The sequence below is a fragment of the Suricata suricatta genome, chromosome 11 (assembly GCF_006229205.1).
Source record: "Suricata suricatta isolate VVHF042 chromosome 11, meerkat_22Aug2017_6uvM2_HiC, whole genome shotgun sequence".
In the NCBI taxonomy this organism is placed as follows: Eukaryota; Metazoa; Chordata; class Mammalia; order Carnivora; family Herpestidae; genus Suricata; species Suricata suricatta.
Window position 1 is genome coordinate 39136748 of NC_043710.1, and position 144179 is coordinate 39280926.

Consider the following 144179-nt stretch of genomic DNA (forward strand, 5'->3'; position numbering starts at 1 on the left):
TTTGAGATGTCAGAGTCATCTAGAGCTTCAGTTAAAAATTCGAGGGAAGTGAATAGACTGGCAACTCACTTCACAAGTAGCTTTATGAATGGACTATTCTGAAAAAAGAGCTTGGGAGTCTCAGGGTGGGAGAGAAACTTGGAGATTCTCTCATCCAGCAGTTCCCAAACTTCCAGCATGGACCCCTGCTTTGGGCCCCTAAACCAGTGCCAGGTCACCTATGTCAGGAATCCAGAAGAATCTTCTAGAGGTTCTTGGGTTGCTATCCTCAGAGATGAGTCTGCAGTAGGGCCCTGGAATTGTTTTTTGGTTTTGTTTTGTTTTAAGTTTCTGGTTAATTCAAATTTGTTGGTAGGTTTGATAATAATGATCTGGAAGATTCTCCATCTGGTATTTAAACTGTCGTTACAGAACTTCTGGTACTAGTCAAGACAGAGTAAGTCCATTACAACTTATCTCTCCCAATGATTATAAATAAAACCTCTGAGGGCACCTGGGTGGCTCAGTTGGTTAAGCATCTGCCTTAAGCTCAGGTCATGATCTCGCAGTTCGAGCCCTGCATCCGGCTCTGTGCTGTCAGCTCAGAGCCTTGAGCTGCTTCAGATTCTGTGTCTCCCTCTCTGTCTGCCCCTCCCCATTCACTCTGTATCTCTCTCTCTCAAAAATAAATAAACATTAAAAAAATTAAAAAATAAATAAGTAAAACCTCTGGCCAGAATACAAATGCAATTAGCTGAGGACTCTGAAAAGTAAACTGTAGTAAATAGATTGAGAAAGGTCAAAACTTGAACAACTGGTATGGCAGTGAACTTACTTGGTTTTTCTTTCCTTTATTTCTTGGCATTAGCCAGAGGGTGGACCGACACTTGAAACTATGCCACAGTATGACAGCACACCAACTTAAGGAACCCCCTTTTCTAGCCAGAGGATCAGGAAAAGGGGCCCCTGAGCCTGAAGATGAGGAGAATCCCTTTATTTTTCTGTTTTTATTCTTTTTTTCTCCCAGTCCTCAATGCCACTCCTAGGCCTACGGTGGCACTGCCATCGTGGTGGCAGCACTGGCATGAGCACCGAAAACCCTAACGCAACCACCTCTCAGTGCACAGGTATTGGGAAAAGGGGTCTCACATCCAAAAAATTAAAGATTCCTATCACTTGCTTCTCTCTCTTTTTTCTCTTCAGGTTGCCCTGAGGCACCCCGGGTGCTCAGAAATGTGTCCCAGTGCACGAGCGAAAATTCTCAGCGAGACACTGGCTTTCCCAGCCAGAGAGCTCGGGGAGTGTCAGGGAAATTCCAAGGATGAGAAAGTTTGGGAAGGAAACCCCTTAATTTTGTATATGAACTCCCACCAGCTTCAGATTCACCCCTGCATCATGCATGCACAAAACAGACCCCAACAAGGACAGGAATGGCTTTGAGGACTAAACAGTGACAGAAACCACCGCCCCTGTAACAGACTGACACCTCAGTGGTGCATATGCTGGGCAGGCACGCACAGCACAGCAAAGGCTTTGAAAACTGAACTGACGCCGGACCACTCTCAGAAGGCTGAGCTGAACCAGGCACGCTGCCTGCTAAAAGAAACAATTAATGTAAAAATTAATATTCTCCAGAGGGTGTTAAGAGGGCCCAGAGTCTCAGGACGTAATAGTCAAAAATTCCAGAATACAACTCAAAATTACTTGACTTACAGAGAAAAAACAAAGAAAAGAGAAAATTCACTCAATTTTCAAAAGAAAAGCCAATCAACAGAGGCCAAACCCAAGATGACCCAGGTGTTGGAATTACAAAGATTTTATTTTTAAATTTTTATTTATTTATTTATTTATTTATTTATTTACTTTGAGAAAGAGAGAGAGAGTGTGTGGGGAAGGGACAGGGAGGGAGGGAGAGAGAGAATCCCAAGCAGGCTCTGCACTGTCAGCACAGAGCCCGACACAGGGCTCAATATCACGAACCATGAGATCATGACCTCATGGGTTGGGCATGAGGGTTGGACCCTTAGCCAACCCAGGCACCCCATAATTACAAAGATTTTTAAATGACTATTACAACCATGCTTTGTGAAGTAAAGGTGGACACTCTTGAAATGAATGGAAATACAGATGTTTTCCCCAGAAAAATAGAAACTATAAAAATTGATACTTTAGATCCTAAAAATACAGTTTTTGAAATAAAAAGAAATTCATTGGATGAGCTCAATACCACAAATAAAAATTAACATTCTCCAGAGACTGTAGTAAGACCCTGAGTCAATAGAGAGTCCAGAAATAGATTCATGAAAATATGGTCAATTGACTTTTTTTTGAAAAATGCAAAGGGACTTCAATGAAAAAAGAACAGTCATTTTAGCAAATAGTGCTAACACAGACATCCATACCCATAAAAAAAATGAACCTCATCACACCTCACACCTTATACAAAAATAAACTCAACAAGGTTAGTATGCATGAATACAAATTGCAAACCTATCAAATATTTACAAGAAAATATAGGAGAAAATCTTGTTACTTTGAGTTAAGCATTTTTGTTCTTGGACACAACCCCAAAAGCATGAAAGACAAACTTATTAAGTAAGACTCCATTAAGATGAAAAATGTATATTCATTTAAAAAAAGGCTCTACAAATACTTTTAAGTGAAAAGGTCAGTCAGGCTGGGCAAAAATATTACAAGTTAAAGATCTGACAAAGTACTTGTATGTTTAATACATAAAGAATTCTCAAAACTGAACAATAAAAAACAATCCAGTTCTGTTTAATTTTTTTATTATTTAATTTTTATTTATTTTATTAAAAAATTTTTAAGGTTTTATTTATTTTTGAGACAGAGAGAGACATAGCATGAGCGGGGAGGGCCAGAGAGAGAGGGAGATACAGAATCGGAAGCAGGCTCCAGGCTCTGAGCTGTCAGCACAGAGCCCGACACAGGGCTCGAATCCACAAACATGAGATCATGACCTGAGCCGAAGTCAGAGGCTTAACCCACTGAGCCACCCAGGCACCCCAATTTTTATTAATTTTTTAAAATAATCTCTACACCCAGTGTGGGCTTGAACTCATGACCCTACAATCAAGAGTCGCATGCTATACCAACTGAGCCAGCCAGGCACCCCAGAACAGTCTGATTGTTTTAAGTGGGCAAAAGATTTGAAGTCAGTTTACTATAGAAGATAATTCATGGCACACAAAAAAGATTCTCAATACCACTGCTAACTGAAGAAGTGCAAATGTAAACCATCCTCAAATACCACTATTATGGAAAAGAAAACCAAAGCTGAAGGCATCACCATTCTGGACTTCAATCTATGTTACAAAGCTGTCATCATCAAGGCAGCATGGTACTGACACAAAAACAGACACATAGAACAATGGAACAGAATAGAGAACCCAGAAATGAGACCACAGATGTATGGCCAACTAATCCTTGACAAAGCAGAAAAGAATATCCAATGGGAAAAAAAGACAATCTTTTCAGCAAATAGTGTTGGGAAAGCTAGACAGCATCATGCAGACGAATGAAACTGAACCACTTTCTTACACCATAAACAAAAATAAATTCAAAATGGATGAAATACCTAAATGTAAGACAGGAAACCATCCAAATCCTAGAGAAAACAGGCAGCAACCTCTTTGACCTGAGCTGCAGCGGCTTCTGACTTGACATGTCTCCAGAGGCAAGGGAAACAAAAGCAAAAATGAACTACTGAGACCTCATTAAGATAAAAGTCTTCTACACAGTGAAGGAAACAGAACTAAAAGGCAAATAGACGGAATGGGAGAAGATATTTGCAAACGACATGTTAGTAAAGGATTAGTATACAAAATCCGTAAAGAACTTACCAAAGTTAACACTCAAAAAAACAAATAATCCAGTCAAGAAATGGGCAGAAGACATGAATAGACACTTTTACAAAGAAGACATCCAGATGGCCAACAGACCCATGAAATGATGCTCATCATTCATCATCAGGGAAATACAATTCAAAACCACAATGAGATACCACCTTATACTTGTCAGAATGGCTAAAATTAACAACTCAGGCAGCAACAGAGATACTGGCGAGGATGTGGAGAAAGGAGAACACTTTTGTACTGTTGGTGGAAATGCAAACTGGTGCAGCTACTCTGGAACACAGTATGGAGGTTCCTCAAAAAGTTAAAAATAGGGGTGCCTGTGTGGCTTAATCTGTTAAGTGTCCGGCTTCAGCTCAGGTCATGATCTTATGGTTCCTAGGTTCGAACCCCGCATCGAGCTCTGTGCTGACAACTCAGAGCCTGGAGCCTGCTTCAGACTCTGTGTCTCCCTCTCTCTCTCTGACCCTCCCTTGCTTGCACTGTCTCTCTCTGTCTCTCAAAAATAAATAAAAAAACATTTTTAAAAAATTTTAAAAAGTTAAAAATAGAACTACCCCATGATCCAGCAATTGCACTACTAGGTATTTATCCAAAAAGTAGAAAAATGCTGTATTGAAGGGGCACATGCACCCCAGTGTTATAGCAACTCTATCAATAGCCAAATTATGGAAAGAGACCAAATGTCCATTGACTGATGGATAAAGAAGATGTGATACACACACACACACACACACACACAGAGGAATATTACTCGGTGCTCGAAAAGAATGAAACGTGTGTGGATGGAACTAGAGTATACTATGCTAAGTGAAAAAAACTTCCCAGGTTTGGAAATTTCTCTTGACATATCCTTATGCTCACTGATTCTTTCCCCAGTTGTGCCCAGTCTACTAATAAACCCACCAAAGGCATTCTTCATTTCTATTATAGTATAGATCTATACAATGGAATGTTATTCAGCAACAAAAGAGAAACCATGAATGAGTCAACAACATAGATGAATCTAAAATACACTCTGCAAAGTGAAGGAAACGGTTTAAAAAGCTGGATATTTTCTAGAAAAAAAAGCTGCATACTGTAATTCCATTTATACGATATACTCAAATAGGCAAAATCATAGAAAAAGAGAACAGATGAGTGATTGCCAGTGGTTAGGGATGGAGGTGGGCTGAACTACAAAGGGAAAGTACAAAAGAATTGGGGCGGGGAATGGTGGAATTTTCTGTGTCTTCATTGTGGTTATGTGAGTATATGCATTTATCAGAATTCATAAAACTGTACAGTGAAAAGTTTATAGATTTTAAATATTTTTTTCCAATTTGCCATTATAACACCCCTTCTGAGTTATTTCCAAACTCTACCTGAAGATTTCCAGTGGTGAGGAATTTACCCTTTTCAGGGACCACTAATGCTTTATGACAGAGCCTTCTATCCACTGTGCTGTGAATGGGCTACCAATTTGAAGAGATTCAATATCTCACCTTCAGGCATCAGTAGCCCATAGTGGGCTGTGAAGTTCTTTCATTTTTCATTATTGCCATAAAGTGAAAAAGGATGCACTATGTTATTAGATAATTGAAAGATTTTCTAATACATTGAAACAATATCAGCCTATCTGCAATGTCTACATTTATTGGTCCTAGTTTTTCCCTTTCTCAGGACACATTTATTCCTTCTTTATATATATGACCATGAGTCAGATATCTGAAGAGTTGCTATCCAATTTCATAGTTCCGCCATCACCAATTCTTCCCTGAAGGTTCCTTGAACTGTTCCTCACATGGCATGTTTTTAAGATTCTTTATTGTCCCCTGAAACATGATCTTTATGTTCAATATTTTGTCCCAATCTCCAGAATAGAACATGATATGTCATTTTCAGCTAGCACAGGATCTACAAAGAAAACATTTTTATTGAAATTGGTCCCATGATTTCTGCCTTCACATATCCAACAGAGAACACATAATTCAATCTTTCTTTGAAGACTGAAAATATTATGGGTCTCACGCTCATCAAGTTCTGTGGTCTAACTCAACTGCCTCTATACCCTCTGAGAGTTCTTGGAGCACTTTCAAATTCTAGTGCTTGGGGACAACCCACTAGAAGGAATTCATAGACTTAAAATATCACCAAACAAGTCAACAATAACTACAACACAGCCATCAACACCATATCTCAGCATCTATAAAAGGATCCACATCTATAAAAAGATCCACAGTTGTCACACCATATACTGGGCCCCTTTCAGCACTATGTCATCCTGTGACTAACGATCCTTATTGCCCTGACCACATTCTTTCAAATACTCATGAGGCCAAGTCCTCCCATCTTCCAGGAAATAGGAGGCCTTTGTGAGATTCCAACAAATCTTCTCAGGAAATTGTTCCTCACTTTCAAAGCATCTCACCGTCTACTTCTAGGGGACAGACATTGCTATAACATTCATGTATAGTCAGTAAAAAAAAAATTTTTTTTATCTCCTGTGGCTTTATGGAATATTAGTTGAAATCTTTTGGTCTATGACCTTAGATGTGGCAAAAACTGGGTTAAGAAATCGGGTTGAAGTCTGCCAACCCCAAGACATCCCCTCAATGGATATTTGAAACACATGCTGCAAGTTATAACTCAGATTTGACCACAGATGATTTTTCTGACTTATACTTGTATTAATTCTTATGTTAAGGAAATACAAGTCAAACAAAGCCTATTTCTATAGACTAGAAAGAAATTTCTGGTTAAGTAGTATTTCTGCTAAACCAACTTAAAAGTAGAATTTTGTTTGAGTGTGTCTATTAAAAATGGGAATTAAAAATTCTCACTGATGAGAGAATGAGAAGATGAACCACAGACTGGGAGATAATATTTGCACAAGGCATCTGATAAAGGACTGTTTTCCAAAATATATGAAGAACTCATAAAATAATAAGACAAGAAGAATTCACTTAATAGCGTTAGATGCCAAAAAGATCTGAGCTATCAAGCTATGAAATGAAATGGAGGAAATTTAACTACTTCTTACTAAGCGAAAGAAGCTAATCATGAAAGGCCACATACTGTATGATTCTAACTATATGACATTCTAGAAAAGGCAAAACTATAAGGACAATTAAAAAAAATCTGTGGTTTCCAGAAGTTAAGGGACAAGGGGGGATGAATAGACAGAGCACAGAGAGTTTTAGGGCACTGAACCTATTCTGTATGATACTTTAATAGTGAATACCAGTCATTATACATTTTGTCAAAACTCAGAGGATGTAAAACACCAACAGTGAACCCTAATGTAAACTATGGAATTTGGTTGATAATGATGTATCAGTTTAGGGTCATTGATTGTAACAAACGCACCCCTCTGGTGCTAGATACTGATCTTGGGGAGGCTATGCATGTGTGGGAGCAGAGGGCATATGGGAACTCTCTGTACCTTCTGCTCAATTTGCTGACCCTAAAATTGATTTTTTAAAAATAAAGCCAATTTAAAAAAATGGGCAGAACAGCATTTCAGAATATTGGGGGCCTTTTAGGTTGCTTGTTGTACAAAAGGAAACTGTCACAGCATCTGGCAGGAGCCAGTGACACAGATGTGCTCACCGTCTTGAGGACTTCCAATTCTCTTTGTAACTGTGATATATTATAGACTGCCTTCCCTAAAGACCTGAGTTTAAAATTCAACCTCCAAGTACCTTCTCCTTCCTCTGCAAACCATTTTCATGTATGATTTGACCATTTTATGTCCTCCATCTTTATAAACCCAAGATGAGATCAACTCATCTTTCTGAGGTCTTTTTATTAGACTGATGTGCAGTATTTCAACTTTAAAGGCATAGAATCCTGATGTTTTGGCAGTCAGGAGGGTTTTTTCGTTAGTTGTTTTTGCTTTCTTTTGTTGTTCTTCCTGTGTCAGGGAATCTCACTTCATAAAATATTTTGAATTATTTCTAATTTTTTTTTGTTTTATTTATTTTTGATACTGAGAGAGACAGAGCATGAGAGGGGGAGGGGCAGAGAGAGAAGGAGACACAGAACTGGAAGCAGGCTCCAAGCTAGCTGTCAGCACAGAGCCTGACACGGGGCTCGAACCCACGAACGTGAGATCTGACCTGAGCCGAAGCCGGAGGCTTAACCGACTGAGCCACCCAGGCGCCCCTTGAATTATTTCTAATATCCAAATTTTATGTAACGAGGCCACGTTAGAACAAAGGTGTTTTTGTGACAATATAAAATGTCTCCTCTCATTACTAAGGAATCACCACACTCCAAGGGAAATAAAAACTTGGTTTTCCTAGATAGAAAATAAGAATCACCAAAGTTTAGAATTAGATGATACCTTGAAAGTCATTTTTGTTCCGCATGACCATTTTATAAAGAAATCAGAAAGGGGAACTGACTTGTCAAAGGACACATAGCAGTTAGTAGCAGAGAGGAGACTGGAAAGAAACCTGTATCTGTCCCTTCCAACCCGTTGCTATTTCCATTTTGGGCACAGAGTGAACACTTTGGATAAGTTGATTAAGAAAAAAGTTTCCAACTATTCTAAAAATGCCTCCAAGTCTTATTTTTAAATTTTAGATGGAGTGGCTATTGCTTAAATAAGTAATTTCTTCTTGCTGAATTTGTGCCTTCTCTTTCGCTGCTTGTTCCAGATGATAAAAATTTAGCATTTGTGAGACCTCTCAAAACCACTCAGTTATATGAATAAATTCAACCCAAAATTTTCAAATGCTTCCTAGGTGCCAACAGCAAGGACAAAAACTGAATAAGATGTTCTCTGCTCCCCTAAGGAGTCCACCACCTAATGAGTCAAAATGACACATGAACAGCCAGCCAAGTGTCCTTGTAATGAAAAGTGTGAGGGGGCTGGGGGGTCCAGCACAGAGAGTGGCACATCCCACCAAGAAAAGGGTGGGCGTGGAGGCCAGCACTGAAGAGACAGCATTTGACCTGCTTATGGAAGGATGAGGAAGATCCCACCAGTTGGGGGAGGGGGCGGCGTGCAGGCTAAGGAGGTGGAGTACATTCCAGGCAGAGGACAGAATATGAGCAAAGCAGAGAGGCATGAAAGTGCAGGCTATTTTTGGAGAACAGTGATTAGACTGGAGAGGCTGGAAGATAGGATAAAGGAAAATGGGGGTGGTGGGAGAAAAAAGTGGAAAGTCAATTTGGGGCAAGATGAAGAAACTTGAATGCCATGTCAGAATTGTTTAACATGATCTTATAGTGATGGGACATGAATGGCGGTCCTCTGACTGAAAGGAGCCATCATCAGATACGGTAGCAGTGTGAGAGAGGGAAAAGAGGTGGGGAAATCTGCATGGTTGGGAGGCTTCTGGAAAAAGTCTAGGCAGGACATCTGGAACCCGGGCAATAAGTGAAGTAGGGATAAAAAGAAGGGCTGGATTCAAAAGCATTGTTTAAATATCTGTTACTGATGCAAGTAAACAGTCATAGGCTCTCCTCAACCCATGAAAATACCTCCTAAGCAGACAATCCTATTGATTCACTTCTGAATCTCTGTGTTGATTCACATTTGTCAGTTTGCTAGCCCTGTGGTTACCACTTCAGGGGCTTGTACTGCTTCGAGCTTTGTACTTCCTGAATAACAAATGTAGGAACAGCATCTACTGAACCCAAGGGACCGTTGATATGAAGCCCTGCTAATCTCTCAGTGCAGGGTGAAGCTGAGCTACGACTTGGGCTATGGAGGTGCCCAGACCTGCGGTGATTCTCAGACCCTACAGTGTCCTGTCTTCTAACTACATGAAGCCAACCAGATTAGTTAAAATTCCCCTCAGAGCATTGGCTCTAGAGTGGAGAACCGGGTTCCGATCTTGATTTTGCCATATACTATCTGTAGGACCTAACCCCTCAAGCCAGGTTCCTCATCTGGAAAGGGAGATAATAATACCTATATACTTCCACTGTTTGAGAGAGAGAGACAGAAACAGAGAGAAAGGGACTGGGAGAGGAGAGAGAGTCACATTGGAAAGAATTAAACACATCGTGCTGAAAAGTATGAGTTGTGCTAGTGCTTTTAAGCTGAAAAGCATTATGTAGCAAACACTGTTACTACTATAATCAGCAAGTGATGAATGGCCATAAAAATGAGAAGACCAATAAAAAAATCTGGATGATCTAAGTTAACCATATATTTGTTTCACCAAATACACTTCACTTCAGTGAAGATGATAATATTTGTTTTTTCCTCCCCTGAGAAAAAAAGAACCATCTTGATGCATTCAAGTGTTGCTTTGCCCATTTCTTTCTTTGCCTTTCATGGATGGGACATATGGCCAGGACCAACCTTTGAATGGTAGTTTAAAATTAATTCTCTCTTTGAAATAAGAGCCAATGACAAATGTCAGACCACTGGTGCATAGAAATAGTGAAAAGCCCTAGTTACTCCAAGAATGTGGCTGACATTGAATACATTATGGCCCAATTATGTTTCTTTTCAAAGTAGTCTGGATGAGCAGATGAAAGCTGAGACTCCCAGGCCTGTAATTTCTTCTACAGCATATTTTCTTTTTGTGTAGCATGGTTTAGAACGGTGGTTCCTGAAATGGAAGGCGGGCCAGGGAACATGTGAAATAATACTGGAACATGAGAAAAAGAATCAGAACTTTTATTACACTATGTTTTTTAGTGTGTAGTTTTGAATATGTTTCACAAGTTCATATTATGTAAGTACATATTACAAATATATACATATACACCCATATACACATTTACTTTTAAGTGTATATGTGTACATGTGTGCGTGTATTGCTCAAACATATTTACGGAGGGACCATGATCAGACAAATTTGGGAACCACTTTTAGAGAAGGGATTTGGAGTTAGATCTGAGTTTAAATTTCCCTGTCACCTTAGTGATCTCTATTTCCTGGTGAGTTACGAGCTTTTAGTTATGCTAGAGGAAAGAAGAACAGGATACACTAGATTCTAGTCCTGACAGGGGCATTGACTCACAATTGACTCAACTGTGTGGCCTTGGAAGAATTAGCTTTCATGAGCTGCATTTACTTCATTCCTTATTCAGACAACGGGTATAATAATACCTTCTTTACAAAGTTATTGAGAGGATTAAAGAGGATACGGATGATTCTGACTTGGGGTATAAAGGTGGTGTTTTAAAGCATGTATTTAAGATTGTGCCCACTGTTCCACCTCTCTTGCCTGGTCTTTTTCATGTCCTATGTGTCACAATGGCTTACTCATTTATAGTTAGTCTGGGGGGACAATGGGGCAGCAACAGTGGACCCTGGTCCTAATATTACCATTCATTTACTGCTGAGTTAACATTCAGGTAGAATTGACTGAACACCCTGCTATGTGTCCAACACATGCTTAATAGTACCTATTCTTCATAGAATCCAAAAGAAATGTACTTCATCTTTGAGATGAAGAAGGTCTAGAGCACTGTTATCCAATAGAACTTACGCATTGATGGAAACATGCTATATCTATGCTCTCAATGTGCAGACACCGGCCACATATGGGTATTGAGCACTTGGAATTTAGATACTGTGACTGAGGAACTCAACTTTTAATTTTAGTTAATTTTAAATAATTTCAATTTAATCAGCCACAATTTAATCAGTGACAATTAGCTATTATATTTTTCAGTACAATTCGAGAGATTGCTGAACTAGCATTCAAGTGTAAGGCAAACTTAAGACTGTTATGGGATAAATTTTGGCTCCTCCAAACTCATACACTGAAGTCCCAACCTCCAGTACCTCAGAATGTGACTGTATTTGAAGGTAGAGTCTGTAAAAGTAAAATGAGATTATGTGAATGGGTACGAATCGAATATGACTGGGTCCTTATAAGAAGGAGAGATTAACACAGACACACATGGGGGAAGACCATGTGAACGTGTGGAGAAGATGACCATCTACACTCCAAAGAGAGAGACCTCTGAAGAAGGCAACCCTGCTGACTCGATCTTGGACTTCAAGCCTCCAGAACTATGAAAAAATAAATTTCTGTTGTGTAAGCCCTCCAGTGTAGGGTATTTGTTACAGCAGTTCTAGTAATCTAATAGAAGAGCTTTCCAATTATGTGAAAATTTACTTCATTTACAACAGATTTCCCCTAATGAATTCATCAAGGATGCATTCTATCACACACATACTCACTCACAGAATTAAAAAAGAGAAACTACAAAAAGTAGGCAAGAAACAGCAGTTGAATGAAGAAAACAGTAATATTTATAATTAAGTTTAAATAACTACGGATGCATAATGAACAAAACTAATTACAACCCGTAAGTAAAATCCCAAATGATTTACACGTGGGATGTGGTGGGCAAGTGTGTGAGTACAAGGCCAGTGTGAAGGAAGTGGGCTAGGTGGTGACAGTGGAAGTGTGCTGAGGTTCTTAGAAGTTCCTCACCTCTGGGAAAAAATGGACTAGAGCTACTGATTAGGTTATTGTGGTATTAGTTTTTTAAATTAGAGGGAAATGTCATTTCTAAATCATAAGAGAAAAGCATGGCACAGAGGAAACTATTAAATTCAATAAAAATGCCTGAAAATAAACCACAAACATAAAAACCTAAAATAAGATAAGAGGAAGAAATCCATATATATCCAAAATCACACAACAAATGTGAATGGGCTAGAATCTCCTTTTAAAAGATGACTCAGATTGGGTCAGACTCAAAATACTGTCAGTTATTAACTCTGGGGAAAAAAATAGGGTTGTGGGAGGGCACTTTTACATTTTACCCTAAGTACATCATTCTTGTTTAGTCTTTCACAATAAAAATGCATTCCTGTGTTATTTGTGCAATCAAAAAATACTTCATTTAAGGGTCAGAAACATTAGACTCAACCCCAGATTTTCTGGCTCGGGAAATAATTCGACTATATACATTGCATTTCCCCTTGAGCAAGTCAGATGCCTTCTTTGGACCTTAATTTCTGTATCTAAAGATATGAATATGGTGGGCCACACTTTTGACTTGTACATTTTGTCCCTAAGAGTTATTTTAGAAGCCACCTTTGGAAATTCAGGGAAAGACTATGTGAGCGAGACTCTAAGTCCACCTACTTATTTCAAGCTGTGAAGTTCTTCTTTTATCTGCTTTGTATACTAATGTTCCATTTAAGATTATCTATAGAAAAAAGTATTTTTTAAAGTTTATTTATTTATTTTGAGAGAGACAGAGACAATGCAATCAGGGAAGGGGCTGGGAGGGGGGTGGGGGGAGAGAGAGAATCCCAAGCGGCTTCCACACTGTCAGCACAGAGCTGGACGCAGGGCTCCAACTCGCAGAACTGTGACATCATGACCTGAACGGAAACTGAGAATCCAACACTAAACTGACTGAGCCACCCAGGTGCCCTGAAAAGTATAATTATTCTAAAAATTAAAAATAAAAAAACACACACCTCACAAATGTTTGCAAGCTGCTATCTTAGGAGACTTCTGAAGTCCCTTCTAACTTTAACGCTCTCACTACTCGCCCCTGCCCCATTTATAAGATGAGTACTTTTGTATGGAAATGTAGACTGAGGACATCTTACATGAGGTTGTGCTGTGTCCATATTTATGAAGTTACCTCAATCTTTACCATGAAATAGTCAATCACTCAAACAATTCCTTTGTGGGCTGGTAACCAAAGGGCTAAAAGGGCTGATTTGAAAGGCTGGATTTCATAGGCCTCCTATTTGGGCACTGACTACACCTAACCTCAACACCCAGGTCAACACTAGGGGAAAGGGCCTTTGCCTGAGAAACAGAGGACCTGGATTTCAATCCGGAAGCTGCCAACCTGCCTGGAACCTAGCCTGAGCAAGTGAGGTACCTCAGTTTCCTCGGCGACAACATGAAGACTTGGTCTATTAAATCTCTGAACTTCTTGACACCTATCAAATTCTGTAATTCATATGTGTCCTTGATGCTTGATCAAAGCCAGAAACATGTACATCTTAGGCAAAGAGAAACTAGGCCTCCAAAGAAAAAGTGGCTTCCTAGAGGCTTATCAACATTTGTCGTAAACACGACATGCTGCCATGTTAAATTCTTAAGTAGAAAAAGATAATGAACGTAGTAATTAAAAACTTTTGAGAGGGGCACCTGGGTGGCTCAGTCGGTTAAGCATCCGACCTCAGCTCAGGTCACAATCTCACAGTTTGTGGGTTCAAGCCCCAAGACAACTCAGAGCCTGGGGCTTGTCTTCAGATTCTGTGTCTCCCTCTCTCTCTGACTCTCCCCTGCTCATGCTGTCTCTCTCAAAAATAAAATAAAAAGATTAAAAAATTAAAAAAAAACCTTTTGAGAGAAAAGTTTTCTTCATAGGATGGCAGGCCATGGAGCGCCAAGACCCTAAGGAGTAGCTGACCTTTCCCCCGGCAAGCTTCTTTGCAGAGATCATCTAAGTGTCATTTCATACACCCATCCTCTTATTTTTAGCTGTGAGTTCTCTTCACGAGTGTTGTGACCTGTGTCTCAGAGCTCCAGAGGGCTCCCAGCTATGGCTCATGATTCATTTGCAGGTAGCTTGCGTTGATTTCCAGGAAGGACAGGGGAACAGGAGCCTGGAAAAAATGATTTTGGATCTGAAATCCTTCTTTGTTGTCCAGCCACTCGATCAGAAATTTACTCTCCACAGATTGATCCCTTAGCGTCACAGGCAATTGGCATTGAAAACAGAACCCGTGCAGTATTGTTCTCTAAGGGCCTCACAGCTGGCGTGGGGGGGACAAAACTCGGGGCTGTGGTCACAGGCTATTTTCGGCCTCTGATAGCAGTTGTGTTACTCATGTCTCATTCACCCTCTCCCCTCGGCCCCCCTCCCTTCCCTCTGCAGGCCAATGCTAGGGCCGGCCTCCATGTATTTAAAGAGGACGAGAGTCCCCCTGACTCAGTTGAGCCGACAGAGACCACAGAGGCAGGTACGTGGAGCAGAGCAGACATTTGGGCTGGGGGCGGGCTGGCTTGCTGGCTGGTTGGGACTATGAAGGGTCCCCTAGAGGAAGGACTGTGTTTCTCATCCCAGTCACCAGATCCATTCTGCTTCCATGTGAGGAGTGAGTGTGGACCTAGCAGTTGTTTAAAAAAAAATTCCTAAACATGGGACTAGTATTCGGGGGTTCAAGGGAACCTCACGGAGAAATGAGTAACGGATTGTATTTGGTCTGAAACTGTTTCCGCGGTGGACTGTAAAGTAGAAGAGTAGTAGAGTAGTAGAGATACAATACAGCAGAAGCCAGTTTTCCAACGCTCAGAATACAAGGAATTGTGCTATTCAGAAGGTGTGGGCAAAGGACTGAGATCTCAATAGTTCGCCATACCCTGGCCCATGCGTGGGAAATTCTCAGGGACGTTTGCTGGTTTAAAATAGATGTTATGTCCCAAGGAGGTTCGGCAACAGGCTTGCTTCTAAAAATTTAAAATTAATCAAAACAGGACCCAAAAAAGACACTGCTACACTGAAAATCCCATCCAAACCTCTGTTTAATAGGAGGATGTTCCCCGCAGAGGGTGAGGGGTGATTCCGTGTTTCCTCCTGGTTTCAGTTAAGAATTTGAATGACAGGCATGAATGTGACAGAATGGGAGGTGGTTTTAAGCAACGGTCTGAGTGGAGATGCCATCCAAGGATCAGAGCTGCCACCTCTAATTTCTGTTCCCATCCCTGAGCTGGGGCAGTGACATCTCCAAGAAGGAGATGGGTGACAGGTCTGGGGAACGTGGTCTTTCTGCGCGTACGATTCAAAGCAATTGAATGAGCTTGTATTGACCTTCTTGTGTGTGGAGGCTGGGGCTCGGGGAAGAGGCAGCACTAATGCAGGGAAGGATGGGGAAAGAGGGAGAGCCTGTGTCCTCAGTTTACTTTTGGGACCGAAATCTCAATGCTGGGTACATCCAACTCATCACAAAGTGTGTAGGATGGCTTTATGACCCGGAAAATGTAAGGGAGTCTTCTGACTTGGCTTTGGTTCCATTCTGAACAAGTCAGTCATTAAAATGAGCTTGACTGTTGGCAGAGAGTGCAGTGTAGCCCCAGGGTTTGGTGCTCTCTCTGGCCAGGCAGACCGGTGCTCCACAGCTCAGGCACACCAACCATCCATTAGAGGTACGGGAGGGAGGCCAGGGGGCAGGGGAAAGAGACAGACAGAGAAACAGAGACAGACACAGAGGAAGAGTGAGCAGGGACACTCAGCAGGCAAAGAGCCACCCTCCTCTTGAAAGAGAGAGACAGAATCTTGGGAGAACACAAACTCAGAAATCCTGGGCATCTCAGTAAAGCAAACAGAAGAAAACGGCATCTGTCACTGAGAACATTCAAAAGCCAGCTCTGGACATCACTTAACGTCTCTGAGTTTCCATTTTCTGTGCAATAAAATTAAGCTAAGGCCACCTATTATCCCAAAGGGATTTGTTAGAATCAAATGAGATAAAGCATAGGAAGTACTTTGTAAAGCTGAATGAAACTGTACAAATATGCGGGCCTTTGAGGAAAGGCCCAGGGCCAAACCTGGTGGGCTGCAGGGGAGTTTCCTGCTAAGTACAGGTGTGATGACAAAAGTCCAGAGGTCAGAGTGGATAACAAGGGGCCCAGGAGTTAGAAGATGATTAATTTGCTTTACAAGAGGAAGGACACAGACAGGAATCTAATACACAGGAAACACAACGCCCGAGGAAGGCAGGCTTCCAAATAGAAGTGTGCAGCTCAGATGTCTGGGAATGCCGTGCCAGGGCTGGGCTTCACGGCCAAAGAGAAATGTGATGGCCACAAGTGTGAAAAGCTGCAGTTACTCGTCACAGTGAAGAAAAGCCGGGAGGGGACACAATGATGGATGTGAGGGCTGCAGGGTATGGAGACCTTTCCTGAGCCTCGGTTACGGACCTCACCGTGGGAGAGGATCAAGCATGAGTGTGTTGGTTGCTTCCTGCCCGGTGCAGGCATGGAACAATATTCGCTTATTTGACTGTCACAAAAAGTCCTGTGAGAAGTCATTTCTTCAGAGGAAGAAATGAAGGAAAGTTCAAAGAAGCAAAATCATGTGACTCAGCGTCATGTGGCTAGAAAGTGGCCCGAATACAAACCAGGATGCAATGTGGTCTTTACAAACAAACATGCTATAAAGGCCAAAAGGAGCAGAGTCAGTTTCTGAAAGTAAAATTCGACCACATTTCAGAGAGAATTTTAGAAAAGGTATAACGTAACCCCTGAGTTACAGCCGCAGTTCAACGGGCAGGTATGTCTACCCTAAGTTTTAAAGGGATGAGAGTCAACCCTCGGAGCTATTTCTGTGCTGGGAATAGGCAACCGGGGCTTCCCAGACATTGCAAATGGGCCTTTGGCTAGGGGACTTCATTCCTCTGTTCGAGAAGCTTAGGAGGAAGCCACTGACCTTGAGTATCCTGCACGGGAGAGCTGAAGGGCACGGTCTCCCTGGGCCCCAGGGACTCCGCTTGGGCTTGCTGCTTCCCTTCCATGTCCACATGGCCAGTGAGGTCAGCTGGTGTTAAGCACCAGGGCTGCCAAAGTGGGGAAGCAGCTGTCCTGGGGCACAGGCTTTGGACTTTGCCTGACACGCCATCTCTGGCACCAGGCACCCTGATCCCCCCAAGGGAGTGCTCTCCCTGGCCTGGCTGCATCTCTGGGGAGCAGCGCAGTCCGAAGGTGGAGAAATAGAGTTGGTTCACAGTCTGAGCCAAAGGGGCCACGGAGAAGAAGCAAGGAAAGATTTGCTTGTTTTAAGAAAACGGATTTAAAAGCTGACGATAAAATAATAACAAGAGTAATAAGGAAAGCAACTAAAACTATTACACACCTGCCATGTATTACGCATTTGTATATATAGTACCTTCGCTATTATGAGGATCTTATCCTGGAAACAACCTTTGGAGACAAACCTCATCTGTCTTAACATGCACGAGGACATGGGGCTCGAGATTTTGAGCATTTTGCCCAAGGTACAACAGAGAGCTTTTTTTGAACCGTGGTTGGTTCTTTCCAAAGCCTGTGCAGGTCCACCATGCTACATCACCTCTTTTCCCTGGACTAGAAGAATAGAGATGAGGCCGTGCTTGGGAGCAGATGCCACTGGGCAACATTTCTACAAGACGAGGCCCCCGTCACTCTTCAGATCCCTGTATCTGACCCAGGGCTCGAAGGATCTTCAAAGGGGCTTCACAACATCGCAGTCAGGTGCATAAGCCTCCCCAGCTGGGCTGAAGTCAATAGTGAGAGGGAACTCTCTAGCCCCAATGGCGCTCCTTCTGTGTCTGACTGGCAATGACTCTTAGAGAGGTTTTTATTTTACTGGATTAAATTCAGACTCCCTGCTATTTCCACCCATGAGTATTCTCTGTCCCATCGGGAGACAATGGGGCCAATCAGATCCCAGTTCCCAGCAACTGGGAAGTCTGGTTAATGGAGACACTGACCCTTGTCCCCTCTCCAGCATGTTGGAAGCAGAGACATGGGATATGGAACCAACTTCACCCGGTTTTGAATCGCGGCTTTGCCACTCACTAGCTGTGTGATCCCAGACAAGTCACTCGCATTCTCTGAGCCTCAGTTTCCTCATCTGCTAAATAGAGATAGACACATTTGCTCTTCGGGGCGGCTGTTTTCAAGATAGTACATGTAAAGCAACAGAAACAGAGTAAGCAATAAAGAGTAGCTAATGTTACTATAAGAACACAGCTTCGGAGTCAGAACCCTAAATTCCAATATAGCCATGTGACCTTAGGCAATGTAATTTCCCTAAGACTCCATCTCCCCCAAAATTACGAAAGGTAGCTTTTGTAATAGTACCTACCTTGAAAGGTGGCTATGGGCATCGAATGATACACACCACAGAGCCTGGCCAAAGGGATTCCACACACTTTAGCTTCAATAATAACGTTATTATGTTGGTAATATCATCCCTTACATTCCAGACATATGCTCCTATGAAACAAAATCTTGACCTTCGCCAGTGTAAACATTTAACTCACCACGGAGAATCAGGCATATAATAGGATGACCACAGGAACCAACACTGAGCTGAAAATGGCATCATAACTAACAGTCTCTGCTTAAAGTCATGGCCTAAGATTCCCTCCCACAGTCTCTAGTGGACCCTTCAAAGAAGAAACTGAGTCGCTAAGTGTGCATTTTATCAAGCCCACCCATTTTTGCCTCAAGGTGTCACCTTTCAGCTCCATAGTGGATAAGCTTGATAAACACCAAACAGTGAGTGCTGGAGTAGGAAGGAGGGGCCCCAATACACAACCTCGCTATTCTTCTGAAGGGTCAGATTGATATGTGACAATTGAGTTATTGCAGATATAACCAGCGCACACAGTTTATAAAACCCTACGGTTGACAAAGTGGTTTCATGTACCTGAACTACCACAATCCCCCAGTGGTAGTAGAACATATGGGACATTATGCCCATCTCAGAGAGAGGACACTGAAGTTCAGAGAGCGTCACCAGTTTTCCCGGATCACACAGCTCTGAAGAGGCAAGACGGAACTAGAACTCTGGCTTCTTGCATCTGATCCAACGCCTTGCCCAGTACCCAGTATTGCACATCCTCGGTATAATTGTTTCCACAACATTGTTCCTGAAGAAATCAACACAGGTAGTCTCTCACTGGAATCTGGGTTTCCAGAAGTCTGGGGCTCCCCCTCCCTAACTGATGTAGCAAAGCCTTGCATTCCATCTCATCTTCAGAAACCCCAGACTGTCCCCCATTTCAATCCTGACCCTCAACTACATCAGTGACGGCACAGCCATCTCCACAACGGGCCCGGGGAGTAATGCCAGGTGATGTGGAGACTGTGACCAGGTGGCAAATGGGGCTGAGTGACGGGCGAGCCTATATTTGGCATCCTACCTTCAATGACCCTTGCCTGTGCCAGGCAACGCTGATAAACAAATGGCCCATCCCTTGGTATCTTGCCAGCATAAACTCACATTCTGGGCCTGGCTAGAGTGTTGAGACACAGGAATTCCAAAGCAATGTGGGAGGCTGAAAAGGTTATGTACGTGAGCCAGGACTTAGATGTGCTTTCAAATCAGTGACTTAATTAGCAGATAGGTGCTACTTGAGTAACCTGAAATAAACGGAGTAAGAGTGACTTGCCTTGGAATCGCTCCTCAATACTGCTTTCCATTCCATCATATTTCACCCAAGTTCAAGGTTACAAGGTCAAGATTAGAACCTGTGTCTTCCAATTCAGGATGCTTCACAACATGCTCTGCCTTTTGGCTGGAGCCCTGGAAGAAGAAATCCGAGACGTCTTGTGTGTTTAGCCTTCGTTACTACATTTTCAACTTTAAAAATGGAACTCAGCACCTGTTTAATCAAATGCTTATGGATTTCTATTCTGGGATTCAAGTCCAAATAGATGTGTGTCAGATATTTACGATCACTTAAGAAATGACCTGTGCTAGGATCCATTACCTTGTGGAGAAGGTATTATCTGTAATCTTATCCTCACTTTGAAAAGTGAGGCCGTTGCTGAGTGCAGAGGTGCTCATCCTCTCAGGGGGCATCTCTGTCTGCCATTAACTTGCAAGACATGCCCATGAGATCTCCGCCAAAGATCTGAAATAAGAAATGTGACCTAGAGTTGTTTTCATTGAAAATTTCCATCTCATTCATTTCACAAGTGTCACGGTCTGGTTCCTGCTTATGTATTACACTTCCTTTCTATTTTATATTATGTTACAGCCCAGGATCAGAATTATGTGATTCTACTCTTTTCCAGAGAATGTATCATCTTTAATCAGAGAAGGATGAATCTTAGAAAAAGAAAATGGCTAAGAAAATACTCCCAAATGTTTTACTTCTTTTGTTTTACTTTGTTTGTAAATGAGGTTGGTCAATCTTAAAAATCTATTCCAACTCTAGAAACCTAAAATTTAAAAAAGTCAAAAATAAACAATTTTGGTCTTGTTAATGGGATATTAAGATATGCCTTTCTCTGTGTTCTTTTCTCTGCCTGAAATGTCCTTCTCCCTTTTCTCTCTCTGGTGAACTCTTATTCACCCTGCAAAACCCCATTTGGATTGACATCTTCTGTGATCCTCCGGCAACTCACTGACTTCATCCCTAGTCTAAATGTGGGTAGCCATTCTCTCCTTTGAGTTTGCATGGTACTTTCATAAGACTTTTCTCTGATACAGAGTTTCTGGTTCCTGCCTCTCTTCCTCACTAGAACGTGGACTTCTCATAGGCAACACAAATTACTTATCTTTATAAGTTTTCCTCCCCTTGATTCCTTGCCAAGTACCTAATACAGTGCTTGACACATGATGGGTAGGTAGTAAATGCATGGTGAGTGAATGAATGAGAGAATGCATACAGACTTGATTCCAAGCCTTTCATTTCAAAATCCATTATTCTTGCATCTGTACTGAACAACCTGAAATATGAAAACAGAAGCACTAAATGTTTCCTTAAATTTTTTTTTTATATTTGGAGATCACAAAAACCAGGGAGAGGGAAAAGCAGACTCCATGCTCAGCGTTGAGCTCGATGCAGGGTTCAATCCCATGCCCCTGGGATCATGATCTGAGCCAAAATCAAGAGTCAGACCCTCTCACGACTGAGCCTTCTATGTGCCCCCATGGTTCCTTTAAAAAAAATGTTTTAAGTGCATTTTCTAAATTTGCTGAATAATAAGAACAGCCTGCTTCTCTGAGAGGGAGGATAGTGTGTTTCTGGCTAACCTCATGCTATTTTTTAAGTGGGAAATCTCTTTACAGGGACCATTAGGTAGAGATGTTCCTTTTAGTTCTGGTATCAGGTTCAGTGGTCTGTTTGCTATTTATCTTCTGTTTCTTAGCAAGACCTGTCTTTGTCATGAGGCTGAGAGGCACAGTCCAGACCAGTTGACCTAGGAGAGCTTACTGTTAATCGCCAACCATCGTAAGAAGGTGACTGGCTTCCCAGAAGGGAAGAGAAGGTCAGAAGCAGCCACTCGGGATGGCCTGATAGTGCTTGGTGTTAATGACAAGATGACACCAGTCTTCTTAGAAACCAAAGGATCTCAGAGAAAATTCGGCCCCCTGGAGCTGGCAGGATCTCTGAAATTTCACTGTTGATGGCTGACTTGAGGTCTACTCTGGAGAAACTGAAAACTGGATTCATACTAATGCACAGACACAGAAAGAAAAGGGACGTTGTTTTTTGATGCCCCTACTTGTCCAGCATCTCTTACACAAATGCCATAGGGAGGAGGCAGTGATGGCCTGGGGCTGAGACTATCAGCTACTCTTCGCAGCAGAACATTCCAGAAGGGTGTGGGAGGACTCGCAGCATCACTGCCTGGCTCTTGTGATCACACCTGGCACTGTGAGCTCTGCCAACTACCTTCCCGCACATCGTGTTATTTGGGTCTCCAAACAACACTGTGAGGCGGCAAGGGAAGGAGTGACTGTCTCCGAGTCCAGGTGGGAAGACAAGTCTAAGAGAAACCATGCAGTTCACGTCACTGCACGTGGCAAAGTGTGGTAGTCCTGAAATCAGAGGGCAGGTTTCAGATCACTGAGCTAGTGTAGTGCCACTGTAGCTTATTGCTTGGGTCTAAGGGATAGGAGGAATAAATCTGAATGGGAGATTTCATATATCATAGATTGTTATCGGCAAGATTAGCTATGGCTTGGGGCACCTGGGTGGCTCAGCCGGTTAAGTGTCCAACTTTGGCTCAGGTCATGATTCACAGTTCATGGGTTCAAGCCCCATGTTGGGTTCTGTGCTGACAACTCGGAGCCTGGAGCCTGCTTCAGATGCTGTGTCTCCCTCTCTCTCTGCCCCTCCCTTGCTCATGCAATCTCCCTCTTTCTCCTCTCTCTCTCTCTCTCTCTCTCTCTCTTTCAAAAATAAACAAACATTAAAAAAATTTTTTAACTTAAAAAAAAAAACATTAGCTAAGACTTTTGCTACCTAAGGCATGGTCCCTACTAGTAGCATCGGCACTGCCTGGAGACTGTTAGAAATACAGAATTTCTTGCTTCTCCCACATCTACCAAACCAGCATCTGCATCATAGCAAGATCTGACGTGATTTGAGAAGCACTGAGCTAGATCAGAAGATAACACCATTTTCATAGATTATTCCCACTATTGATGGAATAATGTTTAAACCCTTAGATTAAAAAATTATACTTAATATTTGCATATAAATTTATACACACAAAATTAACTCATCTATCCCTTCCAAGAACCCTAAGGGCAGGTGCTACTAAAATTTAACAAAATAGGAAACTGAGTCCTAAAGCAGTAAAGTGACTTACTCAGGGCCATCTGAGTGTCTGAGCTTATTCAGTGATGTGCACACAAGTAACTATTTGCTGAATGAATGTGTGGATGGATGGATGAATGAATGAACGAACGAATGAACGAATGAACGAAGATACTATGAAACACACTGGGGCTGGGTCCTGGTCTCAAGAACACAGTACTACTAAGGCGTTGGTTCACTCCTGACTGTGCCTACATTTAGCGTGTTTGCTTTATAACCTGTTAGATTTGATCTCAGTCAGAAAGTCTTCAAGATGCCAAACTGGGGCGGAGGAGCGAAATGTGGCGCCTGCGAAAAGACAGTGTACCACGCAGAAGAAATCCAGTGCAATGGAAGGAGTTTCCACAAGACCTGCTTCCACTGCAGTGAGTTGGGTGGACACCATGGGGGCCCTCGGCATCTGGAGGGCATTTCAAAGTTCACATTTAGCCACAGATACTGTATATAGATGGTCCTCAGGGTCTGGTCCTGGGACTGGCAGCAACAGCATCATCTGGGGGACTTATCAGAAATATCACCTTGGGGCCACACCTAAAGGGATGTTGTTCTCCTGAGCACCCGCTCCCCAACAACTTGCCCAGTTCTCACCAAAGTCAGAACAAGCTACCCTAGTGCAGCCATCGTGGTGAAAAACTTGACCCAGTGGCAACATTTACAAAGTTGGCAAAGAAAGGAAGCCATTGCTTCTCTAAAGCCAGCATGGGTTTGGCTCTGTGTTGCTCCCACTGGCCAGTGTTACTGAAGCCAGCTGCGATTGGTCTTTCCCAAGAAAGAACCGATGTCAGGCATGGGGCGACACCTGTCTATTCTGTAATAGTCCACACAGGAAGAGTTTGGGGGCTGGACACCAGTGGCGTGACAAAGGGAACATCTACCATCACCTGCTGCATCTGACACAGATGCACAGTGCCACAGCTGGGGGGAATACAAACCCTGGGGTCCACCCGGGAGTCTGGCTTTGCCTGACCTGTGACTTTAGACAGATCATTTCTCCTCTCTAAGCCTGGGTCACAAGAACCTGCCGCAGAACCGGGAGTAGAACTTACACCTTGAGAGCCCCAGGCCAGCCCCTTCAACACGACTTCATTCTAGAGTTTCCAAAAGCTAGTCCAGTTCTAGGAGGACAGACTTCTTTGGCCACTTTCCTTCCTTGCCTCCCTCCAGTAGGTCTGGCTTAAGGGCTAGTTTTGCTAGACGTTTGGCAGACTCCCTCCCCGCATGTTCCCTCACACCACGATTTAGCCCAGTGGCCACAAGGTGTCACACTGCCTCAGACTGTTTCAAATGGAACTCAAGATTTGGGCTCCATCTTTTAAAGTGTGGAGGTACTTCATCCGTAAGCTGCCACAAAATAGTCATGTTTTATCTGCTGCCAGAGTTTCTATTATCTCTTACTTTCCATGGCAAACAGAATTGTCATTGAAGAGTAGGGGGAAGCATGGCTCTGAGTGACTGGGTTGGTGGATTTATTAATAAGCTTTGGGCTCTAGTGATGGGTAATTATTTTTAAGTCATCATACATCCCTCAGATTCATCATCATTATTACAATCATCTAGAAGTCGTTGCTCAAGAGTTCCTTCCATAACCTTCTGTCTTTTGCTCAAAAACAGCTAGTTCTTTTAACAAGAGCAAGCGTTGGGAATAATGGAAAGCCACTAGCGTTGGACTAAAAATGACTAGGGTTTCAGTCTGGGCTCTGCTGTGGACTAACTGCGTGACCTTGGCCAAGTGATTTCACCTTTATGAGCGTGAATTCCCCCATCCATAAAATGGAGATGATAGTACCCACCATAACAGGTTGTCACAAGCTGGAAATTGGGGTTCTTGATCCGGTGTCTCTTCTCCTCTGACCAACTTCAGTATCTGAGTGAGAATCGGACATGGTAGGAAAGCTTCCCATGGTCAGGGGCACCTTGTCCTCAGGTAGCAGGCAGATGCCCCATTCAATGGAGCCACAGTAGAGCATTTGCTGGTATGGCCCTTTTAACCCTTTGATATTTTCCTTAGAACTCATGGGTGGGCTGAGGATCTGAGCAATCATGTTTCTGTCGGCGTGGACAAAAGGGTCCTGCAGAGGAGCACGCTTTTCTAGATTACCATCTCAGGACTTAACCATCTACAGGCCCACCTGTGGTTGTCATAAACAGGCTTCAGAAAGGCAGAGTCTGCCTTACCTTGTCCCCTGGCCAGTGTTCTCAGACTCCCAGACAGATCTTAATCCTCCTTACCAGGCCTGTTCAAAAGAAATACAATACAAGTCACACATATAAATTTAACTTTTCTAGTAGGCATACTTTTAGAAAGGTATGAAGTAGTGACATTAGTTTTAAAACATTGCATATGCCTAAACATCATATTTCTACATGTAATCAATATACAAATTATTAATAGGCTATTTTATATTCTTTTTTGTTTGTACTAAGTGTTTGAAATCGGTGTGCATTTTGCACCCAGAACACATCACATACACGGTGGTGAGTGGCTGCATCAATGGCCACCACAGCTCCACTCTGCCTGTGTGTGAAAGCTGGTCAGGAGCCAGGGGGTGGCTATAGAGAAGGCCCAGGTATGACAGGGTGTACCCAATCCTGGAGTGATAGGGATAAGAACTGGGGCAGGGGACAGAGGACCCGAGGCCATCTGCAACTTATACTGCTGTTTAATTGTGGACAAGTCACTGACCATCATTCGCTCGTGCACACAGGCCTTTATTCACTTACTCACCCATTCGCTCATTCATCCAATGTTTACAGATGACTAACTCCAGGCTAGACCTCGTACTATGTTCTGAGGATAGTAAAATAAAAGGGTTGCCCTCAAGGAAGTCACAGTCTAGAACATCAGTGAATATTTGAGATGTTTGTCTGGAGACTGGAAGCTGATAGCAACAAGATTGGACAAGGTATAATGTTATATGCCCAAATAGAAGGCATTTTTCTCCAAAACTTATTCTGCATAAAAAGGGTTTGCCTTGTGTTCAAAGCCTTATAAAGTATCTTATCCCATAGGACAGTCTCTCAAGTTGTTTTTTTTTTACAGAGAATTTTTAAAACACACAATGTTGATTTAATCGTTTAATGTATTTCCATATGCTTGTTTTCCGTCCACACAACCACCAACTACATCTACATCTACCAGCTACCATCTACATATAGCCCTTGTCTTCTCCCACTCCCATATGCAATTATATAATGGTTTTAAATAAAATACTATTTGAGGAAAGCATATTACCCTGAAACAACCTCATTCAACAGTCAAGAGCTTATAAAGGTCACTTGGAAAAAACCAAAAAAAAAGGAGGCAAATAAATTGAATGCACAGGTCTTATCGCTCTTGGGGCGACAACCTCACTATTACAATCAGTGAATCAATACCACCATAAACAACCTTTAAGGATCAACCTTCACAGAGCAATACAGCGAGTTATTTAGTGGTAGAAATCCTACATATTTCTTTAAGGCTGCCCAATTGTTATGCTAACAGAACTTCCGGTTGAGATACAAACTCCAGGTGACAGTCTCCTACTCGGGTACAACCTGGGCTGCCTCGCAAAGACACTGGTGATAGGGAGATGCTGGTGGTGACGATGTAGAAGAAGAATCTGGATACAATTTTTTCCTGAATTTGTGTGAGATTAGAAGAAGGTAACCTCTCCAAATCCATATATTATTGATCTCTATTGTTAAATTAAATATTATCAGTCTGTAGTTAACACTTTCATTTACATCCTTAAAAGTTTATTTTTTTCAAGTTGGCCCCCCAAGACCCCCACTTTTTTATTGTATCTTCTTTTTGGAAAAATGAGGGCTTGCCTTATATACTTCCTATTTTGGGGGATACTTTATATTAGGTAATATACAGTGACTGGGAACTTCACCCAGTATAAGCCTCAGAGTCTATGAGACAGGTCTACCTCTTCACAACCCCTGCCCCATTTCCCGCTTCTGGACCTGGATCAGAAGTAACCTCAGTGGTAACTGTCTCCTTGAATATCACTGTGCTCCTCAAAGGCCACGATAAGTACAAAAACTGCTCATTCCTGATTCTGATATTATTAAGAAAAAAATAAGTGCATCCCCTGTCTCAGTGCCTTATCCCCTACTCACCTGCACACACACACACACACACACACACACACACACACACACACACACACACTTCCCTGATGTCACGTGAGGTTAGACCCTTAGGAATTCAGGTTGTTTGGATTCAGGGACAATATTGGTAACTAGCCCAAGACCACACACCTTGTTCTGATCCTGGCGTCCTCTTCCTTCTAGCTGGGTTCCACTGAACACATTATGTCCCTTCTCTGTTCCCCAGTTTCCTCATCTGTGAAATCATTCTGCTTTGGAATCCATGGCTCAAGGTGCTCTGGTCAGGAACCAAAGTTGAGCTCTTAGCCAGAGGGCCCCTCTTGCTGGGTCTCTTGTCCCTGAGCATAGCATCAGGGGTTCAGGGAAAGGGGGAGGAGCCTCGGCCCCAGCCCCCTGACTGTTCCTTCCTTGGCAGTGGCCTGCAGGAAGGCGCTCGACAGCACCACAGTCGCAGCTCATGAGTCGGAGATCTACTGTAAGACCTGCTACGGGCGCAGGTATGGCCCCAAGGGAATCGGGTACGGACAAGGCGCCGGCTGCCTCAGCACGGACACGGGCGAACACCTGGGCCTCCAGTTCCAACAGTGAGTTACTAGGGCTTCTCCAGCCCAGCAGAGCCCCAGCTCTCAGGACAGGTCCTTTTGTTCCCATAGCAACGTTTTCTCCAAGTGGGAAAATGGACTCTATTGTTGACTGACTAACAATAAGAATGCTCAGTCTGACCAAGTTTTAACAATGTGTCATCTCTCCAAAGACTCTCTTTAAATTATCTGCCTTTCTAAAGAGCAATTACTTTTACACCATGGCTCTTGGTTTGCATGTTAAGAGAAAATCCAGAAAGTACAGATGTTCCATTGTTTGACCTTTGCTAAACTGCATGGAGTCTCTTTTCTTCCCCTTTGAGCGTTTCTGTGTAAATTACATAAATATGGCAGGGAAGCAATGGCCATTCTCTGCGTGCTTGTCACTAAAAGATTTCTTCCCTTAGGGTTGTAAGATGACTAATATCCACATCACAGGGAGGGTGGGTCTGCAGGGAGGGCGGTGCGCCTCAGGAGTAAACAATCAATTATGACTGTTCCGTGGGTCTCCCCTAGTTGCTGGTTGACAAAACAGCGCTGAGCACCCCTCCCCCCAGTATTATCAAAGGAAGCTGGGATATCCCACTGTCCGACCTCCATCTACCAGGCTGTTCTACCGTCTCAACAATCATGCTGAGTTCCAGCCTGGAACCGAGTACAAACTGATAGCCACTCGCAAGCAGCTGCTGTCTGGCCAGCTGGTATCTGGACTCAGCTCTGCAGTGGGACTAGACAGAGAGGCCTAGCCCCACTGAGGCAATGGCCCATGGAGCGCCTCCCCCAGAGAGCAGCAGTTAGACCATCGGAAGAGTCATCTGGCCCCTTCTATAGCCCATGGCAGAGCCTGGGAAAAGGCAGACACGTAGGAGTCATTGTTTACATTTTTCTCATTACTTAATCCCAACTGGACACCGTTTAATGAAGAAAGATGACACCAAACGCATTCTCTGCCACACATTATCCGAAGCTCACCCTTCTCCGCTAGGGCTTTTTTGTAATACTGCACAAAGAGAAATAAGAGTCTGGGTTTCATCCCAGCTCCGATTATGAGTTGCCTAACCTTAGGTAGTTACCCCTCATGCCCTCACTCTCTTCCAACTAGGCCTGCCTACCCTAGAGGGTATAGTGAGACGCAAGTGATAAACGCACAGGGAATGCTGAAAGATACGGAAGCAAGGGGTGGCTTACTGTGCTTCCATCCTGGACGTGGCTCACCTGGGGACAGGTGACCTTTGGATGCAGGATGGCAACCTGAACTGTCACAGGGAGTCATCAGTTTATTGAACCATGGTTTGTTTGCTATCAACTATCAGGAGCCCATTGCTCTATAATGTTTCCACAACTCATTCCATAAAGCAGACCAGTGGCCTTCAAGATGGTACAGAAAAATGTAAACGCTAGCAGCAATAATAACACAACAAGAGAAGCAAGCACACATGAAACACTAGCTAAGTGTTTTGTAACAGAAAGGAACGATTTAAGCCAATTAGATAGAGCTAGGTTTGTTAGTCCTTGCTAAATGCCAAGAGACACCCAGGTTTCTAAGTGCTTTACTCAGGTCCCCTCATTAAACCCTCTCGGCAACACCATGATTAGCCCCATTTTCCAGATGCGGAGCAGTCTGAGGCACAGACAAGTCAAGTAACTCGCTTAAGGTCACACAGCTAAGTATTCTTTTCCAACAAGGTCTACAGGTTTCATTCATTTTGTCTATCTCGACCAGGTCCCCAAAGCCAGCACGCTCAGCCACCACCAGCAACCCTTCCAAGTTCACCGCGAAGTTCGGAGAGTCCGAGAAGTGCCCTCGATGTGGGAAGTCAGTCTATGCTGCGGAGAAGGTGATGGGAGGTGGCAAGGTAAGGACGGCCATGTGAACCGATTGGGGCTTGCTCATCTACAGCAAATTAGTCAGGGAAAGTGGGAACTGTGAGCGGGTGGTAGCCAGACCCTTCCTTCTCCTTCGCTCTGAGGAGCCGGGTTAGGAGCCTTCTATCCTCACCCACTTTCCTGGGCTCTGAGTGTCACTCTGCAGAGCCCTTGAAAACTAGAACCGGCCAATTCAATGCAACAAGCCTAAGCCCACTAGGTGGGAGGCACCCAGCTAGAAGCTCTGGAGATAGAAATCTGCACAAGCCCCTTGCCCTTCTGTGTCCACAATCCTTCCAGGGCTGTGAGCCCTGCGAGCCCATCACCACTGCGTAACTCGGTCTGCCTCTGGCATCAATCCTGATGGATAGAACAGAAACCTCACAGGCGTCTTGGCAATCAGAGGAGTCAGCCAGTGTTCGAGACAGTTATGCACACTCCCTCTGCAAGCTCTGATTTTGAGGTATTCACCAAACGGTTTGGGCCCGACGGAAAGGGAAAAAAGCTGTTTATACTAAAGCGGAGCAGGGTAGATGGGAAGAAGGGCCGTGGAGAGGGTCTGACTTCAAATACGAGGGCAGTCTCCACCCCAAGACCGGCCACGTGAAGATGGAGAACGCCAAGGCCATGCCTGGTGGACATGAAGGGGTGCAGACGGCCGTCTTCCAACGATCCAAGCCTCACAACTCCCAGTGGAAATACACAGAGCTCAAGCAAAGTTGAATTACCTGGCTATCACCTTATTTCTTCACTTATTTTCTTCCTTAACTTTATATTCAATGTAAATGTTACCCACTGCCCCCACTTTAGTCCTTGATCTTCTAGAATGGGGAAGCCCTTTTCTATTTAGTCCGTCCTGAAGGAATACATATGGTAATCATTTTGATAAATATATTTTTAGGGGCTCTGAGAATTGCTGGCTGATTCCATAGCATCTCATTTTCTCCAAATCCCCAGGAAAATTGTTCTGGGGCCTATTACACACACGAATGATTTGGACAGTGGCACTCCTCTATATGCTACTGGCCAAGGGATTTCACACGGACACAGAATAGGCTGCCCCGCCCCCCCCAATGTAACTCTCCTGCTCTCCTGCACCCCTCAGCCTTGGCATAAGACCTGTTTCCGCTGCGCCATCTGTGGGAAGAGCCTAGAGTCCACGAACGTCACTGACAAAGATGGGGAACTTTACTGCAAAGGTGAGCGGTTCCAGGGACTCTCTGGAGATGTTTTTCCCAGGAGGGTCCCTGGAGGGTAAGCTGCGTGCAGCCAGCAGGCTTGGGTCTGCCGAGAGACATGGCTTCTCAGCCCGAGCAGAGTCTGGGCTCTCAGGATGGGGAGCAAAACCACCTAAGGGGAAGCTGTCTCCCCCCTGACTCAGCTCTGGTCTTCTCCGGTGGAGCACGTTGGGGGACCGGATCCTGGCAAACGCTCAGTGGTTTGGGGCAGCTGGGTACCCGGGGCGGCAGAGAGGACGAGGAGGAAACAGTGTCCAGGTCCTAGAAGAGGCCACAGGCCTGGATAAACAGTCTCCCATTCCCTTCTGAAAATCCAAACACCCTCTGTCTACCTGAGTGGTGGTTAGGGGTGATTGGGGAAGGATGAACTTCCTTTAGTTTATTAGATTAAATAATAGTTTATTAGTTTAGAGACTTTGACCTCTCCTTAGTTTATGGAGACATATCTACTTCCTTACTTCCCTTCTTTCCTGCCTCTTTCCTCTCTGCTTTCCCTCCTTCCTCCTCACTCCCCGCCCCTCTCTCTCCCTCCTTCCTTCCTGACATTTGTTTCTAGTGTTGCATTATCACCTAGTGACTGCAGGGACAGAACTGACAATGGATTTTCCTTCTGGTCCTCACAGCTCTGCCCCCAGATGCCTCCACGATCCCTTTGTCTTGTGGAGAGGTCGTAGGGGTTAGCTCTTCTCTGATGCTATGAAAAGGAAGGGATGCCTCAGGGTCAAGGCAACTCGTCCTCCACCTCAGGGCCTCTCCTAGGTCTATTGTTTCTCAGTAGGGTCTTCCCACCCTGTCACTAAATGACGGTGTCTCAAGGTCTCCAAGCGTGTGTGTGGGAATGGAGGGGAGCAATGGGAGAGGAGAAGAGGGAGACATTACTAATCAAGATTGCAGGCTGCCCAGACTTTGCTCCTTTGGTGAGACACAATGCGAATGAATGCCCTAACCAACAGGGAATGCCTCCTCCCACCAGTGGAGGACACAGAGGGTCCTCCGCATTCACAGGCCAAAAACACTAAAATGTTGCTGCAGCCAGCAGAAAGATGTGCACATAGACAAATAATTGCATTGCCAAGTGAAAAAAAAGCTCTAGTAGTAACACACAAAGAGGCAAGTGCCCTGTTTGGGGTGTTAGGGAAGGCTTCTCAGAAGGCGAGCCCCCTGTGGGTCTTGAAGGGTGGATGTGGGTTTTGGTAGGGGCGTTCCAGGGATCGCAGGTGGTTCCGTGTGCCTGCGGTGTTGGGAGGGAGGCAGAGGCAGGAGGGGACGAGCCCGGGCAGGCAATCCTGGCCGCGACTGTGTTGACTCAAATGGGAAAATGTCTGTGAACACTTCCTGCTACGTGCCCAGAAGTGTGAACAATTTTGATTGGCGGGTCTAAAATAAATGCAGTTTAATATACTTAAAAGTTAACTTACAAATACACTTATCACAAGGATGTCTCTCATGGGTGAAAGAACTGCGTCCAGGTACAGGGAAGTGCGAACATGGCCTAACCAAGCCATCCTCTCTCCCCTTTCCTCCCTCTCGTTCAGTTTGCTATGCCAAAAACTTTGGCCCTACGGGTATTGGGTTTGGAGGTCTAACACAACAGGTGGAGAAGAAAGAGTGAAGAGTGTGACATACTTTCATGGGCCTCAGCATTTGCCACGCAACCCTGCCAGGCGGAGAATCTCCCCCGAACACCCTTTCGTTGAGGGTCGGGCAGTATTTCTCTTCAGACGCGATCGTAGTCTTTACCCAGAGTTAGAAGACACCTTCGGGAGAAAAGCATTAAAAGTTTAACCTGTAACAAGCGCGTTGTTATTTCTGGTATCCGGGGTGGGAGAGGCAATAAATAAATGTTTTAGCGGCACCTTGTGTGTTTCTGGATCTTTTCTTTCGAATAGAGGGAGATTTTCAGAAAATAGAGAGGTGTTTCTAAAAACTCACTGCAAACGATGTAATGAATCTTGATGTCAACTGGGGAAGGCGTGAGGAGGAGGAACACGAGGCAAAGGAAAGCGGGCTTCCAGAATCTGTCCGCTGAGCTTCTTGCTCGTTACTAACAGAGAAGGAAATGGGGCTCCAGAGGAAGCAGACGACATGAGAGCAAATTCTGGAAGGAAAATCAAAACTAATGAAACTGCTGAAGAGTCAGTCCGTTTGTCCTGCCATGGGCTTTGCAATCTTACACGTTTCGTGAAAACCCAGAAACAGCAACCAAACGTGGCGTGTGCTTCTGTGTTATAAACAACGGGAGGATGATTTTCTTTGATTCTGGGACAATTCCCTAGGGTTTGGCAATTTTCTTCAAACCTCTCCCACGTCAAATCGCCAGTCTCACCAATGAAACGCAGCCAATTAAAAATATCTCTGTGCCTCCTCAGCAAGTTTTCAGCCGCCCGAGTGTGTGTATTTTCTTGGGCCTCTGCTATTAACAACCGCCACGTTTCTCCCATCACCGTGCAATTCTGAATTATTTGGAGGAAATGAAAGCAAAAGAGAAGCTAGACTAAACCATGGGGTTTTTCCTATGCTCCAAGTCCCAAGAAGGCTTCCTTCAAAAGGACCACTAATTCAGGGTTGTTCGTGCACCATCGCACGCAAAGCCCCGCACTGATTTATTATTTATTTACTAGTTTTTTGATGCTTGAGATGCAATTACATCGTATCATGTTCTCTATTTGATTGGCATTAATAGAATGGCTCAGAGGAAAAAAGTGGGGGGGCTGGCAGAGGCTGTGCCCCATTCCACTTTCATGTTTTACTTGTCCAGAGACTCTTGCAGGGGTCATTCAGCCGTTGAACTCCAACAAAATGACCCGAACATGGAAATAGTGTACATTTTACATTCTTGGGGGAAGGTAGCACACAGCAATTATTTTTCATTTGTAAGCTTCTGGCCATAGATGTATGAGATCCCATCGGCGTCACTCAAACAGTAACACTGAATTAACTAAATCAAGTCCTCTTTAACCTGCACAGATTTTGAAAGCAATAAAGGGCCCCTGGGTGGCTCAGTCGGTTGAGCGTCCAGCAATGGGTCAGATCATGATCTCGCAGTTCGTGGGTTCGAGCCCTGCATCAGGCTCTGTGCTGACAGCTAGCTCAGAGCCTAGAGCCTATCTTCAGATTCTGTGTCTCCCTCTCTCTCTGACCCTCCCCTGTTCATGCTGTCTTTCTCTCTCTCAAAAATAAAATAAAACATTAAAAAATAAATAAAAGCAATATTGTACCTTGGCCTTGGGCTAGGAAGTCCCTTACACTAGAGACCTCCAGGGTTGCAGAGGGGTAAGGCACACACATGAAATGAGCACCGGACAGGGCAACCTGCTCCTCTACCACATCTCCTGGTTACTAGCACCACCACCCAGCCACCCTGGAGACGGAGCTAAACTCTCCAGTCTTTCTTAGCTTAGCTCTCTCCCTCACCCTCCCTTGCCTCACTCCCTAAGCCTCTGTGATTCTGACTCCTCTATGTCTCTAGAATACACCCTCTCCATCCCTACCCTTTGGTACGTGTATTAGTCAGGTAGGGCTTCCGTAACAAAGCACCAGGGACTGGTGGCTCAAACAATGGAAATTACATTTTCACACTTCCAGCGGCTAGAAGTCTGAGATCCAGGAGTCAGCAGGGTTCACATCTGAGGCCTCTCTCCTTGGCTTGTAGATGGCCACCTTCTCCCTGACATCACGTGGCCGTCTCTCTGTGCATGTCTCTGTCCTAATTTCCTCTTCTTATAAGGACACCAGTCATGTTGGATTAGGAACTCTGAAAGGCCTCATTTAACTTAATTACCTTTGTTAAGACCCCATCTCCAAATACAATACCATTCTGAGGTTCTAAGGGTTAGGACTTCAACATAGAAATGTGGGGGCAAGGGGGAGGAACACGGTTCAGCCCATAACAGTACGTCATATACAGAATACAGACTTTCACAAGTTGGCCTCAGACTTACCCTTCAACTTAGCTTTAGACCGTCTCTTCCAGACAAGCTCCAGCCACACTCAAAGACTTGAAGCTTTCCAAATATGCCAAGTACCCTACCCCATCATGCTTTTGCTATTGCTGTTCGTTTTGCCCAGAACATCTAGAAGATGGGAGCCCCTCGATCTAACCCAACCTCTTAGCCTGGGTCAAATGCCAGCTTCTCTGCAGAATCTTTCCCAAACTTCCTGAGCAGAATTAATCCACCTCTGTGTTCCCATAGCCAGTACATAATTGGCAGAGCACTGCTCTCATTACGTTGAAATTCAGAATTCCCATCTGCATCCTTGTTAGAACGTGATGTGCCTGTACTCACAGTGCTCGACAAACACAGGCACACACTAAACATTTGTTGAGTGAGTGAAGTGGGAAAGAGTGCAGGCTGGACTCAATGCAAATTCTGCTGGAATAAAAAAGGAGAGATTATTATATGTGGAGTGAAGGAGTTCAGAAATGAAAAAACAAAGCAAAACCAAGAAAGGGCCTTATTGTGGTTTAGCAGCCTTTTTGTTTCCCTTCTGCTTCCTGCGCACTGTTCTGTGCTCCAGCATCCAGGCTCACCGACCATTGACTGGGACCCGGGACTGGGTTTGGCCAAGGGAGGCCTGGCCCCCAAGACATCCAGGAGAGTCTCCATTCTCTTTCCACACCTGTGGATGCAGAAGGGCCAGGGGACACGGAAGCCCTAGGAAACGGTGGAACCACAGGCTGGGATGGAGCTCAGGTCCCTGCATGGAAGGGTATCTACAAACAGCTACACGGACTGTAACAAGAGGGGGAAATAAACCTTATGTTGTGTTAAGCCAGTGAGACTGGGGCGGGGGGTTATAATCTCCCGTGGCTATTATTAACTCCTGTAACTCCAATACTCTCAGCTGTAATACTGGCTGTGCTGTAGCCAAGATATTCCACTTCCCACTGTTCAGGGTCCAGCCAGTCTGTTAAGTCACCGGGAGCATCATCAGGATTTTGCCTACTGGTTGTGAAATGATTCAAATGCATTGTCTCCGATGTGACTATACAGATATTTGGGAAGAGGAATGAATTTAGAGCATCACAGCATAATCGCCCTGATCCCGTGGCCTTGACAAACTAGCCCAAACCTGCCTTCTCCCCAGTCTTTCAAAGCCAAACTGTAAGACTCCTTGCTGCCTGAGCATCTGGCCCCCAGGTGCCCTGCCTGCTGCCCACCCCCCTCCTGGTTGCCACCACTCCACTGAGCCCACCAATACCCTCCAGACCACAAGCCCCATCTTTCCTGTTGTTCGACTCAACCTCTCCTCAGCTCCTGACAAGTGACTCCTCCCTCTTTGAAATGAATTCTTCTTGAATTCTATGCCACTGTACTCTCGTTGATTATCCTCCTACCCAACCTCTTCCCAGGGCCCTCCTCCTCTTCTCCAGCTCCCCAAACCCATGTTCCGGAAGGCTGTGTTCCTGTCCTCAGCACAGAGGTGGTAAATGCAGGAAGCAGCCACGAGTGGGCTGGGGAAAACAAAGAGATGGGCACCCTAATTTAGATGCCGCGAGGACAGGTTTCTCCCCTCCCCCCGCCCCCACCCTCTCTCACACACATTGTTTGTTCGCACTGGTTGTCATCTCTGGTCTCTTTCTAGAATTAATCTTCCCATTTCAGGAGGGCAACTCCCCTTGCCATTTTCAACTCAATTTTCTCCCTCTCTCCTGTTTCAACCATCCATGCTCATGACCCCCATTCATGCGCTGGTCTCTTTAGAGCTACCTTCTAGAATTTTCCATTTCATAGCCTGCAATACCTCAAACTCAGTAGGCCCCAACCACCGAACTCATCACCTAGTCTCCCCACAGTTTTCCGTACTTCTCAGAAGACACTGCCACCCTCTCATTCCCTGGGTTCAAAGTCATCTTTGACTCTCCCTTTTCTTCCCCCCACATTCAATCAGTCATCTGAGCCTTCATTACACCTTGCCTTGACCATTATCCAAAGCTTATCTCTAACATTCTGTATCTGTCAGAGTCCAGTCAGAAAACAGAAAAACAGTTTTTGTTTTGTTTTGTTTAACAGAGAGAAAATAATAGAGGGAATTGATTAAGCAGGTGCTAATCTTTTTCAGAAAGGAAAGAGGAGCACCCTGACTTAGCACGGAGGTGGTAACTGCAGGAAGCAGCCACGAAGTGCAGGGCTGGGGAAGACAAAGAGAAGAGATGGGGGCGCCCAAGTGCAGGTGCCCGAAGGCCGGCTTCCCAGGGCCAGGAGTCAGACCTCTGAGCAGCGAGCCCTGTCTGGTGGCTGCTGGGGCCTCTAAGAGAAAACATGAAGGTGGCTGGGGAACAGCGAGAGAAAAGCTAGACACAGATTCCAACTGTCATCATCAGGCCATGATAGGGACAACACTGAGGAAGAACTGGCAGGAAAAGTGGAGTTAAGTCTCTTCTCCCTTCCTCCTTCTCTATCTGCAGAACTTAATGGAGAATCAGCTGACCAGGAAACTAGTTTTTTGAATGCTAGTCCAAGAACATATAACAAACATAGAGTATGGAAAGGTGAATTGGGCACATTTCCTTATGTGTAGTCAATTTTCTAAAGATTTCTAAATTAATAGCATTTATTGGGCATTTATTACGTGCCAAGTAGAATTCTAAGCCCTTTATATGTTATTAACACATTTAATCCTCATAACAACATTTGGGGTATATACTATTATTATCCACATGATACAAATGAGGAAACAGAAGTATTATATAGGGAAGTCATTTGTCCAGAGGTAAAAGTCACTTATAATTGGCATATCCAGGATTCAAAGCCAGGGTGCCTGGCTATAAAACACTGACTCTCAAACTTTGGATTTTTTTAAACTTTCACACCAACATGTAGCTGAGGAAAGAGTCATAATCAGAAGGTAAGGGTAAGAGTCCTTAAGTACATGATTCTCAGAATGTAGCATGTGCATGTAATAACTGTTTGGGGAACCTGATACAAATTCAGATTCTAAGACTCACTCTTCAGAGAATGATCTGGAAGATCCAAGAAGAGGAATTTGAATTTTAAACAAGTGATCCCTGGACACCACCCCAGACCCGTTATTCTGATGCAAATAGTCTACGGACCACAATTTGAGAATACTTACTTGGTAGGGGTTGGTGAGAATAGACAGGAAAATAGAACTTAAAAAAAATCCTCTGTCCCCCATTTAAGAATCAGTCCTCAAACACAACTCTGATCACATCAGATCCTGCTTAAAATCCCTTCAATTTGTTCAATAAGCTCATGTAACAGATTCATTCAAATATTATTGAACGCATACTATGTGCTAGGCAATATTCTAGATACCTGGGAATCATCAGTGAGCAAAACAAAAATCCCTCAGGGACCTGCTATCCTAATGGGTTGGGGAAGGAGGCGGTAATGCAGCATATTAAATTACATAGTATGTTAAAAGGCAGTAAGTGCTAGGGGGAAAATGCAGAGTAGGGTAAAGAGGAGGAATAGTTCAAGGAAAGGATGTTCCAACTTTCCAGACATTGGTGAGGATAGGCCTCATTGAGAAGTTGGCATTTGGAGAAAAGCTCAGAAGAAAGGCCTTTCACCCCATGGATATCTGGGAAAAGAGCACGCCAGGCAGGGAACAGCAGGGAAAGGCTTGAGGCGGAAGCATGCCTAGCAGGCGTATATGCGTCAGCCAGAGGGAAAGCAGAGGTGGTCAGACCACTGTCAGGGCTTTGGCTCTTCCTCAGGTAAACTCAAGAGCTGCTAGAGGGTTCTAAGCACAGGAGCAATAGGATTCCATTTGTCTTTGATAAGGATCACTCTGGCTGCTTGTAGCAGGGTAAGGGTGGAAACAGGGAGACCAAATAAGTAGGCTGTACTAATCCAGGCAAGAGGCGATGGTAACTCGGAACTACAGCAGCAATGGTGGCCAGAAGCATTGAATTCTGGATGCGTTTTCAAGATGGAGTCCCCAGGATTTCTCAAAGAAATCTCAGTCTGGTGTATTATGAGAGAAAGAGAATCATCAAGCAAAGATTCTCAAGTTTTGACATTGAGTAATTGAAAGGATAGAGTTCCCAATCAACTGATATGGAGAAGACTGAGGGTAGGGAATAGGGTTGTTTACTTTTTACTTATCTTCAAAAAAATTTTTTTAATGTTTATTTCTGAGAGAGAGACAGACAGAGAGCAAGCAAGCAGGAGTAGAGGGGCACAAAAAGAGAGGGAGACACAGAATCTGAAGCAGGCTCCAGGTTCTGAGCTGTCAGCACAGAGCCCTATGTGGGACTTGAACCCGTGAACTGTGAGATCACGACCTGAGCCAAAGTCAGATGCCCAACTGACTGAGCCATCCAAGTGCCCCTATTTTATCTTTAAATTTACTGTTTTATTTCTTTATTTTTTTATTTGTGAGGGTGAGGATAGGGTAGAAATTAGAAGTTGAGTTTCAATTTTGGACATGTTAAGATGTCTATTTGACATTTATTTAAGTGGATGGAGTTGGAGAAGTCTAAACTAGAGTTAAAAATCTGGGGTGTTTTGGCACACAGATCCTACACACAATCACACAACTGGATGAGATTATCAAGGAAGAAGAAGTAAGTTTAGATAAAGAACAAGAAGTTCAAGAACTGGCCACTGAGACCTTTCAACATTAAATGGTAGGGCATGGAAAAAGCAAAGGGGACCTGGGGATCTCAAGAGCAACCAGTGGGATTAAAAGAAAACTCAGGGGTGCTGTCTCGTGGAGGCCACGTGAAGGGTGTATTTGGGAAGGAAGAGTGGCCACTGTGAGAAGTTTCCATGGAAGGCAGTGGTGAAAGCCTAACTGCCTCAGTGGGTTTAAGAAGAGGATGGGGGGGGCGCCTGGGTGGCTCAGTCAGTTAAGCGTCCGGCTTCGGCTCAGGTCATGATCTCACAGTTCGTGTGTTTGAGCCCCGTGTCAGGCTCTGTGCTGACAGTTCAGAGCCTGGAGCTGCTTCAGATTCTGTGTCTCCCTCTCTCTCTGACCCTCCTTGCTCACGCTGTCTCTCTCTGTCTCTCAAAAATAAATAAAAATCATTTAAAAAATTTAAAAAAAAACCAAGAGGATGGGGAGACAGGAATTGGAGATGCTGGCTATCCACAACCTTCTCAAGGACTTTTTTTTTCCTTCAAGGACTTTTTACTGACAAGTGAGTAAAGAAATAGCCCCTCTTGCTCACTTAAGCCTTACAGCTCCTTAGCTTAAACTTCAAGGCCCAATCAGCCATTCCACTTTACTATCCACGCTCCCCATTTCAAACACTCTATAGACCCAGCTCTCATGGTTCTAACTACACACAGACTCTCCCATTGTCTGCACTTGGAGGGGTCTCTACCTGAGGTGCCTTTCACTCCCAACTCTGTATTTCCAAACTAAGTATCATTGAAAGGCCCTTTCCAATGCCGTACTGTCCATCACCACTTCCCTTATCACACCTACTGAGGCTCTCTCCAACCTCTAAACTCTTTCTTATGGCTTTTAACATTTTCCATGTTATACTATAGTTTCATTCATCTTAGCTTTCCCTCTAGATTGCAAGCTCTGTGATTAGTATGCCCAATTAAATGCTTTATGGCCTGAAAGACCTATCGTGGTGCTCAATAAATATCTGTGGAATAATTTAAAAATTAATGAAACGTGCTTTCCTTGTCATGTATCACTTAGAAACACTGGCATATAATGGTTTGGAAGGTGTGAGGCGAGGAATTTGAATTTTAAACAAGTGAGCCCCTGCTCCATCCCTATAATTCTGATTAAATGGTGTATGGACCATAATTTGAGAATATATACTTGGTAAGGTTTGAAGAGAAAAAGGCTGTATATAGTTTGAGAAAGTCCTTCTGTCCCCCAACTGAGGATGAGCTTTCAAACAATTATGATCACATCACACCCTGCTTGAAAACCCTTCATTCAACAAACTGAAACATTTATTGAACACACACAACGTATCTGACAATATTCAAGGTGACTAGCACTCTAGAACAGCTACCCCACTTAGCAGCTAAGTGACCCTAGAGAAGATGCAAACTCCTCTAGGCTTTAGTTTCCTGATCTGCTAAGGCTCTGTGCTCTGCAGAAAAAAGGAGAAAGGAACCTTGAAAAACTGAAAAGTCCATGTGGCTAGAGTACAAAGTGTGGTCCAGAGGGAGACTGGGAAACAAAATAAGGTTATATTATTCAAGGCCTTGTAGGTCATGATGAGAAATTTAGCCTTTACCCCAAGAGCCAGAGGAGCCTTAAGGAATGGCTTTCAGTAGGAAGGAGCCATGCCCAGGGGCAGTGGAATTCGTTTTCCCTCCAGAATGAGGGAAATTAGCGATTACAATCACATCAGTCCAATATTTTGAGGGTACTAAGTAAAAACAGTAATTAATCTTGAAGACTTCCTCTTTTCAATGTTCTAAGTAAGATGGAAAATTAAATCTTGCTTACTGGTGTTAACAATGAGCTCAACTCATTCCTGGAATTGTGAATCCGTTTCTTTTTTTTTATTTTAAAGGTTTATTTTTATTTTTGAGAGACTGAGAGAGACAGAGCATGAGTAGGGGGGGAGCAGAGAGAGAGGGAGACACGGAATCCGAACAGGCTCCAGGATCTGAGCTGTCAGCACAGAGCCCAATATGGGGCTCAAACTCACAAGCTGTGAGATCATGACCTGAGCCAAAGTCAGACGCTTCCCCAACTGAGCCACCAGGTGCCCCGTGAATCAGTCTCTTTATGCCCTACAGACACCTTTTCCCAATTTAAGATCCTGAGAGAGTTAAATGTCAGAAATAAAATCTCAACTACAAAAAAAATTTTGTTTATTAAGTGTGAAAGTAAAACAGGTACTTCTATTTAAATATTTTTACATATTTATAGATAAAACAAATAATTTATCAAAAATTACAAGTTTAAAGAATAGTATTATTTTGAAACAACCAATAATGTATGCAAAATACTACATTTTATCCATAATTAGTGAACATTATCTTAAAAAAAAAAGTAACTTGCATTTTCTTGTGAAAAATATAAATTTTTAGATGTCTGCCAAGATTGCTCAGGAACAGTCCATCTTGCTAAATCTAAAAGTGTAGTGCCTTTCTGGAGAACTTCTGTTTTTACCAAATAGCTTCAACAAATCACCTGCATTTTTCTGGGGGCTCCGGTGAACTCTGAATCTTCCCTTCACTTGGAGACCGCAGGGCCTCAACACAAACACAAACAGATCGGAGTGGGAGTCTGGGGTGGCTTTTCTTCACACTGAGCGAAGGACCTTCTCCTTGGCCGGGTGGAAGACCATGGTGTATTGGGACGTCCAATCCACCGCGCAGGGCTTCACCAAGCCGAAGCAGCCACACTGAAAGAAATCTGCGAGGTTCTGTGTGAACCCCAGGCTGCCAAAGGAAGAGAACACATGTTACTACGTTTCCTGTTTACCCTTTGACAAACATTCATCCAAACCATAAATATTCACTGAGACTTTACAATATACAACGTTGTTTGAAGATCCTGCAGGAATCCAGAGGTGAATCAGACCGTTCCCTGGCTTACAGGCCATTAACACTGACGCCCAGTTCCGTTTCTGGGCCTGGGACCCTACTGTGAGATTCTCTGACTCCTGCCCAGCAACTGAATTTCCTTCTGCGTCCCCCACTCCCTGGAATGATGGCTGCCATCAAGAAGTTTCCTTCTTTCCATTCCCACAGCCCAGATTCAGATTCTGATGATTTCAAAGGCCAGGCAGGCCAGAAAGAGTATATAATCAACAAGACGTTTTTTCTTAAACATTCTGTTAGATATGGCCCTGTCTCAATCCCTTCCAATTAATCCTTTTTTTTTTCTTTTTCTTTTTTTAATAGTCTCCAGAGGTCTTTTATCCTTTTTTATACCTATCATGCCATGAGCTCTGAGGGGACAGGTCCCAGCAGCTCAGGCTCCTTTCCCCTGGTTCTCACGGCGTGTGCTTCTCTGGGTGGAGCAGCCGGCACCTCCACTGAACCCAAGCACCTTTCTCCTCGTCTTCTTTTTCTGATCGGTTTCCGTCACACGCTTCAGGAAGCTGTCTCAGCTCTTAGAGTGCCGGATGTGCTCAATGCGCACATTAGTTCCCTTGGCAAGAATCCTGCCTCCACTTCGGGGTTTACGACGATGCCAACAGCAAGCGGGGTGACACCGCAGACCCCTGCGGTTGGGCCGTGGTAACGTCTGCGGCCCATTCCCCTGATGTCTACATCAGCCTTCGCACAGAGTCACACGTACGTGGCCAGAACAACAACTCCACGTTGTCTAAATGACCTAGAGGACATGCGGTGGGTGCCTCTCCTCCTTCCCTGGTCATTTTGGCGAATTACTGGAAGATGGCAGTTCCAGCCAAAGGGAGGGGCTTCTTCCAATTAATCGTACCTATTGGACATGGTCTAGTCTTCCAAAAAGTTTACCAAAACCCAAGCCCTATACACTAAAACACCTCTGGGGCTAAGGATGGCTTAGTGACAGTGGCCAGGCCGGGACCATCTCCACTGCTAGGAAGACCAGCTCCAGGGCTAGTTAGCGAGGGACAGTGACTCCGGGTGAGACAGGCAAGACAAACCTTCCATCTGGGCAGGTTTTTGGAAGCTAGATTCACAGAGGCTCTAAGGCTTTGCCATTAGGGTCTCCAGTCCCCGTTGCCATTCCTCAGCGATTCCCAAATGCACCCCAGCTCTCTTCTCTCAGGCCCTTCATCCAGACTCCTCTGGGGCTTGAGATGCCCTTCTGTCCTTCTCCATCATGCCCCACCATGATTCTCGGCAGAAAACTCCACCTCTGTCACAAAGGCTTCCACGCTTCAGGGGAGTAAGTGTCTATTTCTCTGGGCAAGCTCCTGAGAAAGGACTTCACGGTCGCTGCCAGTCTGAGACATCGCCACAAGCCTCACGCCACTGTGCACCTTCCACCACCGTGGCCGTCTCTTCCCAGTTTAGGCAGCCGCCCTCCTCTCTAAACACAGATCATAGTCATATCCCGGGCTCTGACTTCCTTGTCCAACGACCTAACAGTTTCCTCTTGTACCACGAGTGTGCTTTAAAATAGACTGCTCATGAGATATGCAGTGAGAGTGAGATCCCCAGAGGGCTCAGGGTCACCTCTGCAGCACTCCCGGCTTCCAAGACCCCGATACATATGACAGGAAGATAAGCTTCAAAGTCTGCTTGCTCATTTGGTAAGATGACAGGCTTCCTACAAACACACTCATCTTCCACTGAGCACAGGCTTTATACAACCACTGCCTGGGAAAGCATACCCCAAACCGGAAACACTGGTTTCTCCCTGACGTGGATGGGCGCATTAAACACAGGGCTGAAAGAATTACTGGTGCTAGAAGGGCAGGTTGAAAATCTTGGCAAAGTTCACAGTTTAATGCTTTCTACAGACAGCCTTGTCGCTGGAATCCTCAGCCACGTGCTCCGTTATCTCCCACTGACTTCATGCCAGCAGCATGCAATCCTGTGACCATGTGGCTTGACTAAAGAGATTCCCCACCCTGGCAAAACTTCAAAGTCACTTAACTATTTGTGCTGGGTCCAGTAGACTAAGTCCCAAATTCTTACCACCTTGGGGCTCATGACCTCACCACTCACCTCCAAGTGCTTCCAAGAACTAAGAGGTTCAAGTTAGAGAGAGGCCTGGCCTGGGTGCTGGCAGCAGGCTGGGAAACCAATGGTGAGGCGAGCTTCCTCCCCAGGACTCAGTGGCCAAAATAGATGGGACTTACTTATATGGGGTCCTCCTGAGGGACAACGCCTGTTTCATATGCCTGCTCTGCTTCAGCAGGCTGGTTTTCTCGTGTGAGGTCAGGCCCAGGAAAGCAATCTGCAAAAGAAGGTTGGAAGGTACGTGAAAATGCCACCACGTCAAGGTTCCGGCTCTCTCAGTGCATCACAGGACAGAAGTAAGCATTCAGACTCCCCCAGATATGGTGTCACCTAGCCCTCTGAGCAAGAGCACGCTGAGGATAACAACTCAGCAGCTCTGAATGAGACTCCCCTACGTAAATCTAGTAGCTGAGCATTTTTTTTGTTTATTTATTTTTAAGTAATCTCTACACCCAATGTGGGGCTCAAACTCATGACTCCTAAATTATGAGTCACACCCTCTTCTGACTGAGCCAGCCAGGTGCCCCTGAGCATTTACCTTTTTTGGCTAACATTTATTAACCTTCAAAAAAGCACAGTCGTGAAATAATTGCTTTAGTGACACAAGCCATGGCTTACCACCTTGTTTCGGCATGCAACTTTTAGATGAATAAAACAATATAAGATCAGCATTACTGCGATAATCTCACCTTGTGTATGCTTCTTAGTAGTTCTTTAGAAAGGGCCAAATGAAAAATAAAAAGGTAAAGAACAGTTAAATGTTCTGAAGTGAAGAACATTTAAATCCATAATTTGGGGAAGGGTAAGAATTAAGATAACTTGAAAACTCCCAAATATGGAGCACCTGGGTGGCTCAGTCGGTTAAGTGTCCAATTCCTGATCAGCTCAGGTCATAATCTCACGGTTTAGTGAATTTGAGCCCCGCATGGGCTCTGCGCTGACAGCATGGAGTCTGCTTGACATTCTCCCTCTCCCTCTCTTCTGCCCCTACTCTACTCGCAGTCTCTCTCTCTCAAAATAAATAAATAAACTTAAAAAAAAAAAACCCTCCCAAATCACCAGGATGCCTGGGTGGCTCAGTTGGGTAAGTGGCCAACACTTGATTTCAGCTCAGGTCATGATCTCATGGTTCGTGGGATCGAGCCCTGCATCGGGCTCTGCGTGGGAGCAGATTCTATGCCTCCCCCACTCACACACTCTCTCTAAAAATAAACATTAAAAAAAAAGACGCTCCCAAATCATTAAAACCACTATTATTCACTGAGTTATCCCCTTTAATTCTCAAAACCACTCAAACATCAAGTTCTTTATCAGTAAAACAGAGATTATCACACCATCCTCCCACATCAGATTGCTTAAGGACTTGACATCATATATTTAAAATACCCAGTGCATATAGAGAACAAACAGGATCGCTGGAGGGTCTGTGGGAGGGGGGATGGGCTAAATGGGTAAGGGGCATTAAGGAATCTACTACTGAAACCATCACTATACCATGTGCTAACTTGGATATAAATTATAAAAAATAAATTATAAAAAAAGCAAAATACCCAGTGCAGGGGTTTCTGGAGGTAAAGTAACTGGTCCGAGGTCACACAGCTTAGAAAGTGGCAGAACTGAGACAGACACTTCAGTCAGTGTGAGAATAAAGCTCATGGTCCTTACCACAGACTACATGCTCAGTTTGACCTGCTATAGCCGAACCCATGACTCCCAGAGCAGTCATCAAATGAAAGGCTTCCAACAACTAAATTGTTTTGTTTATTAAGAAAACAACATTACTAGGGTAGCCTGAATTGCTCAGTCAGTTAAGTGTCCACTGAAGGTCAGGTCACAACCTCACAGTTCGTGGGTTTGAGCCCCACGTCAGGCTCTGTGCTAACAGCTAGCTCAGAGCCTGGAGCTGCTTCAGATTCTGTGTCTCCCTCTCTCTCCATCCCTCCCCTGCTCACACTGTCTCTCTCTCCTTCAAAAATAAATAAACATTGAAAAAAACTTTTTAAAGAAAACAGCATTACTCTGAATTCCTATATTTGAAAATTATCCAAAACTCTGAGTCCATTTTCCTGTCTTACAAAGTATTATTTTAAAAAATTAAGGTTTCTTTAAAAAATTGATATACATATACTGTACTTGTCCTAAGACTCCAGAAAAGAAGAAAGAGGATTAGAATCAATGTCTCAAATCTTAGGTTCTGTATCTACTTCCATCTCTCACTGCCCTTATGGACAAAGAGCCAGGCACTCAACATCTCATAGTCTTAGTTTTCTCCTCTGTAGAATGGAGACACTGATTGGGTACAATCTACACCTCAAATGTTTGTCAGGGAACGGGTACGAAAGTGCTCTGGAATACGTAAATCACATATAAATATGAGGTATCATATGAGATAGTAGTTAGTATTAAAATCACTGACGCTACTGCTCATTCTTACTGCCTGAGTCTATCGATGCCAGAGGGGCAGGGGATTGAGATGATCATTCAGGAGCCTCAGTTTAGTCAGTGTCACCAGCTTAATTCCTTTCCTTAGCATCTGTTCCCTCTGTCTTAATCACTTTGTTATTATTACTGTAGGACCAGTTACTTCCCTGTAAAAGTGGAATGCATTCTGCTTTTGAGGAGTAATGCTCTAATCATGAAAGGGCTCATGGAAACTGACTCAGGCTCATCATGGCTGCCCGGGCCACAGCTACAATGAACATTAGGTTATGCTCATAGGGCAAGGAAGGCAGCAGGGAAGGGACAGTAGCTTCCTCGGAAGCTGAATGTGGCTACTGCCCTGGACTGTGAACTTTGTAATGGCCATGACCTTCCCTAGAAGTATAATGACCATAGGCCCTGGTTAGTGAGGGATCTTGCATTTCCTCCCCACTTTACCCATTTAAGCACTAAGTAATAATCAGGATAATAAACAGGGTTGGAAAAAGTGAGAGAAGATAACCATCTCACATCTGCACAATGCTTTATATTTTATATCATGGTTTCACATACTATATGATTTAACTGTGTGATGAAAAAAATCTTTGAACAGGACTGTCAGGGGACCTAAGTTTCCAATTCCGATTTTGCCACTCACTGGGTGACCTTGAGCAAGACACCTCTCTGTAACTCTGTTCGTAAAATAAAAAGGTCCGATTAGATCATTCCTAGGGACTAGCTAACAACTTACTATTCTAACCTTTAAACGATCCTGTGAGAGTAGCATTATCAACCCATTTTACAGACAAGGAACTGGAAATCCAAGAGTCAAATGAAATGCCTAGACCCAGAGAGTAAGTGACAGAGGTGGAACTAAGACCCAAAAGCCTTCTGATTAAAAATTCAAGTCTACCTTATTACTGTGTATTGTAAATTTTACCCAAAGGCTTTACAGAAGAGAAATAAATACCTGAAAGAGCTGATTTAATAATAAAAATGTTGACCATGAGAAATGGAAAGCTGCTAGCATGAAGATATATAAAACCCAAGGGGAACAGGCCACAATCTGATTGAGGTAGGTCCACAGTCCATCTTCTCTGAATGTCGTGGCACAATGACTGGACCAATCTGCGGATTCACAAAAAAGAAATTCATTATTTAAAAAGGCAACAAGCTAGTGATTATTGTAGAAGAACATAAAATCACTGCACTTCTTTTCAGGGAGAGGAGAAAGTAAGACATGGTAGCACTGATTAGAACTGAATTTTAAGAATATATCTTCCAGGGGCACCTGGATGGCTCAGTCGGTTAAGGATCCAACTCTTGATTCTGGCTCAGGCCATACTCTTATTTGCTCACGGGTTCGAGCCCTGCATCGAGCTCCACGCTGACAGCGGAGGGCCAACTTGGGGTCCTCTCTCCCCCTCTTCTGCCCCACCCTTGCTCATGCTCTCTCTCTCAAAATAAATAAACTTTAAAAAGTAATTTAAAAAAATCTAAAACATGGTGGAAAAAAAGAATTTTTCTCGCAGGGGGCAGCTTAACTAGCCAACATGAAAACCTAGTACCTCATTACTCATTAAGGCTATATGATAACATTGCATTGACAGCCGGCAGTACAGGAATAAAAGCAAAAAAGGTCTACAAGACCACCACTAAAACCACCACATTCAGCACAAAATGAACTGGCCCAATATTAATTGTCCAAGGACGTGATAACAGAGAATGACTGTATTCATAGATATCTTAGAAAATTATTTTGTCCAGGACACATGACAGGATAGGAGTCTATTATAGCACCGAATAAACTCTTATTAAGGGTTCAGATCAGCGGGCCTTTGCTGCAGGCACAAGAAATCCTGTGAGCGCCCAGACACCATGGGCACACTACCTAAGAGCATGCAGTTACGGGGTGTGCTTCTGCATCGGCACCCTGATTTACCCTGTAGAGAGGGAGAAAGTCCAGGTAAGGGAATTCATGAGACAGACACGCCTAAGAAAAGAGTAAAAGGAAAGATTTATATAGGCACAACTCAAATTCTCTCCAGGAGTCCGTATTTATACGGCAATTAGAAGAGAGGACTTCGCCATGGCCTTCGGGGTCTCCCTAAGCCATGCAGCCAAGAGCAGCAGTAAGGAGAACGAAGGTAGGAAGCAGCAGAAACAAGCAAACAAATCTTCACGGTCTTGTGACGCCACTGGCTTCTCTAGGCACCATGATAGTTTATAAAGGGCAAATTATTTTTGAAATAAGAATTCTGTAAATTTGCACCTTGAGGTTTCATAAATGCCTCTGACAATGTGGTAAGTAGTTTCAGACATTCTCCCAAAGCAGCACTTAATTGCTTCTGGGACAGAAAAAAAATGAGTCCTTCACTTTACTATCCCCTGTCTGTCCATTTTAGTCTTTTTAAAAAAAAGTCTTTTTTTCCCCATTTTGAGCCTTCTTTGGTTCCCCACCATCTTTCATGACTATACGTCAGAAGCACTCTAAGAGTAATCATCACAGCGTAACAATCAAGGCAGCAAGTTACGGCAAATTACTCTCGAGAGCTCCGCATTAGGACAGCCTCCCGTGCACCTGACAGACAAAAAAGACTCTAATTCCCAACTGCAAGTACAGGACACAGCTGCTGAGTGGAAACGAATATCTACTTCCTTCCAGCTTACAGATTTCTACCACTGTCTTCTGGGAACTTTTCTGATAACACAGCATGACCTCAAACTGGAATTTTCATAGGACTGATCGCAGATTTAATGTCAAAGATATGGCTACAAATGGCCACATACGTAATCTTCTGTGATACACAACTTTAATATGTGCCAATAATGCATTCTTATCAGGTGGTCACTCGCTAATGACAGGGGACTCACACTGTACCGAGTTGCTCATCTTCATCTTCAGCTAAGCTCTGCCCGCTACAGTGTTCTTTCTAAGGATGATCTAAAATCTTTCTCCCTGTAACCTGTAGTTTGAATGTCCGTCCTGAAAACAAACCCCACAAAAGACGGAACGGATGGAGGCCACGCAGAGCCAGAAGTAGGTGTAACTGGCTCATGCGAGGCTCGTACATGTCCGGGCTCTTGCATCAGGAGCGTTAATGGTAGACAAAGAAGGGGGGATGACAGGGAGGCCTCGTTAGAAAAATGAGGCACAGGTTCATTTCTTCGTCTGTGAAGTAATGATAAATGACACGACGTCCTCATTTGGTGCAAAGAAATGTTGCCAGAATATAAATGGGATAAAAGTAACAAAATATGGTCACTAGCCTACACGGTCGCAGGCGAATATAAAGTGGGACCGTTCGTAAGACACAAAATATCATATAAAAATTGGTTCAGAGCCAGAGAATAAAGACAAAGAAGAGGGAAAGGCCAATGCACAGAACACGAAAGCAAAGTGGAAAGAGGGAAAGTGATGGAAAATTACTTCTGTCCTTATCAATACAGTCTTATGCAGGACACAGACACCAAAGGCAAAGATGACTATTTTTAGTGAAGAGAGAAGTGAGTGGTGTAAAACCTGGCTTCTCTCCCAACAGGATCAAGTCCAAGGGACAAGTTGGTCCACGGGCCAGCTTCAAAAGGTTTTCCAGGAATGTGCTTTATTGTTAGGCTTTAAAAGGGTAGTTCTTTCAGTAGAAGGATGCACGGTCAAGAAATCTTTTATTCCTTATACCACAGGACATAATCTAAGGGGTTTTTAAAATTCCATTGCTCAGGATTACTTATGGCCTTTGACAAGAAATGAGATCAGGGATCACAACCTTCTGACTATTAGATCCGTCTGAGGTGGGGGCAGTTACCCCAAACTACAGACCAAGGTGCCTGTCCCTAGTGGTCACAGACACCCAAGGTGTTGGGCGAGAAAGGGGCTGACAAGGTGACCGAAGCCCTCTCCACGCCTAAGGCAGGAAGAAAAAAAAGAAACATTTCACATAGATATTAATTAATAATCTCTAGAAATGAAACACCAATCAACCCAAAACTTGATATTTCTGGGGAGGGTAACTGGGAGGCTAGGGGACAGAGTAAGAGAAAATAAGTTTCAAAAGCAAAACAAATTTTGGGGCATCTGGGTGGCTCAGTCAGTTAAGTGGCCGACATCAGCTCAGGTCATGATCTTGCTTTTCATGAGTTCGAGCTCCGCTTTGGGCTCTGTGCTAACAGCTTAGAGGCTGGAGCCCACTTCGGATTCTGTTTCTCCCTCTCTCTCTCTCTGCCCCTCCCCTGCTTGCGCTCTCTCTCATTCTCAAAAATAAATAATAAAACATTAAAAAAAAAAAAAAACCTAAACAAAATTTAAACTAAAAAAAGCTAGAGCAGGGGCAGGGGGAAGGTAGGGAGAGGTGGTGCCTAGGATGCCAAGGGAAAAAGAAAATAAAATAGAAAAAAGTGTTCCTAGAATCTAAGACTTGAGCATGAACATAACAGGAAGTGGGGAGGAAACAGATTTATAGTAAGGCCAAATTCTCCCAAAGTGAAACAGATAAAGCCAAAATAAATAAACTACAAGCACTATATGTTTTCCCAGTTAGGTAACCCACCCTAAGGTTTGAGAAGCACAGCTGTGCACCTGTTAAGAGCTAACCCAAATCCTCCTTCCTTCAATGCAAAGCCGGGTCTTCTTAGTCAATCACCTTGGAACAGCTGGATGTCACTCCCTACACACGCCCCCGACATGCCTGTTCACACAGCTACTGAGCTGTTTTCCTTTCTCAGGGATGCAGAATAAGGGGCCTAATGTTTTCTTCCAAATCATCAACCCCAAACTTTCAATGACTAGTAGTTCTCCCATTAGCTCTAAGCTGTGACTCGACATTTATGCAGAGTTGTGTCCCTTCACTACGGTGACCACTTCCACCTTCCATCAACCTCTCCAGTACCAACCTTTTCTTTTTCCTATTTTATTTACTTTTCATTTCCCTAGCTTAGTGCCTGAGCTGCTGATTTTTCCTCACTTCACTGGGTAATAAATCTGCACCTGCCTTAAAAGAATTTGTATTCTGAACACTTCTCAAATTTATCAAGGTCATTTTAGAATACAATCTCTTCCCAGGTGCTGACAACTAACGTCTTCAAGTCTTCCTTGCAGCTTTCCCAATGCTGAGAGTCTTAGAGGCAGCTGTTTCATTTTTAGTAGGGATGTGGTTCATAGTCACCCAGCCAGAATGTGCCATTCAAGAATGTACCAAGACAAGTATGTGTGGGGATGGGTACATGAGCTTGCTGTAAGAAAATTGTATACTTACAGATGAAAGATTCATATATAATCCAATCACAAACAATGGAAAGGAAAAATAAGAAGAATATGTAATAGTGATGGTTGCCGAAACCTACAGCAAAAAGAAAAAAACACAGTTAATACTTTTGCTTACAATGATTTTCCAGATCAAGATCTTACCAACCACTTCCCTGTCAAAAGCTTCCACCAAAGTAAAAAAGTAATTAGCAAAGCTAATACTTTGCTTTTAAATACCACTAAACCAAAGCCAAACAGCTCTGATAGGTCACGGTCAACTGCCCATGTCAACTGAACTAATATTTATTTGTTGCTTACCTAAAAGAAGACACCGTTTTTGAAGGGAACAAGATTTTTGAAGCATATACAGCTCTAGGCTGGCCTGTATTCACTGTGCTGGAGGAAGGGGAGTGAGCAGGACTTTGGACAAATTGTACCCTCTACTTTTTCCACGTAACAAGTTTAAGTACAACTTGTGAACTTCAAGGATTCACCTGATCAGGTGAACAGAGAAAAAATTTGAAGAGCAGCACTAAATGGCTCTGCTGCAAGGGCCTAGACACAGAAAATGGGGGCGACCTGCAGCCACTCTAGCACATGCTGCTTGTATCTGCCGCTCTCTGAACACCGGAGTTGGGAGCACCTTGATACTAAGTACCACCACATGCCCACTTTCTCCTAAGGCAGCAAAGCCCAGCAGCAGGAGCAACGCCCAACGCAATGAGGAGGTGTAGGTCCCCGGGTGACTAGGTGTGTGACTAGAGGAAAGTCATTTAACCTCTCTGGTCCGGTGTTCTTGCTTTTAATATGGTGATAGTATCTCTTCTGTCTGCCCCAGAGGCCTGGCAGCCCAACAAGATGATCCACTATGTTAAATGCAGCTGCATAAAAATATATGGGCTCATTACTGTTGCTTTTCCTCTTCCATTCAAAGCTGGCTGCTTTAATGTGAATCACCATCTTTACTGTGGGATGGGGTCCATGAAGCTTGGGACCCTAGGAATTATCTCTTCACTCTTCTCTAGGAACAGCAGAGAACATTAACACGTACCAGAGAAACCTGACTCACTGAGGCAGGCTTTTGTTTGAGATTATAAAACCATAATCCTCTCCTGGAGACAAATGACCATAGTTCCTCTCAGGTTCCTCATAATAAACCCCTGGCTTCTACAGTGACCACTCAGAGGAAACTCAGGGCTACAGACCAGGCCAAGGAATACTCCACACCATCTCCGGTGCAAGCTCCTCCCTGAGCTTTGAAGGAGGCAGTAGAGAAGTACATGAGAGAGACAAGCCACAAAACGTGGTAAGAACCTGGCAATTTGGTATAGAAGACTGATACTACCAAAGTGACCTCAGGGGCGCCTGGGTGGCTCAGTTGGTTAAGCGTTCAACTTTGGCTCAGGTCATGATCTCATGGTTTGTGGGTTCGAGCCCCGCGTTGGGCTCTGTGGGGACAGCTCAGAGCCTGGAGCCTGTCTTCAGATTCTGTGTCTCCCTCTCTCTCTGCCCCTCCCCTGATCATGCTCTGTCTTTCTCTGTCTCAAAAATAAATACCCTTAAAAAAATAAATAAAGTGACCTCAGGCAAATCATTTGCCTTTTATATTTTTTCACCTCTCAAGGGGAGACAGTAATACCAACTTCATAGGTGTGCCCTGGTGATCAAATAGGATACATTCAAAACTGCTTTATAAACTCTAAAATACTATACAAATGACATTAACTACTATCAACATCGACAGTTTTCCGAACGTGTTAACACCACAGAGGACTCTCTGACAAACAAGAGCTACAAAATGGACCCCTGAGATGCCCTTCTGTTTTTTCTATTAATCACACACGCAGCTAAATGTACACTTAACGTCACAGTGTTAACTAAGAAATTCAGTCTCTCACCTATGCACCGTCCAGTCCACAGACAATGCTGATCGTATCGAGCGACACAGGAGTTACACACGTGGCAATGAAGTGACCTCAGTGGCTTCCTTATCTAAGTAGGCAATTAAGACAGGTCTAAGCAAAAATCAGTGTCTTAAAGTGGTGACAAACCACAAGCAAACTCTAACTCCTAAATCATAAAGACACGGGTACAAATAATCCTAAATAGATCATCAGTTCACAGACAGGCTCTGGAGTGCTTTTTACTTCCATATATCTATTTTGAGTAGGCCAACACCAAAAGGGTTTTGAAGTCCAGACCCTATTCACACTGGCAAAGGGGAAATAAGGCAGTATCATTAAGAAAAAGGGAAAAGGAAACCCGAGTTACATTTCTGGCTCTGCCAATAATTTACTTTGTTAAAGGGAAGTCACTTCTTCCCTCTAGACCCTTGATTCCTCAACTACAAAATGAGAGGTTTCCCTAAGCGGTTTCTGGGTCATCGTGAGCCTCTGACTTGAAGTTACTTCTAATATAGGCTTCATGGCAGGAAAAAGCAATCAAAACACACCACGGATCATTCACATAGAGATCTAACCGCAGACAACTTTGAGAAACTGCAAACATCGTTCCTTCATATGCTCAAGGCAGAAAATTATTGACTATAATTCAAAATTAGACACTGGTAGAAACAAATGTGTACAAATATATCATGGAGATTTAAGAAATGCTTACGTGAGAAACGTTACTAAGAATTTATTTGGGATAAAATTATTTAAAACTAAAAAAAAAAAGACTCACAAGACATGAAGTACAAAATGTTCTGAAGTCCAGACAGCCAGTCTCTGCAAGGGTGATGATATTCTGAAAGACACAAATTTGACCTCATGATGACGTTTTATTGGGGAATGCTTATTCACCATTGTCACGGCTCTCTCTCCAAACAGGTGGCCAGAAGAGGAATCTGGAATACCAGCCACCAAATCATTCTGTGCCTGAAAACAGTGTGACTTTTCAAGGCTGCATTTTCAACCACAGCCAATAAATTAGAAGGCACACAAATTACGCCTCCCCTTCTCTCCATGAATGGCAATCATCTCCCAGTTATAATCTGCTAGAGAAAACTACACATACACGGATACACTCACAAAAAGCAAACAGAACCCATCCATGTACATTGGAACTCATGGTGATAAGCACCACAGGCTCAGTGTTCCGGGAACTCCCCATAGGTAACGCCGACAACGACCCTTAACATTCACAAAGGAAGACACGCATGTCCTCTGACACCTTCCCATCTCTCTCCTGTTAATAAGGAGGGCTCCCCCTGGCCCCTGCCTGGTCAGTCTCCATGTATCAAGTGGGCTAAATGATCATTATCTAAGTGTTCCTATAAAGAAATCCAGATCGTGTTCACTGACAGAAATTACAATGGAAAAAGTCTTGGGTCTGACTTTAAGAGGAAACAAAAATACTTTTTAAAACTTTTCCATAAATAAATGAGAAAGCAGGACAGTGGAGAAATCTCAGCTTTGCTGATGTATGCTGCGTCTATCATGTGCCAGGCACTGGAGAATGCCCGTGACAAACACGAACATGGCTATGACCCTCCTATTTAAAAAAAAAGTAACCTGACAAAGCTCACCGTTTTCCTTTCTTCTTCAGACGCTTTAGTGAAGCCTGGATCAGTTGCCCAAGTCTTGTAGAAAAAGTAGAGGAAGCCTACTATGCTGAGAATGAAAGCGAAATAGAAAGGGGTGCCCGCCAGATGTGAAAACCACGTTAAGGAATGTGTCAACTTCCTCTAAGAACAGCGTAATTAGAACATAAGCAAGTTTCATTATCGGTGCCTAAGAATCTCTCTATATTCCACCCTCACTTTCTGTTATGTGTACATACACATCCCTGACCCCATCCTATGTCCTAATCCTACAAGAATTTGCTCATGATTGCTTAATAATTAGCCCCTTCTGATTAGTTGAAACTCATACAAAAAAAAAATTGATAGGAATGGTTGCAATATATGAGGAACATCCTGAGAACTGAAAAATATTCAAGATCCAAATAGATTAATCTCTAATGGTGTTACCATGGTTCTCCTGTAAGCATCGAAAAGAATAATTATCGGTCATTTTAACAAAATCATTCAAAGAAACAAACCATTTGATTCAGAGATTCCAACTAAAAATATTTCCTTTTACATTAGATAAATGCTTGCAAAAGTTGCCTAGTAGAAAGTTTAATAACTAATGCTTGTCACTATATTAGGCTGTATTAACTTAGAAATGAAAAAAACTGCTCTCTTTGCAAATTAATTACAAATCAAATACTATTTTGGAAAAGGAAGACCCTGTAGAGACATTAAGATAAAAAGTATTTCAAGGATAAGTATTACCCACTTAGAAATGTTTTTGAAGTGGTACAAATTCTACGTATAGCAAGTAAAATTTTGCTCCAGGGAAAGACAAATGAAGGTGAAGTAGTAAGCCAATATACCAGCACTAAGTCAATTCTCCTTGCCTAACTTAAATCATTATCAACACAGTAACCACATCTGCCTTCCAAGGTATTATCAAGCTGTCTTGTGCCAAACTTTGGAGTGGAAAAGGCAGCCATGAAATAAACTCTAAACCCTTGCTATTCAAAGTGTGGTCCATGGACTCACTGCATTGGCTTTACCTGGGAGTCTGTGAGAAAGGCGTAACTTCAGACGTTACCCCAGATCTGCAGAACCAGACTCGGGATCTTAACAAGTTCCTCAGGGGACCCACATGCACATTAGAATTTAAGAAGCCCTGCTCTGACCCACAAAAACTAGCACAACCACATCTGGTTCGGGTAGGCAGGAACAAATGTTGGTTTCTTAGTTTATCAGTTTGGGGGCACCTGGGTGGCTCAGTGGGTTGAGTGTCCAATTCTTGATTTTGGCTCAGGTCATGACCTCACAGTTCATAAGTTTGAGCCCCGCATCAGGCTTGGCACTCATAGCACGGAGCCTACTTGGAATTCTCTCTCCTCTCTCTCTGCCCCTCCTCTGCCTGTTCTTTGTCTCCCAAAATAAATAGATAAACATTTAAAAAATATTTTTATCAGTTTGTTTGCAGAAGGGCCTAGCTTTAAGAAAGGAATCTAGAAGAGCTGTGTGAAACAAAATTCTAACAATGAAGCTTACTTAGAACGGATTAAGAACACTGTGAAAGAGCACATTAAGTCAAGACCTTTAGTCAAAGAATCACATCCTGTTTTCTTCCCACAGAATCTTGACTAACACACAACACATTCTCAAAACTACATTGAGTTGAATCACATGATGATTCTGCATATTGAGCTGACTGAACTTTGGCCTCCCGTTCTGAAGAAAACAAATCCCAGGAGCATCACTGGATCCTCTCTAAGTAAAAAGCATGCATTCTATCCCCTCATAAAAGCCAAACGTTTCTTGCTTCCGCACCCTTGTTTTGTGTGGTTGGTTCATTAACCTCAAATGCTCCCCACTGCCCCCAGCTACCTCCAGAAGCACACTTTTAGGATGCCCAAGTCTAACTTTATTCTCCCTTCCCTTGCAGGTCTTTCATGATTCCCTACAGAGAAAGGATTCTTTCCCTTCCCTGATCTCAGAATGCCTGTTGTGGCACTTAGACCTTAGATTATACTTACTTATAGACCCCTCAGCCTCTCCAGTTTCCTGGTGACTATTTGCAGTTAAAGTCTCTCAATATGGAGCTGAAATTTGCCTTTCTGGAACTTGGACTAACTGGTTTTCATTCTTTAGATCCTTTGGCTCTACACTAAAGATCTACACTATGGCTGTCCTTAGATCTACCCTACAGAACCTTATTCCTCATTTGTTCAATATATTTTTACTGAATGTCCATCCCATACAATGTGTTGGCTTCCAAATGATAGGCTTCCAAACTCTTGACATTGGGAGGCAGTGCGCACAGCTCCAGGGATAAGCAGCGACCCTGTTCCCTGTACAGCACAGGTTCCTGGTCATGCTCTTCCACTTGTGCTCATATATGTCAATGTTTCTCTTAAAACAACAGAATTAAAACAGAGCAAACACACCTCGGGGTTGTACTGACCAGTGCCGGGGACACTGTGACGGCTGTTGTCCTTTGTGTGGACACTCAATTCCTTGTACTACTACTGGGGAATACAGTGGCTTCCTTGACACCTGAGTCACTCCCCATGTCATGCTTTTAGTCAAAGCTCTTGCTCTTTCCCCCCTGATCTGAAACTGTGTCATTCCCACCACATGCCAGACACACAGACGTAATGTTCTGTGCCTCACCATTTCTTTCCTGAGTCTTCACCTCACCTCCAAACCTATCAGTAAGGTCCTATCTCTTCCACCTGATCCTGCCTCATAAAAGCCAAATATATTATTTGCTGAGCATATAAAAAAAGCACCAAAAGGTTCATCTGAGGAACCAGCCCAGAGTGTCCCTTAAAATTAATTTCAACATGCAGCCATCTACACAGATTTAATTCAGAAGAGTGACTAATAGAATAGGTATTATTTATAAAATGGCCACTATGCAATGAGGACCATGGTCAGCATTTCACAGACATCAGAGCATAGTACTCCTTGCAGCCATCCCACAGATTTGGTGCTGTTATCCCTCAGGATTCTTTTAACAGAAAGCTGAGACTCGGTGAAATTCAACAATGTACCCAGTGGTACATAAGAAAGAGAGCCAAACTCAAACTCATTCTGTCCGATGACAAAGATGGTACTCTTTCCACAGTGCCCGAGACACTCTGCCCAAAAAGGACAGGGAGAGGGGAAGCCCCCACACAACCCGGATTTGGCAAAACCCGGGACAAGATTAAGTCTACTCAGAACTGGGGTGGGGGGTGGGGGGGCAGCACCGCAGGTCACACCCAGGGCAGTTCAAACGGCATTTGCCATTCAGCTTGAAAGACACTGATCCGACGGCAAAGTGTGCCACCTACTGACTGACATGTGCTCCCCCGCAGCAGGCGCAAACGGCTGCCGAGGTCCAAGGGCTTTCGGCTGTGCGGGCAAGCAGAGGTCCGGTCTCGTCAGCTCTGACATAGGAGTAAGAGTCTGTCTAGCTTTGGAAATCAGTTCTTCTGATGTAATGGCGTCTTCGCAAATGGTTAAGCCACTTGGGATGAATACTAAGTTCTGTGATCGAAACTTTCAAAACCACAGGGGAGTTACTTTTTTGTTGATACTGATTCTGCAAAAACACTCATCAGAAAACACAAATCTAAAACTGTGTTTACTCCACTGCCACATGAGTTGGTAAACAAAAATATCAGCCCTCCCTCTCAGAATCATGTCACTTATCCTAGAATTTATCTGGCTTGAGATTTCTGCAAGTAATTTGGGAGGTATACTGTCCTGTTGTTTTACACACTTGTGGTTACTTATGAACTATTTTTATAACACATAATATCATGCAAGCCTTCATTAAGTAGTGGTAGTAAGACTAGTGCTTAAAAAGCTGCCCCCAAATCAGTCTTCATGAAACAAAGGCTTTATGTAATAACATCTTTTGATAAAAGCCAAATGAACTCCATGGTATGCTACCCCATTCATTTACATTAAAGGAATCTGAAAAAAATTAGAGAAAATGCTCAGAAACAAAAATATCATTAAAGTATAAACATGCTGCGATGGAAGAAGACACACGCACTCTGAGAACTCACAGGCTTCCTCACTTTACACTGACTCCTATGGAAAGAACATTCCTGAGTTGATTGTATGCATTTCTCCCACAAACACCATTTTTCTTTTTAAAAACGCCATTGCCAGAAGGACACATAACATAGAAGTTAAAGGAATATGCTTACAGGTACATTTCTACCACCACATTCTTTCTTCTCCTATTGTGTAACGAAAACAAGGTTATAATGGCTTCCTAGAGTCTCTGGAAGGGGAAAAGGGAACCTGGAAAGAGGTGGAAAGATAAAAAACTAGAGAAGATGCCTCCCTCCTAATGGCAGCTATAAAGAGCTATTAAACCAAGAAATCTCCCCGAAGAGCACAATTCACCCCTAAGCTGCCAGTGGCCGGGGCCCAGCTCTTCAAGGGATAAACCTAGTTCTTAGACGAGTTTTTTTAAATTTGAAATCATGGGCTGCCATCCATTAGCAGTTCATGAAAGAATTAAGTAAGCTGTGACCAGCATTTTTAAAAAAGGAAGTAGGGCAGGATAAAATCACAGAATTTCACAGTAGAGCACACATCAGCAGTATCATTTTCTGTTTCACATTCATTCCGGGAGGCAATGTAAATGTACGTTTGCTGTGGACAGTAACACTGCACCGGCCACTGCTGGCGAGGACACATTCCCGAACATCCCTCCCCTACAGGACATCCTGGCATCCAGGGGATTTATTAATCAACCGTAAATGCCGACCAAGTTAAAAGAACCTGCTGACCTTGAAGAGAGCATCTTAAGGCAATACGACAAATTTTCCTGGGTCCAAGTTAAACAATAATTCACTCTATTGCTTCTTTCCTCTGAGTAATAAATACTAGATGCTGCTGCTTCCATAGTGTGTTCTGAGATTATTTCCAGAAATGAGATTTTTGACATTAAACATCTTCAACCAAAATAATTACAATGCATACAAACATGAGTTGCATTCCCTGGATCCCTTCTAATATCTACATTCCTAACAATGGCGTTACTATTGTTTAAAGGCAAAATGAGATATGCATTTAAATTTCAGCTGGAAGGATATGAGGAAAGAACAAGATGAACCAAGTCACAAATATCCAAAAAATGGAACTTAGCAGGAAGGCTGTTGGTAAGTAGATAAGACTCTTATATCCGACCAAGAATCTAAAAGAAAAAAGGATAAACATATAGTATTAGTAAAAATAGGTATGGTCCATATTAATTTTAGTTCTAAATCCCCTTAAATAATAACAGTAATAGTAACAATTCCCTTAAGTAACAACAACAATAACAGCTTTCAGTACTGAGTGCTTCCTATGTGCCACTTTCCACATGGAAATTAAGAGTTTGTGGGTATCTGGATGGCTCAGCTGGTTAAGCATCCGACTCCTGATTTCAGCTCAGGCCATGATCTCAAGGTTTATGAGATCAAGCCCCACATTGGGCTCCGCGCTGGCAGCATGAAGCCTGCTTGGGATTCTTTCTGTCTCCGGCCCTCCCCCACTAAAGCTGTTTCTCTCTCTCTCAAAATAAATAAACACTTAAAAATACTTTAAAAAATAAGTTTGCCACCATCTCAACCCCATTTTACACAAGAGAAAAGTAAAGCACTCAAGAAATCCATGTTCCAGTTCTTATAGCTAACTTCTACGTTATTTCATTCCCAATAACTCTCTATTTGCAATGAATCTTTATTTCTATTGAAAAATATCACATTTGTAGTTCTCTCTTTGGCATATCATATTTTCAAATATTCCAAAATGCAAAAATGTTAAATACTTGGGAGATTCACCTTCACACTGAACAAGCTTTCTTCTGGAGGCTAGCAGTGGAGTTTTCAACCATAACAGATGCACACGACCTTAAGCACCTTTATCCCACAACCAGCTTGAGAAGCAGACACTCAACATAAAAAGAAGAAATAAAGGCTGAAAGTGGCCACAGTCATCAAACGCGAACCCTCGTGCTTGGGTAACAAGCAACATGGACGTCCACAAAGAACTTACTCAAGTGTTATAATTTCAAAAGAAAAAAAATCTTCCATGTAAAATACTCGATACAGAAAATCCATGCATGAATATGGTTTACTTGGATCTATTTTTAAATTTATACCAGGAAAAAATAATGGTTGATGATGGGTAAGGAAAGGATTTTTTTAAAAAGCTATCAAGGTCAGAAGTATAATTATGATAAAATATTTGAGAAAAACTAAAGGTTCAGACCTGAGGCACAGGATATGCGACCAGAACAGGCTAAAGAGAACCCATGTAATGACCTGCCTGAAGTGTGGCAGCACAGACGTGTTTGACTGAATTAGGAGTGCAGTCAACTGCCTAATTTGTAAGCGTCTGCCACCACGAAATGCGTACTGTGAACAGGCATCACGTAGGAGCCTGGGTCAATACGCGACCGCCCCTAAAGCCTGAAGAACAGGACAAGTGTGCAGCCGCCTAGCTCCACGGGACCGGGTCCCTACACAAGGGTGTGAGAGAAATAAAAGCAGTACGGATAACGCTGCCATATGCATTTGTCTCCCATTTGATTCGTGTCCATATGCCACGTCTAGCGTATAAAGTCCTCGCCTCAATGTCAGCAAAAATAAAAGTTTCCTATAAACTTCTGTGTGATGTTGGTTTCTACTAAAACAAACAAAACCTCAAGTGCTCCTATCCTAGGTGAGTAGATACTGTCAGCTCTTGCTTTCTCTCTGCAAGAGAAAAAGCAAAAACCCCAAAGTAATCAGTGCGATTTCTAGTGATTTGGCTTAAAATTTCTTTGGCGACCAAGTCACAATCTACTTAGTGGAAAATGTTTGCTATACAGTTACAAGTTTTCTGTATAGCAAACAATTTTAGGCATTTTGTTATTTTTCAGAAATGTAAGTTTCTACTTTAAATTTATAATCTAATTCATTTCCAACCACTCTCCTGCGCTTGAGTGACCAAGAGGTAAGAGTCCTCTAATATTTTTTTTCCCTTATTACTCAAGCAGCTCATGCTAATTCCGGAAAATGCTGGCAAGCAAAAAAAGGCACAGGAATATTCAACATCACACCTTCAATAGAGGTTCTTTTAGATCCTTTTCTACAGATCATCATCATACATTACATTTTTCTTTCATTCAGTAAATGAAAATATTCAAAAGAGAAATGTTTCCTGCTTGCATGGGCCTTAACACTCCAGGAAACGGTAAGTGCTAGGAAGAAAATCAAACAGGGTGGTGCAGAGAGTTATTCAGGGATGGCCTAAGGAGGGGACACAGGACCTGAGGCCTGAATAGCTGTGTCCCCAGCTCTGAAATAATATGGTATCAGAACACTTCAGACAAAGACCTAAGCAAGAGTCAAGGCCCTGGGGCGGCATGAGTGTGTCAATGTGTTTTAGAAATGGAAAGAGGGCAGAAGAACAGAGAAGGGAAGAGAAGAGAGATGAAGTCCAAAGGGAGAGATCGAATCACACAACACTTCTCGGGCAAGGAGTTTGAATTTTATTCTGAAGACACAGAAAAGTCACTGGAAGCCGTTAGCAGGGAGGAGAGAATGAAACTGATTATTTGCCTTTTAAAAAGACCACCCTGACTGCTAAGTGGGGATGAACTATAAACTAGGGATAAGAGCTGACCAACTGGAGAAAAAACAGGAAGGGCTTGGTGATAAGCTGGATGTGGGAAGGGAAGAATCAAAGACAACAGTAATCCAAGGCTGACATTCCCCACTTCACACGGGGAACTGGATGCCATTTTACTGAAAAAGGGAGGCAAGAAGAGACGGGGGTGTGGCGTGACTGTGGAGTACCGCATGTCAGCCCTGGTCCTAACCACTGTATACATATTAGCCATGAAGCAGGTATTGTCACAATTACTATCCTCAGTTTATAGGTGAAAAAGTGAGGCACAGAGAGGCAAAGCCACTTGTTAAAGGTCAGATGGCTGTGTGGTAAAGCCTGACTCGAACCCAGGCAACTTGACCCTTAGCCATGACTAAATACAATCATGTATAATATTTTCCTAAAAATAGAGCCACCCCACAGTTGCTATTTTATAATTTCCTACCATTCAACTAGGTTGTTTCAACTAAAAAACTTTAAAAGCAAAAATAACAAGCTTAAAATGAATTTAGATCAAGGAAAAAACACAACTTCTGAAAAATGGGCAAAAATGCTTCAGGATGCAGAAGTTACAAAAATCTTCTCGTTACTTACCAAAATCAACCATTCAAAAAGTGAGTTAGGGTCTTTATTTCCTACCAGTTACCAATTCAATCAAATTACTGGGTTGACCAATTTGCTTTTAGCCAAATCATATGCTACCAAAGCCCTTCCCTCCCGCCACCCCTGAAGATGTTTCTATGTGATAAGTAACATTCAGAGTTCAGTAAAAACTGCGATTTCAGCTAATCAACAATAGAAATAAGCAATCACATGGAATGCAATTACCAGCCTTGCAAAGACTAATATACACACCTTGGAAGCAAAGATGTCAGAAAAAACAATGTTACTAGAAGACATCCTTTTAAAAGCCAAGAATCTGAATTGAAGTCCAGTATGTATCCGACAGCCCACATGGTAATCACAGAAAGCATCAGCAGCAGGAAGAGCTATTAAAGAGATTCAGAATTTTAGAACCTTGTGGATTTTACCTCCTAAGTATCTAATAATGATTAGTACCACAGAAGAATCACTTCCTGAATATATAAGCATTAATACAATAGCAGAACATAGTTTTTCTTCAGAATCGCTGACTGATAAATTTGAAGTCTGAGAAAATTACCAATCTTGGAAACAATCCTTTAAAAACCTTAGATTTTATAAAATATTGCCTAAACATGTTTCCTTTTGCTTTCCTCTCCTCCAAGATACGGTGGTCTTTTAGAGAAGTGCTAATGAGAGTTGACATTCTTAAAAATAATTTCTTTCAAACAGTACTGTAGGTCAGAAAGCATAAAACAAAACAAAGGGACCACACAAAAATCAGGACACCCAAGGCTCAATGTGGAGAGTGCAGGAGTTCCGGCCTGGACAGCAGATGGTGCCACCCCCTAATAAAGGTCCGAGGGAACAAGCTGGCAGAAAAGATAATAGTTCGAGGCATGTGGAATTTCAGATGCCTATGAGGAGACAGCCAGGAGGCCATCAGAAAAGCAGGTCCACCACCCAGGCGAAAACTCTGTATTCATCAGTATATAGTCTGGAATGCCATGAGCCAATAACATCGCGAGGACTGTGTGCAGGTAGAAAGGGGCAGAATCTTAGCCAACACAAACACTGAAGGGGAAGAAAGCTAAGTTGTCAAAGATAACGAAGAGAGTGACTGGTGTGACCAGCAAGGCAGGATAAGAACGCAGGGGAAAGTTCCCAGAGAAGCTAAGGAAGATTCAAGTTTCAAGAAAGGAGTAATTCTCAGTTGTCAAATGTGACACGGAGGCCAGAGACTGAACCATAGCCTCGGGATGCTAATCATTCAGATTTATGCTGGCAAAGTGAAAAGAATGAAATGTCTATAAACCAGTAGTGACTGTCTGCACTGACGCCAGGCACCACATTTCTGCAAAGCAGTCCCTTAACTGCAACGTACATGACCTTGGCAAGGCTCTGCAACAACAAAGGGAGGAAATCTATTCTGCCCTATTTCCTTCGATTTTTACTTTCCTAAGTATTCTGAGGATGAACAAACACTATCGAATCTTTGAAGTCCTAAATCTAGGGATGCATGGGTGGCTCAGTCAGTTAAGTGTCTGATTCTTGGTTTCCGTTCAGGTCATGATCTTACAATTAGTGAGTTTGAAAGCCCCGTGTCAGGCTCTGCGCTGACAGTGCGGAGTCTGCTTAGGATTCTCTCTCTCCCCCTTTCTCTATGCTCCCTCCCACCCTAGCTCATGCTGTCTCTCTCTCAAAATAAATAAATAAACTTTAAAATTTTTTGAAAAAAATAAAATAAAATCCTAAATCTAATTTGCATGGTAATCAAGTTTAGATTTTTTTTAAAAGATAGTAAACTTGGAATCTATGAGCAACATACTCTCAGAACAGAAATAAGAATTAAATATGGATCTCAAATATTTTTTCTTTTTTTAAATTTGAGAGAGAGAGAGAGTGAGAGAGAGAGAAAGCGAGCACACAAGGTGGGGGAGGCAAGAGCAAAGGGAGAAAGAGAATCCCAAGCAGGCTCCATGCCCAGAGCAGAGCCCAATGCAGGCTTGATCCCATGACCCTGGGATCATGACCTGAGCTGAAATAAAGATCTGGATGATCAACCAACTAAGCCACCCAGGCGCATCTGGATCTTAAATTATAATTCCAGATATAACACTTACCAATGAGCCGCACTATTTAGTCACTCAATAAATACTGCAGGGTATACTATATGCTGGGCACTGTTCTAAGCACTTGAGACACACCATGAGTTTAAGGTCTTTCTCTCATGGAGCTTAAATTCTAGCAGAAGATGACAGCCAAATGTATTAAGTGATTTAATAGCATAAAAACAGATGGATCACACAGGGCTTCGTAAGTCACTGAAAGGACTCGGGTTTTTATTCTAGGAGAAAGGGGGAGACGTCACAGGATTCGGAGCAGATAAATGACAGGATCTGACCTGCATTTTAAAAGATTCATCAAGGGGTGCCTGAATGGCTCAGTCAGTTGAGCATCCAACTTCAGCTCAGGCCATGGTCTTGCAGTTCATGAGTTCGAGCCCTGCATCAGGCTCTCTGCTGTCAGCACAGAGCCACCTCGGATCCTCTGTCTCCCTCTCTCTGGCCCTTCCCCCACCTCAAAAAATAAGTAAAAAAAAAAAAAAAAAAAAACGATTCACCTGGCTGCTGAGCTGAGAATGGACTAGAGGGGAGTGGGAGCAGGGGGGACGCCAGACAGCAGCGGTGAGCTGCGTGAAAGATAATGGCGGCTGGACCAAAGTGCCGTTGGTGGAACAGTGACAAGAGGTCCGATTCTGGATACATACTGAGGGCAGAAATAGCCAGTATGTTTTCCCAATGGACTGGATACAGAGAAAAGACAAAAAATGACTAAAAACTGGAGTTGCCACCTACTGAGAAGGGGAAAGGCTGTGGGTGGAGTAGTTGGGAAGAGTGGGAAAACGTCGGGAGTTCAGTTTTGGACATGCTATGTTGTAGACACCTAGTAGGCACTGAACTGGGTAAGTCAAGTAGGTAATTCGTTATAGGAGTCTGGAAAGATCTGGACTAGAGATAGCTGTGGGAGCTGTCAACACATACATTTACAGCCACGGAAGTGCATGGAATCACCAAGGGACTGAGATAAACAAAGAGGTCTAAGAACAAAATCTTGGGGCACCCCACCATCACGGGGTAGGGGAGAAGCAGCGGGGCCGGCAAAGGACACAGAGGGGTGACAATTACTTCTTCCTCTCTCCATCTACAAGCCTGAATGCAAAAGAGGTGCCATATCGTAATGAACTTCTGCACAGAAATCTGGGGTGTCTGACTTAGAATCACTCTGAGAGTACAATTACTAAACATCATTAGAAAAAAGGATGTCATCTTTCATATCTGAAAACATGAAACAGAATCTATACCCCCCTTTAACAATTTGAATTATGACTAATATGACACTTAATAGGGCTAGATTTTTCTAAGAACAAGTTGAACTTCCTGACTCGCCCTATCAGTTAACTGTTCACTTCAGGAGAACATCCCTCAGAAGAACTGCCAAGTTAAAGAATAAAATTTGGGTTCACCTTTTGAAATTCTAGATGTTTTTGTTTTGTGAAGTCTGCAACACTTATTTTTAAAGTCTAACTCCTCGAGATTCTAACAAAACGCTGAAGGTTACTGTTTTCCTCTTGAAAAATATTCTCAATAAAAACAAATTTTCCTCTTGCTTCTTGAAGAATCTAAACCATCTGTTTCAATTCATTTGTTAAACAAATGTGGAAGTATGCTATAACAGTCACAAGATAGCACGTAGCTTTAGAGCCATCTAGCTGAGGACCAACAGTAAATTGCCAATGAATGTGCCACACTTCCAACTCTGGGCTATGGGACACATGGGACAGTTGTGACCAACTCCCTGGTTTGGTCTGGTTTCTTCCTGAATTTGCCTTAAAAACAGAAATGCAAATGAATAAAAACAGTTCCTAGAGCCCACAGAACAGGACCCATACGAAAATACCTCGCATTTCTGCAGCCACCTCCAAAGTCTGAACTTTTTGTTAGCTCTCATTTTGGCTTCTGTTTTTAGCATGTGAATAATGAGCCGATTTTTGTTTTGGAGAGCCAGATCAAGAGGTGTTTCACCCTAAAAAGAGAGAGAGAGAGAGAGAGAGAGAGAGAGAGAAGAGTTCAATTATATTTTCGATAGAGTATGGGTGCGAAACACTGTACAAGACATCAGCAGAATCAAAGACTCTATGTATCCATTCTGAAAGTAGTCACTTACTATTGCTGGTTATTTATCTTGTGGTAATTGAAAATATATGCATAGCTTATGCTGATGTTGATGTACTAATTTTCTAACCGAAGATATAATAAACTAAGGGAGATAAATACCTGGTCATACCTTAACATTTCGGATGTCCAGGCTAGAACCGGCTTCCAAAAGTTTATCTACGGCACTAACATTTCCTGCTGCAACTGCCCAGTGGAGTGGAGTGTTTTGGTGTATTTTATCAACCACACTGAGAGAAGGATTAAACTTTAAAAGAAATCCAGTTGGTTCTGGCCTGTCTCAAAACAATAAAATACCAAGGAGCATTAGAGAGATGAAAGATCTGAAAGGTAAATGCAAATAATGAATCTTTTAAGCTAACGTATAAATCAACCACTCAGTGAAGTATTCTGAAAACTGAGAAACTTCCTTGTGCAGAGTTCTGTTCCAGGGGCCAATAGGAGAGCTGCACCTCCAAAAAAGACATCTGTAAGTGACAGTTGGTGAGACAAATACTATAATTTCAACATCAATACACTGGAATAAATGCTTTTGTTTTTCAAACTTTTACTTTCATGTTGTTATGGTATTGCTTAACATTTTTTTTTACTGTGAATTTAACATGGGCCAATGCTATGTTATTTATCTAATTAAACAAACATTATGTTTGAGGAGATAAACCAAAGCTGAATTTCCATGCTTCCTTTAACCGATTATTAAATAAAGCAAGCATAAATAATGTCCTAAAATATTTATTTATCTTAGAAACCTATGGACCAAAAGGCAGAATTCAATACAATATTTTTACTTGGCCATCAATACCTTCCCTTCCTTCATGACTACTCAAAAGATCCTTTAAATAAAGCAGTATTCTACTTTACTTACTCTATCAAATCTTTAAACACTATTATTTGACTTCAGAGTGGTCAGTGAAAAAGACAAAATGCTTTTTAACAAAATTCAACCCTCAGCCCCAGCACTCCATGAACAAAAAGGAAAGGGCATCACAACTAACTCGGATTTTAGGAGAGAAGTCCTAAGTAAAAGCAGAATCAGAAATTAAGTACAACACACATTCGTAAAGGCAAAACTGTAGCAAGTATTTGAACAGAACACCAGAATTTAGACTACCTGGTGGTCATTAATCACCTGTGTTTATAGAAAAATGTAAATAAGGAAGTACCTGATAGAAACATATAAACAGGCCATATTTATAATAGATCAGTTAAAATTAATATTTCCAGAGCAGTCAACAATGTCAGAGAACCTCTGGACATTGTCTGGCAAGATTTTATCATCTCAATTTCAACTTGTGAGAACATTTAAACTTGTAGCCACTTTTTTAAAAAATGCAAACTGAAAAATATGGCATGTTAAGTACATGCTGTGGAATCTCCACCTGGTCTACAATGAAATTTTTTTCTTATCAGCAGTTTTCAAGTTGTTCCCAAAAGCTATGAGGAAAGAGAAAATTCATTTCAGTGGTGTTTTTCTAACCACAACTATATTAAACATTCATATCACAGTCACAAAGTGGAAAATCTTACTTTATTCTTCAGAATGTAGTGTCATCTCAAAAGAGACTAAGCTACTTAAAACTATACACACAAAAAAGAAATGGTCAGAACCAAGAATCCGAATAAGACAATCAGTTAAACTTACTTACCCAAGAACTTTGTGAGCGGATAACATGAGCGGTGTCTGCCCATTCAAATCTGTCATATTCACACTCTGTTCAAAAAAGACGAGTCAGTCAGCCTAACTGTAAACACAGCCAAAATTCTCTCTTAATAGGAACACATTCAACATTACCACTGAGTTTACAAGAAGGGTTCAAATATCGTTTGAACAAAGCAGTGTTCTACTTCTCATCCAAAAAGCAAAAATCCACTGATTTCTACAAAACACTCTTAAAGGAAAAATCTACACTTGAACTTAGCCAAAAGGCCGAGAAGCGACCTTAAAGGAAAAATCTGAATATATGGCTTAACGTGCTGTATGATGTGAATGGGAAAAAGCTAAGGGAAAAAGGAAAAGGCTGATAATCACCCTCAGATATAAGAGACTGTAGAGACCTTAGGAGTCACCTAGTTTAGACCTTAACTGACACAATAATTCAAACTATCATGTCTTACACAAAGCCACTCCGTCTCCACGTAAACATGGCAACAGTGAAATCTCTCTTTTCTGACGCAACTCATTGTGAATTTGGACTTATGTTTTAAAGACTAAAACATGAAAAATTCTTTTCTATTTTCTACAATATATAGGAGAAAATGGCAAACCATATCTCCATAAGGATATGTCCCTTTTAATAAAATGGGCCCAGGTCTGAGGTGCACAATAATGGTTCCAACCAAATCAAAGAAAGAGTTTCAGTTACCGAAGTGTCTTTTGGGCCTGGGAGGAATACAACTTGGGAAAGAGCCCAAAGAGAAGCAAACAGGGCTCCTCCTTATACGTCTTCCCAAAACGAGACCCAGGAGGTTATAATTATTCTACTTCAGTTGGCTAAGTCTGAGAGAAAGTGCTTATTTAAAAAGAACACAATCATTCCAACAGCATTTGTGCAAACATGTTTCCACGCCTGTTACAGGCGAGTCGGCTGATACATAACCACTTGCCACCAGAAAGTATAACCCAGGCCCTTAGTACAGCTGACAGGAACTCCCACTGCCAATACCCTATAATTTAACTTGTGCCATAAATGGATGCCTCTTAAGGCAAGTCATTTTTCATGGAATCACTTTACAGAACAATAAGAAGCACACATTCAAATTGGTCTCCCATTTGGACTTAAGTAATGAAAACAAATGACGGGTTAATGTAGTGATCTGACTACCATTTCTACATTCACCCAGAAGGAAAATACAGGCTTTTGAAGTCATGTTTTTGAAAAACTCTACAAATTACTGAGATCATAACAAAATGTATTACAGGCTTACGGGTTCCAAAAACATCCATTATATGTTACTGAGCTAAATGACCTGTCCTTTTGGCTCCAATGATGCTGGAAAAGCAGTATTCAGTAGCTAGACTTACTGAGGCTGATATTTGAGTATTTGATATCTATAACATATGCTCTAAAATTGAGGACAGACTACTACTAATCATCCTCCCAATCTCTTCAGATTCACAATAGCTGGAGTATAAGATATGCTTCAAAACGTACCTGTCCTTTTGAGATGAGATATGCTATAATAGGCATGTGTTGAAATAATACTGCCAGGTGGATGCTGCTGAATCCCTCCCCATCAATGAGGGTGGGGTCTGCTCCATACTGGAGTAATAATATGACCATAGGCAAATGCCCTTGTCTGTAAATAGAGAGTAACAGTTACACTGCTTTCTATAACATGCAGGAAAAGAAAAAACATTCAGGAAGAAACTAATATCCTTAAGCCATGAGAGATTTTGGGGGTGCCTAGCTGGCTCAGTTGGTTAAGTGTCCGACTTCAGCTCAGGTCATGATCTTGTGGTTTGTGGGTTCAAGCCCCACATCTGGCTCTGTGCTGACAACTTGGACCCTGGAGCCTGCTTTTGATTCTGTGTCTCCCTCTCTCTCTGCCCCTCCCCTGCTAATGCGCACATGCGCGCACTCGCACACACGCACACACGCGCGCACACACACACACACACACACACACACACATTCTCTCTCTCTCTCTCTCTCTCTCTCCTAAATAAATAAATAAATAAATATTTAAAAAAAAAACAAACTTTAAGACGTGAGAGATTTTGGTTCAATACAAAGAGTATTTCCTAACAGACTTTTAAAACGCTGGAGATTGTCCAAATGTATTTCACTTTGACCCTCCAAACTTAGGGCTTTCTGGACTGTCCTTCTTGAATGCAGGTAATACACCTAATTACCTCCCAATCTATTATAAACTTTATGTGGCTACAACATATAAATAATACATTTAATAATAATTATACATGACTAATGTTAAAAATGAAAACTTAAAAAAAATGTTAACTGTTTATTTTTGAGAGAGACAGAGATAGTGCGAGAAGGGGAGGGGCAGAGAGAGAGAGAGGGAGACACAGAATCTGAGGCAGGCTCCAGGCTCCAAGCTGTCAGCACAGAGCCCAATGCAGGACTCGAACTCACGAACTGTGAGATCATAACCTAAGCCGAAGTCAGACACTTAACTGAGCCACCCAGGTGTCCCTGAAAATGAAAACTTTAAAACCACGTACACTTCGCTGTTGTTATTTGAAAAACAAGAAATAATCATGAGCCAGACGGTATGCTGAAGTACAACATTCAGACTGCAGGTACACTATGATAATATCATTCTTAGGAACTACACTTTTACATCTGAATACGGCTCATTTTCCATGTAAAGCACTGTACCCTACTTGCTCTTGAGTTAATTAACCTTAGAGTCTTCAAAATTCTTGTCTCTGGAAAAAAGAGTCCACTCTTTTCTTAAATAAACAACTATTCATTTCAGTTTTGGGTTCATGTCAACCCCACCAAGCAGAGACTGGGATTAAAATGACAGATGAAGAGGAGCACATGGGTGGCTCAGTGGTTAAGCATCAGACTCTTGATTTTGGCTCAGGTCACGTTCTTGGGTTTTGTGAGTTTGGACCCTGTATGGGGCTCAGAGCTGTCAGCGCCCAGCCTGCTTGGGATTCAGTTTCTCTTCCTGCCCCTCCCCTGTTCTTTCTCTCTCTCTCACCCAATAAATAAAACTTTAAAAAGAAATGACACATGAAGAAATTGTTAAGTATCAAGATAGGCACATATTAATTTCAGCTTCAAAAGGCCAATATATTCTAGAAAAAAGAACTAAGTTTACAGTTCACTGAAATATCACTTTATCCATGTGATCAGCCTCAAAAGATACTTATTTTGATTATAAGAAAGTATTATACACATATTTCAGTTTTAGCATCATAGTGGGACCCTAAATTAAATACAAAAATATATTGTCCCAAAACTCACTCACTCTCTCTCTCTCATATATATATATTTTAAGAAAGGAAAAAAAGGATAGAAAGACTTTCTTACGGTCTATAATAGCAGTTTTCCAATATGGTAGTTACTAGCCACATGTGGCTATTTAAATTCAAATTCGTTAAAATTAAGTAAAATTAAAAATTCATTTCCTTTGTTGCTATTACCCATATTTCACATTTCACATGTGGCTAGTAGCCACAATATTGGATAGCACAAAATAGAACATTTCCATCATCACAGAAAATTCTGCCAGAACGTGCTGTCTACAAGAGTCAGAAAATGAACTGCTGTCACTTTGTCGCTGAACAGCAACTTCAGTGCTCAAAGAAATCTTTACCTGATGGCCCAGTGAAGAGGAGTTGAATTTAAATCTCCACCCAACTGATCTACCACAGCACCTTTTGAAATATAAAACCTATTAAAAGCAGACATAAATGAAAATAAGATTTAAAACTTAAAATTCATACTGAGAAACAGAACATTAATTTTTTTCATTACAAATATATGACAACAGAAAATATAATAATAACCCTCCCTAAAAACACTCAGATGTACAGAAGTCTGAGATTCACACAATGGCATCAAACAGGTCCCTGGTGAAATATTCTTAGCATATCAGTAATTACTCCTGCTGTCATGAGCTTTCCACCATAACTTACATACCAAACGCATGATAACTACTCTCCACATACTCTAATCACCCAGCACTCTTAAAATGGTTTATATTCAAAACACTTAGGATCACACAGATCGTCTACCTAACCTGCAAGAAGAAAGATGGAATTATGTCACTGTTAACAGTTGAGAATTAATTACTCTGTGGGACTAAATTCTAAAAGTAAGTAGCAAAAACTTAATTAATTCAATATCCTTTTCAAGTTAGATATTCTGAGTACACGGCTTCCTATTTCGCGGTCACAGATGTGATACACTGTATCAAGTGAACTTATAAGATAAAGAGACTCCTCTTCTGTGGTTTATAGAAAGTGGTCTCATTATGCTAAAGTTGTGCTTCATATATCGTATTATCTAAATAATATACTAGTTTATTTCCACAGGAAAGGTGTTTGCCTGTGAGTATAAAGTACGGGTTTTTTAAGTATATTTTAAACTTTAGTACATTTTTATTTTCTTAAGTCCCAAGGATTTTAAATATATATAATACAAAATACATACACATTCACAAAATCACATATAATTTACATGCTAAGGTATAAAATAAACAAATAGAAACAAAAATGAGGCAGTAGTGCTTTATGAAGGGAAAACATTTTATACAATCCAAAACATGTCTACTTAAAAGTGTATTCCATATTTAATCTAAAAAACGGTTAAATCATTCTCCTACCCATCCATTCTTGCTGGGATTTTTACAAAGTAAAATAGCTCCATGTTTTTTCTAAACTTGGATGAAACTTTCGGTTCTATCCTGAGACAGTTTAGGTTATGCTTTTCCTTTTCAAAACCCGTTCAGGGCACCTGGCTGGCTCAGTTGGTAAAGCATGCAACTCTTGATCTTGGGGTTGTGAATTCAAGCCCCACGTTGGGCCTAGAGGTTACTTAGAAAAGAAAAAACACAAACAAAAATATTCAATTTCATTGCCTGAACTTTATTTTTACAATGGTTCTCCATGGCTTAATCTCTAATTTTCCTTTTTGGGCCAGTGAGAGTCCTGAACTAGATGACCACAAGGCCCTTTGCAACACTGTAATAACCAATGTGTGCAGCTCAAGATTTCGGGTATTCATTCACAATAAAAGATTACAGATGGTTCAACATTCATATTTGTACTGAAAGAAAAAGACAAAAGAAAAGGGGTCTAGAATAGAAAATACACACTTGATAACACACGCATGGCCCATCTTACTTTACAAGATCCAGCCTGTTGTTAATAGCAGCCCAGTGAAGAAGCGACACATTTTCTTTGTCCGGTTGCCTGACATCATATCCTGCTTCTACCAACTCTTTACAACGTTCAAAGATCCCGTACCTGAAAATAAAAAGAAAAAAGGCAGAATTGATACCATTAATTTCAAATACTAAAATGTATTCCTTTTACCATGGCTTTATCCAATCTTTCAGTCGACACAGATACAATAATTAACAAGGATAAACACAAAGAGGACATACTGTTAAGCCAAACAATAAAAGTAAACTTTATTTACTAACTGATCAGATGGATCCACGTGGAGCCGAACTTGATTTTCTTAACTAAACTTCAACATTCACATTCGCCCTCCTTTCAATAAATTTCATTTTGGGGTGTCTGGGTGGCTTAGTCGGTTTAGTGTCCGGCTTCGGCTCAGGTCATGATCTCGTGGTTCGTAGGGTCGAGCCCCACGTCGGGCTCTGTGCTGACAGCTCAGAGCCTGGAGCCTGTCTTCAGATTCTGTGTCTCCCTCTCTCTCTGACCCTCTCCTGCTCACACTGTCTCATCTCTCTCTCAAAAATTTAAAAAAAAAAATTTATTTTAAAAATAAAAAAAATAAATTTCATTTTATCATTTCCTATATGCCAGGAACATATGATGCTCGTCCCTGAGTATAATCATACCTGAATAAGGGAGAGAGACTAACAGCAAACTTGGAATGGGATAAATTCAACAAGAAGATGTGGACATGGTATAATTCTAGCAAAGACAGGAATAACTAGCCTTTCCTAAAGGAGATGAAGCATGACACATGAGCCGTTTTATAGGCTGAAGGAAGGGCATTTCAGGCAGAGAAAACAGCATGTACAAAAACCAGGGATGTGAAACTGCACGGATGTTCAGAGAAACATAAGCAATTTAGCGCAGAAGAAACATAGAGCATAAAAAAAGGGAACGGCAAGAGATGAGGCTGGAAGAGGCAGGCAAAGACTGCAGGGGACTTCCCCGCCGTGCTATGCAGCTTAAGTTCAAAGAGAAGCCACTGAAGATTTAAAAGAGGAAAGCGGACACACTTCGAGTTTTAAGAAGGATCCCATTTCTGGTGGTATGGAGGTTAATCAGAAGAGGGTGACTCTTGTACATAAAATCAGGTGAGAGGTAATGAGAACCTAAACAAGAGAGGCAATAAGAATGGAAACGGAGGAAGGGACTTGAGAGATATTTAAGAGGGTTATTTAAATGACTATCAGAATAAGAAATATATCTTTTTAATACTACAAAAATTTTTTAAATCATTTGTTAGCTTTATTTCTTTCTAATGTTTTATTTAATTATTTATTTATTTATTTATTTATTTATTTATTTTTATGGTTGAGAGACAGAGACCGCGTGAGCAGGGGAGGGGCAGAGAGAGGGAGACACAGAATCTGAAGACAGGCTCCAGGCTCTGAGCTAGCTGTCAGCACAGAGCCAGACGCAGGGCTCGAACCCACAAACCATGAGATCATGACCTGAGCCGAAGCTGGATGCTTAACCGACTGAACCATCCAGGCACCTCTAGCTTTATTTTTTTCTGACAGAAACTATTAAGTTCCTAACAAACCATCTAGCACTTTTTTTGAGACTTATTTCTTTTCTTAATGTGGTTTTTTTAAAGTTTATTTAGAGAGAGCGAGAGAAAGAGAGTGCACGTGCACACACATGCGTGTGTGAGCTGGAGAGGAGCAGAGAGAAAGGGAGTGAGAGAGAATCCCAAGCAGGCTCCATACTGTCAGCACAGAGCCCGACATGAGGCTCGAAGCCATGAACCGCGAGATCATGACTTGAGCCAAGGATGCTTAACTGACTGGACCACCCAGATATGCTAAATATCTGACTAAATAATACACCCAAATCTTCCAAATTTGGTTGTGGGGGGCATGCCCTACTTATTTCTATTTAGAGGAAGGTAAACACTGGGGTACCATTAACCGCACAAACATTATCACAATTCAGCGGAACACAGGATAGGATGAAGCACTGGGAAAACTTACTGAGTTGCTTTTACAATGTCACAGTTACTAGAGTCCTCTATAAGAGGAAGAGCTTCTCTCGCCTTGGCAAGGTCTTTGCTTTCATATGCACAGACTCCATGTCGACCAAATCCTGGAGGGTGGGGGCCATGGCTGTGATTCCTGCACTGAAACATAAGAGTAATTTGACAAAGCATAGTAGGAGAATTATTGTCACGTTCAATTACATAATAAACCATATACTACCACCAACAGTATCTGTATTATCAAATTAGAATTTCATTGAGTCTTACAGGTATAGCCTAGGGAAGATTTTTATCTTTATTCACTGAGATGAGTATCAGAAAATTCCCAATTCTATATTTTGTCATTAAACAACAGTAATCTACAAAGGCACCAATGGACCTTCTTACCTGCAGTAGGTGGAGGGTTATGGCTACTGACATAGAAGGTCATCAGCTCTCAGATTTGGGGAGTTGTGGGGGACACGCCCTAAGGATACACCCTACCCTCCCAACAAAACAAGTTCTTCAATAGGTATAACTGGGGTCTTAGGAGAAGTGGAGAAAATATTTTTAAATATCTGACTAAATAATATACCCAAATCTTCCAAATTTGGTGAAATTATTATCCCACAACTCTAAAACCTCAATAAACCAAGTAAAATAAACCTCAAAACTGTGCTCGAAGGTATATTATCATCAAATCACCAAAAACCAATGTGGAAAGAGATAATCTTGAGAGCAGCCTAAGGAAAAAGACATATTGTGTTAAAAAAAATTAAAGACCTAAATGCCCATCACCTGATGAACGGATCAAGAAGATGTGGTATGTATATACACACATACACACACACACACACACACACACACACACACACACACACACACACACACACTGGAGTATTACATGGCAATGAGAAAGGATGAAATCTGGCCATTTGTAGAAAAGTGGATGGACCTCGAGGGTGTTATGCTAAGTGAAATAAATCGGGCAGAGAAGGACAGAAACCATATGTTTGCACTCACAGGTCTAACAGGACAAACCTAACAGAGGACCATGGGGAGGGGAAGGGGGAAAGAAAGTTGGGGAGAGCGAGGGACACAAATCATGAGAGACTATTGAATACTGAGAACGAACCAAGGACTGGAGGGAGAGGGGAGAAAGGGGATCATGGTCATGGAGGGGGGCACTTGTGGGGAGAGGCACTGGGTGTTATATGGAAACCAATTTGACAATAAACTATCATAAATTTAAAAATAAAAACATGAAAAAAATTAAAAATAAAAAGCAAAGATATGAATGAATTCAAACCTCTTATCAGTAAGTGCAAGCCAGAATGCAAACACAACAGTTTTCAAGAGCTGAATGAAAGAATTACAAACCTGAACCCAACAGCAAACATATTCTTCAAAAATGGGGGTGAAATACATACTTTTTCAGACAAGCAAAAGATGAGAAAATTGCCAGTACACTTATATTCTAAGAAATGATAAAGGAAGTTCTTCAGGCTTAAATGAATATAATACCAGATGGCAATCTGAATCAATACAAAGGAAAAGAATGCCAGACCACAGGGGTAAATATGTAGAATTACGTGGGTAAACATAACAGACTTTTCCTCAATTTTTAAATTTCTGATGACAGCCAAGAAACAGAAGTGTCCTTATAAGCACACGTGTAAAAGACCTTATAACAGTTATAGGAGATACTACAGTAGTATTTGCAGGTAGGCAGTGATAACTTAAAATGTATAATGCTAACCCAAGAGCAACCTTTAAATGAAGAGGTCTAAGTAATAAGCCAAGAGCAGAGATAAAATAAAATACGTAAAAGACATCAAATTAATATTTTTTGGAAAAGCAGGGGAAAAAATGAAGAACAGAGAAGAAAAACATAAGGGATAATATATTCCAATCTAACCACCATATTAATAATCAGGTTAAGTGCAAATGGTCTAAATAAAAAAGGACAAGGGATTGTTACATTGGATTTTAAAACACAAACAAAAATACTACAACTATAAGCTGGCTACAATAAAACTGCTTTAAATATAAAAATATACATAGGTTAAAAGTAAAACAACAGAAAAAGACATGCTATGCAGAAACAGTAAGCATGAGGAATGTAGCAGCTACGTTTATAGAAGACAAAGGAGACCAGAAATACTAACAGAGATGACGGACATATAATATTAACGAAAGAAGCCAATTCATCAAGAAGACATAACAATCACAAATGTGTGTGCACCTATGAAAAACTTTAAAATTCATGAAGTAAAAACTGATGGAACTGAAAAACAGAAATTTTCACAATTGCGTTTGGATATTTCAAATACTTTTTCCAATAACTATGAAGGAGTAAACAGAAAATCCTATTGGATATGGAAAAGGATAGAGAAGACGTAACACTATCCACCAACTTGATCCAATACATTTTCATAAAGCTCCACCCAACAATAGAACAAAGTGTTTTCCAAGTGCACATAGAATACCAAGACAGAAAATATACTGAGCCATAAAACATGTCTCAACCAAGTTAAATGGACTGAGTGCAAACAAAGTCTGTTCTCTCACTACAGAATTAAATTAGAAATCAATAACCAAAGGGTATGTGGAAAATTCATTTGGAAACTGAACACCACATTTCTAAATAACCTATAGGTCACAGAAGAAAACAAAGAATAATTGAAAAATACTTTGAACTGAACGGAAAAGAAAACAGCAAAATGTGTAGGATGGAGCCTAAGCAGTGTTCAGAGTGAATTTTTAGTTTTAAATGCCAAACAGGCAAAAAGAGTCTAAAATAAATGATCTAAGTTTTCACCTTAAGAATCTAGAGAAAGAAAATTAAATTCAAAGTAGACAGAATGAAGAAAACAGTAAAGGTAGAAGAAATCCATAAAATATGGAAAACAATGCAGAAAATCACTCAAAACAAAAACTCATTCTTTGGAAGGACTAAATTAATAAAATTAACAAACTCTAGTCAAATGGATCCAGAAAAAAAAGATGTCAATGACAAATAGGCTTAAAAAGGAGACACCAATACAAGATTCTATGAACATTAAAAAGGTAATAAGGCAGGGCAGTGCAGGTCATGATCTCACAGTTTGTGAGTCTGAGCCCCACGTCCAACTCTGTGCTGACGGCGTGGAGCTTGGAGCCTGCTTCAAATAATGTGTCCCCCTCTCTCTCTCTGCCCCTTCCCCCACTCACATTCTCTCTCTCTCTCTCTCTCTCTCTCTCTCTCTCTCTCTCTCTCTCTCAAAAATAAACATTAAAAAAATTAGGGGCGCCTGGGTGGCTCAGTCGGGTAAGCATCCGGCTTCAGCTCAGGTCATGATCTCGCAGTTCATGGGTTCGAGCCCCACGTCGGGCTCTGTTCTGACAGCTAGCTCAGAGCCTGGAGCCTGCTTCGGATTCTGTGTCTCCCTCTCTCTCTGCCCTTCCCCCCCTCATGCTCTGTCTCTCAAAAATGAATAAACATTAAAAAAAAATTAAAAAGTGAATAAGGCAATACTGAGAACATCTTTCTGTCAAGAAATTCAAAAACCTAGATGGAATGCACAAATACCTCAAAAGACACAAGTTATCAAAATGGGCTTAAAAAGAAATGAGCAGCACTCTAGCTATTAAAGAAATTGAATTCATAATTTTAAAATTTCCCATTAGGGGTGCCTGGGTGGCTCGGCTGGTTGAGCATCCAATTCTTGATTCCAACTCAGGTCATGACCCAGAGTCATAGGATCGAGTACCCCATTGGGCTCAACGCTGAGCACAGATCCTAAGATTCTCTCTCATTCTCTCTCTCTGTCTCTCACTCCTTCTGCCACTCTCCCCTGCTTGTACACAGACGCACATGCTGTCTCTCGATCCCTAAAAATCAATCAATCTTCCCATTAAAAAAAAAAAAAAAGAACCCCAGGTCCATATAACTTTTAACTGGTGAACACTATCAAAATACTTAAGGAAGAAATGATACCAACTCCTTCAGAAATGATAGGAAATGCTTCCCAGCTCATTTTAGGAAGCAGCATTACCCTGATACTAAAATTAAGAGACATTACAAGTAAAAAAACAAAATAAGAAACAAAACAAAAAAATAACTACAGACTCAATATCCTTCATAAGCATAGATGCAAAGATCTTTAAATGAGACATTAAGCAAAGTGTACCTAGTAAATACTATGTAAAAAATAACATATATATTGCGGCCAAGCTTAAACATTTTAAAACAAATCAATGTGACTCACCATATTAACAGAATAAAGGAAAAAAGTACACTAATTTCAGTAGAATAAAGCAGTTGACAAAATTCAACACCCATGCATTATAAAAACTCTTGGACAAAAATTCCTGGCACACTAGGGGAAGAACGGAACTTCCTCAACCTGATAAAGAGGCACCGGAAATCTACAGCTACCACACACACTTTGTGGTAAAAGACTGCACGCTTTAACTCTAAGACTGAAAACAAAGCAAGGATGTCCACTAGCACCACTTTTTTCTTTTTTAAGTAGGCTCTACGTCCAATACAAGGCTTGACCTCACAACCTCAAGATCAAGAATCACTTGCTCCACCAACGGAGCAGCCAGGCATCCCATTTCTAATCAACATTGTACTGAAGTCCTTTTAAACAGAATAATAGAGAAAGGTAAAGAAATAAAATGCATACAGATTAGAAAAGAAACAAGTCCATCTTTATCTGCAGACAACAATGATCATATACGTAGGAGATCCAGAGAATCTTTATAAAATTTACAATAGCATCAAATATATAAAATACTTAAGATGATTTTATACCATTCCCAGCATTTTTAGTTACATTAATGAGGGAGGTTCACATCAAATATCTAGCAAATCATTCCTAGAAATTGAAACTGGCTATTTCATCATTCCTTCTTGATCTCTACAATAGTTATCCAGTCTTCACCCACCTTATTCATCAGACCTATCTCTCTATGCAGCTTTATATATTTACAAATAGCCTCCCCCCCCGCCAAAAAACACCATTCGCAAAGGATAACTACACATTAGGAACAGAAAAATTGAAGATATTTGAAGTAATATGCCTAAGTCAATTCTCTAACAGTTACAAAAAAGGTTTAATTAAGAAATTATGGTTTTACTGAAATAAGTCTATAACCCCTCAACGAGTTTACTAAAAGAGCAAATAGACTTTTCTTTTTTTAAGTTAACTTATTACAATAAAATTGACTTTTTGGTATGTAGTTCTATGAAGTTTAACATATTATGTACAGAGTTGTGTGACAACCACCAAAATCAAGATACAACACGGTTCCAACACCTCCAAAAACTCCACTGGGATATTTCTTTGTTGTCCTACCCTCCCCCAATCTCAACTCCTGGCAATTACTGGTATGTTCTTCCTCACGAGTTTTATATTTCCCAGAATGCTATATGGAATGATACAGTATATAATCTTCTGAGACTGGATGCTTTCACTTAACATAATAGTTTTAAGACTCATCCAAGTGGTTTTATGTTATTAATAGTTCTTTCCTTGCTGTAGAGTATTCCATTATATGAATATATCACAGTTTTTCCTTTCAAACAACCCATGTGAGTCGTTTCCAGCTTTTGGCAATTATAAATAGAGCTGCTACAAACATTCACGTACAAAGCTTTTGTATGAACAAATGTTTTTGCTTCTCGAAGAGTGAGACTGCTTGGCCATCTGGTAAGTATACATTAAATTATAAGAAATACCAAATTATTTTCCAGATGGGCTATGCCACTTTGCATTGCCACTAGCAACATATAAGAGTGCCAACTGCTCTACATGCCACGGTCACCCGGTATGGTCAGTGTAATAGAGCTGTAGCAATACATCACCATGGTCTTAATTTGCATGTCCCTTAATGGCTAAAGCAGAGTATCTTTTCATATGGTTACTGTCATCTGTTTACTTTCTCTTTAGTAAATTGTCTTTTACCCATTTACCCATTGGACTGTTTGTTTTCTTACTGTTAAGTTTTGAGAGTTCTTTACATTATACATTCTAGACACAAGTCCTTTGCCAGATATGAGATTTGCAAATATTTCCTCCCAGTTTGTAGTTTATTTTCCTATTTCTTAAAAACCTTTTATATAGCAAATGCTTTTAATTTTGGTGAAGTCCTGTTTGTCGATTTTTTTCTTTTATGTACCATGCTTTTGGTGTCACTTCTAAGAACAGCTTACTTGGGACCACAGTTCCTCTGTGCAAAGAGGAAGTCTTCCTCCCACAGAGTTTCAGGCGCTTGTGCTGCCAGGAGACCTCCTCTTGCTCCTTGAACCTGAACGAGAAGGCTCCTCCCAGGGTACTCCGTCTGCACGGAGGCTCATCTCTGTGGTTCAAGTTCAAGCATGAGGGGAACAGGGGGTGAAACCCCAAAGGAAAAAAAAATGTAAATTCGCTGTTGGCTCAGTGGTTTTTTTGAATTTTGATCTTTCCCCACAACCCACCTGTTACAATTTACTTCTCCAAATCCTTAAACAGCTGCTACTTACATTCTGCCCACCGCATTCAGTGGGATAGGCAGGGCGGAGTGTGCTTACTCAGTCTTACCCAGAACTGCAGCCACAGTGCTCTTTTCAATAGGTAAGTTCTGCTTTGGCTGGAGAATTCAGCCTCACTACCTGACACTCTACACGCAAGCATACTCACGCACAGCTAAAAATAAACGTAGTGAGATTAAAACATAAATAAGAATATTACTTTGGGATTCTTTTCATCATATCACAGCAATTATTGCTGGAAGAAGACAAGCTGTGGAGGAAAGAGTTGAACTATGCTCAGAATTATTAGGGTGTCAATAAAAAGCAGATGTAGGTTAAAATTGACAGAGCAGCTGGCCTACTTTTTAAATCAACATTAATTTTTTTACTTACAAAATGATTCATATTCATTTTAAAAATCTAGCAATATAAAAGGGAATAAAGGGTAAAGAACCTGGACTATTTTCCCTCAAATCTTGCAGCACCAGAGAAACTATTATTAGCAGTTGGTATATCCTTCCTCATTATGTATATAGCTAATGCTTGAACAACCTGGGTTTGAACTACACAGGCCCACTTACATACCAATTTTTTTTTTATAAATATAGTATAGTACTGAGACATACTTTCTCTTCCTTATGTTCTTATTAACATTTTCTTTTCTCTATCTTACTTTATTGTAAAAATACAGTATATAATACATATAACATACAAAATATGTGTTAATCCACTATTCATCTTATCAGTAAAGCTTCCAGTCAAAACAGGCTATTAGTACTTGAATTTTTAGGAAGTCAAAAGTTACACATGGATTTTTTTACTTTGTGGGGGGTCGACGCCTCTAAACCTGGTGTTATTCAGAGATGTAGACGGATTTCAGCCTTCACTTCTACAAAGAACCTACAAAGAACACCCTATACATTTACAGCATTGATTTCCCAAAGTAGGATGGCCGGGTCGGAAAACATATGTTTAAACATAAATAGATACTAAGCAACTATTTTCCCTGTTTCACACTCTGAACAGCATGTATGTAAGTATTCTTTTTTCCCTACAAACTTCCCCATAACTGAACATTATCAATCATTTTACGATGTTGCCAATCCGATAGCTAAAAATCGCATCTTGTTTTTTTCATTTGCATGCCCCTAGTTGCTAAGGAATCTGAGTGTGTTTGTTATGTGTATTGGCTTTCATATTTTCTCTTTTGTGGACTCCATTTTCATAGTCTATTGTTATTCAGTGGATTGTATATCTTTCTCCATTTATATGTTAGGAAGATTAACCTTTTGTTTATATACAGATTTTTCAACGCAGAAATTTACTCATTCCACAGATACAAATTTGTTGGTCTTTTAATGCCTTAAGGCATTAAGAACATTAGCTTCATTTTTCATGTAGAAAGTTGAGGAGGATTACACCTTTCAATGTAAAGAATATCCACAATTAAGAGCATTTGTTTTTTTCAGCAATTAGTTACTGTATGTTTGTGGCATACAAAGTATTATGCTAGGAGCACGGAGGACATGGGGATCTATCCTCCAGGAGTTTAAGTCTAATAGAGACAAACAGAGTCAGGTGATAATGGGAGGCAACAGGTGATTAACTGGCAAAGATGAGTGATAACAACTAAAGAATAGGAGCTACCTTCTGTTGATGTCATCATTTTTTGCCACAATTCAGATCAGAGTAAACCTAAAAAATGATTATATAAAGTCAAAGCCTGTTCTCAAAGTCAGTGATCTCCAAAGTCAGGCAAGGCCAGTCAAGGCCATTTATGCAGTGACCCCCTGGGTAATGGGAGAACATGTTAAAGCTTCTCTTATAATGATTTTTAGCTTTTTCTAAAAAAAGGGAAAATCACAACATTTTACAATTCTGGTTAAGATTTACTAATTTTAGCACTTCCAGCCTCTTTTGTTTTGTATGGCAAGCAAGTCACTCTTTTACAGTCTACTTACAAAGTAACCAGGGGCCAGAGTGAAAGTTCTATCACCCAGAGGGGTTGTCAGCGGGACTATATCAGGTTAAGTTCATTTTCAAGTTAGATTATCTAATTTTAACTAATTTACTCCTCTGGAAATAAGCAAGTGGCTTAAAATGATTCCTGCAAAGAAGCCATGAAGTAGGATAACAATAATAGCATAAGTACAAGCAAACAAGAAAATAGCAGAGCTGATACTTTAATCATAGAACCTTCAGTAGCACCTAAAGTAAAAGCAAAGCCAATCTAATCTGATCAACAAAAAGCCAGACTCCCTCCAAAAAAAAAGAAATCTAAATCAAAAGGACTACTTTGAAACAGGTTTATATTTATTGTTTTTAGTTCAAAACCTTACCACAAGTATATACTGAGCTGTCAAGCAATGAATATGATTTAGAAACATCTCGCCAAATCTTATAGTAACATGCCCCGTGATGACACAAATTCAGCAATGGGCTCCTGTCTCCAGCCCTCATGTACATCAAACAGAGGGACACTGAATGTTTTAAGTCCCAGCTGAACACTTAACACAGAATCGTCCCATCAACGTGTAAGTTAGAGTGATTAATTCCCAGCAAGTGATTAACAAACTGCCGTCAGCACCTGCATGATTCGGACTGTGTGACACGCAGTGCGGGCGTCATTTATCATTCCATTAGTCTCACAGTACACTCTGTTTCATAAAAAAGAAAACTGAAGATTCTGCTTCTCACATTATGGTAGGGTTTTACGCTAGGGGCAAAGCTCAAAACTGTTTTACTGATAGGAATGCATGCTCAAAGCAGCTTACAGATCTCCTTTGCTCTGGATATCACATGCCCCGGAAATTTATAAGAGCTACCGGTGAAAAAGGGAATGATCTGCTTTGGGGGAGATCAACTTTAGAAGCAGTCACATAAAAATACTTAAGGAAAACAGCCATACATTCCCATCACCAAGACTGAAGCAAGATAAGAAATTCTCATTAGAAATTACTCTCTATCAAAAAAAAAAGTTTAAGGATTCTCTAACTTCATTTTTACCATGTTGAAACGTAAACCCCTTGAGAATAAGGCCAAAGTCTCAGATTTCATGTTGGTGAATGATGGTCGCTCATCATCTACCCTCTTTTTGACTTCAGTTTTTACATTTGTAAAATGGAAAGAACAGGTCAATATAGCTATAAAGTTCCTTCCACATCCATACTGTATGGGTCTAAGAGGAGCTGTTACAACAGTCATTACTGGAATGTGCACTGACAAAGACTTCACAAAAACAAACACCCTTACGGCAGTGAAGCTCTATTGCTCCTTGGCTACCTATGACTTAAGGTAACAGAAGAGGCTAGGCAAATTCTCATGATGCCAGCATCATAAGAGTTCTCATTAACCACTCATTCACAGAAATGTAAAGAACACCTGCTATGTACCAATCACAATACAGATGGTCCCCAACCTACAACTGTTCAACTTAGGATTTTTCAGTTTCACGGTGGTGTGAAAATAATACTCATTCAGTAGAAACTGTACTTTGAATTTTGATCTTTCCCAGGGCTAGTGATACAGGTAGGACGCTTGGGATGCTGGGCATGGCTCCCACTCAGCCACGGTTGAAAAACTGATACACTTCCAACCATTGTGTACCCCAATAACCATTCTGTTTTTAATTTTCAACACTCTAGTCAATAAATTACATGAGATATTCAACACTTTATTATAAAACAAGCTTTGTGCTGGATGATTTTGCCCAACTGTAGGCTAATGTAAATGTTCTAAACACATTTAGGGAGGCAAAGCTAAGTTATGATGTTCAGTAGGTTAGGGGTAATAAACACATTTTCAACTTATGATGGGTTTATTGGATGGAACCCCTTTGTAACGGGAGGAAGATCTGCATTAGGGAATAAGACAGAATTCCAGCTGCAATCCATTCATCTACTCATCAGATATTTACTGAACGCCCTATGTACCAGGCCCTGTTCTAGACACAGGGATATGGCAGCAAACACGACAGGCAAGACTCAAAAAAAGTAAAAAGGATGGGGCACCTGGGTGGCTTGGTTAAGCGTCTGACTCTTGGTTTTGGTTCAGGTCATGATCATGTGGTTTCCTGAGTTCAAACCCCACGTGGGACCCTATGCTGGCACTACGGAGCCTGCTTGAGATTCTCTCTCTCCCTTTCCTTCTCTGCCCTTCCCCCACTTGGGATGTCTCTGTTTCCCTCAAAATACATAAACTTAATTTTTAGAAAAGTACAAAGGATACCAAGAAACATGTTCTCCCTCACAGGGAAGAACAAGACATTATGAAAATTATATAACAGAGATACAGATACATCTGTGGTGATTTTTACCACAAAGTCCCTAAATTCTTTGATACTCTCCATCAAGAGGAGAAGGCCTGTGTCCCTCTCTCTCAAATCTGAGCTCTGTGACCATCTCACTAATAAAATACCACAAAGGTGATGCTCCAGCAGTGGGCAGGCCCGCGTCTTAGAAACTGGCAGCTTCCTCTCTCTGTCTCTTGAGATGCTCACTCTTGGAACTCGGCCACCATGGCGTGCAGAGAGGCCCAGGCCACGTGTAGGTGTTCCCGCTGAAGGTCAACATCGACTGCCAGATATGTGAGTGAAGACACCACCAGGTGATACCACCCCAGCCACTATGGATCCCAGATCATGAGTCTTCCTAGCAGAGGCTCCAGACACAGGGGAACAGAAACAAACCATCTCTGCTATGCCCTGTCCGAATTCCGGACACACAGTCCATGAGCGAGACCAAGGGTAGTTTTACACCACTATGTTTTAGGGTGGGTTGTTAAAGAGCAATAGAAAACTAGAACAATTTTAAGATATAAGGGATCATATATTTTCCACATGGAGATATCATGAATCATATTATTTTTCTAAATAGTAAATAAGAACTATTAAAGTTACAGTGGGCATCAATTGAAAAGAAACCCGAGACCTAAAAAATCATGTTCAAACTCTGATGAGGATCACTAACCTGCCACAATATCAAATAAAGTAAAGAGAAACCTAAGAGATAACCATTAAAACTTCTCGTGACATTAACAGAAGTACCAGAGTTGTTTCCAAGTTCATCCATGGGACATTTGTTTATAGTACCGACCAGTGCCGGGCACTGTACTAGACAGTAGGCACACAGCAGTGAATGTGACAGATAAAAATCACTGTCCTCATAGAACTTACACTCAGTGGAAGGAAAGAGGCAAAGTATGTTAAATGGTATCAAACAGAAATATAAAACAAGAAAGGAGACTAGGGAATGTTGCTGGTAATAGTGATGATGAAGAGGGGTTGCCCCACTGAGGTGACATTTGTCTCAAAACCTTTAAGTGGCAGGGCCCCTGGGTGACTCAGTCGGTAAAGCGTTTGACTCTTGATTTCGGCTCAGGTCATGATCTCATGATTCGTGGGCTCAAGCCTTGAATCCGGTTCTGCTGTGCTCTCTCCCTCTCTCAAAATAAATAATAAACTTTAAAAAAATGCAATACTCTTTATTAAAAAAAGAAAAAAGTCAAAAAATCTTAAAGTGGTAGGAGAATAAGCCATGTGGGTATAATGAGGAAAGAGTACAGACAGAATGAAGAGAAAGTACAAAGGTCTTGAGGCCAGTTGTGGCTGGGGTTGATTAAGCAAGCAAGAAAGTAGTTTTAAAAAAAAAAAAAGAGCTCAGGGAGGAAACTGAGGGCCAAACGGCATATGCAAATTTCAGCAAAAACCCAACAACGCTGAAATTGGAATCAGTAGAACCAAATCCAACAAGAACAGGAATGTTTCTGCCTGTTTTGCTCACTGCTTTCTCTCCAGCACCTACACCAGTGTCTGGCACGTAGTAAAATGAAGTCTTGGCTCTATCAGTTAGCAGCTACTTGACTTTTAATAAATGACTCCAGAGGTGCCTGGGTGGCTCAGTCAGTTAAGCGTCCAACTTCGGCTCAGGTCATGATCTCACGGTTCGTGGGTTTGAGCCCTGCATCGAGCTCTGTGCTGACAGCTCAGAGCCTGGAGCCTGCTTCAGATTCAGTGTCTCCCTCTCTCTCTGACCCTCCCCTGCTCACACTGTCTCTCTCTCTCTGTCTCTCTCTCTCTCAAAAATAAATAAAACATTAAAAAAATTGAAACAAAAAACAAATGGCTCCAATTTTTTGAGCACCAGTCCTGATCTTAAAACTAGAATAACAATCCCTAGGATCACAGTGATCACGCATGGGGGAATATTCTGCAAACTGTAGAAAGCCATATACAGGTGAAATCTTTACAACTAAAAAACAATTATTATTGTTATTATGGTATTATTAACAACAATTATTACTAACAATGACTACTCTACCATGCCCCCATGAATTTCAGTCTCTGAATCATTCTCTTCCTCCATCTGTCAAGAAACTGGGGCAGGGCTATCTTCCCTTCAGCACCAGGGAGTGGACTTTAAGCACTTGAAGGCTTTTGTAAACGAGGGGCAGTAATTAAGATATGATAGGTACTCCTCTCAACTTTTCCTTGAGATTCGAGAAATACAATGAGACAGAGTTTCCAGGTGAAGACTCTGCACCCTTTTGTAAAACCCAGTTGGCTTGCAAACCTTTTTTATTTCCTGTCAAAATGCAAGAACACCTAATACGATAAGAACAACTTAACACACTCTCAACACGTTTTATTCTTTCTCTACATTAGACTGTTGAAAGGACAGGAATGAGGAAGCATAAGAAACACTCTAAGGTTTGGAAAGCCTTTTTTTTTCAGAGGCCAACGAATCCAGTCTTCTCAAACTACCTGGATCCCATTAGGGGCAGAAAATCTACTATGTAACACACTCCAGCTGGAGACAGCTTCAGTTTTCTCATCCATAAAAAGGAGATAACATCATGTTCCTAGGAGTCTTCAATTCCAGAATAAACTAATGCATACAAAAGCATCTGGTATATGCTAAACACTCACTAAATGTTGGCAGAATCTGGGTCTTCTTCATTTATTCAACATTAAATGAACAGCTACAGTATGCCAGGCAGCACTCTAGGCACTGGGAAAGGGCCATAAGCAAAAAGAGCAAAAATCTTGTTCTCCTAGAAAGCCCACCTATGACTTCCTGTAACGTCCCCCACTGCCCGGTTCTGATCTCTGGAACTGCATCTGGCTTCTGGTAGGATCTCCTCCACAGAATAGCATCTTTTGGGGTTCTTCAGATCACTATCAGGCACCTATCTCTCTTTCCACCCACCTTTCCCCCAGCCTAAGCTAACAGCCTCGGTTCTTTGAAGGAGTCAGCAAGGATGTGGGAACAAAGGCTAAAACAGGGCTGGGTGAGGCAAAGGCAAGTGCCCAGGCAACTCCACGGAAAAAAGAGATCAAGAGAATCGCACGAATTCCAGGCCAAGGTCAAGACAGGCTGGTCCAACTCAGGTGTGTCACCTGACACCTCTCCCAGGAACGGCCACACTCCCCTCCTAGGCCCCTAAGGTCCCTGCTGGGCCCTGGGGTACCGGTCCCAGGGGGGGCGCCCTGGCCCCACCGAGTAGGCTGGAGGGCCGGGAGGGCACTCACCCGTTTGTCCCCGCCTTTTCTTTCCGGTCGCCTCGGAGAGAATTCCCAGCATCATTCTCGGCGTCTCCACGCCTCCTCCTCCCCGGCCCAGGTTCCTCCGCCCCTGGAGGCTCGAGTTAGGAGCCGCCTCACACCTACGCCCTTCCCTCTCCCCACGGCCGCCGCTGCTCTCCCGGCCCCAAGACCGCCAGTGTCCGGCCGCACTCACCTGCGAGCCCAGCCCCGGCCCCTCCATCTCGCCACTGGCGGCCGCGACAAGGCAAAGTGGCGGCAGCAGATGGCGAACCAGCCCCCTGGAGCCACCTTCACTCCCACTTCCTGCTTGCGGCCCCGCCTCCGCCGCAGCCTCCGTCGTGCCTTGTGCTGCCAATCGCCCTCGGAAGAACCAATCCCTGCCCTCCCTTAAGTGGGGGGCGGGACTTTTCCGCCGCCGGGTAAGCTAGTGGGGAACCGCGAGTCGGAGGCCCCGCCCCTGTCCCGCCCCACCGTGTGCTTCCAGCCCCGGGCCAAGACTGTGCAATGCACACCCCGGTAGGCTTCCGCCTGTCCTTCGCGCCTCATCCTGCACCCCAACACACGCCCAGGATCAGGCTGTTATTCCAAAGTCGACCCACCATCTACTGAGAGCAAATGCAGACTTGGCTACTTCATAGCTAGATAAACTTGTGAGAGTGTCTTATTTTACTTCATTTCCTCATCTTTGAAATGGGGAAAAATAAGGGTACCTACTTGACAGATTGTCAGAGGATTAAAAGAGAGAAAACTGCAAAGCCCCTTAGCCAATGCTTGACATAATAAGGAAACAGTAAATGTTAACTATTAAAACATTCGCTACTCTCCGCTTTTTGATCTTGAGTAGGTCACTTCCAACATCTGGGCCTCTGGGTTTTTTTCATACCAAACAGAAAACATGTGTTTCACTGATCAGAAGAGCCGTCCACCGCCCACCCCACATTCTCCACACCCTTTTGTGTACTGCACTGAAGAGGCTGGCATCTAAACTCTGTTCAGCTTGAAGGACAGCTATGAAGCTAGGATAAGGCTTGGTTCCCACCCTTGGGTATCTCCACTGGAACAATGGGGTTCTCTTACCCCTCAGACCCCAGAAAGCCCTGGAGTCTTCTAGCCCAGCATGTAACACAGCCTTCATAATTATTCTTTAATGTATCTGTTGCCAAACTAAACCAGATTAAGCCCTTTATAAGTTTATAAGGTAAACTGGAAAGGAACTGAAAACATTATTCTGTAAAAATAGTTTTAATGATAAAATAAGTGTCTAGAAACCCAACAAAGTGATGGGGTTTCCCATAATAAACACTATAATACAATATAGTTGTAAAAAAAAAAACCCTTAATCATTATCATCATCATGATTATTATTATGCCCCTGCCTATTAGGCACTAGCCCCGAGTTGCCCCAAAGCCCAAACTCTTTGAGCCATAAACAAATTGGACAAAAATTTGTTCTCTTGGATTTCCCTCCTGTTATCTCCTGTAATGTCTCCCACTGACCCGTTCTGTTCTTTGGAACTACATCTGTCCGCATTACAGAGTAATGTCCTTTGAGATTTTGCAGATAGCTATCACATGTCTATCCACCTTCCCCAGCCTACACTAACAGCCTCAATTTTTTGAAGGAGTCAGCAAGGATGTGTAACAAGAGCTAAAGTGAGTGTCGTGTCCAGGTGCCCATCTCTGAACTCCCAGTGCCCAGCACAGCACCGGGATGTGGAAAATGGTTAGTATAATTTTATTAAGTGGATGGGCACAACAATTAGTGTGTCATCAACTTCTATGATACGACGAAGGACAAATAGAAGTGTAAACAACTCCCTGTGAGAGCCAGAGCAGTGAGCAATTAATTTGGACAGGCTAGGATGAGACATCGGAAAAGGCTTCATGGAGGAGAAAGCCTTTGGGTGTGGTTGTTTTGCTGAGCTAATAAGAGCAGTATTTATTGATCACTTACTATGTACTGGCACCCACAGCAGTGTTTTTATATATATTATGTCTAATCCATGAGAGGAGTGTTAGTTTCCCCATCTCCCCAAAGAAGAAACTGAAATTCCGACTAAGTATATAAATCCCAAGTCACACAGCTGGTGAGTGGTCAAGAGAGGACTTAAACCCAGGTCTCTTCCTGCAAAGGGCTTCGGCTGAAGTGGTTTGATTGTTTCAGTTTCAAGGACTGAATTAGAAGCTGCTTTTGAACTTGTGGGATACTTGAAATCTGTTATTTCAGTGCTTCTGCATTGATATCCTAACACATGGGAAGATTCTGGAACAAATAAATCTTAACACCCTACTCTAGTCCAGCTCCCCTCTGCTCATTTGTTTTATGCTTCCTTTGAACCACTTCGGACTGGGGTAAGTATGGTCACAACTGATGGCTATATAAAAGCAAACCCAGTGAGGCCCAAAGTGCCTCCATTACTTCGCACATTTGAAAACTCCTTTGGTGTGTAGACAAACCACCGTCAAACAGCATGAGGGTCGGAGCAGGCCCTGGAGTGGCTGTCGGCCACTCCAGCCCTGAGTGGCTGACTGCTCTTGGGCGAGTTGCTCAATCTCTTCACGCTTCAGTTTCCTCATCTGTAAAAATGGGACAACCATAGTACTTCCCAGGGGTGTTGAGAGAATTAGATGAACCAATTAATGTAAAGTTCATGGAAGAGTGCCTGGTGCCTGCTAAGCACTGTACCTGGGTTAGCTGTTAACATCGTCATTCTGGCCCCCATCAGGAGCAGGTGGGGGGCTCACTGACTGTATATGGGGCCGTGCGGAGGGCTGAGAGAGAGATTCAGCTGACCTGGCTTCTCAACCTAACTTTGCCATCACTTATTGTGCATATTAGTTTGCGTAGGGCTGCCATACCCCCGGACCACACACTGAGGAGCTGAAGCAACAGAGGTTTATTTTCTCACAGTTCTAGAGGACAGCAGATTACGGTGTTATACTAACAGGGTTGTTTCTTCTGAGGCCTCTCTCCTTGGCTTACAGATAACCATCTTCTCCCTGTGTCTTCACAAGGTTCTTCCCTCTGCAGGTATCTGTGTCCTAATCCCCTCTTCTTACAAGGACACTAGTCATATAGATTAAGGCCCACACATATGTCTGCATTTTTAACGTACTTGCCTCTTTAAAGACACCCCTTCCAAACACTGCTACATTCTGAGGCACTAGGTCTTAGGACTTCAACACTTGAATGGGGGAGGACAAAAGTCAGCCCATAACACTGTGTGACCCCAGACAAATCATTTTCTCTCTCCAGGACAGCTTCCCCGTTTGTAAAATGGGGCTGAGAACAGCTGCAGGAAGTACCACCTTCAATGGTTCCTCTCAGTTTTGATCATATAATTTCCCTAGTTGAGACTAAGCTCTACCTCTCCAATCTCCACAGCACTTTTTGGATCTCTTTTAGATGATACTGTTTCCCTCATTCTGCAGCTATATATTGAGATCCTACTGTGTGCCAAGCACCATTCAATATTGTGCAAAAAAAAAAAAATAGTCTGTTTCCCTGGGGCTTATTGTTTAGTAGCAAGAGACAGACTTTTAAAAAAAATGTTCATTATTTTTTAAGAGAGAGAGACAGAAACAGGGCATGAGTGGGGGAAAGGTAGAGAGAGAGGGAGACACAGCATCCAAAGCAAGCTCTAGGCTCTTAGCTGTCAGCACAGAGTCAGACATGGGGCTCAAACTCACCAACTGTGAGATCATGACCTGAGCTGAAGTTGGATGCTTAACTGACTGAGCCACCCAGGCGCCCCAGCAAGAGACAGATCTTAATCAAATGGGCTTCCAGATGCTGACATCTTAGATGATCTTTGTGGTTCTTGGGTAGATGCTCTTCCCTCCACGGGGCACAGACTCTTGGCACCATGTTCTGCTCAGGGTCGGCACACAGTAAAGCCTAAAAAGAAGTGTTATCTGAACAAATGAACAAATGAATGACTACAGCAAAAGTAAGTGTTGACAAAAGGAAATCAAATGTGGTTCAGCTCCATAGATCACTCTAAGAAGTGCTGAATTCACAGTGTTTAACAATTCGTGGCTTTGGAGAAAAATTCCACAATAGGGTTTGCCAATCCCTACTGTCACACTATGTGTGGCAATTGACTTCATCCTGACTGAACTTGTGATTCCGGCCTCATTTCTTCCATGGCCTTGGAAAGGAAAGGAGTGTTTTCTGTTACAGGGCCTTGTGTTTGTAATTACGTCAAAGGCACTGAAATGACCCTTTGTAATATCAGAAAGCTCTACACATCTGTCGGTACAGAGCTTTTTACAGATACCGGTTCGAAAACCCCAATGCTATCTGGTATCAAGCCAGCAGACTGGGGTGGGGAGGAGTGCTTATCGGGAACATTTGGGCTACAAATGTTTACTGAGCTCCTACTATGTGCCAGGTACAGGCTAAGACATATGAGTACAGTGGCGAACAGCAGAGTCTCTGTTCTTCTGAAGGTCAAGTCTTCAGGAGGGGGCAAATACTGATAGAAATAATAGATTTTTTTTTTTTAAGAAAAGAAGTAGAGACAATGATAAGTGCTAACAAGAGACCCACATTTGCCTGGGGAGATAGGGCAAACAGTCCTTTTCATAAATGCATAAAATTAGCCCAAAAGGACTTTCTCAACTTCCTCTATTTACAGATGGGAAAACTAGGCTTGGGGAGAGAAGTGACTAGTCTAGGACCATTTCTACAAGTTAGTGGAGAAGCTAGGATTGGGACAGCTCTCGTGGCCGTGCTCCAAGGCTATCTCGCCAACCATCAAGGAGCCTCAGATTCTAACTGTAACCAGCCTCCCAGATTCGCAGGGCTGGGGGGTTGCGGGATGGGATACGGATTGCTTACAAGTCTTGCTCAGTCTCTTGTCTTCTATGTATGAAAAGCTTCATAGTTAAAAAGTGAAAGTGACTCTTTCCCTTCATTTTATATACAAGTCACCAAGATCTGGTAGTGAGATAGTCTAAGTTAATATGGTCTGAATTAGGAGACCATGGTGTATGGCTTATATTTTACATGCCAGATTAACCAGATTCATGGGGGTGTAGGGGTGTGTGTGTGTGTGTGTGTGTGTGTGTGTGAGAGAGAGAGAGAGAGAGAGAGAGAAAGAGAGAGAGAGAGAGAGAGAGAGAGAGGAGGCAAAACAGGAAGTATTCCTACTATTTTTTGTTGGTCGCTATATTGAATCTTAGTCACCTACTTGCAGTCACATATTTAAATATCTATTCACATGGAGATTTTTCTGGGTGTGTCCAGAGTGTGACAGCAACTCTCAGGACTGGGTAATAAATCCACCTTGCCTTCAGTATAGGTGTGTCAAGATTTGCCTTTCTACCTTCTCTGTCCATGTATCATAGCTCTGTATTTATTGGCTTAATACTCATTCTCTGCTTAATCTCTGTGCTCCCAGAGGACACTTAAATATCACTTCCTTGGGAAGGCCTGGACTCCCAAATCAGGTTAGGACCCCTTTGCTAAATGCCCCCATAGCACCCATAGTTCTTCTAACAGCACCCATGGAACATTAGTGAACGTTTTGAACATCTCTCTTTTCTGCACATCCTGAGCAGTTCTGTAGAACCTGGCCCTGACTCAGACACGGATGCATTCCCAATGCGTAGCAGAGTACCTGCTCCATGGGAACTCAGCTCAATATTCAGTTGTTGAATGAACAAACAATCCCCTATCATTAATTTTTATTTATATCCCTGGCACCTAGCGCATTTCCCAGCTCAGGCTAAGTGCTCAGAAGTGAGTTGAGTTGAAGAATCCCACCTATGGCTTTATACAGTTTGCAAAACACTTTTGCTTTTACTTAGATTGAGACAAAATGTCCCTGTGATGTAAGCAGAGTGGGGAGGCACTCCACTTTATAGACTGTAATTCAGGAATTTTAAGCAACTGCCCCAGGGTGTCAAGCTAGAGGCTGTAGAAGAGCCCAGGCCCAGACCTTTGGGTAACAGGGGCAGGCTGTCTCCAGTGTGACAAGGCTGTGGCCTTGACAATAGTCATTGACAAGAATGAAGTCTGGGGCCTAGGAACAATCAGGACCTTTCAAAACTTTATACAGATATTTTTTCAAAAGTATTTTCAAACTTCCCATCTACTTGGAGGAATCAAATTGGGACATGAGTTTTAGAGGCTTACTTTTTGTGAGTTTTTAGCATGAGACCTTACCACTTTGAGCCTACGTGCTCTCGTCCATAAAATGAGAATAGTGAGGGGCGCCTGGGTGGCTTAGCTGGTTAAGCGGCCAATTTAGGCTCAGGTCATGATCTCACAGTTCGTGAGTTCGATCCCCACATCAGGCTCTGTGCTGACAGCTCAGAGCCTGGAGCCTGCTTCAGATTCTGTGTCTCCTTCTCTCTCCACCCTTCCCCTGCCCACTCTCTGTCTCTTAAAAATAAATAAACATTTTAAAAAATGGGAATAGTGAGAGAACTTCATAGAGTAGTTGTCTGGATTAAATAGAAGAATGTATGTAGTGTACATACAATAAGTGCTCTGTAAATGTTGGCCATTACTAGACACTAAGACAACAGAGAAAAGCTGAGATCTTAGGGAAAATGCAGCCTTAACATTGATCATGATCCCACTCTGAAATATTCATGACTTCAAAGGAAATATAATGGCCACAGTTCTACTGGTCAAAATGTATTCCTTGTTTCAGCAAGGACATTGGTTTGTGACATTTTACAGGAGTAATTGTTCTCTTTCCACCACCACCCTGCCCTGCACACTAAACTACTTGTGTTGATGAGAAGAGCTGCCTTCCCATCAGCTCTGCCTTCACGAGAGGACAAGAAACTGGTTAAATCTGCTGTTAGCTGTTGCCCAGTGGGATCCAATTATAGCGACGGTGGTGTCCATGGTAACCGGCCAAGCTGGCCTGCTGTGGTGCAAGTTGCTCAAGAATATAGACGGGACCATGAAAGGCCTAATTGGTTAACTGTCATCTCAGTTTCTGAATGAAAGAATTCCACACTGTGCTTTGGATAAATGGTGAACCCAGACAAAATCTGGATTTCCCAAGCTGAAGGCACTGAGGTCATTCCCAAAGCCACTGACTTCCTGATGAATCTGACTGCTGGAGGTGTGGGTTATCAACAAGGGCAATGGGTGAGATGGCAGGAGAGGCAGAACACTGAATAAAAAGATACAGCCATTCCCTTGAAGAGTCTGTGGCTCCCTATTGCCTGAGGCAAAACCTTTTGTGGGCCTGGAGTTGAGCACTGAGGTACCCTCAAGAACCAAGGTAGCCATGGTCACTAGCTTCTCTCTCTTATCTCTGCACCTCTGGACATCTGCCCTGATCTCACTGTAGACTGGGGCCCTCTCTGTACTCAGGATTCCTGCTTTCCCACAACTTCTGCTAATATGTGACATTGACTCCAGCCCGGACTCTACAAGATCTTACCAGCACCTGCTACCTGCTTGTCACTGACTGGAAAGACCTCTTGAGGCTGGAATATACTCTGGTGGGGGTGGGGGGGAGGATGAACAGATCAGAAAGGAGAATCAAGGCTGGTCACTTGAATACAGGGCACCAGAGGCCAGGCCTCCAGCCGCGATCAGAGCTGGGTCACAGGTGCATAGAAATCCTGAAGCAAGAGCCCTGCCTTTCCCTAGCTCAGCTTCCTCCTCCATCAACCATGCCACTCAGTGGCCTGTGAAGGAGATGTGTGGGGCAGTGCAAGGAGCCGGGCTAGGAGTCGGGAGGGCCACCTTTCAAGTCTTTACATGGCCAGTTATTGGTGAGACATTGAACCTCTATAGGTTTAGTTTCCTCCCCTGCAAATGGCCACAGCTCACCTGAGTAGCACTTAGAAGTATGTGCCATGAAAATATCTGCATAGTTTACCATATGTCACAGACAAGAAAGAAAGGGGTCTTGAGTTTCAAGGCCAAGTTAGTTTGATCCCAGTCTCAAACATGGGACGATGGACACTTATAGGTGATTCTCCTCATGGTGAAGGACAAGCCAGACTCCTGCTTCAGGAAGGAAGAAATAATACCACATCGTTACTCTAGTGCACAGCTGCGGTAATGGACCCGGGGCAGAGGACAGAGGGAGACTGAAGGAAGCTCACAAGATGCCTCCCAGACACAACACAGACTAGACATTCCCCCCTCTGTCCCCACCCTGTGATCCTCTTGTTAGCTTCCCCCCCCACCTCCTCTGTCCATCTCAGCCCTGTCTGGGTCCTTTTCTTAGACAATTCATGTAGAGTCTGAGGCAGAATATTAAAATCAGTAAACTTTTTTCAAACAAGCAGTATAGTCTTAACTGGATAGATATGGAGTACTTCTTAAATAATAAAATGGAATTTAAAAGTCTAGAGAAGTCTGAGGCAGCCTAAAATGCTCAGAGTTGCAAGAAAGTTTGCAAAATGTCCCTGTGGTGTGTCTATTTTATCAATACACGGTTTCAGTTTTGTGGGGTGTTTTTTAAAAAAAAAAAAATCAATGTGTTATCTTGACTTATTTGATTTTTAAATCAATTTATCATCTGGAGTTGACCCAGAATCTTGGGTGAGCCTTGCAAGAATTAAAACTTTAGGAAATGGGGTGAGCAGTAAGCTAGGAGTGGTTTCGTAATTGTAGGATCTTTAATTGTTCTGAATCAGGATTTTCTCACTCTCCCACATCACTCAAAAGGTGCCCAGTCACCATCTCCTTGAACACCTACTCTACCTTCTACCATTTTGGTTATATTGAGCAGAACTTAACCTTACAATATATAACTTACATAGTTGGCACTGTTTTGACTCTTGGGATAACAAAAATTCTAATGAATTCTCTCTCCTACCTCATAGGTCATTGGATATTTGAATGAATAATGACACCCCCCATGTGTATTGACCTCTCGGTGAAACATCCCCAGTTCTTTCAACCATTCCTCCATTGACGTGAAGACAAAGTAGCAGAAATGCTGCTGTTTGGGGAGCCAGACTTAGGTAGCTTTATGTCCTGACTCTTTCAAAGTAGCTACAGACCTGGGCCAAGTCACACCATATTTCTGGGACACTACCGGTATTTAGTAAGGTTTGAAGAAGACTAAATGAGAGAATGTGTGTTGAATATCTGGTGTGGCGTCCGCCTCACGGTGGGTGTTTTGTATGATGGTATGTGCCATGGCTGTCAGGTAACCAGGGAAAACTTGCTTCAATCACTTCTCCTTCAGGAGGACTTTACATTAAAAAGGAATAGAACTCAGATGTTTCGAAGTTGAAAGAAAACAAGGGCTGATGTGGTCTGGCCAAAAGCTTTTTCTGGTCAAACACTAATCTAGATGTTGCTATAAAGGTATATGTTTAGATGTGATTAACATTTATAATCGGTTGAGTTCAAGTAAAACAGATGATCCTATATAGTGTGTGGGGGCCTCATCTAATCACTTGAAGATCTTAGGAGCAAAGACTGAGTTTTCCTGAAGAAGGATATTCTGCCTCTAGACTTCAACATAGAAATTCTAACCCTCAGACACAGGACCGCAACCTCTATGCTTACCTGAATCTCCACCCTGCTCACTTGGCCTGCAGATTTCACAGTAAGAGCTCTGACCATCACACACAAGCCAAGTCCTTAAAATCTCCGCTCCTCTCTTTCTGGGTTTTGTTTCTCTGAAGAACTCTGATTAATATGGCAGGAAAGAGGAAGAGGAGCAGAGCAAGAATCTGATTTTGGCAAAGTCCAATCTCCTCCCGATGTCCTGGGGAGCTCTGGAGGATAAATTGTACCACAGAGGTCGCCCTGCCTCAAGACCATGGAGTTGGTCTTTGTACACCTGCATCAGTCAGTCCCCAGGCAGCCCTTTAGAGAAGGTTGTGGGTACAAGTTATGCACACACTTCAACTCTTGGGAATTTCTCTTCTCTATTTGTTAAGGTCCTGGTATTTTAATTCCAGAGGGTAACAGAGACTCCTGGGAGGAATAATGTACTGTTCTTCCATCATCCACTGACAAACTAAAAGGGACTTCTTTAATGAGAAAACTACTTGTGGGACATGTGGAATATAGGGCTTGACTTAAGGACTTAGAAATTCTGGTTTCAGGCTCCAGCTTGGCTAACTCGCTGTGTGATCTTAAAAATAGAGGCAGGGGGCTTACTTTCTTTAAACTTTACCTCCTGGATATACCAGAGAGCTAGCCAGGACTGTAGAAAGTTCTACTCAACCCCATTTCCCTTCTTATACCCTCCACATCCCTACTCTTTGCCCCTACCAGGTAAATAGCCCTTCTGGAAGCTTCCCTGATCTCTCAGGAGGGTAGCTCAAGTAAGGTTCCTTTAGGGTTTCTGTATATAAAGACGGCACTGATCTGAGGCTACGTTAGGCCAGAGGAGATCTGGCTTCACTAAAGGGGCTACTGAAAGTCCTGCTCATTCCCAGCTGTTCCGGTGCTGAACACAATTTGAACCTTGTTCCCCAAGAGTCACTGGCACAGGCCCTTAGCGCCCCAAATCAGCACACTCTATGCAGTTATTTTTTTTCTTATCCAGTCAAATAAAAAGTGGCCAGTTTCTTCATCACAGCCAACAAATTCCTGTTATAGATTAACCTGATTCTGTAGGTGCATGAGGAAAGCTGGAGATGAGGCCCACATTGGCCTCACTGCAGACCACTCCACTTAGGTTCTCTAAGCCTCAGTCTCCTTATCTGTGAAATGGGGTGGGAGGGACTGGATTAAGTTCATTCAGCCCAGGAGAGCACCTAGAGCTATTAGCCGGCCACCAGGATGTCCAGCCCGGTGAAAATCTTCACTGAGGCTCTTTTGACAATGATTTCCCTGATGGTTCCTCTGTGTCTTCTGGCAGCAGGTGTTGTCTCCTGAGTGTGGTGAGTGTAGAATATTAAAAAAAAAAAATTTCATGTTGACTCACATTTCAATGTTTGCATTGCAATTATCTATGGCAGTCATCTTCTGAAGCCTTAGATATTAACATTCCAAACCTCTCCTGTCATATTTCATAACCTCCCCAATACACATACATCCCTGAATAAGATTTAATTATTAAGAATTTCATTTCCGACAATGGATTTTTTTTTCTAATGTAGGCTCCATGGGCAAGGCGCTGAGATGACATGATTTATTGCTTCCAATTTGCTGGCCTTGGATACTAATTCCACCTGTGTACTAATTTTATGGCAGGCTGAACTTCTGCTTCTTTATCAGCTTCTTCCCAAAGGAGGAAGAACTACAGCCCCCAATACCTTCAAAACAAATACACAAAAAGCACCCCCAGAAGGGAGAGGCACAACTTTCGTTAGGAACAAAGGCTTACATCTGTTCAGGATGCTATTCTCCCATCCGTGGGCCCTTGAAGATGGATTGAAAAAACATCAGATGAATAACTGTTCTGGCAGGAAATGAAGCAGACTGATTACTCCTTAATTAGTATCCATGTAGAGTAAGCATCCTTGTGCAGGAAACATCTAAGCAGGGTCCTAATAGGCGTTAGATTCTGCCTTAAACATATTTACTCATAATGGAGGTCTTTCTCCATAGCAATGTAATAGATATGGAAATACACGTTTTTTATTATATAATACGTGTGCATGTGTATTTTCCAGAGCTCAGGAAGGCTTTGAAGAGAGAGAAAATTAGTACTTACTGAGAGTATGTGTTTCCTGGGGCTGCTATAACAAATTATCATGAACTTGGTGGCTTAAAACAACACAAGTGTTTTCTCTGACACTTCTGGATGCCAGAGGCTCAAAATCAGGATCACTGGGCCCAAACCAAGGTGTTGGAAGGGCTCCGCACCCTCCTCCCCCAAGCCTCTAGGAAAAAATTCATTCCTTGTTGCCTCCAGCTCCTGGTGGCTGTCAACATTCCTGGGCTTGTGGACACATCTCCAAACCTCTCTAAGCTCTATCTTCACATTACCTTCTCTTCTGTGTGTGAAACTCTCTCTCCCTCCCTCTTATAATTGTACACATTATTGCATTTAGGGTCCACTTGGATAATGCAGACTCATCTTCCCCACCTCAAGATCCTTAACTTAATCACATCTACAAAGATGAACTCCCCCTCCCCCATAAGGTCACATTCACAGGATCTAGGGATTAGGACATGGATATCTTTTGGAGGGCCATTTACTCTGTACCATTTCCTACCTGTATCCGAATACCTGCATCTCCTTCCACAAGCACTCTAGAAGGAACACACAGAAGGGGGAGATCCTGGGGCTGGGAATCGGGAAACCTGAGTCCTTTAGCTCACCAGCACAAGTGCCATCAATTCCTTTTTGGTACCCAAGCAGACATTGCTAATTGATCACAGCACTAGTTTTTGACCTCAGAACCTCAATGCAATGTTGCAGAAAGTCAAAGTGAATTGAAATCTGTTTACCACCCCTACCTTGAACTCTCTGTTTCTTCATATGTAAAAAGGAAATACTCTCTGCACATCTACTTTCTTAGGACAGTGTAAGGATAAAATGACATAATGGAGGGAAAGCAGTTATAAATGTTTAAAGTGGGTGACTAAAGAAGATATGTCCTCAGCAGGAACTCATAGGGAGACTGTTGAGGACAGCCTTGCCTAGACAGGTAGAGGGGTCTCGGTGCAAGATTATGAAAGTCAGGTTCATAGGATAGGCCTGCAACATTGGTGATTATTCTTCTTTTTCAGTCAGCAAAATAACATAAGCAAACACAGCCTACGCATGCAGTAAAGATAGTTTTAAAATAACATCACCAAGCATATAAGTCTTACACTAAGTTTTGCTTGGCTCACAATAGTCATGTGTCAGTCTGAAGTCAGCACTATACACATGCTAGGCATCCAGGGAGCACCAGCTCTATTCGAATTATATCAGCCCTTCAGGGACTATTGAAAATGCACGCTTCCAGGAAGTCTTCCCTGATATGACAAAAGGCGCTATCTCCCAACTCCATATGCAATTTTTGTCACTTTGTATATGCATTTCAAGGTTGCCTTAGATCAAGAAACGGATAATCAGGGGTTCCTGGGTGGCTCAGTCAGTTGAGTGTCCGGCTGTGGCTCAGGTCATGATCTCCTGGTTCATGAGTTCAAGCCCTGAGTCAGGCTTTGTGCTGACAGCTCAGAACCTGGAGCCTGCTTCAGATTCTGTGTCTCCCTTTCTCTCTGCTCCTTCCCTGCTCACACTGTCTCTCTCAAAAATAAATAAACATTAAAAAAGTTAAAAAAAAAAAAAGGAATTATCAGTGTTGTCTGCATAGGTGTTTTCACGGGCCATTGCCAAAAAGCCTTTAAGTGAAGACCCCAAATCCCCATCCAAGACATCAAAGTATCTCTTCTTCCTTCCCATGTTTGGAGTCAGAAAACTACCTTCAAACATTTTGGTGACCCCTCTAGATCCAGCTCAAGGGGGCCTGCTTTTCCTGGGATGTGGTTCTAGGCTTCATTCTGCTACAGACCAGCCACATGTGCTTTAAAATTATTTTTTATGTTTATTTATTATTGGGACAGAGAGAAACAGACCATGAGTGGGGGATAGGCAGAGAGAGAGGGAGATACAGAATGTGAAGCAGGCTCCAGGCTCTGAGCTTTCAGCACAGAGCCTGATGGGGGGCTTGAACCCACAAACCACGAGATCATGACCTGAGCCGAAGTCGGATGCTTAACCGACTGAGCCACCCAGGCGCCCCAAGCCACATGTGCTTGGACAAGCTCTGAGACTCAGCCTGCTCCTCTGTAAAATGAGAAGGGTGTTGGACACTGCCCACCCTGCTTCTCAGGGCTGTTGGCAATGAATGACTAAGAACCTAGGCTTTGTTGCATACAGACAGGTTCACATCCCGTCTGTATTCCATTCTAGCTGTGTGACCTTGGGAAAGTTGCTAAACCTCGTTGAGCCAGTTTTTTCACCTATAAAATGGGAATACCTACCTTCTAAAACCATAGTGAGAGCAATACATGTATAATGCTTGGCACAGTACCTGACATCTACTAAGTGCTCCATACATGTTAGCAAGAGTTGTTACTTTAAAGACACTGCTCTAGTTGAAAAAAATGGTATTGTCAAGTGGGAGGTACAGTTGGGTGGAACATAGGCATCTGGGACTAGACAGAGAACCCAGGAGGAGGCAGGTCTGGGGCAGGGGGGACTTCTTTAGTCTGAAGCTCAAGGTCAGGCAGGTTGTGTTGAAATACTCCTGATGGTAACTATAGACACACGTGATGGAATTGTCCTAGACGTTCACAACTCTTCCTGTTCCCCTTCCCCTCCACTCAGGTCTCCAGCTGAATCCTGACCCAGCTTGATAAAAATGGAGAGTATGTGCAGTGTGATTATCAAGTACAAGGTGAAGACCCTAACTGCGGAGTAAGCAAAGACTTGTTCTTGGGAGCTAAATCTGACCCTGGTCATACACATCCAGGTCCAAGGTCAGCCCCTTCCCTGCACTAAGGCAACAATTCCCTGGTGAAAGTCAGGCTGCAACATGTCTGCCTGTATGTTTCCTAGAGACAGATGCTCTCACAGAAGATAATGTTATTTTACAGATGAAGGAATTGAGACCTGCAGAGGTTAAAGGATTGGCCCAAAGGTCACACAACCTTTAAGTGACAGACTAGCCATCATATCTAGGTCTTTGGGGGTCTCATTATTGGCTCTCCCTGCTATGTGATGCTCTCCTGAGGTTCCAGGAAATAAAGGGACCCAATCCAACTAATCCCTTCCCCAAGCATTTTCTGTATCACTGTTCAGTGGCACGTCTGTGGGGAGCCTCACCTCACCCTTCAAATGTTTTCCTCCTGAGAGTCCTTACTGCTCACCAGGAGGCTGAATGAGTAAGAGAGCAGCGATGGGGCCAGCAGGAAAATCAGGGGGTTCCATTGCTGGAGGTGTATAAATTGGTACATGTTTCCTAGAGGATTGGTAGCAATAGGTACCAAAGGTCTTAATGCTCTGGATATGCTTTGATGCAGCAACTGTGGTACTAGAAATTTATTCTGAGGAAATAATCAAACAAATATATTTTTAAAAAGTGCAAAAAAGAAACACAAAACAAAATCGAAAAGACCTTCGTAAGGAATTAGGCAACGGTAGTATATCCACACAGTGAAATACTAAGCAATCATTCAGAGGGATGACATTGGACTGTATTTATTGTTATGTAAATAAACAACAGGATAAACCAAAAAAATTGGCTGTCTGTGTAGTATGACCTCATCTTTTGTCAATAAATTATATGTTGTGTGCGTGTACAGCGTGATCTCTCCTGACTGGCATCCAACCACTAAGCTGACTCCTCAGTTGAGTCAACCCTCCTCTTCCACCTGAAAACCCCTAGGGCTGACACTCAGATTCACCGAAGGTTCTGGAAGGAAGGGGAAGGCTGTTCCTTTTTAGCCCCTACATTTGCTCCCACCAGATAGCTTGCGTGGTTAGCGGGTACCAATTTTATGGTTCTCTACCCTCTTTATTTCAGTATCTTTGTTATTATAATTTCATAGTTAAATATGATGGAAACTGAAAAAAATGAGTGAAAACAAAAAAGCTACTTTTCAAAACTAAGTCAAACGCTTTGAAGTAGTAACATAGTAGTAATGTAGTTCCGATAGATGGGGGTGGGGTTTGTAAAAATTCAAGGTTGAGTTCTTGGAATGCTTTCTTCTTCAAAAAAGCCAAAACAAGAACTTTGAGGCAAACTATGATGTTGTCTAGATAAGAAACACAAAGGTGAACACCCTTCAGCAGAGCGATAGTAACATAAAAGACTATCTTAAAATACTGATACTTTTTGGGGCACCTGGATGGCTCCGTCCGTTGAGCATTTGACTCTTGATTTCGGCTCAGGTTATGATCTCAGGGTCATGGGATCAAGTCCATGTCAATCTCCATACTGAGCATAGAGTCTGCTTAAGATTCTCTCCTCTCTTCCTCTGCCCCACTCCCCTGCTCTCCCCCTCTTAAAAATAAATACACTTTAAGTTAAAATAAAAGATTTGAAGTATGTATGTATTTTATGGCTATTATCATTCGTTATTTCAACTAACTTTTTTGCTTAACCCACTTAGCACAGTCCCAGTGATATCAGATAAAAAGGCTTCTGCTACATAGGTCTAGAAAAAGGAAAGGTATAATATATCTGGAAGATTATAGTGAGATTTTGGTTATTTTTACTCTCTACGCCTTTCTAAGCTTTTCAAACTAAAGTGTCTATTGTTTTAAAAACAGAAAATACCATAAAGTCATCACTTATTTGGAGAAAGGAAAAGGGAAAGAGAAACCAGATGAAGGAACAATGCTGATGCTTGTGGGGTGCCCTGAGGCGACCTTGTCTGTCTTCCTCTAATGACTGGTGCTGGTAGAATTATTTTGTTTTAAAGCAGAATGGTGATTACCAGTTTGGCTTCCCGGTTTCACCCTATCCTTAGGGTCAGGTTGATAGTAGCACTCAGATATCTCGAAACCCTTAACTGCCGTGGCAAGAGGGCACAGGGACTCGGGCAGAGCAGGTCTGGGGAGGAAGGATGGACACTTCCAGGTGACACAAGCTAAGGGGCCCTGAATCAGCCAAATCAGAATCAGGGTGCAAAACAGAGGACACCACTTCTGAGTACCTCAGGTTACTGTCATCCACAGAGGTTACTGTAAGGTGCTAAAGGTCATCCACTAATAGATACAACCTTGCACAAAGATGGACTCAACTTCCTTATGTAAAAAAGAAAAACCCACCGTCTTTATTTTTTATATATTCCATAGAAACTTTTAAATAATTCTTCATTCTTGACTTACAGAAATATTTGTTGAAAATCGACTTCTGACTATAATAATGTTAAAAAGAAAATCACAGGTCCAAAATGCTGTTATTTAGGCCAACTCACCAAACCGAGGCTTAATACCAAAATTAACTGCACTTTTAACCTTTCCCAGAAATGTAGTCTCTACTGGTCAGTCAGGAATTTTCTGGCCAGCACCAACACAGCAATCTGTCACTGAGATCTCTCTATCGGTCTTCCTAAGGAAGACCTACGAAGACCCTTCTGTCCCCAGATGAAGGAGACCCCACCTGAAATACTCCTTTTTCTATGTATGACTGCCTTGTCCTACTTTAAAAACCTCTCCCTTTCTGTAGCCGTTTGGAGCCTTCTCTACTTGCTGCATGGGATGCTTCCCAATTCATGAATTATTTAATAAAGCCAATTAGATCTTCAACTTTACTCGGTTGAATTTTATTTTATAGCAATAACTGATCTTGAAATTATAGTAAAGTTATTCAAGTCCTGCATTTAAAAAATGACAGCCAAATGGAAACAAAAATTTGTTTCATTTCAACACCTTTGCATGATACACTCTGCTCAGTGCCAGAGAGGCTGGGGCCATGGACAGACAAGAAAACCTGACTCTTCCTGGAATGGATGGTCAAGGCAGAGGTCATACATGAAAGCAAATCAGAGGTGTCCTTGCTTTCAGTCTAGCTATGACTGACAGGGACATGAAGAGGAGCAGAGGTGAGGCTGGGTAACACCTGCCCTTCCAGTCTGCCGTCAGGAGGAGTGGCAGGCATCTCTCAGTGTGGGTTTAGAGCCCCAACTGCAATCCCATTCCAAGCACTATTTGGTGAGTTAACGTCACTAATGCGGAGCAATGGGTTTTGGAATCAGCCAGACCTGAATTCACATCCTGGCTCTACCACCTATGAGTTCTTGAACACAGATGTTTAAACTAGTTCAAAATAGAGGGCATGTTGGAGGGCATTTGTGCTAAAATCTTGTCAATACATCTGTCCATCTGTCATTTTGTGAAACTGATCCATCCCAGCAGAGCAAGTGCTGGGCTAAATGCATGACAGGCTCCCCCTTTCTCTCCTATTCTCATACGAAGTCTATGTAACCTGTGAGACTCAAATACAAGAAGCATCACTTGTTAAATGTTTCTAAGTCAACTCAAATCTTCTCAGCTCCCACCTGCCTGGTTGGCAGAGTCAGGAGATAGAATCTTGGTCATTTGAAAGGTTTGCCCCATCACTTGTGATTGTGCATGAATTCCAGGAGTCAGAGGAGGTACCTAGATTCTCACACGGCCATGCGGACGTTGATGGCCAAGTCAGTGTGTGAGCGATCCATTTCAGGGCAGTGGCTCCGCTGGTGGCACCCATGCCATCTCAGGCACACTTGGCCACTGGCCTTCGATGTGGCTCCAAGGGCATAGTGCTTCGTGCTTAGTACCCAGGCAGCCCCATAGCCCTCCTCACCTCTCAGAAATCCTGCTACCCCCAGGGAGGTGGGAGGAGGGGGGGGGGCTTCTAGCCCTCCTTCTTATCCCACTCTATCGTCTAAGTCCTCCAGGCTGGGCCAGACCTCCCTTACTCCAGGCTGGGCCAGACCTCCCTTACTTTTGCTCCCGCAAAGCCTCTAGCCCCTCTCATAGGGACCCAGCTACCTTCCCCTACATCTTGGAGCTGAAACAGAAAAGCCATCACCTCCCCACAACCATCCAGGTTAGAGGAGCCCAGAATTGAGAACAGAAAACCTGAGAGAATCCTGGGAAGAGAAAGGAAAAATTACCTTTCCTTTCTTTTTTTTTTTTTAACTCCCCTTCTTTCTCTGTGTTTGCTATTGAGTCCATGACAATGAAAAAGATGACATAGATTCATTTCTCCATAAGTCAGTGTCTTTTCATAATGAAGCCCTGTAGCAAACCCTCTAATAGAGTAAAAACACCCCCTAGAGTTTTGATTAATAATCACTTCCCAATATAATTGCTTTGCAGGTTTTTTTTTTCAGTAAATGACAAAATCAATAAAGAAACACATGATGGCCATATGGCACTTAAAAATTTTTGGAGGCAGCATTAGTTTTGAGGATTCAACCCCAATTTCCATCGCTTACCAATATGTGATCTTGGGCAAGTCACTTAATCTTCCTGAGCTAGACTATAAATATCAAAAAGGCAATAACCATTTGTTTACTTTTGTATTGGAATACAGAATGCATCAAATAAGTGAACAAGCTGACATCACAAGCTAGATGTTTAATAAGTATGAGGTTCCTTTGCCTCTTCCTTCCCAGTCCATTTTTCATCCTTTTTATTTTGAAATGGGCATAGACTCACAAGAAGTTGCAAAAATAGTATAGAGAGGTCTCACGTACCCATCATCCAACTGCCAGCCAGGGTGACGTTTTACATGCCTGTAATCCATTATCCATTGGTTGGTGCTACAGCTTCACCAGTTTTGGCTTGTGCCCAAGCCCCTGGCAATCACTTATCTCTTCTCTATCCCTGCAATTTTGTCAATTGGAGAACTGTTTTATAAATGAAATTATACAATATCTCACCTTTTAAGATAGGCTGTTTTTCACCCGGCATAATCCCCTTAAGAGACACCCAGCGGTTGCGTGTGTCGAGGATTGCTTCCTTTTTCTGTCAGGGGAGAGCTCCATGGTGTGGACCTACCACAGATCGTTCAACCTTCACCCATCCAAGCACATCCGGATTGTTTCCGGTTTGGGGCTACTATAGATAAAGCTACTATGAACATTTGTGGATAAGACATTGTGTGTCAATATATTCTGCAAATATTCTATGTGAAGTGAGTTTGTGTGGTTAAAAGTGCACTATGAACATTTTGTGTGAACAGAAGTTTTAATTTCTCTAAAATAGATGTCCAGGATTGAGATTCGTGGGTCCTCTAGCAAGTATACATTAAACTTTCAAAGAAATTGCCAGATTTCCTGAGTGGCTGTACCATTTTCCATGCCCACCAAGAATACTTGCAAGATCCAGTTTTTCCACATCCTTGCCAGCATTTGTTTTATGAGTATTTTTTTTTTGTTTTAGCCATTCTAATGAGTGTGCAGTGGTATCTCACTGTGTGTGTGTGTGTGTGTGTGTGTGTGTGTGTGTGTGTGTGTGTGTGTTGGGTGCGGGGGGTTCCTAAGTAAGCTTCACATCCAGCACGGAGTCCGGAGTCCATGTGGACCTAAGGACCCTGACTTCAAGAGGTGGACACTTAACAGACTGAGCCACCCAGGCACCCCTTATTGTGGTTTTAGCTTTAGGCATTTCCCGAATAATCTGTGATGTTGAAATCTTTTCATGTGTTTAGGAGCCATCTGTAGGTCTTCTTTAGTGAAGGGCCCAAGTCCTTTGTCTCATTTTCTAAACGGATTGTTTTCTTACTATTGAGTTTAGAAAGATCTTTATCCTGAAAACTAGTCTTTTATCAGATCTGTAATTTGCAAATATCTTCCCTGAGTTCATACTTACCATCTCATCTGTTAACTAAGTTGTTCACAGAGCATCAGTTTTTCATTTTAATGAAGTCCAGTTAGTTTCTTCTTTGCTTTCATGGATTTTGTTTTTGGTACCACATCTCAGCTCTTCTCCTATTAGCTGATGAAGGTTTTTCTCCCATGTTCTCTTCTAAGAGTGTTATGGTTTTACATTTTACAGTTAGATCTATGACCTATTCTGAGTTTATTGTTGTATGACATGTAAGGTGTAGGCCCAGGTTCATTTTATTGGCTATTGATGTTCTATTTGTTTCTGCCAAGTGAAATAACAGCACCAGGTTTTACAGGAACCACAGAAGTAAGATGATACGCAGAGAGGTGGGTGTCTGAACACAGTCCCTTGCAGGAAATTAATTATCCTCCCATGTGTGGCTAGGATGAGCTCAATGCTATGGAAACTGAACATTTCACCGTTGAGTCTTCTGAAGCCATGTTGTGCAACCAAATAAATACCCTTCATACTGGACCTCTGAGAAGAGTCCTGCTGCACTTGGCATCACAGCCTAGAGCAGACTTCTGTTTGAAGCAGGAAATAAACATTAAAAATTCCTGTTGCACATGATAACATATTATATGTAAGAGCAGGAAACAGTGTGTCTTATAGAAGCATGGTCCCAGAGGTGGAAAGGGCCCAGAATAGGAAATTCCTTCTATAGCCTCTTGGAAAGGACAATTGTTCATTCAATAAATTTGGACAGAGCAGCTACCATGTGTTAGGAACTAGGCAATAAAGATGCAGCGTGACCGAAACAGATATGGTCCCTGCCCTTTGGTGTGGGAGGAGAGTGGAATGTAGGTAATTATATATATATATATATACATGCACAATTCTGTATGCCAAAAGCTAGTGACATGATACAGAGGTAATATGTTGCAGAGACCTCCAACCTAGACTTGGGGAGCCCGACAGTGCTTCCTGGAAAAGTGACCCTGAAGTTGAGACCTAATAAATGAATAGTGGGTGGAATGGAATTGGTGGGGTAGGGGTGGTAGTAAGAAAGAAGAGTCTTCCAGGTGAATAGGGAACAGCATGTGCAAAGGCCCAGCGGTGGGAGTGAGTGTGGTAGGGCACAGATCTAATGCATACATTATTGCAGGTGTATAAAGTACCAGGGGAAAGGGTGAGGGAGACAATTGCCCTGGTCAGACCATGCAGGGCCTTGAAAGTCACAGTCACAGTAAAGAATCCACCCATTGCAAGAGGATATGAAATCCACAGGAAAGAGTGTGACAGGAGTCTGATGGATGCACATTTGTATTTTAGGAGTCTTACTCTGGCAACATGGAGGCAGGTGGCTGGCTGGGACAATGTTTAGCAAACTGTTGCAAGAGATAATAAGATAAGATGATGTTTTAAAGATCATTTTGAGACATAGGGGAAAGAGTTGTATGGAGAAGCACAAGTGGTAAGTGGCAGAGTTGAGGAGGGTTGGGGAGGAGCCTTTGTGTGGACACTCCCAGCCCGGAAAGCCAACTTAGTATCCCTCTCCCTTGAGACCCTCCCATGTTTGACAGTCCTGCTTGAGCAGAACTCTGCTTCCCTATAATTTTTCTGTCTGGATCTGACTTCAGCCCTGAGGGGCCATACAGAACGAGTCCATCTCTGAGAGTCCATGATGGTGCTTTGACCATTTGATTGGTTGATTGGTTGATTGATTGATTTAGAGCATAGGAGAGGGGCAGAGAGAGAGAAACCCAAGCAGGTTCCCCCCGTCAGGACAGAGCCCAATTCAGGTGATCTTACAAACTGTGAGATCATAACCTGAACTGAAATCAAGACTCAGATACTTAACTGATTGAGCTACCCAGACAGCCCCCTCTCCACTTTATTTATTTCTGAGAGAGAGAGCATGCCAGTGGTAGGGTAGGACAAAGAGAGAGGAGAGAGAGAGAGAGAGAGAGAGAGAGAGAGAGAGAGAGAGAGGGAGAGAGAATCCCATACAGAATGGAGCCTGATGAGAGCACCCATCTCACAAGCCATGAGGTTATGACCTGACCCGAAATCAAGAGTCAGACTCTTAATGGATGGGGCCGCCCAGGCTTTCTGTCCTCCCACTTCCTCATGCCTGGCCCCTACAAGCACTTCCCACTGGGCGCATGTTCTCAACCCCTCCTCTTCCCGGCAATCCTTCCACCTCCTGCTTCTTATTTAATCGTGTGGTGCCCAGAGTCTGGTCAGCCAGAAAACAGTCAGCACCACCTTCTGGAGCCTAGACATTCTATCCCTGACATCCCCACACACTTCTGCCCTTGTTGAGACATTGCCTCCTTCCTTTGAACATTTGAGCCACTATCGCCCAGTGAGATCTGTGGTCACTCTCAGCACTGGGTCAGGCGTGGGTCCAGAGCCTCGGCTGGGGAAACAGTTTAATGAGACCTTGATTGGCTCACCTCCAACAGCAGGCAAACTGAGTCTGGGAGCACATGACCCAGCCTCACCTGGAAATGGATTTCCTGCCTTTTCTCCTCTCTTGAGAATCAAGGCACCAGCAACAATTCACTGACCACGGTTGGGTGTGTGGCTTGGTGAAGAAGACAGATGTGGGACACCAGCTCTGTCTTCACAAACCATGCAGCTTTCTTGGGAGAGAGGATATCGAATGGGCAGTCAGAGAAGACCTTTGACAGAGGAGATGGGGCCACAGCTAGGCCTTGAAGGATGGGAGGAAAAAATCAACCAATGAGAATATTAACACAGTGCACTAGAACGGAAAAGGAGAAATGTAGAGGCCAAAGTGTCTAAGGTGGACCTGGGGGAAGAAAAGTAGATACTGTGGGCTGAGCAGAGACTCTGTAAATGTGAGCATTGAGAGAAAATGCTGGAAAGGGAAGTTGGAACCATGTTGAGATGCCAGCTATAGAGAACTGGGCTCTCTTCTAGGCAGGGAGCTGCCAAGGGCTCTCAAACCAGAGAAGGAAATGACTGAAGTGGTTAGTACTTTGGTTTCTGACCTGGCAAAGCTAGATAGATGAATCCACACTCTGCTGTGACCCTGGAAGACAGAGCTCCATGATGTCTAGGGAGGATAAAACCCTTCCAGGAAGTGACCCATGGAATGCAGAGAAGCATCTAGCTGGCCTAGTTTTAGTTGGCCTTCAGGTAGTCTTTCCAATGGTCCTTTCTAGGGGTATAAGGACAGAGAGAACAGTGAGCTATTTGTATGAGACTCATATGTGGGATCCCATTCTTACACTATTAAGAAATTCAAGATGGCAACATTAAACCAAACATGGGGCCCTTCTAAGCACAGAGTCCTGTGCAACTTGGATGCTCATGATGCTATCTCTGTCTGAAGATAACAATGGGGGCAGCTTCTTACCCAAATGCATGCAGTGGGCTTGCAAGGGGTTCCCACATTCAGAAGGCCCACAGCCAATCATTTCCCTCTCTTTCCTGGGCAGGTGATAGTCTAGCATTCTAGCTCTGGGAGTCAGCTTATGGCTGTTAGTTTCATGAAGAGAACAATAGACGAAGGACAAGACCTCTGAGTTTCAATCCTGGTTTTACTTAAAAATTGATCTGAGTCAGTTCTGGACCTTAGTTTTGTGGCTCATATTAAGTGTTCAGTAAGTATTGTTTTTCTTCCTTTCCACAAAGAAACTCCAATTCTGGGACCCCTTCTGTATAACCTCTTGCTGGAGTATTTGAAAGAAAACACAGGTTCCAATGATGAGTCTTCGGTTGCCGAAAACTCTCAGTGAAATACATTGCAGGGCAAACTCCAAATATCTTTCTGTATCTGAACACCTTCCTACCTCACCAGAAAAGTCACCTTTGACCATTCTCTGACAATGATATATTTTAAAGGACTTCACATCTACTTTTAGCTTTTCTGCTAGCTCTCTGTAGGACAATAGGCAACCCATTTCCTCTCCCAATATCTCAGTTTCCCCTTCTGTAAAATGTGAGAATTGACAAGGCAGTCTCCAAGGTCCTTTTCTGCACTCAGTGCTCCATTTCCTTGAACCTGTGAAGTAACTGGTCCAGCATTTGTCATCACCTGATGTGGAGACGAATTTACTTGTCTCTGTCAATAGAAGGTAAGCTCATGGAGATCAGAAAGGATTGTGATCCATCTCTGAATCTCCATTTTCTGGAACAGCACCTTGCACTCAATTATGTGTTGAAAGGACAGAGCTATCAATGGATGAACGAGGCTCCTGAGGGAGAAACATATAACAAATGAGCCAAGGAAGTGAAAACAGAGATATAATCAGAAGAATGTGCAAATGGAAGAAAGAGATTCAGGGCAATATCAGATCAAGGGAGACTAAATACTGAGTGACCACCATCTCCAATAATACAAAAGATATTTAAAATTTTGAGGTTAAAAAAACACACCAGATTTCATAATTAAGATGTCATTACTGACCTCGGAAAGAAGTCAGGCTGCCAAAAGTTAATATGTGGGTGGATCATGAAGTGTTAACAGCAAACATCAATGAGTGAAGAAATTTGGTGGAAGAACAGAGAAAGATAAGAAGCTCTCAAGGCATCTGGAAGCACCAGAAGAAGAATTGCTTGTTTATTAGGTTTTTTTTTTTTTTGCTTTAAGAGGAGACCCAAAATATATGTTAACCAAGAGGAAGAAGTGGAAGGTAAAGAGACTGAAGATTTTAGAAAGGGGTAGAGGAGGCCATTGATGGATTGATGTCCTAGAGGAGTTAGAAGAGAAGACTGAGAGCACAGCTCTTTCTCCCCAACTCTGCAACCTGCAAATCTGACAGATGGATCACGAGGTATTATAGAGGGAATCCAAACATCTGAAGGGGGCTGGGCAACTCGTCTTTTAAGATCTTTTCTCAATTCTGTCATCACCATGTCCATCCATCCTTTTTGTGTCACATGGCCCACAAGCAGATGATAGCAGACAATGTGAAAAAAATCTTTGAAATGTTGTCTAGTGCCTGCAGTATTTCCTGACCTACCAATACCAGCAACCTGAGCCTTTTGATACAAACTCCACCTGCTTTGGAATGTGGGCCAAGGAAGGAGAGTGGCATAGGAGGAAAAGCACCCAACTGGGAGTCGTGAGTTTGGATCTAGTCTCTCATTGTAATTCTTTATGTGCCCTTGTCCTTTGAGCACATTTCTTTTTCTCTGAGTTGCAGTTTTCCTTGGAAAACAGGAATTCAAGATAGGAGATTGATATATCTATATGGGTCCCAACGCTTGAGACTTACAGAGGCATCCTTAAAGAGCTGGCACTTGTCTCCATGGTTCTTGGGCAGCTGTGCACTTAACATGGCCACCGTGGTAAAAGGAACAAAAGTGAGGCTGGAGCAGGTAAGTCTTCTTTAACAATTCACACTGACATCACCACAGAGCTCAAAGTATTGCCATCAGCTCCAACAGGAAAACCCACATGCTTGTCAATGATGTTCTGGACTTTCTTGTTTGGGTTGTGGCACCAGCAAGACTGAATCATGTTTAGCAAAAGAAGGGTCACATCTGGTGTGCTGATGACACTGATAAAACTCAACATTGCCTTAGAGGACTGAGTTTCTGACTGAATTCCAAGTTCTGAGTTCAGAACTTGTTTTGCACTTTGTTGACTAATCTCCATTAGGATTAAGAGGAGGTGGATGTATCTTTGTCATTAAATACACTACGGCAAATTAGCCATTTGTTAATTAATAAAAATGCATTGTGCAACTGCTTTATTCATTAAATCTATGTGTATTGAATGGATGGATGGATGGATGGATAGATGGATAGAGAGATGGATAGATGGTGGATGATGGATGGGTGACAGATTGATGGGTGATGGATGAGGAGACCTAGGATCTGGTTCACAATATCATTCACCAGATGGGCATATGAGCCAGGATTTTTTCAGTTACAAGGGACAGAAACCTTAATCTAAGTGGCTTAAGAGGTACTTTTATTTTATTTTATTTTATTTTTTAATGTTTATTTATTAGAGACAGAGACAGAGCATGAGCAGGGGTGAGGGCAGAGAGACAGAAAGAGGGAGACACAGAATACAAAACAGGCTTCAGTCTCTGAGCTGTCAGCACAGGACCTGACACAGGGCTTGAACCCAAGAACCATGAGATCATGACCTGAGCTGAAGTCAGACACTTAACCGACTGAGCCACTGAGATGTCCCCATTAGGAGAAAATTTTCAAAAAAAAAAAAGTGGTGATTTATATATCTGAGAAATTATCAAAAGTACCAAAGTCCCATGTATCTTGCAGCTCTGGCTTCTTCTGTTCCAGCTTCATCTACAAATGGTCTTGACTCCTCCTAGTAGCCAGTTTCACAACCAGGAGCTGCATGCTTACATTCTTCTAGCTTTACAACACTAAAGGAAAGAGTGACTTGTCCCCAGGAGTTCTACAAAAAGTCCTCAAGAGGGTCCTCACTGGTCCAGGTTGGGTTACGGGGTCATCTCTGGGCACATTCTCTGGCCAGGAGGATGCAGCACTGACTGGCTGGGTCTGAGCCTAGAGGTGATGGCAGCCCCAATGAAACACATAGACTGAGAGGGAAAGCAAGGTGGCATTCCCCATTCCCAGAAGATGGGGGAATGGGCACTGGACTGGGCAGTCAAAACCCAGCCAGAGGTCCTCTCCCTGGGCAACTACATTCCCCTGACTGCACAGGCTTAATGTGATGGGAAAGCCCTTTGACAAGGTGGGTGGTTCTTCTTTTTACTTATCATTTATTAGTAACCATCATGGCTCCTCCTCCTCTTAAAGCCTTCCCCAGCATCTTGGCCTCCAGGTTCTTCCCTTTTCTGATCTAGGCTATCTAGCCTTTCATGCCATCCGACTCATCTTCAAGTGTATCTGGAGCAGTAAAAAGTACCTAAGACTTAATATGGCGATGAGTAAGACTCTCTCTCTTCATGGGAAACTCTCCATCTAGTCAGTGATTGATCTCCGTGCATTGTTCTCTAATTGCTCTGCAGGTAAATCTAATCTAATCTCCAAAACAAAACTGCTGGCTCCTGTGGGCAAGACCATACCTCATCCTTCTAGGTCACTCCTATCCCTCCAGGCTGTGTCACCTGAGAGTACCTGTCCTGGGCCCTGGGAGCTCCCGTCAGTGAGTGATTGCAAGCCTTACCCCGGAAGATCCCCATGCTCCCCATGCTCCCCATGCTCCTAGCAGCCAGGTCAGTCTCCTCTTTGCTACCTCACACCATGTGTCTCATCCCGAGGCCCTCGGTCACCACATCACTAGCACCCTCACCCACAGCTTAGCAGTATCTTTTGTTCTTGGCTTCTAAAGTCATTCGGGCGACATGGTCCTGGTTGTCCTAGCCATCTGCAAGCTGAAGAAAGGATCCTTCTCTGGCCTCCAGCAGACCATCTTGCAAGGCCAGAAGCAGGGTGGCAGCTTCATGATCTGCTCTGTGTTAGTCAACAAATATGTGCTAAGCATCCACTATTCTGCACCCAGAACATGTGCTAAGTTTGTGAACAGGCAGGCAGGGCTCTGCCCTCCAGGAACTCACAGACCAGAAGGAAAGACTATACCAGCCCTGGGAGAGTGAAGCTTCTCGTGCTCCACAGTGATCTTCTCCATCTACTCACGGGAATGTGGAGGAGACGGACTTATCTTGGTACAAGTACCCGCATGGCTTGGTTATGGTGCAAGGGAGTGGGGAGGAAATGAAAGGAGTGGCCCCTGTAATGAGCTATTCAAATGGTCCTTCTATGTCGTTTGTCAATCAGGTCCCTGATCTTAGCATATAGACCCAGACTCATTCTCCTTCCACCGACTGCCAGGGAGGTATTGCCACAGCAGCTGATCCCATGATGGAGCATCTTAGCTTTGACCCCAGCCATTAGTTTGAGGCAGCCAATCAGGGCTCTCCTGGGAAGTTCCTGTATTGTTGATGCTTGCACCAATATGCCCACACGTGCAGTGGGTATGCTCTGAAACCCTTGCCTCGTTTCTACTCTTCCATCATCAAGCATGGGCCTCTGTGCTGGGGACCAGCTTGCAGGACAACTGATCGTCAAAGTGAAATGAAACAAATCTAATTGAACCAAGCCAAACTGAAGGGCCCTCTCCTAGGCACATAACACACAGAAGGTGATTCTTTAAAAAGAAGGAACATTTCCTGATCCATCTGCTTTTCACTGAACAGCCCTTGAATTTTTTCCGAAGGTGAGCATTTCTCTGGCATATGTCTCTTCTCTCCTTTGAACTCAGAAGCGAAATTGCTCCCAGGATCTGAGTCCCTTTCTCTCTGCCCCCACCTCTTCTTTCTGACATTAAAATCAGTCTCTGCCTTTCATATCCACACGGGAGGGGGTGGGGCTCCGCTAATGAATGTTTGAGAAGCCCTTTGAGATCTTGGATGAAAGGCACCTTATAAAATACAATTAAAAATAATAGGGGTAATTACTAGCTGAGTTAGTCCCTGTAGGTTAATTAGAGAGTTTTCCTCTGGCAGATTCCGAATTTGTGCAGAAACACATGGGTTCAAAAGGCGAAACTGATTTGAGATTTCAGGGGCCACTATTACGCTTCCTGTATTCCAGGATCATGCACTGGAATCTTTTTTGAAATCTGAGGACCATTGCTGCAGGGCAGAGCTGGAAAAGACCTTTCAGATGATCTGTCCAACTTTCTTGGTTTGCTGATAAAGTCATTGAGGCCCAGAGAGGTAATGGGACAGGCTCAAAGTTGCACAGCAAGGGTGACACAACCACAGCTCTGGACATCCATCCCTGGACACCCCAAATGGGGTGGAGGTGGGAGATCCTGATACCAGTCCTAATCGATAAGGCACCCTATCCAATCTGTGCAAATTCGTGACCTGCTATTGCACAGTAGAGCACTGGAATAAGAGTCAGACTGAGCTGAGTTCAAATTCTAGCTCTGACACATATGACAGATGGTGCCTGGCAAGTGAGCCTCAGTTTCCTCATGCATAAAATGGGAATTATACCTGCCTCAGAGGGTTGCTGGGAGGTATCAATAAGCAAAGCACATGGAAGCACCTGGTTTGCAGCATGTGTGTAGTCAATGCTGCTTGAATGAGTGCTGTAAGAATGAATCCTGGCAATGCTATAGGATTTGACCTCAGACCTTGCTTTACATACCTATATTCCGTCTGTATTTAATGAGCCCTTATTATGTGCCTAACACTGTGCTAAGCTTTTCAGTACTTTGTTTCAGCTAATCATCACCATGAGGTTAGCTGTGTGAAATTAGGGTTCAGAGAGGCTAGCTAACTCATCCAAGGTCATACAGCTGAAAAGGAGGCAGCACTTGAACCCATTCTCTCTACCACTATGAAAAGGAAAGGCATGGACATTGTTGTAACCACACTGGAGCCCTCGGAGGATTTCCTGCTGTGATACTGGAGAGAAGTGATGGAGGGCATCGGAGAACACATATAGCCTTAGATGACCCACTGAAGCATTTGTTTTTAAGGTTATGAAAATTAAACTCTTCTCCTTAGCTAGTATTTATTTATTTGGGGCATCTGCATTGATGCCAGAAGTCAAATGATCTCCCTCAAGAAAAACAGTGGCTGTAACTGAATTTAGGATCAAGACGTCTAGACTCAGGTCTTGGGTCTGTTCCTCAGAAACCATGGGACTTTAGTCAAGTTTCTTAACTTCTCAACCTTTGGAGTCTCGTGGTGCTGATCTGTATAATGGGGATGACATTTCTCACTTTATCCCTCACGTGGGATCTTCAGAGGCTCAAGTGGCAGGAGCATGAAAGTACTTGGTCAATTGCAACCTCCTTTACAAATGGAAATCATTACTATTACCATCCATAGTTTAGATTCTCAGAGTGCTAGAGGACGGGGCTGGAATTCCTGTGGACTTCAGGAAAACTGACTCAGCATTTGTCTTCAAAAGACAGTTGAGAGCATTCATAGCTCTATGCTCAGACTCTTTGGTTGGAAGAGAGCATTTTAGGAGACCAGTCCTTTGAGATTCAATTGTAAATTGTAATGGGTTCCATTTATTTGAGATTTCCATTTTTTCCCCAGCTGAGTCCCCAAGTCAGAACCTGCTGTGTGACATTTTCTACTTCTATGTGGGAGGAAACTCAGCCCCTATGAAAGGCTGCTGGATGAGGCCAGCAAAGGAGGAAAGAGGCTGACCTTGAGTCGTTAACCATCTTCCATGATTTCTTCATCAATCAAGCCTTTCACAATACTTCCTAGAAACTAGAATAGCCAGGACTGTATTCTGCTGAACTATTCTTTCATAATGGATGATGCTGAGTCATCCTCTCCAGGGATTTCCAGGATAGACCAAGAGAATGATAGCGTCTCAGACGACCAGAGCTAAAGGCACTCAGAAGTCCCTTCCCTTCTAGCGTTTGGGCCTTCTGGGGAGATAGTCACCTAAGACTCCCCGTGATGGGGCGCCCACTCCCTCACTTTGCCAGACCCTTGCTAAAAGTCTCCCTATCTCCAGCCATCACCTGCCTTGATGTAATTCTCACTCACTGCTCAAGGGTCTGTCCTCTGGAGCCACAAGGACAGATCTGCCCTTCTCCAACACCACTGATACTATGTTAATCCTGAGACATTACCTGAGACTTCCCAAGACTAGATTTCCCATTAGAAAAAGGGTTAGAGGGGTAGGATGATACAGACAAACGTGCATGGCTTTCGAGGTCAGAAAGAAAAGCTTAAATTCAAATCCCAGTTCAACAACTCATTAGCTGCATGACTTTGGGAAATTTACTTCACCTCTCTGAACCTTATTGTCTTATCTTTAAAACAATTATCAACACCTTTCTGGATTGTTATAAGGATTCGAACTAACATAAAGAAAGTATGCACATAGTGGGCATTCAACATGCAGGAGTCTTTATGTGGCAAGATCCATTCACATTTAAAACATTTTTTGAGGGCTTACTTTGTCCCAGGCACTTTGCTGGGGGTTACCCACAAGGGAGCAGAAAAAGAATGAATTTTGTTGTCACAACCCTGGGTTGTTTTTTCCACATTTGGATGGCTTCCCAAGGGCTTCTTAAGTACTTTATTTTTTTTTCTTTTACAATTTATTGTCAGGTTGGTTTCCATATAACACCCAGTGCTCAACCCAACAAGTGCCCTCTTCCATGCCCATCACCCCTCCTCCCCTCTCCCCTACCCCCATCATCCCTCAGTTTGTTCTCAGTATTCAAGAGTCTTTCATGGTTTGCCTCCCTCCTTCTCCCCAACTATTTTCCCTCTCCCCATCCCCATGGTCCTCTGTTAAGTTTCTCCTGTTCCACATATGAGTGAAAACATACCATATCTGTCCTTCTCTGCCTGACTTATTTCACTTAGCATGACACCCTCCAGTTCCATCCACGTTGCTACAAATGGCCAGATTTCATTCTTTCTCATGGCCATGTAGTACTCCATTGTATATATAAACCACATCTTCTTGATCCATTCATCAGTTGATGGACATTTAGACAAACCTGGATTTTAATCCAAACTCTACCATCTACCAAGCCCATAAACTTGGAAAATGGACTGACTGAGCCTCCTCATCTCATCCCTGCACAGGTAGTCCTGAGCCTCACCTGTCTCATCTTGGCAAAGGGATGTGGTGGGGATTAAGTGATATAAAGCACAACAAGCACTGAACCCAGTACCTGGTTCAGTAGGAAGGCTCAGTAAGTGGCTGCCATATTGAAAGAGTCAAAGATACTGAGTACATAATGGAGCTAAGGCAAGGCTCAGCTCAAGCATAGCAATTGATATTTTATTATATGTAATTTAAAGTAATCTTATCTAATTTTAGGGTTCCTAATGTGGACTCTGGACTGCTTCTTTTTTCTACTTATTTTCCCAGGGGAATAGATTTCTTGAATATATAGGGACAAAGTCCTTTAGCTTTGTTGTGTTGTGAATACCCATGGGACTCTTCTACATAAGGATGAAAGCTATCTCACTCAGCTAGACATAGTCTTAGCTAAAGAAGAGTCCAGCTATGTTTCTGACTCTTAAGAAGTTTAATTACATTAAGGTATGAATGGCTGGTAGCTGCTGGTTTCTAGAAAGAAGGCTCCCAGGCTCCACTGAGAAGTATGGGACAAACTCTAGACATCCTTGAGATTGGAAGATCATCAGGCTGGGGCTCAGGGCTAACTATAGCTTAGTTAGCAGAGAAACTAAGGCAGAAGATCATCCAGACAGGCAAGGACAACATAAGGGGAGGAAGTGGGTAGAAAAAGAAAACGCAGTAGGCGCGAGGCTGCCGTGTGCCTGCAAGCGCCAGGCTAGGACAGCTCTGGGACCTCTGAGCCCATTCCCTGGGGGGGTGGGGGGTCACACCTGGCTTGGGAACTGACTAGGGCTTAGTTTACCACTGCAGGGTCTCTATGGGGCTGAGAAAGGCAGCAGCTGACAGGGACAACACTACTACTAATCCTAGTCTTTCTCTCCATTTGAGCCACTGGACACTGGGAGAAACAGGTGGCAGAGAAATGAAGTTTGATTTTGGCGCTATTCCAGAACACCCATGCAAAGAGCCCATCCTCGTAATGTTCAGCGTGGTGACTATAGTTAATAATGCTGCACTGCATATTTGAAAGTTGCTAAGAGAATAGATAGTAAAAGTCCTCATCAAAAGAAAAAAATTCTGTAACTATGTATGATGATGAATGTTAACTAGATTTACTGTGGCGATCATTTTAGAATATATACAAATATTGAATCATTATGTTGTATACCTGAAACTTACAATGTTATATGTCAATTATATCCCAATAAAAAAAATGTTTCTTAAAAAGTGCCTATCTGGGGCACCTGGGTGTCTCAGTTAAGCGTCCAACTTTGGCTCAGGTCATGATTTCACAGTTCGTGAGTTCAAGTCCTGTGTCAGGCTCTGTGTCTCCAGACTCTGTGTCTCCCTCTCTCTCTCTGTCCCTCCCCTGCTCATGCTCTGTCTCTGTCTCAAGAATAAATAAAACATTTTAAAAAATGTTTTTAAGTGCTGATCCTATTTCCGTTTTAGACTACATGATAAAGGAAAGCCATGGTTCTCAACCTCTTTTTTTTTTTTTAACTTTATTTATTTATTTTGAGGGTGGGGGCAGAGAGAGAGAATCCCAAGCAGGCTCCATGCCCAGCACAGAGCCTGAGGCAGGGCTTGATCCCATGACCATGAGATCACGACCTGGGCTAAAATCAAGAGCTGGACACTTAACTCATGGGGCCACCAGGTGCCCTTATTCTCAACCTCTATAACCTGGGGTCTTGCAAACACGCAGATTATGATTCTGTGGGTCTGGATAGACCCCCAAATTCTGCACCTCTGAAAAGATGATGCCGAGGCTGTTCTGAAACTCCCTGCCTAGGAAATATGTCACAATGTTAGAAAAAAATCCTTACAAATATCCTTTTTTAATCAATGGTAGAGACTTCAAAAAAGGGGAATCTGAGGCCAGGGGTGAAGCCGGACCCTGGTCCCAGTGGATATATGTGAAAACAAATGGTCACATCTTCTGGAAGATTCTACATAGTCCCATGGCCTAGGCCTGCTACACATAGAACTTGGCTAGGAATAGAAAGATGACTCTGGTCAGTAGTTCTTGTGCCCACGCAGGGCAGGGAGTCAAACTGGAGACCAATCCACATAAAGCCAGGACTCAAGAAGGCCTATATCTTGAGAAAAAGGGTGATCAATATAAATAAAAGCAAAAGCAGAAGTGTCTGTGTCAACCCTGATTTGGAGTCCCTGAGATTTTAGAGCTACTGGCTGACCTTTGTGAGCTGTGAGAGTCTGACATGACCCTGGTAGCATGATCTTAAAACCCCCAGATGATCATTTAAATTTAACATGGACCCTGGTGTATTATCAGGACGTCCCGATACCCAGCTGAAACAATCACAGAATCCTCCCAGCAGGAATGCACCTCAAACCAGGCCATATAGAGTTATCATAAGAGTTTTAAAAATAGGGGTTCACAAGGGCACCTGGGTGGCTCAGTCAGTTAAGTGTCCAATTTTGGCTCAGGTCATGATCTCGCAATTTGTGAGTTCAAGCCCCACATCAGGCTCTGTGCTGACAGCTCAGAGCCTGGAGCCTGCTTCAGATTCTGTGTCTCCCTCTCTCTCTGCCCCTCTCCTGTTCACGCTCCATCTCTCTTTTTCTCAAAAATAGATAAATTTTTTTTAAATTTAATAAAAATAATAAAAACAAAACATAGGGGTTCACAATCAAAAGTTCAATGCATACAAGGAGACGGACCACTTGACTGAGAGACAGCAGAAAGAGCAAGCCTTAGAATCAGGCCCTCAAAGACTTTAGATGTTGGGATATAGAATATAAAATAACTATATTTAATATGTTTGGAGAAATGAATAAAAAGTAAGTAAAGAGCAAGAGACTACAGGTGTCCTACGTGGTTTCCATGGTTACAGTCACCCGGGGTCAACCACGGTGGATAAGCAGACAATCCCCCTGATGCGACCTCAGGTCAGGAGCAGCCTGGCACTAGGTCACAATGCCCGTGTCATTCACGTCGCTTCAGCTCATCACCCAGACAGTTTACTGTCTCCCATCACCACAGGAAGAAGGATGAGTAAGGTACAATAGGATATTTTGAAAGAGAGAGACCACATTCACAGAACTTTTATTAGTATGTAGTGTTATGATTGGTCTATTTTACTATTTTTGTTACTCTCTTGCTATGCCTAGTTTATAAGTTAAACTTTACCATAGGTATGTAGGTATAGGAAAAAACATAGGTTCAGTACCATCTACAGTTTCAGGCATCCATTGGGGGTCTTGGAACATGAGCCCCACAGATAATCAAGGGACCACTATATACAAATGAATGAGTAGATTTGAAAAAATAATCAAAGTACCTACTAATGATATAAGTCAGTATCCCTATCTTCCTATATTAAAGCCAACACACTTTCTGTTAGAAAAACCTTTGGAACTTTTCCTGCTCCATCCCGGCCATTAAATGCAACTTGCCCATACCCAGCAACAAGGAAAATTATAAAAAACATTTTTCCAGAATCATCCCTCTGCCTGACACGATTCTTGTGTACTTCTCCTAGCTCTGAGGTGCCCTGCCTTTTTCCCCCAGCTCCCAGTTTTCCTCAGCTCCCAGTTCCGGGCCCTCCTCCTTTCAAGTGACATTCCCAGATACTCCTTGAGTCCCCTCTCAACTGTACATGAGTCCCTCTTTCATGATGGCACCCTCAGTCCAAGGGGGTCTGTGACATGACAGTGGTGGCCGTGGTTATAATCACACTCCACTCTCCCACCACCACCTGCATACCTGTTTACAAAGCACTTTCATGTCTGCTAGAGCGCTGTCATCCTCCCAGACAGAGACAGGCTCAGAGTGACTGTCATTCTGCTGGAAATCTACAGAAGCAGAATTCCAGACAGGACTCACTGGCCTGTCTCCACCATGGCTACCTCCAATTAGAGCACTGATCAATGACCAGCTAGCTCTTTCTGTTCCTTTATTATGGTAAACCCTGTCCAGCCCTCCTCAAACTGACTTGACATCTTCTTAGTCTTACCCACTTGATTTGGACATCTCTGGGTCATTGCCAAATGCAGACATGTGCTCAAGGAAATGTTAATTTATGTTCCAAATATCTGAAGACAATCCACCTCTGTCTCTAGTCAGTAGAGACAGAAGCACAGGTTCTTTCCAACAGAAGTCAGCACAGAAGAGGGGGGAGAGGTACCAGAGGGAACAGGGTCCCCAAGTGTCTCCCCTCCTCCTGTCTCACGTAAAATCTTACAATCCCACAGAGAAACATTGTTTAATTCTCAAGGTCCTAGAAGAACCACAAAGCATGACAGTGTGTGGTCGGCCCAATAGGAGGGCCAGTCTGACTCACAGGGCATCTGGGCATCCTGGGGAGCTTCCTAGGTGGGCTGGAAATCTCTTTTGCCCCACTTCACATACCCAAGGCCCACCTTTCAAATTTAGCCATTGCTGTGGCAACCTGCTGTACACTAGTTGTGCAGAAAATCTCCTGCTTTCTTCCAGTTCATGCTGTGTGATTCTGGGCAATTCCTTAACCTCTCTGGGTCTCAGGTTCACCATCTAGAAAACAGGGATGGTAACGGCATCATATGGTAGTGAGGATTATATGAGTTAGTACAGATAACAGTGCCTGGCACAGAGTAAGAATTATTTTTCAAAAATAGGCATTGTTATTATTTTAACTGTCATTATAATTTCATTTTTATTCCCACTCTAACCGAGAACTGGTGTTTGAAGCCTGGGCTGCTTAGTGCTGAATCTGCCAGTTTGGACCTGGACTCCCCATGGATGGGGATTGACATCAGCCCTCGGGCCTGAGGGGTGGGAGAAACGGGGCAGGAAGGACAAGAATTGCCATTTACTGAAGGCACAGAATCTCAGAGAATTCTTACAACACCTCAGAGAGAAGGTATTCTTACTGCTTCCTTTTTAGATGTGAGGGAACCAAGACTCAGAGAGGCTGGAGGGTTCGTCTGAGGCCAGGAGGGGCTGGCCAGGCCTGGCCCACCGAGGTGGCACATGAGGCTGCAGAGGTGGCAAAGAAAAGGGTACGTTTCTATTGCTACCTGACTGACACTGTCCAGGAAGAAGAGGGAGGTGGCAGCCAGGTGCTCCCAGCCCCCTCCCCCTGCCGACAGATGCCACAGGGGGTCACCTGTCAGGGCTCTGGGGGAGGGAGAGGGCGAGCACTGCTTCCCTACAGTACAACAAGGGGCTGGACTGCAGATGAGGTGTGTGGGGAGGAGGAGGCCTGGGCGAGGAGTCAGGACCTGGGCAAATTCCGGTACCCAAAACAGGGCCTGCCAGGCAATGGGTGCTCCATGATTACTGCTGAACAAGTGGATGATGAACCAGCGATGAGTAACATAGGCCCTGCTCTCAGAGAGTCTCCAACCTGGAAGACACACTCGTAAGTGTCAGCGCAGAGCAGCACGGGCTGTGTCAGACACGAGGGTTGTCAATTCAGCCCAGGTTTGTGAAGTCAGCCCAGGAAAGTGCCCCCTGTGAACTGGGATAAAATCTGAAAAGGGAACTTGAGCAATCCAAAAGGACGGGAGGGATTCCAGGAGGCAGGGCAGGGGTCTTCCACACAGAGGCTTAGAGGCAAGGACAGTTTAGCATTTAAAAGGCATGTGAGATACAGTGAGATACGGTGTCAGATATAATGTGTGGGAGTGAGATATGGTGTGATCCTTATATCTTGGAACACACTTCACTCTAGCCCCTCCCGTTCCATTCTCCCACGGTGTCAGGCTAACCTGTACAGTTATCTGTAAACTGGGCATGTGCCCAGCTCCTCAGTGCTGGGTTTCTAAAGTCCAGCCTCATATAAGGGGCTGGTTTAATAAGGAGACCTGTCAACTCCCAGGCCCCAAGGGTCGGCCCCATCCCGAAACCACAACCAGGCCTGGGGCCAAGCCAGCCCTCAGGGAGCTGCAGGTTTAATCTGAATCCCAGTCTGGGACAAGACCTCTGACCTCCTCCTCGGTGCCCATCCCGCCACCACAGTGTTCACACACGCCCTCCCCACTGGCTGGTGGCCAGGCCAGCTCCTCCCTAGCTAAATCCCACTCCCTCTCCCCACCCTGCCCTGGCCAAACACTGACGGAGGGAGCTGAGAAAACCAGACAGACAGGCCTCACCAGGTGGCAGCCAGGCCGTAAGGAATCAAGGAAGAAGAGGGTGACATGGAGGCCACTGGGGCTCGCTGAAGCCAGAAAGATGGGGAGGAGCTGCTCTCTGTTGGAAACTAGAGAGAGAGAGAGCGGTACGCCTCCCCAACAAATGTTCCTGTGAGAGTTAAGAGAGTTACAGTAGCCATAATGATCCCTTATGTCTTTATAGGGCTTTACAGTCTATAGCCTGTGTTAACACGAGGTATTATTCTAACAGAGGAGCAGCCATAGGAGCAGAAGCCGGGGACTCACCCTCAGTCACACAATAGCAGGTGGAAGGTCCAGGTCCAGGCCACTGCTCTGCCCCCACGGTGTGCTGAGTAGCTTCAGACCCTGCTGACCTGGGGGACTTAGAGGTCAGGACCAAGTTTCAGAGGCCTTGTGGGATTCCAGGGAAGGAATGGCGGGATAAAAGTGATGATCATCATGTTCATGTTCTTGACCGTCAAAGAGCTTTTCCTACGTGCTAAGCACTCATTTGAGTCTTTGAGTACTCAGGCCAACTCTCTAGGGGGACATCCCCATTTCACTGAGGTAAATGAGGGTTAGTGAGATTAAACAACTCAACTGTTAGTAAGGTTCAGTTCATTCATAATGATTATTAGAACCGGGATTTGAGACCAGGAAGGACCATTCCAGAGTTTGCTTTCTTCGACACCCCTACACGGCCACCCATGAATAACCATCCAGAAAGAACACGGCTCCCCTTCACTATCGGCTTTAAGTTGGACCTCTTCTCAAACTTCACTTACTGCGCCCCCTGCAGGCCAGCCAAGGGTCATATGAGCCCCACAATAATCATTGACTGCCACCTAGTGGCGCCATGTGGAATGTCACGTTTTTATCCTTTCATCAGATTTTTGTGATGTTTAATCCTTATCCCTAGTGCGTACAACAGTGCCTGGTACAAAGTAGACATTCAATAAATATTTATTGAATGAACTTAAGTGATCCTTAGAGGACAAAGGAAATATCAACTAGGAAAACTAAAGCATTGGTTGTCCCAACTTTTTCATTCCTAGAAGTTCCCCAGGCCCATGTTTTATGTTTTCTGACAGCAGATCTGAAGGAACAAAGGACCAGATGGAGAAAGAAGCTGGCTCTCCCCAGTCAGATGGACCTGACTGCAGGCATCCGTGACCACACCACTTCGAGAAGCCATGGAACTCCCATCTCGATGATCCTCTTTCTTTCTGAGGAACTAGCCCTTGACTGAGCAAGAGCAGGTTGACCTAATATGCAAAGGAATGAGAAGAAAAGAATTCAATAAGCCTTTACCTTCCTTCTCCTCTAGTCCAGGAGAAAGTCAGCTCAGGGACACCTGGGTGGTTCAGTCAGTTAAGCGTCCTGACTCAGGTCATGATCTCATGGGTTCGTGGGATGGAGCCGTGCATTGGGCTCTGACCTCCCAAGCCCGTGCGTGTGGGATTCTCTCTCTCTCTCTCTCTCTCTCTCTCTCTCTCTCTCTCTCTCTTTCTCTCTCTCTCCCTCCTCTGCTTATGTGTGCTCCCCCCCCCAAATAAATAAATGAACATTTTTTTAAAAATCAGCTCAGAGCTGCCTTGAAGCCGGAGGTCCTTCCTGGAGCCCCCGACTCTGGAATGAACTTCTGGTCCTCTGGCTGGGGAGCGCCCTGTAGAAGTTGCTGGTTTACTTGGCGTTATCAAGAGCCTGAGAAGCCGTGTGATTTCCTTTGCAAAGACTGTACACACCATAACTGGCGGACTCACAAGGGAGTCTCCTGCTCCGTGCCCTCCTCGGCTCCCCCCAGATGGACTTCTCTTTCCTTCTCTGAAGCCTTGTGACCGCTCTTCCCCCATCCAGCCAGTTCAGGCCGACCTTGATCCCTTTCCCCCAGCGCCCCATGGCGCGGCCACTATGCGTCCACCGTCGTTCTAATTACGCAGCCCTAGTCTTCCAGCCCAGATCAAAAAGAGACAAGAGATTGGGGAGGCCCGCCCTCCAGCGGGGTGTTTTATAGAAAGGATCCTGTAACCCAGTGACCTTTCTGTCCTCGCTCCCCACCCCAGCTTATTCTGCTTCCGCATTCCTGGACTCTGCGGTGATTCTGTATGTCACCGTGGCCTGCTCCCCCATCCCCTCAAAACGCCGATTCCCAAATCATACAGTAATTGAGAAGCAAATCTAACCCAACTACAGCACACGGACTGTGCTTCTTAAATGTGAAAACTTCAAAGGAGACTGTATCCTGTCACCTGTCCTTTGCCTCCATGTAGGTTTGGTCTCCTCGTGGCAGGTGTTTCTCATAGTTGGGCTCTAAAATCCCCTGCCTGGACCGACTTCCCAATCCTCACATTTTCAAGTGATTTGCTCAGTTGCTACTTCACTCACGCTTGCAGACACAAATGCATACGCTTTAGAAATACTTGCTGAGCGCTGGGGTCAGGCAGCGTCCAAGGCACTCAAAGCCGTGCTCATTATTCTCAAAGCACTCACAGCGCAATAGAAGAGAAGTGTGTCCTTGGATGCTTAAAGTACTTTGTGATCAATGTTTTTATAGGGACGTATTTGTGGCTGTATGAGCAAAAGATAGACCCAAATTAATTTAGTTTTAGCAAAAATAGACATTATTGGTGCAAACAACTGAGATTCAGCAAGAGACCCTGGCTCCAGGCATGGCGGGATTCAGGGTTCAGATGATATCATCAGGACACCCCTCCCCTTCCCCGGCCTTGTTTTCATGGCATCTGCCTGGCTTTCAGCTGCTGGAGATGCCTCATGGAGCAGAATGAGAAAAGGCTCAGGAACAGGGATGGGCCACACCCTCCCAAAGTGTAACTGTGCAAGTTATAGTCAAATTAGCTACACACACATACCCACTCACCCTCTCTCACACACACACCCAAACTATACAACAAAACTGTTCTTTATAGGCACTTTCTAAATGACATTGCCCTCCATCCTCTACTCTAATGAAAAGAATTCATAACGCAAGATTTGGGGCCAGGGAGGGGGCCTAGACTGATGAGTTTATCGCAGTGATGAAAAGTGGAGTCTCTGGGAGCCATTAAGGACCTGACAGATTACTTTGGGATCAAATCTGGCCTTGGAGAGAGCCCTATCTGAGGTCTCCACTCTCCCTGGTACAGAACAGGTCCAAGGGGGTGGGGGCAGGGCACATGAGGGAGAGAGGCCTCCACAGGCACCAGGGGTTTCTTAGTTTTAGGTTCATCACAGCTGGAAAGCATCTCATTTTACAGATGAGGAACTGAGACCAAACAGGTTCCACAATTCATAATTATCAAATCGGAAATACACCATATGTTAAGAAACGGCATAAATAGTTGATGTTTTGTTCACATATACCAAAACATCATGCAGTTGTTTTTCTTGTAGAAATATGGTGAGAGATTTATATTTTCATTTGTATTCTAAATATTCTCCTCTCTGCAGCCTGTGGGGCTTTTCTGAAGCACAGAGCTGATAAAGTTACTTCCTTGCTTAAATTCTTTCAATGGATCCCATTTGCTCTCAGAAGGAGGATCATATTTCATAGTATGGCTTCTAGAATACAGAGTTTTAGGGCAATCCAAAGGTCAGAAACCTAAAAGAAGAGCCCCATGAAAAGTTGGGACCTCCAAAGACTAAACCTTCAGTGTATTTCCCTTAGTGAGAAATAAAACCACCAAGAAATTGCTTGATCAAGCTTGGCTTCTCTTTTGAGAAGAAAAATTCTCTCTCTTGAGAACTTGTAGCCACAAGTCAGTGTCACAGTGTGGTCCTAAAGCTTCAAATGACAGAGGAGGTTTCTGGGGACATCCTGAAAGATGAAAGCCGTGCTGGGAAGGTGCCCCCAGTCAGCTAGCGAAAGAAAGCACAAGACCTCTCTGGAGGATCTTAGCTATAATTCAGGCCTCAAAGAACTCCTACAGCTGAAGTCCCAAGGAAGGTAAACAGCTCATAGTCAAAATTCACAAATACAGAAAGAAACAGGCACCATATGAAAGTAATAGAAGAAATAATAGGCAGTAAAATCAGATATACATAGACTGCAGCCCTGGAATTATCAGAGAAGCATAATATTGCCATGGCTAATAAGGTTAGAGATGTAAAAGAGGGAATTGATAATGCGAGCCAGCATCAAGGGATGAAGAAATGACCAAGCAAATTTGAAAACAAAATCTTAAGTAGATCTTCTAGAAAATTATACCACAAAAAGTGAACTTAAAGTTCAGTGAACGCATTAAAGAGAAGATTAGACACAGTGGTGAAACACTAGTAATCTGGAAGACGCATCTGTACAAATTATCCAGAAAGTTGCCTAGGACACAAAGAGATGGAAAATAAAGAAGAACTTAAGTGATGTGGAAAACACAGAAAAAAGAAACCTTAACATGTATTGAATTAGACTTCCAGAAAGAAAAAATAATAAAAATCATCATAAGAATTAGCAAATATCTAGTACTTACTGTGAGTCTCTATTCTAATTTTTTTCAATGTTGTATTTATTCTTGAGAGAGATAGAGACAGAGCATGAACCAGGGAGAGGCAGAGAGAGGGATACAGAATCCAAAGCAGGCCCCAGGCTCTGAGCTGTCTGCACAGACCCCAATGCGGGGCTCGAACTCACAAGCTGTAAGATCATGACCTGAGCTGAAATCAGATGCTCAACCGACTGAGCCACTTATTGAGCCCCCTTGAGCCCCTATTCTAAATTGTTACATAATTAATCCACGAATTTTCACAACAAACCTATAGTTTGGGGTAAATGAATAAATGAGTAAATAAATTTTTCTGATTGTCTTAAATGCTTCATGGTTAAATTTTTAAAGGGGGTGGCCAGAAACTCAATTCAGCTGCCGCATGGGCACATGAACAGAAGCCATAAGTGCTAAGGCTCTAGATGATTTGAAAATAATCTAGCTAACAAATATCATGCTGTGGCCTTCACTACATGGTGGTAATACGTGCAGTGCGCTAAATTCCTTATCTTTCATAAAGGGAACTTGATACACCCTGTTGTTGGTATTGACAAACCAAAAGCAGAAATGCAGTTTCATTATACAAAGCTATAACTGTAACATCTAAAAGAATTAAGAATGGAAACTGGAGGACACCTGGGTGGCTCAGTTGGTTAAATGTCTGACTCTTGATTTCGGCTCAGGTCATCAGCTCATGATCTCGGGGTTTTGAGATAGAGCCCCACATTGGGCTCCATGCTGAGTGCGGAGTCTGCTGGAGATCCTCTCTCTCCCTCTTTCTCTGTCCCTCCCTGCTGGCACACTCTTTCTTTCTGGAGGAAGAAGAACAAGGAGGAGAAGGAGGAGGAGAAGAAGGAGGAGGAGGAGATGGAGAAGGAGGAGAAAGAGGAGAAGAAGGAGGAGGAGGAGGAGGAAAGGAAGAAGAAGGGAAACTAGACATACTGGTTGCTACTGAGGAAGGCAATTAGGAGAGACTTCACTTTTCACTTCATACACCCCAGTGTCATTTAAAATAAAATGAATGTGCAACATTGCTTCTGTGATTGAATTTTAAAAAATCAAGAGGAGCCTGACTGGCTCAGTTGGTAGAGCATGTGACTCTTGATCTTGGGGTTGTGATTCAAGCCCCACATCAGGGATAGAGATTATAAATAAAAACACTTTAAAAAGATCAAGTGAGGAGCGCCTGGGTGGTTCAGTCAGCTAAGCGTCCGGCTTCAGCTCAGGTCATGATCTCACGGTTCGTGGGTTCGAGTCCCACATCGGGCTCTGTGCTGACAGCTAGCTCAGAGCCTGGAGCTTGCTTCAGATTCTGAATCTCCCTCTCTCTCCGACCCTCCCCTGCTCGCACTCGCTCTCTCTCTCAAAAATTTTTAAAAAAAACATAAAGATCAAGTGAGCCAGGCCATGCAGGGCCTTGAATGCCAAGCAAACAATCCTTTAGGTACAGAAGCCCACACTGCTTGGTGGTTGGTTGACTGACCAGGCTCACAGAGGGCAGCAAAAGGTTCCCGGACGGCCATTCCTCACAGGGTGGGGGACCGGATGGGGCAGGATGGGGACAGGCTGAGATAAGTGGTTGGAGTCAGGGCAAATGAGAAACATCTCGTGAAGTTTCTTGTTTGACACATCTCCAGGATCTCATTGGCCACTGTCCTTTAGGCAGGAAATCAGGGGCCACTGTCCAGCATTTGATAAGCCCCAGGCAGTCACCGGAGCTCACTCGGCTGCTGCAGACACCTTCCCTTCCAGAGGGGAGAGAAACATCCGCCACTGCTTGACCATCTCAGGAAAGCCCTTCCTTTCCTACCTCTGCTTCCAGCAAGAAAAATGGTGCTCCGGTAAGAGTTTAGTCAAGAGCTATCTTCTTTCAAAGGCTATTTTGTTTTCTTCCTCTTAGTCTATGTGCTCCTGAATTCATCTTAAGGTAGGACAAGCTGGAAGCCAGGGGCAAATCAGGAGACGGGAAGCTCCCTCAGGGTCCCATTGGGTGCTGGTAACTTGGACTGTGGGAGAGCCCAACAGGTCCCACCAAGTCCCTTTTGCCTCTTTCCTATCTCCCTATTCTCTCTCTCTCTCTCTCTCTCTCTCTCTCTCTCTCTCTCTCTCTCTCTCCAAACATTCAAATCTGCAACTATGGAGAGGTCTATTTTGCTACTTTTCATTTAGGTAGCAAGACAGCATGCTGGCCTGATATCCCAAAGCTAAATTGTTTTAATAACCTTAGCTTTCACACATTTGCTTGCTATTCAGAGGAGGGGTTTTTTGTTTGTTGGTTTGGGTTGGTTTGGTTTTGGTTTTTTGGGATTTTTTGGTATCCTTGTATCTGGCATTGTCCCAGCAGAAAATGTAGGGCACAATCTAACAGGGTACTTGAGGAGAGTTTAATGAAAGGTTACACAGGTATGGGCCAAGCTAAGGGAAATCTATAAAGGACGCTGACTTAAGTCCCCAGAGATAAGGCCTGAAGGGAAACGGGAAGAAGTTACCAGAACCCAGGAGGACTGTGGCTATAGGGGTCGTTGTAGCTATGCCTGTAGGAAAGGACCACCAGACAGGTGCTAAGTCCTCAGGCAGAGCAACACCTCCACGGCCAAACCACAGCCTGGTGGACAGAGAGAACCAGAAAGTCACAAACCCCCGGTCACCCTCCTCCTGCTCTCCAGCTGCTGTCTGCATCTCCCTTTTGCTGAAAGCAGCTAGGACCCAGAGACAAAGGGAGCTCATTGATGAGGACGATGAGGACACCGAGGAGGGTAGAAGAGATGGAAATGAGACCTGATGGCAAATGGAGAAAATCCATCTCTTCTTAGAGCCTCCTCACAGCTAATATTCCCTGGGACTTGGTCTGTATGATTGGGCGAGTTTCTCATTGTATCTTCTCAATATGTTTGTTTGTTTGCATCTCTAACTGGTGTCACTTCTTCGGAATAATCTCTCACTATCATCATAGATGCCTTGAGAATCGATTTCAGTTTTGTGGGTTTTTTGTTTTGTTTTATTTTGTTTTTTAAAGGTACGACTACACAGGTATTTGTAAGCACTTTAAGTTTATGATTTTGGCTGCGCTAGAAAGAAATCCATTGTAAGAGTAACCTACACTGTGTCTCCCACAACAGAGCTGGGCACTGGGGACACACTAATGGACAGGAGGAAAGCATTTTCTGTCCTCATAGAGCTGACACACTGGGCCATTTCTGGTCAAGAGGCTTGGCCATACTCATACCTGTCATAGAAGAAGGTGACGGTCCTTTCATGACCCTAAATCACGATCTCCTTTCTGGGGGATGGACCACTCTCAGTCCCTGAGACTGTCCACAGGTTACGTCTGAGTCTTCCAACCTCTTGGTCTTAAGAGAAAATCTCAGTCCCAGGCAGAAGGAATGCAAAGCTCAGAGTCCTGTTGTCATCACACACAGCCTGTCCAGACTTTTCAATTCCTGCCTCTTCCAGACCCGGCCTGGTCTGGGAGGTTGAGTGGAGATGTTTGAGCCATAGAATAGTCCCATCTCAGTAGAGGATCCATGTTGTGGTAGAGAGAGCCCAGGCTTTAGAGTTAGAGAGAACTGGTCTAAATCCAGGCTCCAGAACTTCAAAGCGGCCTTCCGCAAGTATCATTTTTGCAAGGTTCCATTTCCTTTCACTCTAACATGGAGACAGTAATCCTCACATAGCAGGGTGGCCCTGAGAATCACTGAACATACAGTGGGTGCTCAAGTCTTGTTTGTATTCCCAGGAACACCAGTGGAGGGGCTCTGAGCCTCGACCCCACTGCCCCAGCCTGGGAGAGCACCCTCACGCCAGTGAATGGAAGTGAAGAGGTAAACTCTGAAAGTCCCCAGGAGGAAATCCTGATCATGACTTTGCTGAATCTCATATTGGCCCTGGGCGGGCTGGTAGGAAACCTGACTGTGCTCTGGCTCCTTGGCTTCCGCATGCGGAGGAACCCTTTCTCCGTCTACATCCTCAACCTGGCGGGAGCTGACTTCCTCTTCCTCTCCTCCGAGACTGTATTTTCCCTGAAGGAACTCATCAACCTCCACTCCGTGCCCTTTTCCATTCCCAGCTCTTTCACCACCATGTGGACCTTCGCCTACATCGCGAGCCTGAGCATTCTCTGTGCCATTAGCACCGAGCGCTGCCTGTCAGCCCTTTGCCCCATCTGGTACCGCTGCCACCGCCCAAAACACACGTCAACTGTGATGTGTGGCCTGCTCTGGGCCCTGTCCCTGCTGCTGAGCATCCTGGAAGGGCAGTACTGTGGCTACCTGTTTCAGGATTCGGACCCTGGTTTGTGTCAGGCATTTGATTTCATCACCGCCGGCTGGCTGATTCTCTTATTTGTGCTTCTCTCTGGGTCCAGCCTGGCCCTGCTGACCCGACTGCTGAGCGGCCGGCAGCGGCTGCGGCTACCTCGGCTCTATGTGACCGTGGTGCTCACCGTGCTGGCCTTCCTCTTTTGCGGCCTGCCCTTCGGCATTCACTGGTTCCTCCTATTCTGGATTCGGGGGGGCTTTGATGTGACCCTCTGGTATCTTTTTATGGCTGCACTTACCCTGTCCTGTGTCAACAGCTGTGTCAACCCCGTCATTTACTTCTTCGTGGGCTCCTTCAGGCAGCGGTGGCCCCGGCAGCGGAAGACCCTCAAGATGGTTCTCCAGAGTGCTCTGCAGGACGTGTCAGCGGGGGACGAAAAGTGAAGTCAGCCTTCCTCAGGAAACTCTGGAGATGTCGGGAAGCAGTCTGGCGTTCTGATCCAGAGTCTGCCTCGGTCACATAAATGTGGCTTTGAGAACCAACTTTGTCCCTATCAGTTTGGGAGGTTTTCTTGACTTCTCTCTACCTCAGGCTCCTGATCTTAAAAGCTTGCTGTTGTAAGATAAACCTCATGGTTTAGAGGATATCCTCCCTCGAGAATACTGAGACAGTACCTGTCAAACAAACACTGAGCGTCGCGGCTCGGGACTGCCTTCCCCAGGGCCTTCACACCTCCCCAAGCTTTCCCAACGCTGGGGTCCACTTTTGAGGAGCCCCACCTTCAGCACAGGCTGAAAGCAGCGCAGGAACGGTCTGAATTTCTTTGGTCGCTGCACTTGGGAGGGACTGGAAGAACATTCCACGACAAGTTGGTGTGGTCAGCATCCTGCAACCTGCCTCCATAAAAACTGAAAGAATTAAAGAGGAGTCTAGGCCCCAAGAGCAATCTTCCTTGATTTCGGTAGGCCCTACAATATATCCCTACCTTAATGAGTGTTTATTGAGTACAAGACTTAATGAATGAATAAACAATGAATTTTTAAACCAACCCTGTGCTAAACACCCATTTACCAGAATCGAGTCACCATCCATGAGTTCTCCCTTCGCCATTTTCAGTTTGTGCAAGCGAAGTTAAGTTGTTTTTTTTTCTCCATGATATTTTATTGTCACATTGTTTTCCATACAACACCCAGTGCTCTTCCCCTTAAGTGCCCTCCACCATCACCACCACCTCTTTTCCCCCCTCCCCCTCCCCCTTCAACCCTCAGTTCATTCTCAGCATTCAATAGTCTCTCAAGTTTTGCATCCCTCTCTCTCCCCAACTCTCTCTCCCTTCTCCGTTCCCCCTGGTCCTCCATTAGGTCTCTCTTGTTTTCCTGCTAGACCTATGAGTGCAAACATATGGTTTCTGTCCTTCTCTGCCTGGCTTACTTCACTCAGTATTTATAACTGGATAAATCAATGCTGAAGCATGCTTAAGGTTTGAGGTAGGTCCTCTTGCTATGATTTCCCGTCCCACGCCCTCTAGCAGAACCCCGTATGTATCCCCGCACCCCCACCAAAGAGCCCTTGCCCTGGCTCTCCCTCCCTGGAGCTCTCTGGTCCTTCATGGCAAAATGTCCAGAACACTAGACTGTGTTCTCTGAGGACAGAATCTTTGTCAGGTTTACTTTTTATTCTGCAGATCACATTAGTTGTATTCATCTGTTTACAGACAAATTCTTCTACAGTTACATGCTCCATAAAAATAATGTTAAGTTCAAATGTTGCATCTTTTAAATAATTTCTTAGGTATTTTTTAAAATCGAGGTAGAATTGGAGAGTGATTGCACAGATCATAAGTATGCAGCTCAGTGAGCTTGGCAATGGTATACACCCACATGACCCGAGTCCCAAGCAAAAGAGAACAGCTTCATCACCTCTGAAAGTTCCCTCCCATCCCTCTCACATACTCCTCCTGCCCCAGAGGCAATTTTTATTCCTACTTCTATCACCAAAGATTAGTTTTACCTGACCTTTGGCTTCGTATACTTAGGATCCTTCAATGTGCTCTTTTGTTCCTATCTTGAATCACTCAGCACAGTATTTTTAGGATTTACCCAGGCCACAATTGCATATGAGCGCTAGCTCACTGTGTGAGTGCACCGGTTTATTTTCATACGGATAGGTATCTATGTAGTATTCTCCCACTGGCTGTTTTGAATAAAGCTACTGCGAACAGTCTTATTCAAGTCTTTTTCTGAATACATGTTTTTAACTTAACGTGAATTTGCTGGGTCACAGAAAGATGTATGCTTGACTCCGAGAAACTGCCAAGCTCTGTTCTCAAGTGGTTCTGCCCTTGCACGTTCCCACCAGCAATGTCTGAAAGTGCCAGTTGTTCCAGATCCTTCTTCACAAACTGCCAGTCTTTTGAATTTTAGTTATTCTAATGAGTGTAAAGTGGTAGCTCCTTGTGTTCTAATTTGCATTTCCAAAGCGACTTATCAAATCGGCATCTTTTCCTGTGCTTGTTGGCTACTTGTATTTTTTTTTTGAAGTGTCTAAGTTTTGCCCGTTTTTATTAAGTGTTTCCCTTTTTCTGTTGTTTATTTGTAGGAGGAGTTTGTGAGTCTTTCTTAGTTACGTGCATTATAAATATTCATCCTGTTGGTGGTTTGGTTTACCTATTCCTTTTTACTTTTTAATGTTTATTTATTTCTGAGAGAGACAGAGAGAGAGATGGGGAGGGGGGAAGGGCCAGATCTGAAGCAGGCTCCAGGCTCTGAGCCCTGAGCTGTCAGCACAGCGCCCAACGCATGGCCCAAACCCACGAACCTTGAGATCATGATCTGAGCCTAAGTTGGATGTTTAACCAATTCCACCATCCAGGCACCCCGGCCTACTTATTTTTAAAGAGTTTTGTATTGTTGAGCACTTTCAGATTTCTGGGAAAATTTCACAGGAAGTAAGGAGGAGTTCTGTCTACTCTCTCCCCACCCCCATTCCCTCGGCCCCCAGTTTCTCCTTTACTAACATCTTCCAATAATGTGGTACATTTATTAAAATTGATGCGCCAACATTGATACATAAACTGAAGTCCATAGTTCACTTTAGGGTTCCCTCTGTGTTGTATAGCTCAATGGATTTGACAAATGCAGAATTCATGCATCTATCATAATAGTATCATATAGAGTGGTTGTCTGCCCCAGAGATGAATATGTAGGTGGAGGGTTTGTTATTGTTGTTTCTGTTTTTACTTTTAATTGCATTTATTTTATGTAGAATTTATTCTCGGGCCATAAGTTTTTTGTTTCTTCAGCTTCTTCTGTGATATCTTGTTCTTCTGTCCAACTTCCTGTTTTGGTTTAGGAACTGTGTGCTCTTTTTCATCTCAGGGGGAGGGAGAGCTCATGTATGGGTTAATTGGACCATGAGCCCTATAAGTTCTATGCTGTATCTAGGGGGGCTTTGTCCACCTGGCTGTGCTCAATGACCAGAGAATCTACATCTACACCCTTAAGTTCAACATTACTCTCTGCATTTTTAAGTATGTGTGGTAAAAATTCAGCAGTCTTTTTGAGCCTTGTGTCCAGCCCCACCTTTTGACCCGGGCCCACCTACCAACTCCACCGCTGTTGCATTGGAAAGGCACATATTGCTTGTGCAAAGTGACATCTTTCAGATGCTTGGTGGCTTTTCAGATATGCCTACTCTTGATGGCCTGGGCCTTTTCACGTGTGTTCTTAAAGGGACCACAAAGATTTGAACCTCTTGATTTGCATGGTTTTGTGAGGTTTTCTAGGTCAAGTGAATAGTGGAACATTTTCAGAGATCACCTCAGGCTGCTTATGGGAATTATTATTATTATTATTATTTCTTCTGGTTTGGGTTCTCTGTGCTACCTGGATCTATGGTTTGGTACATGCAAACAATTTGGAAAGTTCTTGGCCATTATTACTTCATATATATCTTCTGTTCCTTTCTCTCTTCTCCTTTTGATATTCTCATTCTATGTATTTTTTTTTTTTTTTACTTTTTGTAATCATCCTACAGTTCTTGACTATTCTATTCTTTTTTTTTTAGTCTTTCTCCTTGATTTTCAGCTTAGGAAGTTCTTATTAACTTATCTTGAGGCTCACTGATTCTTTCTGGAGTTTGATTTGTTTGTTTGTTTGTTTGTTTAGTGATTTATCACTTACATAAAACACCCAGAGCTCATCCCAACAAATGCTCTTCTTAATGCCCATCCCCTCCAACAACCTTCAGTTTGTTCTTTGTATTTAAGAGTCTCTTATGGTTTGCCTCCCTCTCAGTTTTTATCTTACTTTTCCTTCCCTTCCCTTATGTTCATCTGTTTTGTTTCTTAAATTCCACATATGAGTAAGATCATATGATATTTATCTTTTCTCTGACTGACTTATTTCATTTAGTATAATACCTCTAGTTCCATCCATGTTGTGAGGCTCACAGATTCTTTGAAAAGCTATAGCTAGTCCAGTCAATGGCATTCTTCACTTATGTTACAATGTTTTCATTTTTAGCATTTCCTCCTCCTCCTTATAGTGTTCATCTGCACTTGCATATTGTCCACCGTTTCCACTAGATTCCTTAGCATATTAATCACAGCTACTTAATTCCCAGCCTTATAATTCCAAATCCTCTGCCATTTCCTGAATTCTTTACATCTTATATAAGGAATCAGTTGATCCTGTGGTTAATACTGACAAGTTAAACTGATAAGAACAGATACTACACTTGACCTTAGCCAAAAGGCCGAGAAGAGGGGGGAATGTAAGGACGCAGGTCTGAATCAAACTGACTCAATGACAGGCTTCCAGTATCCCCTCTGACCTTGGAGGTCTAGGTGGGGGGTTCTCAGAATCATTAGACAATAGAAGGGCACACATTGCCCAAGGAAGGAGGGACCACCCTTGTAACACCCAATCAGAAAAGGCCAGCTAACCCCCTTAACATTTCTAAGGGCAGGCCTAGAGATAGAAGCTATGCCCTAAGTGAGGGTCCTGGGACCACTCTGTAATTGGTCAATACTTTAAATGTTGTGATTGGGTCTCGCCAAAGGTAACAATGTATATGGTTAAAGTTGCTGTCAATAATATTGTATAATAATGATTGGATCACTATACCTATGTCACAATTTCCTTTAACACCCCCTTCCCAAGCCCATAAAGGCCCTACCCCGCCTTTGTTCGGGGCTCTCCGCATGGATCCACTGCGTTGGTGAAGTCTGTGAGCCCGAGCTTATAAGCCCATAATAGTAAAGCCCTTTGCTTTTGCATGCATGAAAAAATAAAAATACTAACAAGTTAAAAGACAGAAGTGTTACTTTACGACTCAAATACATAATTGAAAAGAGTCTAGAAGAAAAACTGAAACAAGTTATTGCTTCTGGAGAAGAGCACTCAGGAAGACCTTTATTTATTTGGTACTCTTCTACATCAATCAGAAAGAAAATGTAAACCTGCATGTGTCACTCCTAGCACAATGAAAAAGTGTGGGACAGGCCATGGAGGGCCTTGAATGACAAGTAAGGAGGGTGTCTTTATTCTCAGTTATAAAGCCTCCCAGTGCAGGCTCACATGGCATGGCATGGCTGCCCAGGCACACAGCTGGCAGCCAGAGACCACAGAACCCCACTCCTTTGCAGGCTTGGGCACTGGATGGGGTGGCAATAAGCAGAGATTGGGAGGGAGGAGTAGAGCCAGATCAAATGTCAAGAAACATCTCATGAGGCATCATGACTCAGAGAATGCCCCACTCTCACATGGCAGCAGATCCTGTACAGGAAATCACGGGGCTGCCCAGCATCTTGATAACACTTTTGCCCCTGCACCAGGCTTCACCGCTGCCACCGGCACCTCTCCAGGGCAAAGAGGTGTCCTGTAGCGACGGTCAATCACAGGGCAGCACTGGGCAGCTTGTCACCTCTAGCCAAAAGAATGGAAAAAAGGCGCCTTTATCAAGTCTTTCTTTCCAGAGCCACTGTTCTCTTCTTGCACACCCATGAACTTGATCTGGGAGAGTGGTATTCAGTGAGCCACAGGGCTCCAGCAGGAAGACAGGAAGCATGAAGCACCTTCTGGCCACTCTGGGGGCTGGCAGCCTTGACAGTGGAAGTCTGAATTGGTAAATCCACATTGTTCCCCTCGTTAGACACTGGTCCCATTCCCGCCTCCATCCCAACCATTCAGATTGTGCTGTCATGGTGAGAAATCTGTTCCTTTCCTTAATTTAGGGAGCAAGATTGGGAACATGCACACATCCCAAAGCCAAAGTGCTGTGAATAACCCAGTCATCTGTTTTACTTGCTTTTTGAAATTTATTTTCCTTTCAGTCTCTCAAGATGGCAGCAGAAAACAGATGGCCTAAGATGGGATAATCCAGAAGAGTTTAGTTAAGGGACGCTTTATCCACGTGGGCAGGTTTAGAGGAGATTACATGGGGCGGTGACCAGTACCCCCAGGGGAGAGTAATAGCAGGAACCTTAACGTCACTAGGTGTGAAAGACCAGAACCCAGGAGGGCTGTGGCTGTAGGGGTCGTTGTAGCGATGCCTGTAGGAAAGGACCACCAGGCGGGTGCTAAGTCCTCTGGCAGAGCAACACCTCCGCGGCCAAACCACAGCCTGGCGGACAGAGAGAG

General features: G+C 43.2%; 3 protein-coding genes, 1 long non-coding RNA gene and 1 pseudogene across 5 annotated transcripts; 3 read left to right on the forward strand and 2 right to left on the reverse strand.

The window, feature by feature from the left end:
* Positions 1-14659: 14659 nt before the first annotated feature.
* CSRP3 (cysteine and glycine rich protein 3) lies at positions 14660-32753 on the forward strand. Its single transcript, XM_029914748.1, has 6 exons — positions 14660-14757; positions 23341-23480; positions 27629-27797; positions 29518-29650; positions 30766-30859; positions 32434-32753. Exons 2-6 carry the CDS (start codon positions 23369-23371, stop codon positions 32508-32510), a joined length of 585 nt encoding a protein of 194 aa, XP_029770608.1. The 5' UTR covers positions 14660-14757; positions 23341-23368; the 3' UTR covers positions 32511-32753.
* An 8894-nt stretch (positions 32754-41647) lies between these two features.
* ZDHHC13 (zinc finger DHHC-type containing 13) lies at positions 41648-91272 on the reverse strand. 2 transcript variants are annotated; one of them, XM_029956499.1, is made up of 17 exons: positions 91177-91272; positions 76958-77098; positions 74922-75044; positions 73391-73468; positions 71254-71398; positions 69748-69812; positions 68214-68376; positions 67827-67952; positions 64140-64273; positions 60743-60843; positions 55665-55789; positions 54821-54883; positions 54037-54130; positions 52149-52232; positions 47867-48024; positions 44598-44695; positions 41648-42237 (listed from the first exon to the last, which is right to left on the reverse strand). In XM_029956499.1, exons 5-17 carry the CDS (start codon positions 71380-71382, stop codon positions 42099-42101), a joined length of 1479 nt encoding a protein of 492 aa, XP_029812359.1. In that variant the 5' UTR covers positions 71383-71398; positions 73391-73468; positions 74922-75044; positions 76958-77098; positions 91177-91272; the 3' UTR covers positions 41648-42098. The 2 variants fall into 2 exon arrangements, with proteins under 2 accessions (XP_029812359.1, XP_029812358.1); XM_029956498.1 differs by having other exon boundaries at positions 76958-77103.
* A 36139-nt stretch (positions 91273-127411) lies between these two features.
* LOC115306958 lies at positions 127412-130215 on the forward strand. Its single transcript, XR_003915506.1, has 3 exons — positions 127412-127572; positions 127961-128073; positions 129901-130215. It is a non-coding gene; the product is annotated as an uncharacterized LOC115306958 (long non-coding RNA).
* Positions 130216-137138: 6923 nt separating this feature from the next.
* MRGPRX2 (MAS related GPR family member X2) lies at positions 137139-138009 on the forward strand. The gene has a single exon (XM_029957570.1). The coding sequence runs from the start codon at positions 137139-137141 to the stop codon at positions 137979-137981; it is 843 nt and encodes a 280-aa protein (XP_029813430.1). The 3' UTR covers positions 137982-138009.
* A 4155-nt stretch (positions 138010-142164) lies between these two features.
* Positions 142165-142305, reverse strand: LOC115272938 (annotated as a pseudogene).
* Positions 142306-144179: the final 1874 nt, after the last annotated feature.

What these genes read in the sequence shown, in the direction of transcription:
- MRGPRX2 (XM_029957570.1), top strand. Translation starts at nt 137,139, where the DNA reads ATGACTTTGCTGAATCTCATATTGGCCCTGGGCGGGCTGGTAGGAAAC.
- ZDHHC13 (XM_029956498.1), bottom strand. Translation starts at nt 91,203, where the DNA reads ATGGAGGGGCCGGGGCTGGGCTCGCAG. An exon ending in TGGACATCCGAAATGTTAAG is followed by an intron (nt 67,953 to 68,213) that starts GTATGACCAGGT and finishes CTCTCTTTTTAG; the next exon opens with GGTGAAACACCTCTTGATCT. An exon ending in CTGACATCTTTGCTTCCAAG is followed by an intron (nt 60,844 to 64,139) that starts GTGTGTATATTA and finishes TTTTTCTTTTAG; the next exon opens with ATTCTTGGTCGGATATAAGA.
- CSRP3 (XM_029914748.1), top strand. Translation starts at nt 23,369, where the DNA reads ATGCCAAACTGGGGCGGAGGAGCGAAATGTGGCGCCTGCGAAAAGACA. An exon ending in CTGGGCCTCCAGTTCCAACA is followed by an intron (nt 27,798 to 29,517) that starts GTGAGTTACTAG and finishes TATCTCGACCAG; the next exon opens with GTCCCCAAAGCCAGCACGCT. An exon ending in TGGGGAACTTTACTGCAAAG is followed by an intron (nt 30,860 to 32,433) that starts GTGAGCGGTTCC and finishes CCTCTCGTTCAG; the next exon opens with TTTGCTATGCCAAAAACTTT.